General features: G+C 41.8%; 2 protein-coding genes and 2 long non-coding RNA genes across 27 annotated transcripts; 2 read left to right on the top strand and 2 right to left on the bottom strand.

Annotated features, from left to right (window-relative positions):
* Positions 1–6,223: 6,223 nt before the first annotated feature.
* On the bottom strand, positions 6,224–21,150 carry LOC119028288. Of its 12 annotated transcripts, none has more exons than XR_005077649.1 (5): positions 20,550–20,780; positions 20,070–20,404; positions 16,747–18,895; positions 6,490–6,724; positions 6,224–6,404 (listed from the first exon to the last, which is right to left on the bottom strand). It is a non-coding gene; the product is annotated as an uncharacterized LOC119028288 (long non-coding RNA). The 12 variants fall into 12 exon arrangements; XR_005077655.1 differs by lacking the exon at positions 6,490–6,724 and having other exon boundaries at positions 16,747–16,808; positions 18,390–18,895; positions 20,550–20,743; XR_005077656.1 differs by lacking the exons at positions 6,224–6,404; positions 6,490–6,724 and adding an exon at positions 14,826–14,961 and having other exon boundaries at positions 16,747–16,808; positions 18,390–18,895; positions 20,550–20,743.
* On the top strand, positions 18,506–72,185 carry znf644b (zinc finger protein 644b). 13 transcript variants are annotated; one of them, XM_037114091.1, is made up of 10 exons: positions 18,506–18,646; positions 24,308–24,357; positions 35,751–35,829; positions 37,183–39,876; positions 40,292–40,870; positions 42,535–42,648; positions 42,950–43,046; positions 44,143–44,297; positions 53,731–53,885; positions 71,981–72,185. In XM_037114091.1, the coding sequence occupies exons 3-9, from the start codon at positions 35,760–35,762 to the stop codon at positions 53,733–53,735; spliced, it is 3,714 nt and encodes a 1,237-aa protein (XP_036969986.1). In that variant the 5' UTR covers positions 18,506–18,646; positions 24,308–24,357; positions 35,751–35,759; the 3' UTR covers positions 53,736–53,885; positions 71,981–72,185. The 13 variants fall into 13 exon arrangements, with proteins under 13 accessions (XP_036969986.1, XP_036969985.1, XP_036969979.1 ...); XM_037114090.1 differs by lacking the exon at positions 71,981–72,185 and adding an exon at positions 58,511–59,163; XM_037114084.1 differs by lacking the exons at positions 53,731–53,885; positions 71,981–72,185 and adding an exon at positions 49,349–50,197.
* A 36,122-nt stretch (positions 72,186–108,307) lies between these two features.
* LOC119028289 lies at positions 108,308–110,216 on the bottom strand. The gene is made up of 3 exons (XR_005077657.1): positions 109,797–110,216; positions 109,548–109,629; positions 108,308–108,934 (listed from the first exon to the last, which is right to left on the bottom strand). It is a non-coding gene; the product is annotated as an uncharacterized LOC119028289 (long non-coding RNA).
* A 659-nt stretch (positions 110,217–110,875) lies between these two features.
* On the top strand, positions 110,876–114,391 carry barhl2 (BarH-like homeobox 2). The gene is made up of 3 exons (XM_037114093.1): positions 110,876–111,935; positions 112,703–112,928; positions 114,067–114,391. Exons 1-3 carry the CDS (start codon positions 111,380–111,382, stop codon positions 114,377–114,379), a joined length of 1,095 nt encoding a protein of 364 aa, XP_036969988.1. The 5' UTR covers positions 110,876–111,379; the 3' UTR covers positions 114,380–114,391.
* The last annotated feature ends 29,788 nt before the right edge of the window (positions 114,392–144,179 follow it).

A 144,179-nucleotide genomic window follows, 5' to 3' on the forward strand; every position in this document is an offset into this window, starting at 1 on the left:
TTCGAAGAGCTCCTTCCTCATTATGAATGTACTTGTTTATACAGTCTGACCGGCTGGCTTGACTTGCTCTTGAGTTCCACCCCTGAAGATCAATAATGTCCTGCAGACAAGCCATGGTGAGATTACATAAACAGCTCTCATGATGAGGGCCCCCATATACAGCATCACAGCTCTGCAGCAGCACCTTCCACGCCGTGACACATGCTTCTTTGACTCGGGGAGCTGTCAGGAGCGGAGGGGCAGCAGGCACGCTAATTTATGAAGAGATCCCGTCTGATTCTTATAAAAGTCCTGCTGGCCTGATTGCTCTGGTGTAAACAGTTCTGTCCCCGCTCTCCAGATCAAGCCATGCTCCGCTGCCCTGCAGAGACTCTACACCCTATATGGTAAGCATAGTACAAACACTCGGGGTTAGGACCCAAAACAAATTATTCACAGGGACCTCTGTTTATGGAAGTGTCACCGTCTCGAAGTTTCACATTTTTTGCAGGGTTTCTGTCCTCTGCTGGAGCCCAGCTGTTCAAAACTTCACTCTTTAAACAGACGGCGAGCGAAGCATTAACCCCTGTGGCGAGCGCACATTTGTGCATTCAGATCCAACGGCATATCTCAATGCCATAAATCCCTCGCGATCGATACGTCACACACGCTGGATTAAAGTTGACATCCGTGAAAGCGACCACGTGCTCTCCGAGCACCTGAGAGACCTCCTCGCACCAGCAGATGTTGCTCACCATTAGGATCCATCGGCTGTTCGGTTTGTTAAGCGTACACGTGTGTTTCATTTGTTAAGCATTTTCCAATAACGGGGGGGATTTATTGGCATGCTAACACCTCAGCGCAGGGATAAATCAGACGTGGATACGATGCAGAGCAGAGCCTTGTGACCTTGCCGGGGAGTCGTGACGGCTACTAGACGCACAGACGGTGTTTGGACTGATCGGCTAATGCGTTACCCAGCTGGACCCACCCACACGCTCTTATTATGGAGGTCTTGTGTCAGCGGCCCTGGAAGGTTGGCCTTATCAAAACTGCTCCTGTGAAGTATCCGACTCCTTTGTGACAGGAGGAGAATGCTTTTACATGTCACAGTCTGTGTGTGTGTGTGTGTGTGTTTAATATCTTTTTTAAAAATGTTTTTTTACATATATTGATGCGTGTAAAAATTTCTAACTCTGATTTTTTTTCTTGCTGCTTATTCTGATGTCTTGTGTGTTTGACTTTGTATAAAACAACACAATGTCAGTGGAAAGAGTCATTCATTCAGCTACTTTAATAATAATTTAAAGGTCCCATACTGGAGAAAGTGAGATGCTATATAAATTCTGGCTCGGTCAATGGAGAAATTCACACAGCACGGATTTGTAAACTGTGCCTGCAAACAGCACCTCGAGTCGTGCTCCAGCTGTGGTTCCAAAAACACCAGCAGGACTCATGTTGAAACGTGGTGGGTGGAGTCTTCTCAGGCCTGTGTGCGCTGACCAATCAGAGCTGCCTTTGGGCTTTTTGGGAGGGGAGGTCTTATTGGTCAGACTGAAAACAAATGTATGCAGATAAAACATTTATACAAAATAATAAATATACAAAGCTTGTAAAAAGGTGCAGAATAAAACAAAATCAAGTCTTTTTCTTAAAATGTTCTTAAAATGTTTGTCACATCCGAATTGATTCTTTTGTTAACAACCGTGTGATCGTTCTGACGGTTGTTTCCTGCTTCTATGAAGGTTTGTCAGCCAAACGTCAACATTTGATAGCTAATGTTAGCAGCATTAGCGAACGTTTGCGTGTGGACTTAAACATGTTTTGACTGTGTGATTGTGTGCAGCGTGTGATTCAGTGAGCGACTGTGCTATAACTCCATACAGAAAAAACTAAACACATGAGGCAGATGATCTAATGTTTGAAAATTAAGTGTTTAAATTTAGTTGCGTGACATCATAATTAAAGCTCCAATAGCATTTCAGACATGCTGTTGGCACCATCAGCCTTCGACTGGTTCGTCTGCTAAGCAGTTAAAAAACTGAAATGTGCTCAGTTATTCAGAGAGGATGGATTACATAGCGAAGCTCGCCCACCCAGGCTTTACAATATAACACTCTGGTCATATGAAACATTTCCATATTTCAGGCTCAAGCTCTCACATTTTCAGTCAGTAAGAGCCACTCAAACATCAACTTTACTGCTTCTTCAAATCCATGAACTCTCTTATAAAGTTCCCCGTGTCACAAACCCTCAGACTCCCAATCCCGTGGGAAAGAGTCTAACTTCTTAAAATGTTCCACTTCGACTGCCAGCTCAGTATGTGTTAGCCTTAGATTTTTCACATGCCTCATGTAAGCGAGTGTATCCTGATGTGATTTTATCTCACAAGACATAATTAAAAACTCCAAAAGACAAAAATCAGATGCAGGCTATCTTGATCGACTGTTACCAGCAGAGAGTTCACTTTTAGGCACGCAGTCGTTCCTGACTGGTTGCAGCCGTAACGAATCGTATTGTTGAAGCGACGTCCTTGACACACCTCTGCCCTTCCGCCTGACAATGTATTTACTCAACAGCCTTGACAGAGTAGCTTGACTGCATGAAGGCTGCTGTATTTCTGGCTGTAAACCTCCCGTCATTGGTCGTAACCTCACTGTTCCTGCTGTCTGAGTGCCGACTGACTGGCTCTCTCAAGTTCCATTTTTTTTTTTGCCCCGCTGCTATTGTCGGCACCGCACCCATCAAGGTTAGCTCTCTTGACTCTGTCAGCATCTTCTCCAGCTGTTCCTTTGTATCGTAACCACGAACGTTGACATGAAGGATTTTAACTCCCGCTGACTTGGGAGTTTTTCAGAATGATTCATGATTTCTCCTTCACAGTGCACGACATTGGAAGCAAACCAGCAGCGACAAATCTAGTTTTTTTTTGTTCCCTGTTCCTCTGCTGGGGTTGCAACAGCGAGGGTGAGGCAGCCTTTTTATTCTAATGCCACCTGGCCCAAAGTCTGTGCTAACGGGAGCTCCGCTCTCCTACAGAAAACACTGCACCTGAAGTGCCTGAGACTCATCAGTAATCCACCCGTCACCATGTCACACATTTCTATGATTTATGTCTACGAGCAGTGAGCAGTGCTTACTCAGGCATGTTTGAGTTGACCAATCAGAGCAGACTGAGCATTCGGTAGTTGCCTTAACAGTTAAAAAGTAGGTTAAAGATGTATAAAGTAATAAAATGTGAAAAACCTTCAACTAAAAAAAATAAAAGGACACAGCCTATTGCATATTATCTGACAAATTGCCTAAAGTTGCATTGTGGGTAAAGCAGCTGTCGTGTTTCAAAAAAGAAAGAAAAAAATTCATGAAACTAAAAAAAAGCCGCGTTGTGTTTCTGCTGTGTCTGTGTGCAATGCTTGTACTGAGCACTGCCGTTCAAAAGCTCACACCTGTTTACCCACAATGCACCTTATCCACTGAGTGACGTCGCTTGAGGTTGATTTTTGAGATTACATGCAGCTTCCTCTGGAGCCACAAAAGATTTCACACCACTGCAGTATTTTCACACATGCAGCTGTGCACACCAAGACGTGAAAACACTCTGATGTGTAAAGTTGGAGGAGTTACTCTTTAATCTGAGAGATTAAACCTTGCATGCTCCTCGAGCAATGTTTCACTTTTTATTTTTTAATAAGTGAAACTGTTAATAGTCTCGAGCTGGAGCGCAGCGTGATAGACGCTCAGGCAGCCGGTGCAGGGAGGCGAGCACTGAAGTGATACGTTCCCTTCTTCCTGTTGTTGTTGGCGCTCCAGCTCCTGCATCTGTACCAGCTGAAGTTTGCAAATCTTGGATCTGACCTCTTAATTTTGTACATGAAAGCCTTAAGCGCTATTTGTACGAATGACTAATGAATGATGTGATTGTGTTTAAAGTGGCTCGTTATTGAATGATTACCTCAATTATCAATGTGCAAGAAAAGCTGTTTCTGTCAGATGTAACTTGTAATAACCACAATGTGTGTTTTTTTTTTTAAATTTTACTATTGTTTCATTCTTATTTCCTTTGCAAACTGTGTCCCTCTACTTTCATGCTAATAAGAATAAACTGCAGCTCTGTGTTCCCGCTGTTTTAGATCCTGTCTCTCTAAGAAACACCCATTCCAAAATCAGTATCCTCTGATTGGTCGGCCGACAAATGCCTGACCCAGCAATGCTAACAACAACAGAGCAGCTATTCTACGTGACAAACTAGCTGTTATACATAAGTTATGCAATTGCGTGACATTGTGATGTAGTTTGATGTCACAGAATTAAAGGCGGGATCACTAATGTTTCCTGCACATGCAAGAACATAAATAAAACGTTGAAGGAAAAGAAAAAGCTTGAGCGGTTTACTTTACTCAAAAATTTGTAAGATGTTAAAGATGTCGTGTTTACAGATTTCACAGATTTCACACAAATTAAGAAAAAAAAGTCATTAAAAGAATCTTTTATTCTTGGAGGTTTTCCCTGATTCCCTGAAAAAAAAAAAACAACTTTAGGATTTTCCAGAATATAAAGTCAAACATGAGCCTGGCCTGCTGCGTGACCTCCTGATGATGTGGGCCTCCAGATTCATGTACAGTATGTACGATATGAACTGCAGAATTCGAAGCAGCCCTTTGAGGAAACTCGCAGGGCTGCGAATGGAGAACTGTGGGCTGTGTTGTCCATGTCACCGGGGACACGGGCCGGTCCACTTTGATTTGACAGGTTCTCTGCGATCCCGTCGGGGTCTCTGTAATCCTTCAAGAGCTCCGTCGGTGCCCTGCAGGATGCATCAGTCCGGCTCTTCATCTCTGGCTCTGCTGTTGATCCACAGACTTCAGTGGTCAGTCGCTCACAGATGCAAAGTCTCTTTCATGGACGCTATCAAACATTCAGCAGCTGTCCTGCATATTCCTTCTAATCCACGCGAACTACCAACTTTGTTTGTGTGATCTGACGCTTTGTTGTTAGCCCTTAAAAGTAAGTATCCCCTTTAACTTTCTTTCTTTATACAGCTAGAGTAACCTCTGCGGAAGAACTGCAGAGTGGCCACCTCTTATAATTCACCCCAAGGTCTTAAATCTGCTGAGATGAATAGTGAGGTTTTTTTTTGTGGGGGGGAGGATAACCATCCTATTTGTGCCAGCGCTCTGTGTTATTTGCATGCCTGCCAGGTACTGAACTAAGAAAAGAAAATAGTGCCAAGATATTATCTGTAGAAGGAGGTCAGATTCTGGAATAAATAGGCTTTAGTTGATATATTTCAGTGGGACTTTGATAGCGATAAGATATATTTGCGACTATTTATGGGATTTAGCGTCACATTATGCCAGTTTAGCGCCAGTCTGCATCGCAGATTGTGGCCTGATTGCAGCATCTGACACACTGGCTGTGGTGCCAAGGAAATGTAGTGTGTTGTGTTAAAACGCAGGCCGCGTGTCTATGGCGGCCTCAAAGCGGATCGGGACCCTCTCTGCTATAAACTGCATGGTTAATGACGCCAGCGAGCGGCTCGTGTGGTAGCCGGGCCGCACCAGATCTCCGTTCCCAGGGGCAAACGTAATCACGTGGTTAATCATTAAGACGCATGGCTGTGTTGTGATCAAACCTGCGGCGCACACACAGACCGCTCCCCCTGCGCTTATAAAGCATATTTAGACCATTAGATAAGCCACAACTGACAATTAGTCTGTTGGCAGTCTCTCCCACACACGTTTTCCTCGGCCTGGTTCACATTTTAGACGCAATCTTTGCACGGAGCGAGCAACAGGCCGCCTTATCAAACTCTTTAAGTTTTTATAGCTGTTCAAAATGTTGACTCTGTGACGATCCATGCAGGGAATTAATCCTGTCACGCAGTAAACTGTGCCGTTGTTGTTGAGTTTCTTTGTGTGCGGCGATACGAATGTGCATGTGGAGGCCATCTTATCTGAGCCAGATGTTTCCAGGTTGAGGCCATTTTAGCTCATGTGACTTAAAGGGTGTTAAGTAAAGGAAATTACATCAGCTGCCTTTGGTTTCACAGACAGACTACTGTCACATGTATCCTCACATTCAGCCCAGTAAACAGGAACTGGCTTGAGAGAGGAACAAATCATTTTAATGAGCTCCATGAGCTGCGGAGAACTAAACAAAGGTGTGCTGTTTTTATTACTCACCTAACTGGGAGAAGATGAAATGATATGAAGAGAATAATATCCAAAGAAAATCACTGCAAAAGTATTTCTGGGTATATGTTTTCATTTTTTTGTGTGAATGTGGCGTCTGTCATGGCTCTGAAACAATTCCTGGCTTCTTCCCAGACGGCTCGTCTCCAGGAAGCAGCGATCACCTGTTGTCCAGCAGCCACCTGCTCCACAGAGCACAGCGAAACATCTGGGACCTGGAGAGACTTGGCTGCCCTGTGTAAGCCCAGTGAGCAGACACCAAATCACAGAGAGAGAGAGAGAGAGAGAGAGAGAAAGGGAGAAATAAAAAGAGACTCACAGATGTTGCATTGCAGATTAATGCTAATAACCCTGGTGCAAGGACAGGAAAAAAAAAAAAAAAAGGCTCAGGGATCCAGATGTGGGGAGGAAGGGACTCCCAGGGGGAAACTCCTGCCTCGAGACGGGACGGAGAGGAATAATTCATCCCCACATGAACGCTGCAGACGCTGCGTGCATTGTGTTTGGGCCAAACAGTCGCTGTGGATGTCTAGTGTTCAGCCTCCATCCACCCACTGGATTATCAAAAAAAGATGGGGACAAATTAGAGGAAATCAAACTTCCAACGTGCCTTTTCCAAAAAAACAAAACCACAATTGAGCAAAAGTGTTAGAACTGAATTGGGCCTGCACAATGTGTATTAGTGCTAACGAGCTTATGAAGCTATCAATAGTGGTCTGGAAAGCAGGTCTTGGCCCTCGTCCTTGGCAAAATAATGAGCGCACATAAATAAAGTTAGCACATTTCCTCTGCGTAGTGTCTGTCCACTGTAGGAAGCTGGTCTGGGATGCTATCATAGCTAAGCTAACATGCTGCTCTGTCCTGCTGTTTCTTTTGTTTTTGCAAAACCACAGATAAGTTAAAACCAAAGGTGTTTTTACGTTGCTACTTCACGTTTGTTTAGGCTGAATTTTACATTTCTCTCCCCTCACAACACTGTGCTTAGGGTTTGAATAGGTTTATGCATAAAAAAAACAACACTTGTTTAGGTTGAGAGGAAACATCATGGTGTGGCTTGAAACATCCTCCCTGATTAGTAGCTGCTAAAATGGCTGGAAATGTCCCCAGGTTTTCTTGAAACACAGTTTTGTTGCCATAAAAACTGCTCGAGATAGCCTGCCTTTCTGTAAAAAAAAAAAAAAAAAGCCGGCTTTGGTTGCCACAAAAACAGCATATGGAGTCAAACTGCGGTCGGCCGTTTGGAAGCCATTTTGGCTCGTCGGACACCACCGTCCTCTCCACCTCTTGATGTGAAAGTCAGCAACACGATATGCCACACTGGTACAAATGTCAGCCTTGGAGGTATCTGAGGTTGGCAGAGACATTCACTGCTAACATTATGTCTGGGCCACTGGGCTGTTAGCTGGCTGGCAATAGCGGAAAACTGCTCAGTCTCAAATAAAGGAACTAATCCCAAAAACGGCAAACAATTTTGAGTGGCTCATTTTGTTGGGCTGTAAACCACAGTAGCCTTCACATTGTTGTATTTCCATCAGCGTATTCTTATACATGTGTAGCCTAGCATAAAGAGGCTGCAGGGTTGAGTTTGTCCAGCACTGACAAACAGGCCTGAATGAACTTGATTTCTCGATACACACACTCTCTGACTACATGCGTAAGGAGATTCTGGAGCAACATTTTTAGCATTTCTCTGCACCGCCGTCATCAAAACACCAAATGCTGCTCCAGTACAATTCCAGAGTCTTGGAAATGTGTTCATGCACACTTGTATCTGGCTTGTTTGAAACTTATCCTGGTTTTGATTTCATTTCTGATACAATGTCAAAATGGAACCTGCAACAGCCTCTTATTCAGTTCCCTCTGTGCATTTTCTGATGATTGGTGTGCCGTTTACGTGCCACAGTAGCCCATCGTGGTTTTCCAAAAAAAGTAGATCACCTCACACCTACTAGTGTACATAAGCACAAGGTGTCACAGAGCACTGAAGTGCCTCTGCAGACTTCTGTTTTTTATTTGAATTTGTTGCCTATCCGTGCCCAGGTGGTGGATACAGAGGCAAAGAAAAACCCCTCCACACATCTACAGTTTCATTTGTGCACCTTCCTCCCGCTGCTCCAGAGGCCAGCTGGGAGATGGAGTCCTTCCATCGAGTCCTGGCTCACTACCAGGGTTTCCATCAGCCAGTTGTGCTTGGTACACCTCCAAAAGAGAGGAGTGGCATCATTCAGCACGTCCAATGATCTAATAACTCTTAATAAGACCAGAGCTGGTGATGACTATTCAACAGATTAATGAAAGGTTGGGGAGGAGCACGGCTCAGGTTCCAACGCAAACAAATATAATTCCTGTTTATTGATCATTTAAATCTTTTCATTACGAGGGGGCACTGAAGCCATCACTTGTCCTTGTTTGCTTAGAGAAACCTCCCCGGGATTACAGATGGCACCAAGTGTAGTTTCTGCTGCTGCCTGAGTGTGTTCGTTGGCACCGCCGCGGGGCCGTGGTAACACACTGTAGAGGCAGAAAAAAGGTTTGTGTTGGATGAGGACCAGCAGAGAGGAGGTTGCGCAATATCAGACTGAGCTCACCCCTGCATAATATCTGGGATGAGGAGGGACAGAGGGCTGCAGACAAAGAGTGAAACTCAGAAACGGATGGAAGGGAAGGGCAGCCAAGCTGTCCCGGGAGACTGCCGGTCCAAATCCACTCCTAATAAAAGGTGATGAGTGGAGTGTAAGTCAGACTTTGTCGTGGAGACTTTGTCAGAGTAAGCTGAGACCAGCACTCCGAGTGCGTATACATGTGTCAGTGTGTCCAGGAGATAAAGAGAGACTGTCAGGAGGTGAAAGTGTAACAATGAGCTCATTTTCAGCTCCGTCGGGACAAACTGTGAGATGAGATAACGCCAACACACACGCACACACACACACACACACACACACATGCATGCACAGTATCACATTATACAACAGTATCATCAATGCAGAATTCAGGTGCGCTGCACACACACTGGCACAAACCCAGTTCTCTGTAGCTGCACACACACACACACACACACACACACACACACACACACATGCCTACCAGATGCACAAAACGTGCGCCACAAAGCACACATATGTTCATGCATGCATACGCTGAAGCAACAGACTCGCACACCATATCCACTGATGCAAGTGTGCACGGAGATTAAGAGAGCAGTATACACACTTAATGCAGCATCATCAAAGGCAAAGAATTACATGGTGCCACGGTTTGCTCCAGGCGGCTCTGCTTATTTATCTTACTGCTCAGGTAACCATTAAATGTTAGAGCAGCAGGGAGAAGCCGGTGAGATGGATCTGCTCATCTGCAGCATCCCCTAGTGGAGGTAAACTGACATTAGAGTCCACAGCAGGAGGACAGAAAATGCCTCAGCTGCACATTTCAGTGGTAAACCGTGCACAGTCAGAGGGAGCATAATCAACATCTCTTCAATTATATGTGTTTAAGAAGAAATTTAAGACAAGGGAAATGATTATTACGTGACTGATTTGTTTTCTTTTATTTTCATGTCATGCACACAAAATACCCTCGAGAGTTTACAAGTCGCCTGGTGTTCAGTTGCAGAAGTCAGTCGTTACATTTCAAAATTACAGATTATTCTGCAGCTCCGTGTTAAAGAAGATATTGGAAAACATAATCTGCTACAACAAAGGTTCCCCACCTGAAGCACAGCTTAAGTTTTGCATAATGAACAAACCAAGAGAAATCAGGATAAATGGAGGACATTTTAGTAAAACGTACACGTCTTACATCCTTGTAGACAAGATAGAAAAAAAGAACCCCACTTCCAGTTTCACCTGGCTCACACAACAATCAAATCAAATCTGTTTCTCTAAATTATTCCCAAAATCTGCACCATTCTGCTCAGTACCCCTAAATAAATGACTTAATTACAGTTCATGCATTAAGTACTTCTACACCTGGAACGATGACCTGTTACCTTCTATCAATGTCGTATCTGAGAAATAACTCTCCTAACTCTTTTATGGAGCCAGGGGGAATGAAAGCGTCTGTAGAAACAACTAAAATGATGACATAAAATCATATAAAGGCTCTACTTCAGAGGAAAAGGTTAAATTAACAGGCTAAAACAACATCAGAGGAGCAATAGAAAGCATCCTGACTAAAAACGTTGCAAAGGACACAAAGGCTCTAACCATTAAAGGCCCCAGAACATCACTGGTACCATCCACAGAGGATCAGTGATATTGGTGACATGAGATACTAAAAGACAACACTCAGTCCAGCAGCAGCGGTCTGTTCACCCTGCTGCCATCTGACAACAGATACAGAAGTATCTGCTGCTGTACAACCAGACGACAGCGCAGCTTCGTCACTCAGGCTGTACGACTCTTCACTCCTCAACACTCCACCATAAAAACAAGATTTTCTCGTGTTGCATGAAGGCACCGCAACTTGAATTTCGTTTTACATCCCTGTCTGGTAGAATAAAGAATTAAATGAACCTTGAACCTTGAACTTTTTAGCTGCAGCAGCTTGGAAAACCATTCACCCAAAGACAGAAGTGGCTTCATCTCCGATTTCATAATATCATTATATCATTATATAATTTGGTTATATTTGGCTCGACTGTTTTTTCTAGATGTCTTACACACACCTGCCTTTCTTTTCTCTTTTTACCGCACCAGCTGCTGTGTGCATCACAGACGTGTAAGAGAAGAACTTCTCGCCAAAACAATTTAAAACTTGAACAAATAATGGCTGGTCAAATATAACATCTCATCTTCCAGGATTCACTCAGAAAAAAAAGAAAACAAATGAGCAAATGAGGCAGTTCTTCCTTCAAAGTGTTTATATTCTTTGAACTCGTGCACACAGCGTACTGAGCCTATGCATAGAAAAAAAAAAAAGTATGGTGCAGTACACTTGGAGATGCATCTGAACTTGATTGAACCTCTCCAGTGCAGACAGACACTTCTGCAGCAGAGAGGGGATGAGTGTGTTGAGGAGTGCAGACTGCCGACCCTGCAGCCAAAGTCTGCATTCCACGGCAGCACAGCACAGTCCCGAGAACTGTGGCACATTTATTACAGCAGCTGATGTACAGGAAGCTGCTTGGCTCGTCGCGCGCACCTCTCTGTGCCAAAGTGTTGGGGAGTAACTGAAAAGTACATCGTATGCTGCCACGCTCCTGCTTAAAAAACAAAAAAACAAGTGAAGAGTCCTGCACCAACCAACCAGCCAGCCAGCCAGCCAGCCAGCCAGCCAGCCACTGTCTGAGAAACAAAAGAATTAATCTGCGATACTGAAATTGACATGAAGCAGCCGGCTGGATGCCAACATACATATCCAACTGGGATGTGATTTCACAGAAGAAAAAAAAAAAAAAAAAAGATGACTATGAAGAACTGGCAGTGTACTGTCGCTGTGAGATCAGAGTGCAGAGAGACTGTGGTTCACTGTGGATCTAACTTTCAGACCGGGGGGGGGGGGGATCATTAAAAGAGTCGCATCGCTTGATTTCCCCTATGGCAGTGTGTGTGACCCCCCTTATACCCACAATGTTTCTCAATTAAACTGAAAGTGTTGCGGCGTGCAAGTGCAACAGAAAGTAATCCAGCTGCATGAAAAAGCTCAAAGTCTGTCAATCAATTATCCCATTAGTGGGAAACTTTAGAGAAGGGGGCCTTTGTTTGTCTTGTGTGATTACGAACTCAAGGAGACACGAATCAAGTCCGTTGGAGGCGATGGTCGGGATAACAAGGCGGACGGGGAGGGTCCCACAGTGACCTCACTGATACCCAAACCAGCATCTGATATTTATGATTTTGTTTTTGTTTTTTATAGCACAAAAGCATTAACTTAACAACAGAGCCGGGGTCCATCCACTATTCTCTTTATATAGCAATCACGAGAGGCAAAATGGGGTTTATTGAAATAATGAGCATACACACACACACACACACACACACACAACATCTGAGACGGACTCTGCAGATTTCTCTCTCTCGGCTTTGAAGAGAACAAACACATCGGTGAAACTTTAAGCATTCCCTTTATTTCTCTTCCTCAGATATGTTGCGAAAAAAGAAGAAAAAAAACAAAACAAAAACAAATATCAGCTCAGACTCCAAAGCGTCCAGCTCGTCTCCAGTGTACAAAACTAATCAGCCTGTGTTACTCGCCCAAGGTCTTCCCATTTTTTTCATTAGCGAGATGTTCAGCCCCCACAGTGAGGCGAAGACATGAAAGGAGAAAGCGGAGCAGCTCAAAAGATGGCTTCGTCTTCGCAATTTGTGTCAATCTCGCTCGCTCCAACGTGTTTACAGAGAGATCAATTCCCAAACTCCAAGGGCCAACATTGTCAAAAATGAATAATTTAATAATGATAACCTTAAACTTTCTGTTTTGCTATAATTGCCACTGTAATATTCTTCCTGAGTGCTTCCCCCCCTCTCTCTGCCAAATAGACATGACTGGAATCAAAGTGGTGCTGCTTGTTTATTTCACAGTGATGACAAAATGAATTTAATGAATTTGACCTTCCACTGTTGCCAGATTTGGATTTGAGGCCTGCAGAGGTTTTTTTTCTTCTCTTTTTCGTGTGTGTGTGGAGCAGCGATGATGTCTTCTAATCTGTCCTGATGTCTACACAACTTTTTATTTAAATGGCTTCGCTGATTTTTGTGTGAAGCATTTTAAATGAACGCGGAGTTCACACAGCTTCGTTTTTTCCTCGCCCCCCTACTTAGCCGGAACCACCGCCGCTACATCCAGAACGGTTTAAGATCTTGCATAAGCATTAAGGGGGTGTGAGTATCTGCGCTCCACCGTGGCTCATCAATGAATTATGGCCTCCGCTGCTTTACCAAAAAAAAGATACCGCGGATCTGCTTAGCCCATGAAAAAAAAAATAAAAAAAATTACATCAACATCAAAGAAGTCCGCTTAAAAGAGCAAGTTTAGAAGAATTAATATTTGATAATGCTGAAACCCTGCATGAGCACACAGCCAGTGAGTGCCTGATAATCTCTTAAGAATATTAAAAGCTCTAATATGCCATATTTACTGATATTAAGGATTAAAACAGCATATAATATGCGTTTAAAAATCGTTTTGCATATCAAAATACAATTTGTGAGCAGCGATTTAATGGTAGTTAATAAGGCTCATTTTCAAAAGGAATAGCAGGGATGGACACAGCAGGCCTCCGTCTGCCACCCTGTGGTCATCCTGGACTACTGCAGGGATACAGGAGCGTTTTAAACATCGTTCTGTTATCATTATCTTAATCGTCGGGTATATTTGAGCAGGTCCAGTTCTGAGTTAAAGGGGCAAGCCACTGATTTTATGATGATCACATTAAGTATATGTCAAACCTGTCTACTGTGGCTCTTTAGGAGATCTGAGCCATCGTAGTTATTCAGTTTTCAGAGTGGAGACTGTTGCTGTGTCTCAGTTCAGGGTCTGCATCCTTCGAGGGACCCGGCCTTTGTGGTCTTTGAAGGCGAGTCCTTCAGAGAGACCTTGTTAACTGCGTTAGAAGTTGTTAAATGGGACGGTCTAGCCTTTGGAGCATTTCCTGGTTGTGTCACCAGATGTTTTACCCTTACGTTACGATTTCTGCTGCCCAGGCCCGCGAAAGTGACGACCTACGCCACGTGACGTCGCCATTTTCTCTCTTTCTTTCTTCTTTTTTCGGGCACGCAAAGTATCTTGGGATATGTGAGGCCACGAAGGATAGCAGCAGTGCATCCTTCAAAAACAGATAAAAGAAGGAGCATTTGGAGGAGCTTTTGAATCGGGACAGCCTTTGTGCAGCGTTGTGACGTAATGCAGCCTATGAAGGATGAAGAACCTGAATTGAGACACAGCATATGTGTGGAATTTGATGTATTAAGTCAATCGCAGATTTTACAACAACACAGTCATGCACACTTTGTTGAAATTCACTCACTTTAAACAGTTTTCATCAAACAATGTGATATATATTTACACAACATGATCAGAGGCTGTTCTTCTGAATAATACATATTCAACTTTTGATACTTAATAATTCAAATCCAGGACTTTAACTCGCTGCATTCATGTGACCGCTTTTCTCTCTGCTGTAGATTATTAAACACATCGAGCGATGGATACTGCTCATATTTCCACACTGATTATCACTTTGCAGCTTTTCAGCTCCAGTTTTAGAATGAATTTGAAGATTACACTCATTAAATCGTGCGCGTCAGCTGCATCTTGTTCTCTAGTTGCAGCACTGGGCCAAAGCTCCTCTGCTGACTCTTAAGTCTTTGCTTTTGAGGTCAGCTGCTTTAGAAATTAACATTAATGTCGTCTTTTAAATCAAAGATGCATCATGTGTTCCATTGAAGAAAGACATTATGACATGCCACGGTCGGGAAACGCACAGGTGTCAGTAATGTCTGGAAAAAAGGTCATCACCTGCAGCTGGTGCAGACATGGGACTCATGTTTGGACCACAGCTTGATTTATTATAGAAAAAAAATGAATTTCAAATAGCGCAGAGCGGTCAGGTGCTGACCTTGAATTGAAAATGAGGGTTTTTTTTTTGAAACAGCCTTCGTTAGCGAGCCGTTTCACCTGCGCAGCGGCGGAGAGAAGAGAGAAGACGGGCCGTGAGTGGCTGCATCTGAGTCAGTGAAGTCAGTAATTCCTCATGCAGCATTGTGCCCTGTGATTTAAACCGGTTCCTCTGCCTCTCTTTGTTAACTAGCTTCAGTATAATGATGTAGTTTTCTGTGATGTTCCAACACCATGGCTGGAGGCAGGAGTTTAGTCAGCAGCGTGCAGGATCAAGACAGAAAAAAAAAAAGTGAGCCACTGAAAAATGGAGAAAAATGGCTCGCAGTACCCCAAGGTAGGAAATAAATTGCAGACGATAACTAGTGAAGCGAGGCACAAACAGCATAATAAATTGTTCGGGATTTTTTTTTTTTCTTGCTCTCATTCTGCAGAGCAAAATCAAACTTTGGAGTGCACAGCTGGCAGGCCATTAAAAGAATTACTTCATGCTCTGAAAACAGAGGGCTTGTGTCAATCCCTATATCTCACACACTCACACACACACAAAAAAAGACAACACAACTCCCTCGGAACTGCTTTGTGTTTTCTGCCATCTAGGTGGGTGTGATGATAAGCTGAGATCAGTGAGGCAAGCGCAAATACAGTAAGTGACTTGGAAATAGCTTTGAAACGAAACATATCTCCGCTGAATAAGGAGCTAAACCTAGAGTTAATACACACTGGCATGGAGTGGATAAATATTTATGCACAAATATTTATGTCGTACAGTTTCTCAATATATCAATATTAATGATTAATGATCTGCATTCCACACATTTAATAATTTAGCGAAAATAAATAAGTCATATTTTCGCCCACTCTATAAATATTCAGCAGATTTGGAGGGATTATTATTATTTATTTTTTTCAAGTTGTCTGCAGACGACTACTTCTTCTTGTTGATAATAGCAGTCACTGGAGCAAAATGTACATCCAAAGATCTGTTAGTTGTTTGCTTAATCCAATCAATATTTCATGTGTGTGTGTGTGTGTGTGTGTGTGTGAAAATGAGAATTACCACTCCAATCACCACACACAGGCCGTGGCTTCCTCGACGCGCTGAGCAAGAACTAATGTTGTGCATAATAAAAGTACACTATGGTTTATTATTGTGGTTTGTTTGAGTCTGTAGCAGCATTTAAGTGGAATTAAAGGACAAGTTCACCGCAAAAATTAAAAGTCAGTCATTATCTACTCACAGCTACGCCGATGGAGAGTCAGGTGAAGTTTCTTAAACAGCGTCGCAGCATTTTCCTGAAGAACTGAAGTAGATGGGGATTTGTTTTAAAACGTCAAAAAACAGCCTTATAACGCCTCTATACAGAAACACTGTGATCCCAAACTGATTTGAAAGGCGACATTAAACCTTTGACGTGCTGTTGAGCTTGCTGAGCAGCTAAAGTGACAATTTATGCTCAAGAAAAGGGTGAAAATAACACATTTTCATGCTTCCAGAGACTTGGATAATACCTGACAAGCTGTATGGAGCGATACATAATGTTTTTGGGTTGTTGTCATCTGCTTGAGTTGTTTGGTTGCATGCTGCAAAGTTGTTTTACTGTGAAACTCCAACAATATTTTCTCTTCTTCTCCCCATTTCCGACTGGCATGAGCAGATAATGACTGAATTTCTTATCTCTTGGTGAATTCATCCTTTAAGTTGAATTTTTGGCAATATATATTTCCCTACACTAGGCGTCAGTTTAATCTTTTATGTAAAAAAGAAATTGCATATAAACTTGATTCAGTCGGTTTGGATGTCTGAGAAGCACCAGAAGGTGAATTAACACACATCAGGTCATCTTTGTTATGATCAGAAATGAAGTTAACCACGTTAAAGCTTGTGTTCCTGGAAAGTTTGATGGGAATCATGTTAAGGAGGCTACAGTAAAGAAATAAAAAAAAACAGCACAAAGAGGAGCGATCAGTGTAATAAATAACACCTGATGTAAAACACATTGCTGATGACACGGTTTCTTACCCCTGACTCATGAGGTTTTGAACGCCTGATGGTTTTCCTGTCGAATCATTGAAATACAGCAACTTGGGCGAGAAAAAAAACATGCAACAGTATTAATAATGCATCCCCAGCATGCATTCTGCATCATTATTCTACAATTCAAATGAGGGTTAAAGCTCACTGCTTTACTGGTACAAGAGCAATTGAACATTAAATATACAACAGTAGAGTATTTTCCCCCAGTGAAACTGTCATTACAACCATTTTCATATTCAGCTCATGGTCACATAAGACAGATTTAACCCTGTCGGTCCTGTGCTGCTCGTAGTCCGAGTTACAGAGTGAATACACTGCAGTGGTTTGTTAAATTAACCCACAGGATTCCTCCCTTATTGCAGAGATAAACAGGCCAAGCTCATTAAATAATAGATAAAATACATTAAATGTACTGTTTACATGACCGTTTATTAGGCCATGTGTGCGTGTGTGTGTGTCTCTGGTCAATAAATTATTTGCCAGTTTAAATTTAAAGATTTAAAGGATAAGTTCTCCCAAAAATAAAAATGTTTTGTCTGATCACTTCATGCTGATTCAGTCAGGTGAAGTTTCCGAGTCCGTCAGAACATTTCTGGGGCTCAGCAGCAAGAACTGAAGTAGATGGGGACTCGTTTTAAAACATGAAACTCACAAAGATGGCTCGTTTGATGTAATCCAAGAAGCCCAGAGATTTATATTTATCAGACGCTTTTGTCCAAAGCAACTTAGTTGCTGCCATGCGAGGTGCTGACCAGCGCATCAAGAGCAGGTTTGGGGTTCAGCATTTTGCCCAAAGGGGAATTGAACCAGCAATCTTCAGATAAGGACACACTGGCTTTACCCCTGAGCTACAGCCATCCAACCAGGTCCAAAATTGATTTGAGAAGACTTGATTTGGACGGTGGATACACTTTTTTTAGCATCACAATCCACTCAAAATGACGCGTTTCACTTTCAGAGTTTGAGCCATTCGGTCCAATAACATGAGGAAAGTCTAGAAGAGCCTCACAATATAATTATTTTATCTGCATTCAAGTTAGCCGGGTGCTAAAAAGGAAGTTAGCCGGCTCTAGTTAGCATGTGGAAGAAGGTTTCAAGCATCTCGGAGCAGCTTTAATAAGAACAACCTGGAGGACTGTGTCCGCTAGTTATAGGTCCATCAGGTCGACAAGCTCAAATGTAAATTGAGGGTGTAAATAACATCTTTTCAAATACATTTTTGGACTTGTGAGACCTGGATTACATCATTTTATGTTTCTTTCCAGTAGTTTTTTAAAGTCCCCATCTACTGCAATTATTAAAGACAACACTTTATTATTATCATTATGTTTTTTTTGTTTTTTTTTGTTTTTTCAGGAGTGTTTTGCTGGGAAACTTTTTACTGATAAGTCGTTGACAATAATACTTAATTTTTCATTTTGGGGTGAATTTATCCTTTAATGTTAATGAGGATAAATGTCACACACACTTTAAGTCATGCACCTGGTTCACAAACAGAAAAAAAAGAAAAAAAAGAAATGCTGTGCTGTGATATTTTTCCTCCAACTTAACTGTTCTACACTGTTCTATAGGTGAGCTGGTCCAGGTGTGTATGTGTGTGTGTGTGTGTGTGTGTGTGTGTTCTGGACCGGGGGGGCGACACTGGACCTCGGGGTTCCGTGTGCACTTCAGGGTGACGCTCACTCCTCTGTACATCTCCACTCTCTCTCCTCCGGACCACAGCTCAACCTGCGATGATTTTTTAAAAGCAAAATGGCGACAGTGTGAAGTAGAAGAAGAAGAAGAAGAGGGAGAAGAAGAAGAAGAAGAAGAAGGCGACGGTGTCAAGTGCAATGACAAACTTGAGGACACGGGCGGTCGTAGACAGGAGGAGAAGGAGGAGGAGGTAGGTGTTCACACGCAGCCTCACGGTGACACGGTGGAGGAGCAGCCCAGGTGCGGTGGTGTCGTTAGCCGGCGACGTGAAGGTACGAAAACACCGCAGTGGGCTGGTGACCGAGGGAGGCTAGTGCTCACCTCTGAGAGTGGCTCGGCTGCTGGTCCAACACTGACAGTTCTGCTGAGGCGGTTCGGTATTTGTGGGTCAGAGCAGCTCCAGCTAACTGCCGCATAGTCGGTGTGAACGCAGACGAAGCTAAAGGTGGCGGTTTGAAAACTAGCTTAACTGTTTCAGTTGGTCAGTTTGTTGTGGAGGACGAGCCGTTGTGAGCCGTTAGTTAACCGTTAAACTAACTAACGACCGCTGGGAGCTGAGCTGAAGTTCAGTGTTACAGTGATAATGAACTACTGTTTATATGTATTTAATCATTTTAAAGCACTGTTTCTACTGTAAACTTGATTTATGAAGTTTAACATCTATCTCTGACTTTAAATGTGTCATTAGGAACACTGATTATTAGAGAGAGGAGAACTGTATGGAAGTTATTTAATGTCAAAAACAAAGTTTAACTCTAATCAACCTAAGTGTCTGAAATCACTCCCTATTTACTAATATTGTACCATATTTACCTTCACAAATTATACTTAATTCCCACAGCAGAGCGAACAAGTGTTTGTCTATGCCATGTGCAACACTTTCTTTCTACCTCTAACAATCCCACAATGACATGTGTTTTATAGATTTGATAGATATTACCATACAGTGGTTCAGTACTATACCAACATATACTATATCAATAATGATGTCCAGAGTTACAGTAACAGTAGAAATATGATGCGTTAAATGTTATTGTAATACTGAGCATTTTGTCGCATAAAACCTACTAATATGTATTTAGCCATTTAAAAGCATTGTTTCACTGTAAACTTGATGTGCTAAGTTTAATATCTCTGACTTTAAATGTTTCATTAGGAGCAGTGATTATTAGAGAGAGGAGAAATGTATGGAAGTTATTTAATGTCAAAAACAAAGTTTAACTCGAATCAACTGGACCAAGTGTCTGAAATCACTCCATACGAGTATTGCACTATATTTACATGGGATGCATGATATATATCTGACAGATGAATCAGCAGTTCAATAATGAGAACATACATTATCTTTGCTCGCTGTATCTGAACCTTTCTTACACTCGGTATCGGCCATAAGAGGCAGGTAATTATTGCTTATTGTATTGGCTTTATAATATCCATATCACATGTCCTCAATATTTACCTTCACAAATTTTACTTAAGTGTCCAAATGCTTTGGAATTATCTGCTTCATAAGTAACTGTAATAAGTAATCAGATTAAACTTAGCTTAACAAGAACAGCATGTACACATAGAAGATGGTGTAATGCACCTTTACAGTTAGTGGATTGTGATACCTTCACTCCTGCCCTCTGGATGTCGTTGGTGAAGTCACTGACAGTTGTTTCTGGGTTTGTCTTTACAGCTCTCACATTGTTTCGTCGTCACCCGCTGATGTTTTCCTTTTTCTACCAGTTCGACATCTGTTGCTGAGTATATCAGCGGTTTCTTTTTTGGCTATGGCCAATGTTTGTGCAATGGCTCTGATTGATTTTCCATCTTCTCTCAGCTTCAATATATTGCTTGCTTTTCTCCTGTAGACAGCTCTGTGGTCTTCATGCTGGTTGGTTGGTTGGTTGGTTGGTTTTTTAAGGATAAATGAAGTCAGCAAAGGCAAAACCCAAAGCTGAAACTGAGCACAGACATTCAGTGATATTTATCTTTGAATAATCAATGTAATAGGACACACATGGGCAGCAAAGAACACAAAGTCATGTGTTATTGTCGCTAAAAGTGTTATCTTCATCTTTTTTTTAAACAGATCTAGATGTAAATACCTGGAAATGGAACCAGACGTACTGATCTCTTGTGTCAGATTCATTTTTTGTTGTTAAAGCCAAATGTTTTCAGTGTATAGCCTTGCTGTTCCAATAGTTCTGGACAGGACTGTAGCTATGGGATATCAAATAAACAATCTTTACACACTACATCTGAGCCTTTCTTATGCTCAGGTGTAGAATGATAATAAACAAGAACACTAATTTGTGATCAAATCAAAACGTTTTTCACAAGCAATAGCTCAGTTTCCTTGGCAACACCAGAGTGTTTGACTAATAGCTGGAACAGTTAATACAGTCGCATAAGATTCTTATGCAAAAAAGTGTTGTTCACTAGTCCAGTAAATAGGACAAACCTAAGAAATGCCTTAGCAATGGGACTTAAACTAGTACAGCTATTAGCCAGAAAGCTAATGTTATGCTAGTGTGATTCAAAGTCAGTAATATTGACAAATCGTATGTTGTCTAGCCAACATCCCCAAATCAATATCAAGATGTCCATGAACAAATGACAGTCCATGTGAATGGCTGGGGGCCATCAATCAAATTCATTCAAATAAATTCCTTTTCATTTGAAATTAGTTCAACCTTGATTTCTGGAAAAAGGTGAGAAGCTTATTTTCTGTCTATTATATTTGAAGTGTACTCATAGCATTGGTTCTGAACTGCAGTGTATAATGTAATATTACAAAAGTCCTAATTACTCCTTTTTGGTCGATTTTCAAATCCTGATGATAAAATATATAAACACTAAATGAGTTTGGAAATGCCACAGTTTTATAGCTGGATTAATAACAACAAAACAAGAGTATCAGTTTGAGATTATGCAATGCCTCGTTAGGTTGTGCTTCTTCAGTTTTTACCTCTTTCCTTTGAAAATATTATGGACATTCAACAAAACACAAATAATGCAGGCATTTTCTTTAGGTTACTAGATGGCATAATTTCTGGACGGTGCAAGAAAGTATCATTGATATTTTTGTGGCTGACTCAGTAGTTTTGCTGTTGAAGAACTGCCATAACCTTGGTTTGATCTGGGGGAGTTTATTTACATTGTAGTTGTTATCATCTCAGAAAAAAAGGGGTTTTGTAAAAATCAAAGTGTAGACCTACATAAGTGAGTCCATCACTCCCTGCAGGTGTCTAAGGATGAGCGCTCACGGCTTTCATGGAAGAAGTCAGTGGCGGCTTAACAGCCTAGTGTAGGTTTTACTGCATTAGTATACCACAGAGAGTAAAGGAGTCAACTGCTCGACTAAATAAATCAGATGGTTGAGGTGTGTTATCCACAAATTGATTATATGTCACTTGACAAGGTCAAATATTTTAACCAAGATGCCCGAAGTCCCTGAATGCTCAGCATAGCAAACAGTTATGTGTTCTCTGTTGGCCTGGCTGGCTGCTTACACAGCTATAAATGAAGACACCTGGGACTACTTAAATGGGAGTACACTGGCCTGAATTAGCAACTCAGCTGAGCAGCAGCTGCAGAGAAGAGATATTTTAGTAATCAGGTGGATCTACCAAGAACATTGAGGTCTGCAGAAAAATACATCAGTGGCGAAGGAAATAAGGGCGCCATGTTTTCACAGATTCACATCAGCTGAATCACTCTACGGCTCATTAAATCATCTGCATGAAATTGATAACTAACAGTTGTTTCGAACATATTGAGCCATTCAGTTTTTGCAGTTATCACTCTTACAATATGAAAATAAAAACCCAGTTCCCATTAGAGCTGCAATCACAGAATATTTTCATTACGGTGCTAAATTATATTAAAAAAAAAAACATCTGGCACAATTACCCAGAGGCCAACAGTGCATCAGTGAACGCTTGTTTTTATCCGAATGCCAATTTGCTGTTCTAAATGTAATAGGAGATTTGTTTTGTTGCAGATTACTTTTTGTTGATTGAGAAATTAATTAGTCGTGAAAACATTTCAGCTCCCTCCATACTGTTAACATATTTAACTCTGCGGCTGCTTGATATTTTTAATGCTCATATTGACGTTTAAGTTAATGAATAAACAGGCTACGTTACTGGATGTCCCTGATTACTTTGTGATACTTACCTGTGCGTTTACTGACAAATCACACTGATGCTGTAACATATAGTACATACTGTGGCAATATGACCAGCAGGAGTGAACTAGTTTGTTACAAGAAGTATTTTCAGTACTGAAAAATTAACCCCAAGGTGACGTTTTCAAATGATTTGTTTTGACCGAACAACAGTCCAAATTCAAACATATTAAATAAAGAATGATATAAAACAGACAAAAGCATTGATTTTTCTCATCTTGATATTTTATGATGTCTGCTAAGTTTTGAGAATTGTTTATAAACATAATAACTAATTGATGACGTGTTTTCAGATGAAAAACGCTGCATTATTTATGTACTTGTAAGAGTCCAGCCATAAACATGATTAAACACAATGGATTTATTGTGCTCATTATCTCTGCCCGGTGTTTACAACACTTTTCATGCAGCACTACCCTCCCAAACCCTAAAATATAACTAGGATTCATGTTATTGGAGTTTTTATAACAGTTTGTTCCCATCTGACAGCGCAGGTTGTGTTTTCAGGGAAGTTAGCTTTAGAGACCAAAACTGTTTTTATGTATTAGGCTGTAAACATGTTGATTTCTGCCGGCGTCTTACAGGGTTTGACTCACTTTTAGGAGCTGGCCTCAAGTGGCCGTTTGAGGAGCTGCAGGTTCTGGTTCTTCCACTTACTTCATTTGCACACATAACACACGGTTCTGAATCCCAATGACTCGTCCTTCTTCTGGTGCCAACAGCAGGTCAGAAGGTTGCATGATTCTGTCAAATATCTCAATTTATGCTTGATTTGGGGCAAGATTTTTTTCAAATTTCTACAGCACTAATGATGTTCCCATCAGCCTCAGCTGTACTTAATGAATAGCGCTAATTACCTCTGCCAAAGGGTTTATGTTTGCCTGTTTGTTTCTTTGTTGGTTGGTTGGTTTGTGAACAAGATTACACAAAAACTACTGAACATATTTCCACGAAACTTGGATGGAGGATGAGTCTCGGCCTAGAATAGACCCCAAAAACTTTACGGTAAAATTACGGATAAGCAGTTGTGGGTGGTTTAAAGTTCAGAGCCATTCAGGACTATTGAGTTTGATATTGAATGAGGTTTGATTGAATAAGAAGGGGACTATTCGACCTTGGTGGAGTAGAGTGCTCTACTGAGTAGTATTCAAGTGGATAAGAGATTTAACAGGCATATTGGTACATATGTTTCTTTGTCTTTGAATGACTTCTTGACAAATCAGCGGGACATATATATTTGTCATGAAACATTACAGAAAATATTTGGTGTGCTAACAGTGCTTTATGGAAGAAGAAATGGTTGATTTTGTAATTGTTATTATATTGCACGGAGATCTGTGTCCTTAAACACTGAGGATGTCCAAAAAAAAATTAATTTCCCTTTGAATTATTATTTTTTAACTAATTATTTCAGTAGTAATCTGACCCTGCTAAAATCATCCTCCCTCGTGTCCTTGGGTGGATGTATTTTTGAAGGAATAATGTCCTCAGCTTTCAGTTATGGTTCCAAAACAGAGTCTGAATCGCAGGGACAGATTCCCCGAGGCAGTGTGATGTCAGATGTGATCACGAAGTCTTCCTAAAACCTGAAACGATCCTTGTAGTGAGCAGCTTTCAACTTTATCAACAGAGTTAAAGAACATTTTCAGCTTTCTGCTTGTGTCTCTGTTACAGGTGTGTCTTCTAAGAGCCATGTGGTGGAGTCAGTGCTCCAACAAAGGCCGGTAAGTACACATCGACTGTGCCTGTCTTTTGTTTCATCGTGTTGAAAGTTCTGCATGGTTACTGGAGCCACTTTTTGCCAATCTGGAAAACACAGCTGGCAGAATATTGTCTCTTATTAGAAGTGATATTATCAGTTTAGGATTCAGACAAGAATCACAACAAGGTGACCTGCTGTGAAGCGACGCACGTTGATAATTTGTGTCTAATAGCCATCGAACTGCTGCGGGTACAGCTGAGCTCCAAGCGAGTGTTGTTTGCTTTCTAATTGAATAGCATGAACATGTGCGTAGCTCGGAGTCTAATGCTCATGTTAGTTTCATCATTATTGTAATCATGATGGCAGAGCATAAACCTAAAATGTGACCGTCTTTGAAGAGGTGTTATCATTCAACAGCACAGTTGTGTGTCTCCTTACCAGCTTAACACCTGAAACTGTAGCTCAGATGTGTGAAATGCTCTGAAACTATAGCTGGGTGTGATTACCAGTCAAATTAAATCTGAGATGTCAGTTACATGTGTCAGTGCTTCCACTCCTACGCCTGGCAGGTTGTAGGGAGTGACAAGCTGGCTGTTGATTATTTTCCAGTGTGAAACCCAAATCACTGACAAACTAGTGTTTACCATCCTCTCGTCTTTGTTTGATTTTCCTCAAATGTGAGCCACGATTGGGAATGAAACTGATGAAATTATCACCATATTAAAATTGTACCATCATGTTATAATCATTAAATCAGCAGTATTGCTCAGAGGCAACACATTTTTTTTCTGGAATTCTGTGAAATATCTACTAAATGGTTATTCAGCCATAGACATTTTATTGACAAGTTAATTCTGCTCATTGTCATTAAACCTTGCAACAACCTGGCAACACACAGGCTTTGTTTACACAAGGCGCTGTGCATTTGGAAGTTAATTCCACTTGTTATTACTCAGTATTTATGATGTTGGCCCCTCAAATAAGGGCATTTGTTACAGATTGCATTTCATTCATTGAGGACAGGCCTGTTTTTTAAATGAAAGATAATTAAATGTTAACTACTTGGTTGTTATTTGCAGCAGAAATGCCAAACATTTTGTATTTCTAGACTCTCTGCATTTTCTCTGTCTCAAACTGAATATCTTTGGGTTTTAGGCTGATTTCAAGCTGTATCAATACACCCCTACTACCAAATTAACTCTGCGCCGCACGACAGTACTGTGTTGTGCACCACAGCATCACACAGTACAAGTAAGCCTTGATATATTTCAGTTTTGTGTCAGTTTTTCCTTGTGTCATCAAACATGGTATTGAGTATCAATGTTTTTCAAGGTATTCTATCAAAGTTAGAAAGTACAGTATTGTGACAGCGTCAGTCTAGGGGCTGCTCCAGCATGTTTGCATGACAGAAGTGGAATGAATGAGAGACAATATGCAGGTTTCGATAAAAGACCAGTAGCCATGGGACCATAATAACTGATTTTGAAATGACTGGAAACATGCAGGCTTCCCCCTGTGGCAACACAGAATACATTAGTAATAATATAGGACCGTACGTTAATGAGCTAGACAGTTGAAGTCACTCGCGTGAGGATATTTATTTATTATTTAACTCATTGTAATCAACTTATCCTCACTCTTTTTTATTGCAATAAAATCTTACTTTTATATCCCTATAAACCAGCGATGTAAAATGTCATTTACAGTGAAAATGGTGAAGTAAAAATAATCTGCAAACAATGCAACCGCTACAATCCCTAGTTCTGATTTCACCCTCTCTCAACTCAATTTAATGGTCTTTCTACATTTTTCAGCTGTTTTCATATGCTAATACATTAAAAGTTAGACTATGCATGTAGAATTAAACTCTGGCATGATGGCTTTGATAGTCTTAATGCAGTACTTTTTCTTTTTCCTGGAGCGCCTGCCCTGCATGTTGTTAGACGTGTCATTGCCCCAACACACCTGATCTAACTGCATCGGTCGTTATAAGGCTACAGCAGAGCTCCATGACGAGCTGATCATTCGAATCATGTGTGTTGTAGCAGGGAAACATCTGAACATATGCAGGGCAGGGTGCCTCCAGGAACAGGATTGAAAAACACTGCCTGAATGCATTAAAATACAGCTATACGACTCCACCTCTTTATGCATTTGGGTGTTTGGAGACTGATGTTATTTGCTTCATAATTTTTAAATCCATATAATGTATGAGAGAGGATCGGGCTTCAAGCATCCAATTATAATGCACTTTTATAGACAAGCCATCAGTTGTATACACGTATATATAAAACTGTATTTTAATATCAACCCTCATACTGTAATTTGAACTTTCATATTTGTTTATAGTTGATACTCAGAATGGAGACATGAGAAAAAAGTGTTTGCTTCCTTAATTTGTGACGGCAGCTCTACTGAGAGGGATTCGCAGAAGCATATTCTGGATTAATTTCCAGGGATGGCACTTTACTCTCTGGTTCTCATTCTCTGACACATGATGCAGCCTGATTTTTACAAAAGCCCTCAAGCAAGAACCTATTGAAGACAAAAACAAAGTTTATGTCATGACAAAATCCAGACTTGGATTTTCATTCTCTTTTTAGTTTGTAGTTTGGGATGTTTTTTTTCATGTTCACAAACCTTGCGTGGGACTCTCTTTTTTTTCCAAGAGCCATGGGAGTGACCTTTTATGGAGAGGAATTTGTTTTAAAAGAGAGACCGATTTCAGCTACTTAAATCTCAGGGATGGGCAGGTGAGATTGCTTTGGTCCATCAAAGTGAAGCAGTAAGTCTATGGGCTGCAGATGTCCACAATCCAGCCTGCTGCTCAGCCTCTGCAGATCAAACCTCCTGTCATCCTGTTTCACTCAGGTTATGGACCATTTCCTCCACTAAGGGGCAGAATATGATCACTGATGCTCTCAGTTCTCTCTCAGAAGGAGGATATGTTGCAAAGCAACATCAGCTAACGTGGCCTGTGTAATCACATTAAAATGAGTAGAAGATAATTTAAAAAATAATGGATGACCAGGATTGTCATGAAATAATATTTACAGTAAAACATTTTCAAAGATAAAAGCAACTTTTGTGTTTATAAAGATCATGATAACCTGTAGAAAAGAACATACTGATGTATAATAATAATAATGATACTAACAATATGATAATTCTATTAATTTAGTGCATAAATCTGCATCTAGTGCACTTTCGTTATTTGTATCAGAGTTAATTTCAGTTTCATTCAATATGCAACTTAATCAGAATTATTAGACTGTCTTAAAATTGGGGCTGAATTAATCATTATGTTCATTGCTTATTAATCTGTCAATTATATTCTCAGTTAAATAGTCATTTGGTCTAAAAAATGTCAGTAAATATTGGAATATGTCGATTAGTGTTTCCAAAAAGCCCCAGATGACGTCCTCAAATGTCTGTTTTTGTCCACAACCCAAAGATATTCAGTTTACTGTCACAGAGGAGTAAAGAAACCAGACAATATTCACATTTAAGCGACTGACATCATAGTTATGAGTTACTCAAATCGATTATGAAGTTGGTGATTAATTGACAACTGATAAATTAGAGTTTAATAGAGTTCTACTAAAAATAGTTGCTGTCTTTAATTCAGATGGGCCCGAGTCTGGAGGCATGTAAAATCACTGTGGTCTTGTATTTATCCCTCAGAATATTTCACCAGTCCAAACAACCTCTGTCTTTGAGGGTTTGGATTAGTGAGCTTCTATTGTACACGAGCTACGAGGCGGCTAACCCGTTCTGTGATACCTATCTAAGGTTGAGCTCAGCACTTTCCTCATTAATTTCCCACTTATTCTTGGAGCTGGATGTGATATTTTAGAGATTTGAGCATGCGGGGCACAGGTTAGGCGCAATTATGCTGACGGAGGGCTTTTACAGCTGTGCTCAATAAAGTCTGGAGTATAGGATTATACGTGTAGAAAGTTATATAGTGATTAACCTTCATTTCAGTCCCCTCAGTGATCTCTCGGAGGAAAATCCTCCTCCAATCAGCTGCTGTCAGGTATATTTCTCCACCCTGATAAATGACCTTCAAAATGATGGATCGAGGCATTCCTTCTTCATCTTCTTGTGCTTTTGAAGCATTTGTTTGCCCTTTTAGGAAGTTCAAGTGCTTCCCTTAAACTACATACCACTGCGGTTTCTTTCAGCTGCGCCGACACATATTCAGACAGAACTTAGAGGTCCCCAGTGTAGTTTGTGACCAGTGGTGGCGCTATGGAGCAACTTTAGATTAGCTCTGTGTTTTGCTTGTATCGTGCACACTATATGTAAACTTTGTTTGTTAACAAGAAAATTCCACAGACATATTAAAATGTATAAGAATTGCCAAAACCTTTATTACATGTTTTGTTTAGCTGTGAAGTTAAATTATTACACTGTACGCACTTAAGACTTCTGCCAACCAAGCTGGCTAACTTCCAGTTTAGTGCACCAGTAACTTGAATGGAGATGAGATCATTTAATCGTGCGACTCTTCTAGACTTTCCAAATTTTCTTCAACCAAATGGCTCAAATTCTGACAGTGAATTGCAGTATGCCTGTGTGACGAGGTGGGCGAGGTTGCAGGGCAGATGAATGCTTTATAAACATCAGTCATAACTTTATGAAGGCCATCCACACGACGCTGATAGATGAACTACACAGCAATTCATTAAACATTTTCAGTATTGTAAAGTTTTTACAAACATCAGTTGCAACTTTGCAATAAACAATTACTCAATAAATGATCTATAAAGTGTTTCGTTGTGTTAATAGTGAAATAATGATCAGCATTTTATTAAAAACTGAAAAGTAAAAATCTACCAGTGGGATGAGATCATTCTAACTGCCTCCGTCTACAAGATGCAATAACAAAGAAACTGACACTTATTTAAACTACCGTTTTTCTTTTTTACATCAGGAACAGGTAATGAAGTAAAACAATCGTATCCCTGTTGACTGATTTCTCACCTGATGTGTGGGTTTGTTTTATTAGTTCGGGTCTTTGGTGTGGTGTCAGCAGCTGCACCTTCACTGAACTCTGTGTTTTTTTTAACAGGAAACAATAAAAATCCTGTTAATCTGCTAATGATACAGAGAAAAAAAATGAATTAAAGCTCAATTGTCACAGTTGTTAAGCACCATTTAATTAATTAAAAGTACCAATGCCATAATTTTCTAGTTATTATGCGAAGATATTTAACACTATTATGGTTTTAAATTATATTATTTCATGTCACAACATGATAATCACCAGTAATCCTTTTTTTTCCTCAAGTGCAGAGTGATTGATGAAGCTGCTCCTGCCTCGTGTTATCTTGTTTTTTTCTCGGTGTTTGAACGTCGACGCTGCAGAAAAGCTCCCACAACAATGGCAGCCTCCCTCCCTCACCCCTCAGAGAAAGGGACATTTTTGAGCCCCTTTGATTTGGCCCGATTTGTTTTGATGTGAGGAGTGAGTGGTTTTTAAAATCTCCTTAACTCCCCAGGCCTGGCCCGGTCTCCCACAGGGCTAATGACCGTAGCCTGGCCCGTGTTGAATAATACAGACGCTCGCGAGGTGGAAGTGGGGAGGAGGGCAAAGGGGTTAGACATGGGCCCTCCTTCTACAGTACACCTCCATTGATAAGATTGTATTAATTGGTATGAATAGAGAGGGTTTTCTCCCTCTCCTTGTATACATTTACCATTATACTCATTAGCTTCCCGTTGCCTCCCAGCGAGTTTCTCCTTCACATCCCCCGGGGTCTCCTGGGAGGCAATTTGCATCTCTCCATGGTGTCTCTCTGGGGTTATTGAGGAAATATTAGCCCCTTTTCTTCTGTGGCCGACCCTTTGATTTATTTGGAGCTGGAGCTGATAGAGTGGCACTCACATGTTAATGACTGGTGCTGATACAGGCCCCTGGTGCAAGACGACTCATTGATCCGGGTTGAAAAGGTACAATTGACAAGCAGTACTGAATAATCGCCTTACATGCGTCTGTGTGTGTGTGTGTGTGTGGACCTTGGGAAATGACAAGGGAATCCCACTGCTGTCAAGGCTACTGCGCTCAAGCTGTCCACTTTCCCTGATAGAGTTAGATAAATAGGCTTTTGTTGGCCTATGAATTCTTCGTGACTTCTTGACAGCCGCAGTTTTGGCGCTTTTTCTCTTCTGAGGCCGGCTTCTTCTTTGTTCACTGTAGGCTCCGCTGCTCCTGTCATCTCTTTGACCCCATGTGATCACAGCAGTGCTTATTTTAGCCACGTCTAGGTCTCGAAAACCCCATTCAGCGGCTGCAAACGACGCACTTGATCCAGTTACTGTTTAGAGTTGTTTGTCCTGGTCTTATAATAGAACTCAAGGTGACTGCTGAGGACTCACTTTTGTTGCCATTAGTGACTGCGAAGGCCCCCGCGCCTGCTCCTGCTGCGGCAAACTCACATTATGTTTTAAAGAAAGATAATGAGAGATTTCTTCTTAATACCTGCGATGCTTGACATGCCTCCATATTTAAGCTCACTGATGTCTGCTCGGCAGTGTGGAGCCTGTCCTCAATTTGGAGAGCAGTTTGACACTGACTCCCTTTCATCTGAATGGTCACATGTCTACGGCAAAGCGGCAGCTACAAACTTTGAAATATATATTTATATATGTTTCATTTTTCTTCCACCTCAGTCGACGAGGGAAGCATGTGAGCATGCCTAATCATAGCAGCAACTTCTGTCTCCCTTAGTATTTGTATACTCTCAGTTATATGGTAATAATAACATTTAATAAAAGTCAACATCCTAACTGCCACTAAACAAAAATACCCACCGCCACAAATGCTGCATCCTCTCTGCATACTTATAACACATTAAAGGTTATGTATATCAACTGCGCAGCTCATGCATACTGTTATGAAGGAGAAATGCAAGAAATGGAAATGTGCCATTTGAACGAGCCGGCGCAGCTTGCCAAAAGCGGGCAAGTGGGTAGTGCTTGTGGTGATGGTCGGGTTTGTTTTCCTCTCAGTGTTGGGAGATGAGAAGTCATGTATCTAAACAGAGCAGATATGATGTTTATGAGAGCCATCTGCTTGGCAGCCCTCCTGTGCCCACTGCCCTCCTCAACGTGAGAGCAGCCTCATTAAAACGGTCACATGCCTGAGAAATTTCTAACTGCTGTTTTTTTTTTTTTTCTCCCCTTCTTCCCCTCTTTAAAAGGAGTAGAGTTTAAAACTAACAAAGCCTTGGGAAATCCCCATCAGACATCCCTCCCTTAATCCATTTAATTTTGAAAGGTATTGTTTAAAGCTTTAAAGTTTATATCGTTTAATCCCCCTCCAACACTACGGGCAGCAAATGAGGCCGTGTCAGCAGCTTGAACAGATATAATCTACTCCACACAACAGAAAATCCTCCTTCAAGACAAGGTTGCATGGGTTTCCTGTGAACTCACTGTTTGATGTTTCTACCTGCTATTGAACATGACTTCTGTCTTAACCCAACTGTCACTCGCTCCCTGTCCCCTTTTATCACTCCGAATGTTCTCGCTTCACCTTTTTTCATCAGTAAATCTACCATCACAGTCATTTCACTCACTCCCCTTTTTTTAGAGCGGGGCCAAGGAGAAGTTGTTGTGGGCAGGTTCAGATGTTTTTTTTTTTTCTACATGTGTTTTGCTTGTGTTGAACCTTGGCCAAAGGGTGCGGTTGTCTTTTGGTTTGCAAGAATCAGTCTCACCTGTCGTTTTACTCTCCCCAGTTCACCTACGTCCTTTCTCCATAGGCCTTTTTTTGGGACTCCACTGCAAGTGCAAGTGTTTATAATGTATTGTAAGAGAATATCCCTTCCTTAGATATTCTACACATTATTTGATAGATTAGATTATACATTTATTTGTGACATCAATATAGTTCAACATTTTGGGAAATGCACTTAGTCACTTTCATGTCAAGAATTAAATAAAAAACCATGAAGCCACACCTAGTAGCCCGTTAGCATAACAGATTTCTTGGCTCGGTCCAAAGGTGACAAAAAAGGCCCAGTACAACATGATGATTTGATTTAAGATATGTACGATTCTTATGTGTGAATCTTCTCTTAGATCTTAAATATTGCTGCCAAAGCATTCATTAGCATTTAATTTGTTCTTACTATAAAGAACACAATAATACTTTTCCAACACACCGACTATGGTACTCATATGTTGTTCTTTAGTGTATAATTTGAGTCATATAACTCCAGTATATATCTTCACTCAAGCAGTAAATTACATTGTTTAGTTATCAAAGGCTTTGTGTAATTACATTTGTGCGATTCAGGATGACAGGACTGATAGTGTCTGCACAAGGCGCTGGCATACATAATCACAGCCAAAATCCCATTAGGGAGAATGGAGACCATTATTATGGAAATGACCTTTGGGTGACAGGAATTCAGTGGGATAAAAGAGTATGTAATCCAGACAAAGACATCGTGTGAAGCCACTTGCTTCATTTTCTCCTCTGCAAATTTCAGAAATTTAGGTGGTTTCATGAATCTGTTATAATTTTTTTTTTCTTTTTTTTTTTAACTTTCACGTTTTTCTGTGTTATTCACAATGAGGGAGGTGAGATTTGTATTGTGGTATATTGCTAATTTCCCCCCGCTTTTCCACTGTTTGATACTGCGAGTAAGTGCGAGGCTAAGAAAGCAAAAAAAAAAGAAGTTAACAGTGTGTTTTTTTTTTTTCCTTTCTTTTCGCTGTGGCACCTTCGCTGAGAGAACACACTCACCTTGGGATTACTGGAGTGTCAAGCCGAATATCTGTTTGTTTTGAGCCACACTTTGATACTCTCACACTTAAGAGGCAGCTTCATAAATTCACATTGTGTCAAATAAATCAATAGATCCCATTAGCTGAGGAAGTTGTGTAGTGCAGTACTTGAGGGACTGTGGTTCCCCTTGTTTAGACATTTCTCCAGCAAAGGCGATGGCAGAGGAATATAAGGTTGGCTGTTGATCCATACAGACAGCTCCAGCAGTTGAAATGGTTTGGCTGACTGGTCCCAGTTGGTTTTTAGCTCTGTCTCCTCTGTGCTGCCAGCCCGGGTCTTCAGTTGAACTGGAAGGAGGAATTCGCTTAGACATTCACAGCCTTACAAGCCTACAGCACCAAACTTTTCCTGCCTGTTGTCCTTACAAAGCTTAAGTTTGGCTATTACAGTTGTTTCCATTAAATAATTGCTAAAGATGACAACAATTTCAAACTGAATATAGCTTTATAATTTTTCTGGAATGGCCTTCGTATTGTCAGCAGGACTTTGTCTTGGTTTATCTGCAAGTTATTTTCGAAGCGTTTTGTTTATGAAATGTCTTTCAGAAAAATTTCTTGAGCCCAAAGTTACTCTGCCAAATGGACTGTTTTATTCAATAGTCTTAAACCCACAGGGTTTTTATTGACAGTAAGATAAAAAAAAGAGCAATGAAAGCAGCAAATATTTACATTTGAGTAGCTGGTACCAGAAATACTTTGATAACTGACTCTAACGCTTGCCGATTAATTTCCTGACAACTCACTAATCAATTAATGTACTTCTGCACCAGCTCATGACAAGTATTATTGTATATGCTGTTCTCTTTTCTATAAACCTTCAGCCTTTCTATCAGGGCTGGGATATACATACCATCAATTATTGCAATGTTGATATTATTTGGTCAAATATATCGTGATATTGATTCTGTGTACTGCAATATACTCTTAAGATATTGCAATATAATTTTAAGATCATATCACCGAAGCCTGCTTTCTAGGTGTTCAGTCAGAATACAAGATAGAAAATCCCTTTGAAAGGCAACTGGTCATATAAAGATTTAGTATCAATGTTTCATTCCTTAATTTACATATTGGACACAATTTATTATATTTTACAGTATGCAATACACAATAGTTACTAACTTTTAATGTCAGATGTTTATATTGTTTATATACCTTTTACTGTATGCCTGAGCAATTCTAAGAGTGTTTATTTCACATGTATGTTTAAATGAATTGAATATGTCTTTGTGGAGATTCTGCTGTTTTGGAAAAGCAAGAGGAGAAACGTGTCTGTTACAAATCAACAAAGACGGTTTATCTAGAAAGATGTACAAGTCACAAAATTACACTTGACTTTTGCACTCTGTCAGATTGTAGCTATTGTCTTGTCGTGTGTCATTTACACCTGCTGTTATAGTAAATTTGATTTAAAGAACATGTAAAATGACTACTAATGTAATAGAATAAGTAATTAAGGCGAAACTTTCCCAGGCGATTGTCATGGCATTAGATTGTACACAGCAGAGAATGACAGTAAGATGAAAGAGAATAGGGCTTGACATGTACTGAGGTTGTGAGCCAGACTGATGTGAGGACATGGCACGCTTCCCAGCCCACCAGCTATCAGTGCATGCTGCAGGATATCATGTTTAACTGTATAACGGGTTCATTTTTGCTGTTGGTTCAAATGCAGCCTTCATTATTTGTATGTAGTTTATTACACATACCTATGCAATTTATTGCAATCTGAACCTAGCAATTAATCTGTGAGATTGGCTGAAAGGGAATATAATATTCATAATTATGTTTTCATTAGTGTATAATCACTCGAAACAAAGAATCATTGTATTTTTGTGACCTTAGAATTAGTATTTCATACATTTTTTATGGCCACAGTAGAGAAGGCAGAGACGACGGGTGTTAAAATCATTAGGAAAAAAAACACAACAAAACAAAAAACATTTACGTTGTTAGCAGCTTATCCTGACCCACATTTACGGTTTTTGTTAGGCTAGTGGCACCCTGGAGATCACTCTTGGTGTCCACTGTGAAGGGGAAAGTCAATTTTAACTCTCTAATGTTGTTAAGTTAGATTGCGTACATAATGTAGCTGGTGTTAATGTAGATTTATTATGAGCCAACCCACAATGTTTTCCTAAACCTAACCAAGAAGTTCTGGTGACTAAACCTAGCAAAAACCCAACCAAAGCACGCGTGTACAACAATGGTCCGGGTATGTCTGCTGGAGTCACTGTCGATCGACTGGACCTGGACTTTAATAAAGAAATCTGAAACATTATGAGTTAAACGGTGGAAGTAAGCAGATGGATGATGGCAGTGCTGTTCTAATTGGATTGCATTAGATTGTACCATTGCTCCTAATAGTGGTCACTGAGCTTATATTGATTATTTTTAGTTTTTTTCCACCCAGGACAGATTTAAAAAAGGCAACTTCCACTGTAACCTCCTGAGCTTCAGAAGGTTATAATTATTCAAATTGCTGTTGTGGAAGATTATGTTAGATAACTTGAGAGATACAATCTGCAAACATGTTTTTACCCAGGAAAATAAGTAAAAACATGTAAAACAAAAAGAACAACAACAAAAAACATGTTTTTCATTGTCTAACAGTGAACAGTGATGATGACACTTCTCCTAAATCTCATTCACCAACCTGACAACGAGGCAAGTGTCTTGGGGAAGATAGCAGGTAGGGTTAGTAAAGGCTCATAGCAGATTGATCTGTGCATACAGCTTAACTGTATTAAATCTTATAATCCCTGTAAATATCTTCAGGCAAGGCAAAGACAGCCTTTTAACATTGACTAAATGAAGTAAATAGAAGCAAATGCATTTTTTGTTTTTTTTAGAAAAATATATTTCTGTTTAACCCCTGTTCGTTTTATATATATATATATATATATATATATATATATATATATATATATATATATATATATATATATATATATATATATATATATATATATATATAAGCGAGTTGTGTGAGTTGGCTGCTAATGAGCCTTACACATTTTGAACCAAGATATTTTGATGGTTTTGCCACCCTGCCGTTTGAGGGTAACAGTGAAGCTGGCTCTAAATGTAGAGCGTCTGTTCCCCTTTCGAACCTCTAACACCACAACAGATGGGAAGAATATGGAGCTCGGAAGGTTTTACCTCTGAGGTGGTAACAGTGAAACCACTCATTAACACTGAATTTACCACTTCGTTATCAACGCTGCTTCCTGCGGAGAGCGACCAGCCCTGGATGTCAAATCCACAGAGCATACATTTTAAACTAAATCAGCTCTAGACAGCAAAGTGTAATCTGTTGTAAGACGGAGCATACACATGTTAAATTGTCTGCTGGTTATAATCCTATTTAATAACTAAAAGCGGTTGTATTATATAGGTTTATCCGAATAGATGTGAAATAAATGATTTATTGAATGTGTATGCGCAGAGGCATATGTTTTCTTTGTGCGGGTCTGTGTTTGTGTTTTAGACAGATTGTGTGCCTGCCAATTTGTCAGGATTCAAGTAACAACAGTCTCATGCTGGGATCTGTGTTGGCACCATCACAGAGTGATAAGACGCAATATGATCTCATTGGAGGTGTACTTTGTTCCCATGGAAATTGGTCAATTTTAGCAGACGACTGAGAACTTTATGTGGAGAAGCAGGAAGGTTTTATCCCAGAGGTACGCTCACATAATTAAGCATCCTCGCCAGGGTATTCAGAGGCTAACAGCAGGGTTTGTTGTGAATAGAGGTGGCAAAAGAGGGTGTTGGGAAATCATAATGCGGCACAGAATAAAACCACTCTCATTTTATGGAGAATAGCCCAAAAGTCTATTTTTTTATCAGCATGTTTTTATTAAACCTGTTGTGCAACGGTGTTTAATTTTTGTAATTTCCATCTGCATTGTTTCTTGTCTTCAGATGGTTGAATACTGCACTTGAATAAAGAAAATTTTATGCTTGTTATATTTTGCTTGCTCTACTTTGTTTGCTTGAAATGTTTTTTGAAATATAGACTTGATTTTCTTCTCTATTTCAGAAAGCATTGCTACTATGTCTAATCTGAAGCCAAATGCACAAGAGGACAAAGACGTGGAATCTGTGTCTGACAGCCCAGGTCGTACTCTGGAGCCATTACAGAGTCACACATTCTCCCTGAAGAACAATGCTGCAGGTCTGTCCTCAGATGAACACGAAAACCCTTTAAATGGAACCCAGCCGAATCCATTTGTATACAGCAGTGTCCCTGCTGTTCCCCATGCAGGCAATTCATTGCCTTCAGGAGCACTTGTTAATGGACCAGGTTCACACCCCACCTCAGAGGTACACTGTGTCCTGAACAAAGGCTCTGTTTTATCCAACAATGTCCTGGATGCCGAGTGGCAAGCGGAGAAGGACACAAGCCCCGAGGTGTTGCCACCACCTAGTGAGCTTCAATCAGACGCTTGGAAGAACACAGCGGGGCCCGTCGTAAAAACACTGGCCACACAGCCAGGTGTCAACACGCCACTGTCTCACTCGGAGGAGAATGAGTCTAAACTGGCCTATTCCACACTGTCAGGTGACAGTGCAGAGCAAATGCACATTAGCCAACCTTTGACGAAACAGACAATGAAAACAAGATCTCGACGGGACGTAGAACGTTCAGAAAGCTCCTTGGATGATTATGATGATGCTGAAGTAATCAGATGGGATTCAGCAAGAGAGCGCGACTTGCATGATGACAGAAGGCTGGAGACCAAAGTGATGCACCAAAGAGACGTGAAGCACAACACACATGTACGAAGCATGTCAGGCTCTCTAGAAAAGGTGAACAACAGCTTAAATGACACATACAGACGCTTCAGCTTCCACAGTAGTAATGATGTTGAAAACGTTGACATTGCCAACAAAGATGAGTCTTTGGGTACACAATCTGATATTAAATATTCTGTTGTGCCAGTCAAAGATCTTTCCAAGAACGCAGCTTCAGACTCCGAGCGTATTTATAGCACAGTGCAGGAAGGCTGTAATGAGGGAAATGACCCTGAAGATGAAGACACTTTTAGTCCAGAAGTGGAACAGTTGAAGACGGAACAAGTTGAACAAGAGCCACTTTTCTTTTCATGCACAATATGCAATGTTAATTTCAAGGAAAAAATACATTTCCATAGACATATGATGTATCATTTAGGCAAGCATAATCAGGTGAACAGCGAGAATGTTTCGCAGCCCTTTATATGCAGGGAGTGTGGGCGTTTGTTCTGTGATAGCAGCTCCCTCCTGAGCCACATCATTATTCACCAAGACAGGCTGGAAAAACTTATGGAGGAAATCAAAGGTCTCAAAAACACTGAATTGGAAGACAGGAAGTGCCCTCAGTGTGTGTTTGAGTGTAACTGCCCTAAAATCTTTGTCCAGCACGCCAAAACACATGATAATCTAAAGCACTACTATTTCTGCGAGGAGTGTAACTACATTACACTGACACAGCAGGCACTTGAAGCACATTTACATGTCACACACCGGTCTCATTCTAGGAAAGTGACTCATACTAATGATCCAAAGGAAGCAGACGGTGTTCAGCGTAAAATGGATTTTCTCACTAGCAGAGACAAAGTGGAATTAGAAAGACATTCTGAGCCGGAGCAACAACAACCACGATACGTTAATTATAAAAATGTTGTCAACCCAGCCAAAATTGCTGGGTCTAAACCAAATCGGTTGACTTTTGGAGAAACAGCCCATTTCCCCCACTGTTCTGGTAAAAAAGGGGACGTTTACATTCAGAAGTCCCTTGACAAAACCTTAAATTCTCCACAGTTTAAATGCCGTGTTGGCTGCACCAAAAACATGCTCTCACCCTCGTTGTGGAGGGTCAACAGGCATGGAAAATTACTCCTACAACCAGCAGAAAAATTAGATGTGTCAACTGATCTCACCTGTGTGGAAAAAGATGCTGAAAACAATGACTGCAGGGCTTTTGGCAGCCCAAAGCAGGCAAACTGTCCTGCAACCGTCGATTTTTTACTATCAGCCAGGAATCTTAAATTAGACCAGATGTTCTATCAGGGTAGCAAGAACGACTGGGCAAGCGGGAGTTTACAAGCACAAGCAAAGCAAAAATCTCCATCAATGAGAGCAGTGTCAACGCCCTTGCATAACACTATTGACAATTTGAATGTTAATGTATCGCCAAGGCTTAGCCAGAGGCTAAACAAGCAGTCTGCAGATCAGGAGTTGAAGAAAGGCTGTGAGGGCAGCAGTAACTTCAGTGATGACACCAGTGGAGCTACAGGCAGCTTCTTGGAAAGCAGTGAGAATGAAAGGAACCCGTATGCTCGGAGGCATTTCAGAAAAAGGCAGAGGTTTTCAGCCGAAGACCAAAGCCCTCATGTACTCAAGGATGAAGATGATGGAGATGAAGACTGTAGTGACATAGAGCAACTCGTAATCAAGGAGGAGCACATCGAAACTACAGTGTGTGATGATTCCCCAGGGTCGCCTTGTACGTCTACAAGTGACAGCTTTGATGTTTTCCCCTCTCCAGGGGTAGAACACAAGCCCTGTCCGTACTGCCCCGCCATGTTTGAATCTGGTGTGGGTCTGTCTAATCATGTGCGAGGGCACCTTCACCGAGTTGGCTTGAGCTATAACGCCCGGCACATGGTCTCCCCGGAGCAAGTGGCACTGCGGGACTATCACCCACGAATCCGCAGGAGGATCCCCTGTGGCACCAGAAAAATAAGAAAAGGTACAAGAATTTGTTCAACTAATACTAATTACAATTAATGACTAACAACACAAAGGGTTTTTATTGTAATGTCTTTACTGCATGGGAATGGCCACTTGGGGGCAGTGGACAAAACCCCAAACACAACTAGACATATAACCTTCATGTTGATATGGCAAACCTGTTAGCAAACAGTTTATTTGCTTATCCAGCAGTTGGTCTTTGAGCTCTGTTTTTGGTATCTGCCAACTCCAGATGGAAATATCTGGCTCTTTATCTGCTCAATGCTGCACACTGTTCACCAGCCAGTCTCTAACTTTGTCTGTCTGCTATTTGAGGCTGAGAAGGTAGTGTAAACAGTACAGTGTATTATAAATTTAAGCTTGGTGTTTTCTTTCGTTAAATCTTCTATGACACACTATATCCTATTTTACAGCTGTTAAGCCAGAAACACAAGAAGAGCACACATGTCCACTGTGCTGCGGCTGGTTTGATACGAAGACGGGCCTCTCCAACCATGTGAGGGGACATCTGAAACGAATTGGAAGAAGTTTCACCAGCACTAGTAAATCCCCGCTGTGCATCCTAAATGAACTCCTCCAAGACAAAATGGAGCATCAGAACATCCTGCAGGTGCTCAGCAAGAGCCAATATCCCTCAAGATCCTTTGTCCCCCCAAAACTCCGCAGCAGCAAGGACCTGGTCCTGATGAGCACGGGCATCCCAGTGAAAATCAAGCAGGAGAGGAGGAGTCCACATCCCATGTCGGACAGCTTTGTACCAAAACAGGAGGCAGAGGCCTTCTCAGACAGGAAGAAGCTTCCAGTAGAAGCAAAAAGAGGCAGCAAGGCTTCTTCAAGCACTTTAGTTGAACTGCTGAAGATGAGACAGGAAAGTTTGGAGCTGACAGCAAGGAACAACCAGGAAGTTTATGCAAGCAGGAAGCTCTGTGATTTGACCAAAGAATACATGGAGGAAACACAGATAACCGGTGTGGGACCGACCTGGACTCATGGTAAGGAGACTTGGCAAATAGAGTAATTGTGAACATTGGTACTTGGCAGAGGAACATATATATGTATGTAAGACCCTTAACAGTTACATTTATCCCTCTCCTCACATGGCATGATGACACATTACATTTTACACTTTACACTTCATCAGATTAATGTAGTTAAAGTTGATACGAGCCTGTAGTATATGAATATGATTGTTCCAGATGCTTGATAGGAAGCTGTCCTGCTGTGCTGTTTAATTTGAACTGGCGATTGGAATGTTTTACCTCTGTTATCAAAGATTTGGCCGTGATAAAATTTGACAATGCAGCTTTGACAACTAGAATCAAACATATTTATTTTTCCCTTTATCACATATTTATCTTTGCTTTATTGTAGAGAACTCCACTGTTTATTGTCGATACTCAAGTGCACTATTTAGTCCAGTTACCATTAGACACTAACATCCAGTCCTCTGATTTTCATCTATAATTTATTACATATTTTCAGTGGCTCTTTACTGCAGGCAGAAGCTCGTTAAACAATGTGAGAATAGTTCACAATCATTTGATTTGTGAGGGGAAAAAAACAAAAGCAAATAAAAAACAGCTACATTTAGATTTCAGTGCTTTTGAAGTTGATATTAAAAAGTCATGAGATCCTCTTGATGTTTAGTTGGAAGCCCATCATCCGTGTTTACACAATTTCGTTTAATGTTTGTCCAAATCAAACTTTGACTCAGGCACTGAAAAAGATGTTGGTAAAGATTTACAATCAGATTGCACTGAGTGGTATGGCGCCCAACGTTATTGTACTTTTACAGTGGCACCTGTGTTATACTGTCCTACTAAAGATAGCGTTCTGCTGTAGGTGTCCTGTACTGAAAACTGATTTACACTACAGTCCACAGGGTGTTAATGATAATACATTTTCATCATGAGCTGCAGTCGTACTAACACCTCAAGTCCAAGACAACTCACAAATTAGCCTTTCACAATGAAGACTAATGTAATCTTTAAATATATATATTCTTTCTGTTATGATATTTTCTATCTGTGGGAAGTTGTTCTCAGTTCTTCATTAAGCTAAAGTCAAAATGAAAAGTGAAATCAGATTCTTTTAATTTCACGATAACCACTGAACCATCCCAGTTCTGAACATGGTGCATAGCAGTGTCGTTGCACGCTTTCTGTCATTGGACTAACAGTGATTTTTTTTTTTTTTGGTGTGGTTTATGAATCCTCTGTGACTCTTGCGAGGTGGTGGTATGTGAAAATAGCCCCCCTAAAGACTCAGAATTGTGTTAAACTTCACCAGTAACACTTTTCAAACGGGGAAGTGCAAATCAGATGCTCGGAATGAAACCAGGTGGAGGAAGGCTTTGGAAGCACGCTGGGAGTAACAGTTTTGGTTGATAATAAAATTACTGTATGAACTCAAACACTATCCTTCAGTGCCTTTCTCCTTAAATACGAAACTATCTAACTTCTGATGATCTTCTATTTGAGACCTAAGTATCAGCTAAATTGTATTAAAATGAACGTCATCCAATCAAATTTTCCATTAGATCTTAAAGATTAAGTAAATGGCAAATGTAATCACATAATTTCAACCTAAATGTCTTGATCCATCTGCCTTATTCTTTTTGAGTTTAATTTCATTTTCCCATGTTTCTGTCTTTCAGAAGAATATGATCCAAATAAGATTTGTATTCAATGCAACGGCACCTTCCCCAGGCTTCCTGGACATTTTCGAGCCTATGCACACAGGAAGAGACTTGGCATTTTTGAAGAGCCTGGTATGTTTCAGACAATATCCAAAAATAGAATGTGAATAAAAACACATGTGTCTCCTGTGCCATAAAACTGGGGTTTGAGAACAGGAATCAAGTGGCACAAACTGTGGTACCGAATTAAAGAAGAAATATTCCAAATGATGCATCGGTAGACAACAGATGAATTACTCGACATTTCTAGTCAGCACCAGTTGTCAGTAGTGAATCATAGTTTGTCTTTGGGATTTTTTTTATTTATTCCATGTGTCAGTGATAACTCAATACATTCCCTCAGATAAAGCAGTGCAATGTTTTGTCTTTTTAGGCTACGATTATAAACAGAAGAAACCAAGACCAAGGCCTGGGCTGAAAAAGAAGATTTTACCCTCCTTGAATGCTGAGATCTACACACTCACCTGCAGGTACATTGAAAGCAAGGTTAGATATGTAACCACGAGTCTCTCAGTGAAGAGAGAAGTGAGGGCGCTCTCTACCCGCTTACATTTCATATGTAGGCCCGAAGTGAAAGAGATGAGGAGATGCAGAAAGCAAAACATCATTCAAAGCTGACCAGTTGTCATGAAGGCCTCATGAAGCCCAGCCTGAGTTGTGAGAGGCAGTTCCACAATTATTTCCAGAAACTGTGATCTTTGAGAAAGATCCAACCTTCTCTTAGGACTTTTATGATGCAGGTCTACTGCGAGTGCTGCAGATGTTCCAGGAGTGAGCTCAACTTCCCCTCACTGGAATACAATTACAACCCGTGTTGAACCTTCATGCTCTAAGACTTGCTGGTCCAGGTATGGACAGAACCGTGCCTCAGGCTCTCCTGTCCTTTCTTGCTTTTACTTCTCACTTTGGTCTACTTGTTGGTTTGGAAACTGGCCCTCAAGTCACCAGAGTACTAGTTAAATGTAGGTAGACTCCCCACACACATCAACCCACTATGGGCTCCATACCTAAGGCCTGAGCTACTAATGACTCTGTCAACTCCTCCCTGTTCTCTCCCCATACTAACCCCAAATATGGGCCACGTTGCACACTGGCCCAGATCTGGCCCACACCAGACACGGTCATTTGGATCGACTGTGTCTTATGACGGCACATGGGCGGTCGACTCCTCTTGCCAAATCTGAGTCACAAGCAGGTCATACCATGGCCACTGTTCATTTCCATTCTGGTGGGCTGTATCTGGCACAGACCTGGACCAGTCCTGATTTATTCACTGACATGTGGCCAAGTGCCATCATTCCACTTGGTATGTGGGCCTGTTGAACATGTCTGGTACAATTTTTACATAATAAGTCTGGTCAACCTTTCATCAGTGAATTAACTTCAGAATTCTCTTTTACTAATAAATTGCTGAGGCTCCCCTTCAGTAAACCTACTGTACATCTCTTACTATATACGCACACATTTTCGTGACAGATACAATAAAGGACGTCTTATATTTCACACTGGAGGAAGGCAGTCCAGAAACTCCAGAAGCAGTGATGACTTTTCCTCCTGTTTCCACAGATTCTGTGATCTGGTCTTCCAGGGGCCCCTGTCTGTCCAGGAGGACTGGATCAAGCATTTACAGAGACACCTCCTGCACACCAGGGTGCCTCACTCAGGAACAGGGATGGTCGAGGTTTTGGGTCCTCATCACAAAAAACAGATAGGCACGTCTGGTGAGCGCCCAGGTCCAGTTGCCTGAATTTGCACACTGTTTATATGTTTAATCAGACTGTTCATAGAAATATATGACAGTAAATCCAGACTTGATAATATATGTATAGGTTGATGATGCTCTATATTTTATCAAAAACACTATAAGATGATATTTAATGCTATGCTTTGCCTTATCAGCTTACATCATACAACTGAAGGATTTCTTTTTTCATTACAAGCTGCTCTGCCAGTGCAGAAAAACAGTTTTCATAGTTTGTAGTGATAAAGAAAAAGTGCCTTACTATTATGACAATGGCATTTTGTTATTATGAAAAAATTATTATAAAATGAAAAAAAAAAAATCCAAATATCACAGTTTTCTTGCAATTCTTTTCACACATAAAACTTTGTCATTATAAAAAGAAACTTTTCTCAACACCTCACCGTCTTTTTATGCGAAACTTTTCGTCAAAACGACAGAAGTTCAAAGGAGCGTGACACTCCCATATTGGCAAAATACATGAGCCCGAGCATTTCAATTAAGCTCCCGTCTCACTTTCTTTTTGAGCCAACATAAAATAAAAAGTGTGCTCATGGTAAGCAGTGTACACACGGCTGTCATTAGTTTGCGGATGCTTTGAAGGATTTCGCCTCTCTGTGTCTGTATCAGAGGGAGCGTCTCTCTTAATCAAAGTGACATTCAAGATGTGGCATTATGTTGGGACGGCTTGTTCTGTCATCGCTCTTCTGCTTAACCTTCAACCCTCAGTGTAATTTATGAAAGCCCCGCTCTCATTATTGCCCCCGGTAGCGTCTTTTTATAATGAGAAAAACTATTAATAACAAGAATTAGAGCAACATATTGGTCGAATGATTTTTCTCACAGTGAGAAGTTCGGATTTTTTTTTTTTCACAGGTGTGAGAACGTGTTGTAATTAGTGACATCATCAACAGTGAAAAGACCACCGGTACTGAACCGGTACTGAACTGTTACTGAACCGGTACTGAACTGTTACTGAACCGGTACTGAACGTTTTCATGTCCATCAGCTGCTCTCCAAACTTGTTTACAACTTACAACTCAGTGCTTATTTTGCTGGGTAGCAGCGACTGTTCCATATTTCCTTACAGACAGGAAAATGGCTATGCAATGTTCAAAGATGACATACATGTTTAAGTGATGTTTGAATGTTTTCCAGGGAATGTCTCTGGAATACAGCGCTCTTCCTTTGTCCCAGGACACTTCCTTTGTTTTCTTGTTCTGTGTGCACGTCATACTCAAATGTTAAGTTTGTCCTCCTTTGACCCGTCGTGGTCTTGTCTGGTTGAATCGACTGACAAAACACTTCACAGTTTTGATAAACACTTTATTCTTGTCTAAAGTCGTTTATTAGAAAGAAAAACATGAGTATGTGCTTTCACATCTGTATTGAATTAATATAAATGTATATTTTGCTTTCAGTAAGATGGCCCATCGTAGTTTTTTACATTCTATTAAAAGCCAACAACTATTATATATTAAAAAAAAGCAAATAGCGCCATAGATTTACAAACAAAGAGCTATTAAGCTTTAATAATCAAATGTCACTTTAGGTATTTATGTATTTATCTTTCTTGAGAAGTAAAAGTTGTTAAATTAAGAAACGTTTCTATAGAATTAATGTTACTCCCTCCTCAGGCTTGGTAGTTTTCAGACGGAGCATTAGTCATATTTTGATACAACTTGATGTAGATAAATGTTTGTACAGAAATCAGTGACACTGATTATAAAACTTGCATGTTACAGAAGTGTAAGTTAAATACGTCCAGTGAATTATTATTATTACCGGTACTCAGACAAATACAGTAAAGCATTCATCATTGATGCTATTAGTGTTTTTGAGACCAGCCAGAAAAAAATCAACATTTGTTTTATGCTTCCAGTATTCATCCATTATATGCTTTGTTTTCTATGTCTGTACAGAAGTAGTGTATATATATAAAGATAATTATTTACATTTTGATGTCAGTGGATTAATATGTTGCTACGTAAATACAGTAAATGGCTTTAACTCTGCTGCTTCACACTTCCTACAGCAGTTTCTTGTGTTTACTTTAGGTTCCTTCACTTCACCATCATCAACATTCAGAAAAGAGGAAATGTGAAGACTAGTGTCACCATTCGAGTATCATGTGATCGATTATTAAATAACAATCTCGGTAACATAAAGACAGAAGATGAATTTCTGCTGTTTGTTATGGATAAAAGTTTAATTTTGTCTTGTGCTGATGATGTATTATTCTCTATTACTGTCTGAGTTTACTTCAGTTGTGATGATGGTCCTGTAAATACAGTGATGTAATGTAACTAAGTACAATGTTACTTCATACTTTCACTCCACTACATTACTCTTATATCTGATGACCTTAGAAGTTACTTTTGTAGAGCTGCATCAGAGCAAAAATTGGATATAAATTGGATATAAACAATACTGATTCTGATAATCAGGATATAAAATACAAATTATGGAACCGATAATGATTCTGCGATAGAGTCACTCAACCCAGTACTCAGTACATTCATGTAAATATATGTATACTTTTACTTGTACTTTTTATACTAAGGTACATTTACTGTCAGAAATGAAAATTTAATAACACAAACTTTAAGACTTACCGTGTCAGTGGGTTACTTTCGCTTTTAAGTTATTTTTGAGCCTAATATCTTCACTTTGACTGAAGAAGGACTTTTGGAAACAGACAAACTTGTGAAAAAAATACAGATTTGTTTCGGGTCAGAAGGGAGTTTAATGAAAGTTAGTGTTGCTGCTTTTATTCTAGAGCACTAACACAACCTGCTGCAGCAGCTGTCGACCCTCTCAGTTGTTTAAATGTGCGTTATGTGATGATGGACCGTTCCCCTGCCTGCACCACGCAGGCTAATGTTATTTGCTGCAGTTCTTTTGGGTGAAACGTTCAGAGTTCAGTGTGATTTCTGCCCCGTTATTCCCAACAGAAATTGATTTTAGGGCTATGTGCTATTTTAAACTCCACTTCTTAACGTCACAGGCTTTTTTATTTGATGTATCCAGTGCTTGATAGCCACTTCTGGGTTTTTCTACTTACCAGTGGCAAAGGGGGCTAACCCTGCAGTTTATCTTGGGCAGTATTTAAAGCAGCGATCAAAGCTGTACAAACCAATTGTCATCATGCTTCTCCGGAGGGAATTTTGAAGTACATTAATGCTCCTTCTTTGGGAAATAATTGTGCCACTCTGTGACTTCATTAGGTCTCCTGGCTGTTTCAAAAGATGTTCTCTCTGGAGGTTGAAAGCCACATCGCTGGCAGACAGCATCCCGAGGGGCCGAATGAATAAAAAAGGAGAGATTATAATGAGATTGAGTTAGCCATGACCAGAATTGGGCTTTTCATTATTCTACTGGCTGAAGAGGGAGGGAGGGAGAGAGGGAGAGAGTGAGGGACAAGGCTGACATAAAGAAATGTGTTGTTGCAGGACCCTCACTCACCATCTGCCACGGGGGTCCAATGGTAGGCAGCCAATGCATGCTTATCATTGCCATGGGTATCAAAGGGGCCTCCTCTCTGGAGATTGCTCCATTAAAACTGCAAACGCTGGTCCGTGTACGCACAAAACAGAGGAAAAACCTGCTTTTAATTCACAAGTAACACTTGCTATTGATTCGGCTAATTAAAATGGGAGGAAACATTGGAAAAAAAAAACAAAAAAAACCTTGAGTTACTTTGTGTTTTTGGTGTGTTTTGGTTGTCAGCCAGCGAAGTGTTATTTAGACTCTGAGTCGTTTCATTTGAAAAGTGAACAGTTTGTCTCGTTTTTTACGACGCTGGATCCTAAAGACGTTCGCATTAAAGGGTCACTGTGTTGTTTCAGGGGGAAGAGATTCAATCTTAGAATTTTAGTGTTGACAATATTAATGGGCTAATAATACAAACTCAGAAATATGGTCCCAGAAGACTGTTTGAGGGTAGAGAGGTGGCAGGGTCCGCCACATATAAACAAAGTTAAACAGTTTGAAAGTTTGTTGCCTTCTAAGATCAGTTTGTTTATTCAGTCAGACAATGAAGAGTGTTTTTATTTAGTTTGTTTAGCCTTTTAAAAAAAAGTCAGTGTATGAAGATCTTTCTCTGCTGATTAAAACTACGTACTGCACCTTTAAAGTAAAATACTTATTTTGTCAGCTGGTCTTGTGTTTTGTTTGTTTTTTTTTATCTCATTCAGTGTCTTTGGCAGCGGTGATCCGGGGATCAGGACCATTGATCATGACCTGTCCTTTGGCCAGTTATTCAGAAGTGCCACAGACGGCCTGTGGGAGAAAAGGGGGGGGGAGAGAAAAAAAAAAAAAAGCAGAAAAATCAATAGGTTTCCATTATCTGGTTGGGCAGTGTCACTGGTCTGTCAATGATCCTGTTACAGCGGAGGTACAAGGGTGACACAGGCCCACACTCAATCGCTGCTGACAAGAGGAAAACATGCTGACAGGCACCAGGAACAAGTTGGAACACAGATTTGCACTTCAAGCAGCCGTCCGAGGAGGTATCGTGCGAGGCCACCACGCGGCAAGGGGCGAGCTCAGCCGGGGCGGGATGGAGGGTGGAGGGTGGAAGGTGGAGGGGTTTTGGTGTGGAGTGGTTGTAAAGGTGGGGGGGTTCCCAGTCAGCCTCCTTCTACTGTCTGACTGTCTAGCTCTCTACCACAAACGCTTTTATCCTCCCATAAATTATTCACCTCTGGATACACCAAAGGAAACTCGGTTGCACTGATTGTGGCTGAGGGGAAATTCATAAAAACCTGAAGCCCAGTCTGCATGAACCGCTCGGCCACTCCCGCAAAGAAAAGAAAAGGAAAAAAAAAAAAACGTATGCAAACCCCTTCCTACGGTGTGCATGCGTGTGTGTGTGTGAAGCGCTGGATTATACATGAAATGATAACAGTAAGCCTTTCTTTAGCAGGGAAATGTCATGTCATATCTGAAAATGTGATGGGGAAATGATCATTTCCATAGTTATTAACTGACTTATGAGCTTCCTGACATATTCGCTCTCATCTTACACAGAAAAACAAGAGTGTGCACCTCATCAGTCAAGTCCAGATGGCCAGTCACGAAATTAAGGAAGACATCAACTGTCTTCTTGAAAGAACGTGAATCAATATATTCTGACAAGGATCAAATGTGCTTCAGATGAACCTTTTGACTCCTTCCAAAACACTCTTTCTCCTCTTGTCAAACCTCTTTATTTTGGTTTGTCTACATGCAACCATCACAGTTTCCCAGCGTGGGCAGTGTGTAGATTTGAAGAAGAGATTCAAACTCAGAAATGTAACAATTTTGATATTAAAGAGGCGATAATACAAACTCAGAAATATGTATCGATTCAGCTGATTGAATTGGAAAAACCTTGAGTTACTTTGTGTTTTGGAGTCGGTTCATTTGAAAAAGTGAAGAGTTTGTCTTGTTTTTATGACGCTGGGTTCTAAAAAAACTTTGTGTTAAAGGTGTGAAATGTTTGGGGGAAGAAATTAAATCTCAGCATTGTAATATTAACAATGTGAATGAGGCAATAATACAAACTCAGAAATATGTTGTTGTTTTTTTCTCTCCCATAACTGAGTAAACAACCTGTTTAAGAGGGAAATGAGGTCCCAGAACTCTGTTTGGAGCTAGCGAGGTGGCAGGGTCCGCCACATTAATTGACTATCCAGTTTGTTCCGTCATGAAAGTGCAGACGGCGTGTTTATTTACACTTATTTAGGATTGAAAAAATCAGTCGACGAAGACCCGATTTAAAAACGTACTCTCCAAAACTGCGTACTGCACCTTTAAATAATTAGCATTATTTATCTTCTCATATCTTAATATGATATAGTAATGACAATAAGCATATTTTCCACTGCCACTGTTTTCATTCAGGCTTTTTTTTATTGTTGTTGGGGTCCCCATTTGGGACACCATGTGACGTCACACGCCCCCCCCCTCAGCTAATAAACAGGAGGAGACGCCACCCAACGTTGTTATGTTCCTTTTTCTTTTCAATTACGCACACATATGTGGAGTATTTCTCCCCTTTCACATGCAGCCCAGTTCGGGTCCATAATGACTGGGGAATTCAGGTTAATATGTTGACAAGGTTTAACAACAGCGGGTCATGTTGCACAACACGCATGGCTGCCTCCGCTCCTCTCCGGCAGCTGACAGGTCCTAATCATGCGCTGCCCTAAAGGCACTCGGGGGCAGAGAGGGGTTTTTAATCACTGAATTATAGACCAGCGCCAGGCCTTCAAATTGAGACATAATTAAAGTCAAAGTTGCAATAATTGTTTCGGCTAATTGGGCAGACAAGTGCGTTGTGGCGCGGCTACATTATCTGGCTGTAATTACCTGAGTCAGAGGGAAGAAGAAGAAGCGGGAGTGTGATGAGGTGATGCTGCGTGAGAATCTGATTTATTTATTATTTTATCTCCACTATTCCAGTTTTTTTTTTTTTTTTTTTTTTGCGCGTCCATCACTTGTGGTGTGTGAGTGTAAAGCCTGTGCGCGTCACCGTGTCATTTACAGTCAGCAGATTAATGATGCAGCCGACAATATGCAGCCCGCTCTGTGGCGTTTTCCTCGGCAGCGACGCCGCACCTCTCGGCAACATCATTATTTCCTATTAATTACACGCCAAGCGAATGCCTTTAGAACAGAGAGCTGCAGCAGCAGTAGGTGTGACGGTGGGGAGGTGGAGGAGGAGGAGGAGGAGGAGGAGGAGGAGGACTGGTCAGGGAGCAGCTGCCCTGCATCCCGCCGGGCTCACACTGACCTCCTTTTTTTTTTTTTTTACATCACTAAACTGGAGGCTTGACAAGGAGAGCGCACTGGCTTTTTTGATTTGGATGAGGGGAGAAATGTAGAATATGAGCCAGAAATGACGAGTCAGGCAGGATTTCGGTTTAAACTGACGAGAAGGAAGAAAAAAATGTGTGTGTGTGTGTGTGTGTGTGTGTGTGTGTGTGTGTGTGTGTCTGTACAGATCCATCAGATTACAGCCGGACTGCTGGACTCCCCCTCCTCACTCATCCACTCCCCTGTTCTGTCCATCTTTGCACCCCCACAAACAAAAATCCCACAAACCTTTGCGTCAGATCTCTCACATGAAAATAAAATAAAAAGGGGCGCGTATTTACGCACGTGATTTGTATCCGGTAATCACTTAAGAGTGAGTGTGAAGCGGCTCTATGGGATGTGTTTAGTAACCACAGGGCCCAGGAGCCTTTAAATGTGCTGGTGCCACTGGGCCGCAGCGTCGCCCGGCGGACGGTAGGGGGCGCTGCTCATTTCGTTTCTGAGCGTCAGGAAGGGAGGAGGAGAAGGAGAGGAGGGAGAGAAAGAAGCGCACCAGCCACAAAAACGTGTTTACATACCTCCTGAAATAGACAGCAAACAATAATAATGAATTAAATGGAGGGCAAAGTGGAATAATGGCAGGAAATTAAGGCTAAATAAAAGTCTCTAAATCACCGCGTAATGTAGGATTTTGTTTATTTAGTTTGCACCTTTCCAAGCTGCCTGAGCGTTTCCTGTTCGGTCCATTGTGATGTGTTTTAAATGAGACAACATTCCTGGAATTCCTGCACGGGTTTCCTCTTTTTTTTCTCTCTGTACGAGCATCAAGCACTGACTTCCAAGGCCTCCAGTGTTTGCAGGTGGTTGCTCTCCATTTTTATTATAATAATGATAATAATTATTATTATTGTGAATCTGCTGTGGCTAGTCAGAGATCACATCCCCCCTTTCCTGCCTTTGCTCTCAGGACGCACAAGAAGTCTGCAGGAGCTGCACAGATCGTCTCAATCAAACAGATCCCAGAACAAAAAACAAAAAAACAAAAAGAGGGAAAGAAAAAGAAAAATCCTCCCTTTTTTTTTTTTTTCTTTGACGCATTTGAGGGAGAGATTTAATTACAACCGCAGGTGTATGCAGGCATTGGAATAATAATAATAAGACACACACTCACACACACACACACACAGAAAAAAAAAAGAATACCAGGCGACAAATGAATATACAGAGCGAATGACAAAACATGAGGGAGAATAACTGACAGATGAAAAGACGGAGGATGTGCAGCTAACAGGCAAAACGCGCCGGTACAAAGCCGCGCACACCTTTGAGAGCAAGAGTTTGTTTTATTGCACTTCTCCCGGGTTGCATCTCCTGTCGATTTGCAGAAGAAAAAAAAAGAAAAGGAAAGGAGGAGGAGGAGGAGGAGGAGGAGGAGGAGGAGGAGGGGGGGAGATAAGTGAACATGCCCTGTTTAAGAAACAAACATGCAGATTAGATGGGATCCTGACAACACACGCGGCTCAGACTTCATGTCCCACAGCTCATATCTCTCTCTGAACAATGAAAAACCAGAAAGGGGTTGTTGGGGGAAAAAAAAAAAAAAAAAATCCAGCTCCAGCGGGCTGGTGGTGGCTGACAACACTTAACCGTCATCCTGCAAAAAGAAGAAGAAGAAGAAAAAAAAATAGATAGATAAATAAAAATAAATGCAAATAATGAGGTGGCATCTGGAAAATAAATAGAGGGAGTTAAAGACAAACTGATATCAACCCCGGTCCTCTGAAGACCCGCTGGAAATCTCTGAGACGTTTCAAGGGGGTATAAACACCAAATAAAATAGTCTAATAATAACAAAATCGAGCACGATAAACGTGGATTTGACGGATTTGGTGCACATGTAGTGGTATTATTTTTATTTATTTATTTGTATTTCTAAAATAGAAATTAAACCTCCTTCACTCCACCCAGAAAAAAAAAAAAACAAAAAAAACAAAAAACACACACACAAAGTCTGTCTTCACATGAAGCACAAGTGGATTTGGGGCTTCGCCAGCAGGAAGCCTTTTTCTAAAGAAGAGAAAAATCAGACCTCACAAGGCTCACATGTGGAACATTGACTTCAAGTGCAGGGAGTTGTCACCTGTTATGTGCTACCAGGCTACATGTCAGCAGCAGCAGCAGCAGCAGCAGCAGCCTCCACCCTCTCTTCCTCACACTCACTCACTCACTCACTCACCTTCTCCACTGTGGACTGCCAGAACAGGCCCGCAGTACAGCAGCTCAACACACACACACACACACACACACACACACTCACACACCTTTATACACACACACACACCTTCATACACACCTTCATTCTGCTGCTCTAGAAAACCCAGAAGAAGACGTGCATATACTGGTCATCTGCTGGTGACGGAGGACAAAACAAACACATGAAGCAAGTTTTATTTCTATGCATTTATATTCCATTTCTGTTTTGCAATCACTGTTATCAAGTTATATTAGTATGAGAGGTTTGTTATATCTGAATAAATACATGAACAAATTCACAAAATCTATGTTTTTGGTATTTTTTGAAGATTTTAATGTTGTCCTTATATTTTTATTAGGTTAAATCTGAGCATGAACCTGTTTGGGACTCTTCATCACGTCTGTACTGACTGACTGAGGCCAGAATGTCACGATAGTTGGAGAAGTTAGAGGCAGGAAGTTATGAGAAAACTGTTTTTGGACGTTGATGATGGGACCTTCAGGCTGAATGGAGGTAAAGGCACTCCGCACACACCGCACTTCTGACTTTACACTCCCGCCCCCCCACCACATTAAACAACACAAGAGCGGCAATCAACACTTCCTAACAGGGAGCTGCATGGCTCGTTCACTCTGAATTAGCATACTAAGGGGCCAGATGTTCCCTACATGCAGAATACTTCTGATGGAGGCAAGTGGTTTCCAACCTTCTGGTCGAGACCCCCCGACAGGTCTCAAGGTACGTCTGAAGGGTCATGAAGCGATGAGCGACAAGAGAGAGAGAAAAAAAAACAGCCTAATTCTGCGACACAAAATTATATTTCTTGTTTATTACAAGATTCAGACTCGGAGGTCGTCACACAATTCACCCGCCTTCGTTTTAAAGCCTCCCTCCGCTCAAAAACGCGTTCAGCTAACAGTCGCTGCACTTGTTTCGCCCTCGCTCTGCAGAATAACACGAGCAGAGTTTGACATTAAAGGTGTTTTCACGTTAGTTTGATGAAGGTGGAACGCTTCTCCGTTATAAAATACGAATGAGTGTTACTTGGTGACATCACAACTGGTTCAAGCTTCCTGTGCATTGTGACTTTACAGTGAACACAGAGACGTGTTGTGTGTCTTAACAATGACTAGATATGTGTTATTTGTAATTTTTTACTAAAGGAAAATGTGTTTTTTTTTTGTTAGCTAATTATTCAAACTTTTTTAACAACAAACGACTAAATCAAAACCTGACTGATATGTTGGTCGGCTGATATTAAAGGCTGATGTTGACCTATCGCAGGTCACGGTGTAAATGTTGCACAATATGCACGGATATGAAAACTGAGAACATAATGCAGAAAAAGAGTTAAATTCCCCTGTGAGAATATTTGCTAAATATAATATATTGTTAAACTGTTAAAATATTCTGCCTGTGTTACATTTCTTTGTGTTTAATAACAGCATTTGAAGGATCGTTGTGAAAGATGTGGGTGCACATCGGCCGATGTGTCGATATCAGAGTCACTCACTCCCTCTCAGTATTATTAGAAGCCACAGATGTTGGGAACTGCTGCTCTAATCTGTGAGAATCAGCTTCAACACAACGGAGATTAACGAGCACGTACGGTTTCCTAATTGTTGATTTTCCTGACATAAGAACATGAGCTCCTCCAAAAAACTGAGAATTACTTTTCTTGCACCCTCAGTAAACCACTAATAAATCCACCCCAAACAAACAAACGCAGCCTGCGGACCAGTGGCTACGAAGTCGTCTTCATACTACCCTTTAAACGCTCTTCATTCTTTCTTTTTTTTTCCTTGCCCAATTTCCCACTCTGTGAACTGTAACGGAGCGCGGCGGCAGCGTCGTCGCAGGCCGGGAAACATTACATGCCGCTGTGCGTCAAATCTCCCCCGGCAGCCTCATTATTCCATTCTCCTCCACCATCCAAGGTTGATCTAATCACCAGATCAACAAGCGGGGTGTGTGAGAGAACAAATAATGGAGACAAAATGAACAAATGATTAGTATGCTGTGAAAAGTACAATACGTTTCTTATTTAGCATTTAGATAACTATCTATCCTGAGGAGCAAGCTTCAAAGTTGAACTCAGTTTAGGCGAGGGGGATTAATTCTCTCTGCTGCATGCTTCATTGAATCTCTCATTACCAAACTTTGTCTGTATTGATGTTAGATTTGATTGAAGATTAGAGCATTTAGCAAATCTTGCTTTTCCGCGTGTATCAGGCTTTTTTCAAGCGCGGCACACCGCTCGCTGGTCAATACCCTCACTTTTATCCAGTGTCTGCTTCATTTAAACTTAATCAACTCCATCAATGAACTGGAACAGCGAAACGTCCCCTGGAACAATAGCTTTTGTTGGATAATGCTTTGGTCTTATTCCCAACCGGGTGGCGATAAACCTAAAATTACACTATGATGAACTATTTCAATCAATATGATAATGGAAATTGGCTTGGGTGACTCTTTGCAGGGCTTAAGGAGGCAGGCTAAAGCCTATGTGACATTAATACATCTCCATGCTCTCTCTCCCTGCTGTTGCAACCCCCCCCCCTCCACCCACCTCACTTTATTGTCCCATCTTTTCAGTGACATTGACTGCACCATATTGCAAAGCGCCTGGTAGTTTAATGATCTATCTGCACCGGGGAATGCTTGTGTCGAAATGGATGCACGAGCTGACGGCCTCATGCATTGTTTTTTCCAGCTAAATTATAGGCTCTGTACTTTATTTCCTGTAGTGGCTCAGCAGGGTGTAGATCAATCATTGATGGCACCGTTGTAAAGCAGAGACAACACGCCTGTTTGCTGCTCATTTGGACTTTTTTTTTTTTTTTTTGCCCTTGTGTGGGGAAACCAGTGCCTGTTATGGGCTCCAGTTCATCATATTTATACTGCCACCAAAAGACCAATTCCACGAGCCGTAAGCAAGGAAAACGCATGCTTCCCATCTGTTGCATGCTAATAAATATGCCACCTTCTGGGACAATCCAGGAGTGATCATGATGATCAACTGCCAAGTGATATGACTTACCATAAACCTGTTTATTTGAAAAGTTTCCCCTCAGCCAATAATTGTCAAATTTATTTCAGCATCTATTATCATTTTCTGAAGTGATTTATAAAGCAGACGCAGTTGTTTTTTTTTTTTTCTTCCTCTCCACACCTCTCGGAGTCATTTCATTATCATTTCTGAAGCCGATGTTTGGCACGCGCGACGAGACGGACGCCTTTGTGTTTGTTTCACACAGAAGTGAGCAGTTATTACTGGAGCTGAAAGTCACAGCTGTCCTTTAGCGGGGGAGCCACTGATCAGCTCCATCTTCCTGTGAAAGTCGTCGCACTCGAGGAGTCACCGGTTACGTCTTTTGAAATCACAAGCATTTGCGCATAATTGTGTTTAAACCAACAGCTTTTTGAAGAGGAGGAATATCCTCACCTGTGGTAGGACCGGGGAAAACATGCGCCTCAGAAATTCCCTTTCCATAAATTGCCACTTAATATACAGATCTAACTGGGATGTTGTGTTTGAACATGCAGCACACGACTATAGATTCACAAATAGCAGCCAGGGCCCCTTTAATTTCCATGAAGTGCAGAGGGAGCTTATGGACAGTCAGTTCGACAGTCACCTCACAGGAAGAATGATAAGATCATAAGAATATACGATACTAATGGTAGGAAAATCTTTAGAACAACAAAACTGAAGAGAGCTGCTCGTACACACTGCTGCCGCTGGTTAATAGACACAAAACTGTAGCAGTGTTAGATATTAAAACACCAATCTCATTCACAAACCTTCGTTAACTAAAATGTTAAAGTTATAGAGGCAGCAGTTCAGGGTTAGCAATTCAATTTACAGAACATTAAAGAGTAATTCCACTGTACTATGTTAGAGTTGGCCTTGGGTTGAAATAGAACAAATATGGGGGGCAGCATATGAAGTACAAAGTGGCTAGCGGGTTAGCATGCTAACTTCAACAGATATCTCTGTTACACAATACATACACATCTTTGACACAATGTCAGAACAATGTGAAAAACCGTTTCTTCTTCACATTGTTGAGTAAAGCTTTTGTGGCTCCACGTCATCTGATCATCATCTGATAAATTGCCTCCAGTGATGTCACACAGTAACTAAGTTGCATTGTGGGCAATGTAGGCAGAGGTTTGAAAACAGTCCACTGGTCCAGTGTTGAACTCCTACAACACTGTTCCACTCATGAACAGTTTTAAAACAGACAGTCAGAATCAATACAGCAGATTATTCCATGCAATCATCCTTCTTTTCAAAACCTGGCTCCTACATTACCCATAATGCAACTGCCACAACAACGTGAGTGACATAACTGGTAGCAGCCTCTCAGATTAAATGCGGCCAGAAAAGTAAAGAAAACTGTTGAACGTTGGCGAAGGTTTGCGCTCTAATGAGTACCATTCTAGTTTTCCTCTTTTTTTTAATTCAATCTATGGATTAATCTACTGATTTATTTTCACCTACGAAATGTGAAATAAATCTGAAAGGGTGTTATAAGCATGACTGCTCTACTCATCAGGTTAGAGTCTTTATCCGTCTTTGCGATGGCTAATTTGAGGCTTTAACTATCCTTCCAAGGTCTAATTAGAGTTAGTTTAGCCGGAGGACACTCCATGACAGAGATGGATCGTCCCCGCCTCGCTAACCTCTCGTCCTCCTGCAGCAGCCACTGTCAATTAGCCCGTCCTGCATCTTAACTGACTGAAGCTGCCTCCGTGTCACCGTAATCCAGCGAACATGAAACACCAGATGTGTCGTTTGACACTTTTTGAATATGTTGTTTGCCTTTGTTTCCATGTTTTACTCCCAGTGCTGGAAATGATTTGAGAGGACAGACATGCACAACAGATACAGCACCTTGAACATCAAAGGCCCGCACCGCAGTATTAGTAACAGTGTGTGTGTGTGTGTGTGTGTGTGTGTGTGTGTGTGTGTGTGTGTGTGTGTGTTTCACCCTCACACACATCTGTACGGCTGCTCCGAGTCTGCATGCACGTCCGTGTGCCTGCCATAGGAAAGCATCCGAGACAGCCCAGAATATCAAAATTTACAGGCCTTTTTCCTGCTTTGTCTGTCTCCTTCCCCATTCTCTTAGGTGAGCGGGCCTGAGTGATAGAGCCAGAACCTTTCATCTCACCCAGTGACTGTAAATAGCTGTCATGTTTGATTGACGCTCTGACGTGCACATGTGATGCCCCGGCAGAGGGGAAGAGATGCGATGAGAACACGGTACATGGTTGGTTTCTGCAGCCTTCAAGCCGAAGACGTAATGAATGAGTAATTACACATAATCCAACGCTGTTCTACATTTCCGCGGATGAGATTTCTCACAGTTCACGCCGAGACATTTGCATAAATTCCTTTACGGCTCACACTGTTCGAGATTGGATCCACATTATTGGCTTTAAAATATTATAACAGTGGTGCAAATCTCAGCATTTCACTAAACTGGCTTCACGTTTCATGTTTTAGTATATAAAACATGAAACTCATCACTTTCTTCGTTGCTTTCTCTCTGAAACGCCGTCGTCCAATCACTTTCCAGTTGGGCTCTGCTCAGCTGTGGAATAGCCTGTGGAGCCCCTGGAGCACAATTAAGCTTAAAGTTACACATCATAATTGCTAACTATGATGTGAAATCTGTTTTACCAAGCATGTTTACATTGTGAAACCATGTTTTATTACATTTAACTAAAAGTAATGATGAGTAAAGATCCTGGTTCTGTGAATAAACAGAGAAGGAAACACTTGCATGGCAAACTGTGTGCTGTCTGTATCTACATACAGACCTACGGTACCTGATGTACCTGCACATCAACCTACCTATTGATCTACAGCACCAAGCTGTCTACAAACCTACCTGCGTATATGTATACAGACTGCCAGGGTCTGTGGTCCAGATGTTCACAGATGATACATCCTAATAACATAGCACCAGCAAAACTAATGACACTCTTTTGTGGTAGCGCTAATTAGCAAATGTTAGCGTAATGCTAGAATGTCATCAGGGTGTCAGACACTTAAATTTAATGCTTAAGACCTCTACAAGATCATTTTTAACCCTCATTTTTATAGGATTTATGGTAATTTGCAGGTAAGTACAAAGGTATGAGGTGTATATGTGGTTCAGGCTGTGCAGAGGTCGGTTATATGCAGGAATATGGTTCTTAAAGTGAGATAGGTTAATATGCATTTTTGTAGAAATTGAAAAGAAAGAAAGTGAACAGACAGTATCAGGCTCAGTGGTAGGTTTAACACAGTTGTCTCATTCTGACACGAAGCATTTGAAAGATGGATAAATGATATCAGATACAATGTTTGTGGCAATTAAGACCTACAAAAATGCAAATTTCTGACATTTTGAGACTTTGTAAGCACTAATTTCCCTGCTACTTTACATTGTCATTGTCAGAGTGTTATTATGCTGACATTAGTCACCAGGATATAATTTCAGCAGTTCAAGTTTCTGCAAACCACAGACAGGTCCAGGATTGAGATCTGTACCAAACGTGACACATCACATTCACATTTTATGTTTTATTAGCCACCTTCCACATCATCCGGTGCTAACATGACTGTAGATTCTTTGTGGATCTAGTTTATAGTCTTTGCAAGTTCACGCCAACTTAGATAAAGTATCTAAATGTAATATTTGGTTACAGAAATCTGCAGCACAGATAACTCACTCAGACTCGCACTGTGGCCTCTGCAGCACATGATCGCTCTGGTTGAGGTAAGACGACCACCTGCCACTGTTCAACATTGATCTTAAATCTGATACGGTGCACAAAAACGCTCACAGTGCTCGCTCTGTATGGGTACGAACACCTTCAAACACTCTCCAGTCAGCGTCATAGTTGTTTAGTTTCAGATCCAGTGTGTGCTGGAGTACGACTCCTGCACAACAACAGTGTACCGTCCAGATAAACCCATGGGCAGCGCTCTGTGTGCCGCGGGTACGTACCCTGTTTTTGATCTTAAAGACTTAATTCATTGTTTTAGTATACATTATGCAGTGAGCGCTGTGATGGCTGCGTGGCTTGACACATATTTCTTTGTTTGGCCCTCAGAATGGTAATGCTGCTGTATTTTACAATAGGCCTGTGCTTTGATTTAATACACACAGACAAAAAAAGAAGCGTATCACTCTCATCTGCACTCCAATGGGCTGGAACTGGCGAGAAACACGCAGTTTAACTAAAGAGAATATATGCATCAAATGAAAAGCAGATGAAAAAATATGCAATTATGTTCCTGATTGGGTTAAGTATTTCTCTGCCAGCACATGCCAGATACCACTAGAACCGGTCCCAAATGGGCAGCTTCCAGGCCTGGGCGAGGCCCCAGGAAACGTCACATCAGAACGGTGCCATCTCCCGCTACATCTCCGTTTTCCTCAGATCCGCGGCCAGTGCGTCCCCCTCGTTTCCCCTCTCCTCTTTGCTCCACTCAGCCCTTCTCTGCGTCCCAGATAATGGAGCTCGGCTTCTGTCTGCCAAAGGGTCCGTGGCTGCCCGCGAGTAATGACCTGAGGGGGTACTTTGTGACAACCAGGGTATAATAATGCCTCCAGCCACGGACAAAGCAGACCCTTGGGGTCAATTTTTAAATACTTTTATGTCTTTCACCGAGGGTAGGAGTCATTTGTTTTTTATTGTCTCTCATATACTACACCTTCGCCGCAGAAACAACACATTTATTCTTAACGGCGAGGGATATAAAGTGTGCTTAATGTTGTTTATTTCCACAAAATGTGGTTAAGATTTGATAGAGCCACGCTGCTGCTGACCCATCGCTTCTGATGAAGCGTCTTCCACTCTTCAACGGAATTTATCCGGAAAAATGTCCGTAGGCCACAGTCCCCCAGATCAAAATAGTGTTATAGAGGCACGCGAGGGAGTATGGAATCACCTGCCAATGAAAGGCTTCTCCTAATAGGTTAATTGTAACAAAAGCACAGGGTCTTGGCCCCATTGAACAGAAGAGGATTGTGGAACACAGGCCTGTGGAAATGATGTCAAGCAATGTGCTGCCTGCTCTCCCCTGCAGGGCCAGAGTTTGTCTGTCAGCAGTTAAATGCTTACCTCCCGCCCCTCCCCTAACACGCAACAATCAATTTACCTCCTCGGGGTCTATGAACCCAAAGATTTGACCTTGCAGACTCGAGCTTTGTTTCCTCCCCTCATCTTTCACACTTCGACGAGGACTTATTAGAACACTGAAGAAAGGTATTTTAAAGTTGATCTTTTTTTTTTTAGACACATGGAGGGATGAAATCAAACATCTCACAAGAATTCATAGATTAGTCAAATTAAACTGTCAAGAAACTATAAAATACAAACAGTGACATTCTGATTGTTTGGGCAGATGCCACGACTGATGAGTAGTAAAATATATTCCAATATCAATATATTGATTAATATTTTAATATACACAGAATTAAACAAAAAATACACATTGTTTACAATTAAACAAGAAAACTAAATAAAGTATACTTTAAACAGTAAATTTCACTTTAAAATTCATAATTACAACTTTAATTATTTATACAAAAGCTACGTTTTCTGCAGTATGTTAAGACATACACTATCTCATTTACTGACAATATATAGATAGATCTACAGCACATACCAATATATCTGTAATATAAGCCAAAAGTTATACTGACCAGGCTGTAGTTTGAAGTGGCTAATACAATATATATATTTTATATGATGAATAATAGTAATAATAATAGTCTCACATCCATATTGCAAATATGAAGCTGAGTGTGTTAGCTTAGCTTGAATAACTCTGACTTGCACATAATCAAACCGCAGTGTGTTTCTTTTTACAAATATAAAAGCAGAAGAACTTCAGAGCTGCTGGTATTCTGTATGCTAAAGCCAGACTAGCCTTTATGCTAGGTTAAGCTAACCGTCTCGAGAGTCGTATCAGTCTTCTTATCTAACTACTGGCAAGAAAGCTAATTCCTCAAATTAAAAAAAATCACAGCATACACACTTATGTTTTGGCAGATGACAAATATAATATGTATGATTAATATACAGCACAGCTAATATGAAAACAGATCTACTTCCTGTGTGGTATAGGATGTAACCTTCTTATCAGACACAACTGAACGGATTTCATTGACTAAAACGTTTTAAAAACCGAGCTGCAGTTTTTAGCACCTTGTATATTCACTGTTGATTTACTTTTATGATGATGGGCACACAGCCCGGGGACGCCTCCGTGTCAATCAAAGACTTGAAAATCCCAAAATGTATTCAGTCCCCCTCCCACTCGTACAGTATCCAATGGTGATGGTGCACACCCAGCAAGGTGCTCGCTAATTGGGTATACTGGGAATAAAAAACAAGAGGAGAAGCGGCAGCACCCTTTTCTCTTATGTGATATTTATTGAAAGCGCTGATGGTTCAGCACAAAGCTTTCCTTGGGGTGCGGGAGGAGCGCTTTGTAGTGAAGCATCATCTGTTTTAAAATATTATCTTTAAGATGGTTTTTTTTTGCTTCTTAGCGGCAGAGAGAGGTAAACAGGAAATGGTTTGAGAGACGAGGGGGGTGATGTGTGACGCAGACTCACAGAACTTCACTTTCTAATCCCAGATACAGAGTTTGGATCAGTTTAATTCAGCTGGGGATTATCAGTACATTGTGTACAGACAGACATGATCTAAACAGGATGAATCCTCACTTTTGGTGATCTGCTGACTTTTCTTGTCCAACACCGCCAGCGTTTCTTTAAGTTAGCAATTAAAATATAACAACATATATGAGAAGGATCGGTACAACGTTTTGTCCAATTATTCATTGTTCTCAGAGGTTACATCCATCACGACTCTGGTGATTTCCTGCAGAGCATTTCCTCCAACATTTTTAATTTTTTTTAGTGAGAAGTCTTGACAATCATTTGAAATTAGTACAGATGAAGCAACGTCCCTGCTGGATGAATTGTGATAACTTTTCCGATCCTCTGACTTTTTTTTGTCAAGTCTTATTCAGTTCAATTTGAAAAAAAAACTGATGAGCCTCCTATAAGTCTCACCTGTACTTTGTGTGTAGCACTAGAAAATATTAGCATGCTAAAATGCTAAGATAAGATGGCGGACCTGGTAAAACTCCTGCTAAACATCGCAGCATGTTAGCATTATGATAATGTCGGCATGCTAACATTAGCAATTTAGCTGGCGTACGACCTGCTAGCATGGCACACAATTTCGGTGCACCCAATATTACATTCTGCTTTAATTTACACACATTGTGTAAATTATGATAAACATTAATAAATTATTGTGGTAAACTTAATAGTTAATTATTATTATTGTTTATATCAGTTATTTGATATGAAAGCTACAATCTAATCAACCTAAACTATGTTTATAGGCTAATATTAGTTCAAAAACAACTGTCTACACACCCAGTTGGTGTTTTTTTTATGTATGTGTTTTTATAGCCTACAGTTTTTAATCTGATCTTCTGAATTTCAGGCTCACCGGTGCAACAGACAGAACTATTGGTAAATTTGTAATTAAATAGTTGCACCCTGGCATCCTGCATCAGGTGAGATTGAAAGTAAAAACACTGATTTTACCGGTCAAACACACAGAAGATCAATAGGTAACATTTTCTCTGCTCCTGTAACTGAGGTGTGATCATTAGTTTCTGCCTGACTTGCATGATAAACATCACCTTCCATTGTTGATGTGTAACAGCACAGTGTTCCGGTCTAAAACAGAAGCTTTTGAGATCGTTCTCCAGCGTTTGTGTCGAGCCCGGGCTTGTTTTTTCCACTCCTGCCTCAGCCGTCAAGATTACAGCGTATAGTTTGTGTTGGTGGAGTTTTCAGTTTGCTGAGGGGAAGACAGAGCGGTTGAGGATGTATACACATGGGGGAAGAGCTGCAGTAACAGAACTCAGCTGGAGTAGGTTACTTGAGGGAACGCTTCGGGAGTGGGAACAGAGCCAAAAGAGCAAGGAAACATACTTCACTTTATTGATTTTGTCGATCGTCTTAAATGAGGGGCACTCCAGGCCAAAGGCTCACCTCTGCATTTTCTCTCTGTGTGCCTGGGCTCCTTGGTGGACAACACGCAGTAGTTACAGCAGCTGGAAGAGAAGTGGGGAGTCACGTATGTGTTTATGTGTGGGAAAAGGTGTGCGTGTCCGACCTTTGTAGTGAAGTTTTAACTCTAATTTGAGATTGCAGAAAGTTGCTCTATCACTCTTTTGCCGTCCATTTTACAAATAATCATGTCGGCTGTGTGTGAGGTGTTCTGTCTCCGGCGTCTGTGGTGCAAATCAGCCTATTGTTTTGGATCACGTGCATCATCCTGAAGTCCAGAAAATGAGCTCCCTTGTTGGAGAAAGACGCCTCGGCCGCACCGCCCCCACCGCGGATCATGACCTCTTGCTTTACACTAGAGATACGCGCCGCTATCTGTGACTTATTCATCAACTGTGACTCGGTTATGAATGGACTTCTCAAGGCAAATATTGATTGAGTCAAGCGTAACATCACTTGGCTTAAAGCAAATGTCCATAAGCAATTACGGCTCGTGGTCTCATAGTGTTTTCCATTTTTGCTTTGCCTGACATCCTCATTTGTTTTATATTCCCATAAGTCCTGTCAGACGAGACAGGGTTGGTTTCTGTACACTCAGTGTCAACAGTTATTCAATAACCAGGACTTTAAAGTTTCTACCTCGGACCTCAGAGACGTGGTCACAATATTTGAGTCACTGGGAGCCATTATAATGTTTTTTTTGGCGAACAAAAAACAAAATATATATATTATACAAATGTTGCACTGCTATTCAACTTGCTACTTCAGGCTGAGACACCAGCAGACACAGACTTTCATCTGATGTCAGATTATATTTATTTGTCGGTTTGCCAATTGAATCTTGCTAGCACAAGCTTAGCTTCGCTGCTAATAGCTGAGTCAAACGGTTTTAGCCTTGGTTAATATTTATTAGAGTAGTGAACGCTGTGTCCACTGAAGAAGATCCTCATGTGATTATAAATGTTGTTCCAGCCATCAGTCAGACTCTCAGGTGTGGCCAGAGAGAGGAGTTTGTGGAAAACGTACAAATTTTGATCGCGAAATGGATGAAAATATAAATTAAAGGCGCGATATGAAAGAATGGGGGATAGCATGTCACCAGACTAACTGCTTACAGCTACTAGCTGCACCTGCTGTTAGGTCGTTAGCTCAGTTAGCTGTGCAGCTAACTGGAGCTGTTGGCCTGGTGGGACTGTTAGTGTTTACACTGGTGGTACAGGAGCTGGTTGCTAACTTGCTAACTTTAGCACACAAAACTGCTGTTTCTTCAGATTCTTTTGATAACTGTGGGACGTTTTCAAGTTAAATTCTTACTTAATGCCCCTTTAATGGTCTTAACTTTTGTGTGACCATGCTCACTTTTCAGTTCATCCACACTGAGGCCTGAGCGTTGGGCAGTTATCGCCTCAGAATCCAAAACTGCGATAAAACTGTCCCGAGAACTCGTTATAGATCCTTTAATCTCCCAAACGTAGAGCACAATAGAACTGAAACAACTGATTTATTTATTGATTAGTCAATCTTATGAAAATATAAATCATCTGTTTTGATCATTTATTTACTTTTAGGTATTCTTTTTAGGTTATTTCTGGCTTCAGCTCCTGAATTATGATGTTTCTTTTTTTGCTTTTATATGATATAAAATCTGAATATGTAGCTTCAGAAGTGTTGATTGGACAAAAAACATCTTTATTATGTTGACTCTTGTGATAAAAGTACATAAGCAATGGAGATTTTACTGTTTAACTATAAACTAAATAAACTTTAATTAGTTCATTGTGAATCTGTAGTCACGATTACTGTAATAACAACTATCGACACACATCGGACAACGTGTGCGCTGATACATCTGCGATAAGTCGATATCAACCTGACTGATGTATTTGTTGTTTTTTAAGGAAAATAATCTTCAGTCGTTGTCTAAGAGCACGTTGTACTTATTATATTAAACGTAACTCTTTATATTACAACAGTAGCAGTAACACAGTTATCTTATAAAGGTAAAATCCCTTTTAACTACAGGTTACATTCATCTGGTCCTCGTGCACATTTGTGCTTTTTATTGTATTTGTTCGTGTTGTTTCACTATAATGCTGCACACTCACCTCTGCAGTGTTGTTTGTTGCTGTTAACGCGGGTCATGACATGTTTTACAGGCTGGATGTTGTTGGTGTTTTCTTCCCAACGGCAGGTTCAACCTGTCTGAAGTGGCATCTCTTGTCTGATCTGAATGTGGGTTTTTGAATCTCCTCGTTATCCTCTCTGATTGCCTTTTTTTCTCTCTCTCCCCGACAATAACACTTTAGCAGCACTGAGGGAGTGGATGCCGCGTCCTCACCCTGCGTCCCCTCGTCTGTTGCTTCCTGATCTCGCGTCCCTCTCACTTCATTACACAGAAATCCCAGAGAAACCCACCAGGCGGGATCAGTTAGTCCCAGGCAGCTCAGCGGTTTTCCTGTTCTTTATTAAAGTGTAATCAAACATCGCTTTAAGTGGAAAATAAATATCCAGATCTAATAAGCTGCTCAGCCGGATCATGTAAATGCAAATTTTCAAGCTGGTTCCCATCCGTCCCACCGAGGGGAGAACAAGCCGCAGCGATCGCCTCCTCCACCCGCGATTGTAAATCAAGGAAAATAATGGCTGGATAATGACCAGTTTGCGGTCTCAAGCAGATTGAATGATAACAAACCACGCGTGTTGCACACAGCTTTTCATTTAACATCCTATCACGGGGGGGAAAGCCGGCGAACAGCTTGGTGTGCCTCATTAAAAGGGGTTGTCGATGCCTTGTAAATTTTTTTTTTCTTTTTTTTCCGTGGAGCAAGGGCGAGAAATTCACGAGACAAACTTCCTGATGAGGGAAGACAGGGTTTGCTCCCCGCCCACAGGGGCCTCCTGTGCTGATGTGAGGAGCCCGTAGATCTGAGAGGACCAGCGAGCCGCCACCTGCATTGCAGTCATCTGTTGTCTCACGTGAAGGAGTGAGAGTGTGAACGAGAAGGAAGAAGAAAACCCAGTCAGACAAGCGCTAAATAATGATTTATAAGACATATAAATTGCTTCATTTTCTTGTTTGGGGAGATGCTGATTTAGCTGCTAATTGGTGACAGAAACTGTCAAACGGGTGGCAGATAGTGATTGTGGTGGCTTCTGTCAGGATTAGGTGAGAGGGAAGGAGAAAAAAAAACCCAGCAGCTTTCTTCTGGTGAAGGCAAAGACAACGTGACGGCGGTCCCCTCCCTTCCCTTGTCTGATATTTACCCAAAACACATTAAACAGATAAAGAAGAGAAAGGAAACAATAAGCTCGGGATTATGGACCCTGTCTCCTGCCTTCGTCTCGTGCTCTCATGTCTCCTTTTTCTTCCCTCTCCTCTAAGCTGTCTCTGTGATTGATTAACGTGTTTGTTTGAAGAAATCCAGAATGTTTGCTCGCACAATAAAAAAACACACACAGACGTACGAGCGAACGTACGCAGGATGTACACAGACGCGAGCGCCCGCACGCACAAAGACAATGAGCCCGGCTGCGAGCGAAGGAGACGGATAAAGACTGACTGCCTGATCTCTCGAGGGCATCTTCCTCTAACCCTGCCTTGACTCTCCTCCCTTCTCTCTGGAGCTTTAAAGTGAACAGTAATTAGGCTTTGATACTCTGGCAAATGAACAGTAATTAGAGTGTGCTACTGTGGATCCTCTGCCCGGGCTGCTCATTGAATATTCACACCATTATTGAACGTTAAGATTAGCTCGCCGCTGTTGTGCACAAACAGTGTGGCATGGCAACGGCCCTTTGCAGATGGTGTTAGGGGGATGGTGGAGGCAGTGTGTGTGTGCGTGTGTGCGTGTGTGTGTGTGTGTGTGTGTGTGTGTAGACAGGTCGCCCAAGCCCGGCGGACCCTCAGAGGGGATTTTCTGGTTATTAGATCCTTGCCAGATCATGGGCCAATTATAAAGAAAACTGTCAGTCAAGGCAAAGTGGCTATGTGATTAGCGGAAAAGGACAAAATCAGGTGAGGAGTGTGAATCTTTCTGGAGGCAGCTTTGATTTGCTAATAAGAGGGAGAGGGAGAGGACCGGGGCAGGGTCCCCAGCTGTAGTCCTGCTTTGCTCTCTTCATTTTCACTGTGACCTTCTTAGCACTGCTGGTCTAATCTGTGCTGCAGAGGAGACATAAAGAATGGCTCTCGAGGGGGTTTTCTGGGTCCAGGCTCTGAATGAGGCACAAGGGGGTTAGCCACCAAAAAAAAAAGAAAAAATGAGAGCAGTACCCCCTACTCCCCAACCAGAGGGACATGAGTAATCAAATAGTTCCTTCAGCGCGACAGGGGCCAAATGCTGCTTAATTACCCTAATAGTTTTTAAAGACTTTTTTTTTTTACTCCTGATAAAAAGAGAGAGAGAGAGAGAGAGAGAGAGAGAGAGAGAGAGAGAGAGAGAAACACTTAAAGCTAAGTCACCGAGAGGAGGAGGAGTGAAAGGATAAGAGGAGGGAGGGAGAATCGCTTGTCTCCGAGAGCATCCTCGGCAGACAGAAGAAGCTCCGTCCGCTCCTCTTCCTAATTTCTAAAAAGCGCGACAGTGTATCCTAATTTAGTGGCTGGTGACCGGGGCTGACATTGAGGGGCGTGGTAGGGCCTTTTTTTTTTTTTCCCCCCGGCTGTGGTTTGTGGCTGGGGAGAAGCGAGCGCAGAGGGGAGACAGGCAGCACAGTGCCAGCGCTATAATGAAGCGCGGTAGACAGCAGGCCTGACAGCTCTGGCAGGTGATGCATGGGGCCCATGCTAATTCTTCAGCAAGCCAGTGATGGATCCTGAAATCTTGACCACACATCCCATTAGCCCCTGTCTGTGACAGGAGAATAAAGATATTAAAAAATCCGGGAGAAGTTGAGGGAGAAAGGGGGGAGCGCGGGGACGCGGAGCGGGACGTGGACAGCCAGTCAAAGGACCTTACGCAAACCTCCAAGTCCTCTGCAATATTTTCAGCAGCAAAGTTATTGATGACTTAACCTCTGGGGTGCAGGTTATGGGTGATGGATACTGTGCATCCCCAGCGTGGAACAGCAGAGGATAACAAGGTAGACAGTGAATCACCTGCCCACGGCTGATAAAAATAGAATATGACATGTTCTGCAGCATATACGCTGCATTATTCCACTGCACATTCTAAAGAGATGAGTGAACTGGGCTTTCCTGTAAATAGATTAGTTCGTTGAATGGGTTTTCTACGGCCTCAGCTGTTCGGCGCATCCCCGCTGCCCTGGCTTTTGCATCTCAGCACTATGAATGGAGGGACTGTTTATTAGGCTGTCCCTGCCAACTCCTCTGCGACCTCCCCTCCTTTCAGGGAATAAGAAAGACTAAGGAAGTAAAAAGCGGAGGCGGGCGTGGAACTCCTCAGCCATCAAGCTCTCACTTGTGTTTACCATACATCTTTTATCTTCCTGTGCAGGATAAGGCTAATATTTCTGACAAGTTTTGTGTGAAATACAAATGACCCAGTCTCGGTACAAATAGGAAAACGGGTAGCGAGGCGAGCCGAATCGCAGCCCGGGCCCCCAGAATTCCTGCCTATTTCTCAGGGTTGACAAATAGCACCGCGGAAGTTCCAGGGGAAACTGAGAGGTTACTGTGACAGACAAGGAGCACAATTATCACACTATGATGAAAGAGCCATGGCGAGCGCGCGTCGCACCGTTAATTACCGTCCTTTTTCCACCAGCCTCTAATGTGAGGAAAAACACGCGATGACAAGTGTGTAAAAGAGCAAGCACTAAATTACTGTCAGGAAAAATAAACGGAGGATCGCGCGGCCCGCACAGTGATTTACGGGGGCAATTAGTCACCGCCCCACGGAGATGCTGAGGACAGCAGTGCGGCGGGAGTGTGTCAGGGAGAGAGAGTGTGAGAGACACCCCTACGCTCCACCCACACTCCCAAAGAAAACGGGATGGGAAGTGGGAGAATGTCTGCCGCGAGTGACCTTTGTCTGGCTGAGGGGGCCTTCATCCAACTTTTTTTCCACCGGTGCTGAAGAAAGTTCAGAAATGGATGATCAAGCGCACGACGGCGCGGTTGAACATCGTACTTCAAATCGGTCGCCATGTTGTCATATGTATGTGTATCATAATAGAATGAAAGCAGCGACATCGACGGGCGATATGGAGCAAATTTAGGTCAGCGTTGCTCGTTTCATGCTGAAGTCAGTTGATTACGACACAGGTGTACGACAAGCTACAGCAATGTCTGTCATTACACTATCAGTCGAACGCGAGCCTCTTTTGTCTTAAGTCGAATGTGTCGGCGCACTTGAAATGCTAAACGTCTGAAATGAGCAGTCCCCCTCCTCTCCACCATCAAACATCAATGCGCTCTAATTGTTTCTAAACGTGACACAAGTTAAGATACTTCAGTTTAAAGCCCGTCGTCACATCTCAAAAGTGACGCTTGATTTGCCGTCTCGTCTCCGCGAGCGGCTTCTGAGACAGGGGGTCGCGTCGCAGTCGTCACATGTCCCTCATATTTCATGCTCGGCTATGAAACGAGCCTTTCATCACGCATTAAAATACCTGCTGTACTTTTAAGGAAGTAAAACCACTGGGAATATGCCCGAGCGGGTGGAGAGCCCATTGATTTGTAATGGCTGATGACAGATAGTGTCACATCATCTTTGTTAATTTCACTCATTCCGAGCCATTGAACAAACATGGCGTGCCCGTTTTTCTTTTTCTTTTTTTTTTTTTTTTCCTTTCTCTCTCTGAGAGAGAAATTTCTGAAGTGATGGGCTATTGTTGAATAAATCTGAAGTGTGCCTTGTTAAGAAATTGTCACACCGTGTGATATCTAACAGACGTGTGATGAAATAAAGTAGAGATGGAAGTAGAGGAAGACGGGGGGGGCGAGCAGTCGGAAATTTATCTTAATATATCCATCACGGCAACTAAAGAGCATTATAGTGGAGCTCCTTAAAGAAACCCTCAAACGCAGACTCTTGACTCGCTGAGCTTTTGAAGCGTTCACTTCACTTAGCGCTAATACTCGATGCTAACACGACAAAACGTGTCGCAGGATATTGACATTTTAATCCGCCTTGTCATGCTCGCACACATATTTTAGACTGAGCAGCTCACACATGCATTTTAGGACAATAATAACACTGCCAGGAAGCTGAGGGGTTATGGGCAGCGTGATATGAGGTGGAAGTAAGGCGGGGGTGAGGGAGGGGGGGCGTTCACATTCTCCCGGCCATATAAATCCAGTAGGGGCTAGTGAGTAGGCTTGCTGGGTTGGAGCCACGTTTCCAGGTCAGTGGCCTTGAGCATGCTTGGTTACAGCTGCCTTGCCCATTCTTATTGGCAAAGGTGCCATAAGACGGGGTTGCGAGGGGCTGTAAGTGGTGAGGAGGAAAGCGGTGGAGAAGCTAACCAGGAGAGGACCATATGCATGTCCAGTAGACTGCTTCCCTCAGGCTCTCTCTCTCTCTCTCTCTCTCTCAGCAACATCTCCTCACTTCACTGCATTATCCACTCCTTCGCCAAGGCTATAAGTGCCAGGACATCAGACTTCCTCAAGCTGTCAGCCTCGCTTTCCTCCCCCTCCTCCTCCTCCTTCCCGCTGCCGCCGCCTCCACAACAATGCAATGTGAGATTGGAGGAAAGAGGAAGAAAAAAAAAAACAGCTGGTGTAGCTGGAGAGCGATGAGCGGCGAAGGCCCCGGCAATCAGATTGAGGTAACTTCAGCCGCTGCCACCGCCAGTTAGAGGGCATTTTCCTCACTACGACCTACATGTCACACATCTTATTTTACCTCCGCTGCTCGCTGCACCATGTTAAAGTCAGAACCATTTTAACTGGACGTGCACTGTGAGACACATTTTACAAATGGTTACAGTCTGTCGTACTGGCTGAGACCAGATATAACCCAAAACAATGTAGATGGAGGTTTAGAAAATCAATACGATTCCTTCTTGGGTTTCAATACACGTCATGTCAGCGTGTTCAGCAGATCAGCTGGTTAAAGCAGCAGTAAAGTAGTAACACATCAACACAAACAATCACTTTCTTGGGAAGAGTTAGAAGAGAAGATCTCTCGTCTATAAGCGTGTGATTGAATTATTGGCAATTTCAGACTCTTAGCAGTGCTAATGGACTGTAAACTTCATCTCAGCACCACTAAATGAAAATAATTATACATTAATTACAATTTTTAATCAAACTATTTACTGGAATCATTTTAGCCCTCTCTAATAACTTGTCTCAGGCCTTTAAATGCTTCCAATGGCACAGATAAAACACAAGTAGCCTACCTTAAACTAAAACGGCTGAATGTTTAAATGGCTGAATGCTGATCAAATCACTACTACGGTGGAGGTGATTTGATCTGTTTTGCGATGTATCAGCACCAATTTAGGGAGTGAACAAGCAATTTGCAAACCAGTTAGCTTGATTTAGCGCGCAGGCTCAGAAGAGAGCTAGTAGTTAGAGTTGTTTCCCCATTTGTAGTCTTTATGCTAAATTAAGCTAAGCTAACCATCTGCTAGTCAAAGTCTTACACTTCACAGACTCGCTACGAGAAAGTGAAAACGTAGATTTCCCAAATTGTAAACTATTTCAAGTTTAACACCAAATGCTGACAAGAGAGCCAAATGTTTTATGTACCTTTTGTTTTCCAGTATTTGTGCACTCTCTCTTGCTAGCTTGTTGTTCAAAATATGTTAGCATGACTCTTTTCTCGACTTCACTGGACTGTCAGGGATTTTGGTTGAAGAATATGACCTTTAATATAATACAGAAAACACATTTTGCAGCAGTAACTGGATCATTTCTGTTTAAAACACACTGTTTGTGTAACAGATATTTTGGGGTCACAAAGAGGAAAATACAAAGTGCTCGTTTGCTATCTGTTTGCCTAAATCATCATAAATCTGTGTGTATTCTCAAAATATCCTCCACAAGGGATTTAAATATGCAATTTTATCAATGTTAAGTTAGTTATCATCAAATTAATTGTCGCCAGCCCATCTACACTCTTTGTGCTGTGTTTTTTTTTTCTTTTTCTTGTTTATCAAGGAAAGCTATTTGAAAATGTATTGGGGCTTTTTTTTTTCTTCATAAAAGAGATGCAAGCGCTAAAAAACACACTCTTCCACTTCTTCCGTCTTTATGGCTTCTGGTGTTCTGCAAAAAAAAAAAAAAAAAAAAAAAACAGGCTTTGAAATTAGACTCGCTAACTGGCTATGAAATAACAGACAGCCAAGAAGAAGAGGAAAAAAAATAGGGTCTATGAATCAATATGGGCATTGGGGGAAGGCCAAATGTAATAAATAATACAATAACAAGCCTAACTAATGAGCTGCTGCGACGGTGCAGTTCACAGAATCGTCCCTTTGTATGAATCCCTGCTAATAATCTTGGGTAGCCGGTGGATGATGAAGTGTTGCCATAAGGCAACACCTGTGCAATTAAAGCAGCGGATTCTTTTGCACGTAACATTAATTTCAGCCCTTTATAAAGGCCCGATGAGCACACTAATAATCTAGTCTACTTGACTCCATGTCTAGCTGAAACAGAGCATCTAATTAGGTAAAGGTAATTAATTAGAGATAAACGGAGCTAATCAGGGCCCGTTAGCACTCCCACTTTCTTGGCATTAAGACACGAAGCCTCTCATTGGCCGCCCTGTCATCTGTTCAGTGAACATGAAAAAGATATGTTTTTAATAGAGGGGCTCTGTGATCCGACAATGAACTCGCCCGCTCCCCTCAAGATCAAGATACCGCTCTATTGCTCCTCTGATGATCTTATCAACCGCTGAATCTCTTGGTAAATTACTGTTTTATGAAATCTGAGTTTCTCGTGACGGTTACGCTCGGACTAATTGGGGTTAGTTTTAAATTGTGCGTGTAAATGTGACCGTAGCGAGCCGAGACGATCAAAGTAAATTAGTGAGCGAACGTTTTCATAACTGATGAATCGTGTGAGCCGTTGTTTGAGCAGAAATGTGAAACGTTCTCTGGTTCCAGCCTCAGATTGTTCTTTGTCTTGTGCGACAGAATATCTTTTAGATTTACGACTAACAAAACAAAACAGCCAGTCTAAACGTGTCAACTTCTGCGTGCTGGGAACTTGATCTTTGCCTTTTTTTTTTTTTTTCTTTTTTCCCCAGATTAGGATAAATCAACAAAATAGTCACCGGATTAATTGATCATGGAGATAATTAAGTTGGCTGCTTTATGAACTCAGACTGTTCAGGTGGAGCTGGTACAGCGGCGGTTACTGTCGGCGGCGCCGGCTTCAAATTTCAACAAGAATTAATCCGAGGAATACATGAATGTGATTTTGTGTTCCTTCCCCGATATTTCATGAGGGAACATTAAGCCCCAGACAGCAAACATGATCCAACTTCCTCTCATTCTTGTTCTAATTATAATATGAAAGGTGAAGTGGGGGGGGGAACCTGAGATGTTTGCACAGGGAGGGAACAGTTGCTTCCCGGTGTTACGTTGATGCAACAGCGGCATGAAGACCCCTGTGCCTGTACTCATGTACCTATCATGTCCAATTTTTTTCCTGTGCATATTCCAGTCTGCACACATGTGCAAATACTGTTTGAAAAAAGGGGAAATTTAATGGTTATTGTAATGAATGTTGACTTAGCGGATCAGAAAAGCAGGAGGAGGAAAAAAAAAAAAAAAAAGGAAATGCGGGTGAATCCTGAGAGGAGCAGAAGAGGGTTTGTTTAGATGCTCGGGTGTCGTTGGGTTTCATGAGGAGGAATGATTTGGGGGGGAAACATGATTATTTTTTCCCTTCTGCTTTTTCCTCGTACACAGGGGAGTCGTCTGCTACAAGAAGGCAGGGCGCTCCCTCGACACGCATCATTAGAAGGTTTTTTACAAGCGACAAGCAGGCTATTTGGCTGTCATTGGGATTGTTTGAAGAGAATATGTTTCTGCACCGTACTCCAGGGAGCCCCACATCAGGAAAAAAGTAGATCACCCTTGAGCACTTGACACTGCTGTTATGCATTTGTCAATATTAAGGCTAAGAGGTTGGGCCAGTGTGTGTAAATTGGGAGTTTGGCGCCGTTGCTCGCCTCAAATGTGGGTTGACCTTTAGCCTGGCATGTCACTCATTCGCTAACCTTGTTTGCGCTAATTGCTGCGTTCGGTCTCACCGGCGCTGCTCGCTTATTCAATTATACCAGAAATACCAAATAGCATTTTTTCTTTATATATATATATATAAGCAGGTTTCCGGCGTGTGTGAACACTCGCACAACTAGGTTAGCGTTTGTTAATGTTGTTAGCTATTTGGCAATTATTGAGTGTGCGCCGCGTTTGCAGGTTGTTTCATCACTGACAGCGCTTGCGTTTATTTCAAACTTTCATAAAGCGGCTCGAGCTAAAACAAAAACCGAAACAGTCCACATAGAATAAAGACTGCAGGAGACAGCAGTGAGAGGAGAAGCGGACATGATGGACTGTCATATTCTGAGCGCGGCCCATAATGCAACCATCACCGGTCCAAAGTGCAGGGTGTGTGCAGCGTTTACAATTGAAATGAGGCAGAGTGTAGGCATAGAGATCCTCATTATATCATTTCCCCGAGGGCTGAGGGCAGCGCTTCAGCTGGGGAAGGAGGGAGACGTGAGCATCCTCGCCCCTCGCTCTCGCAAAAAAAGACAAGACGAGTAACAGTTTGGTTTCAACACCAATCTCCAAATGGCTTTTCAAAAAAAAGCGAATGGAGAGCAACACAGTGGGGAGAGATTTGTGTCGGTGTCTGCGATTCTGGTTCATTTGTCTGCTGTTCACCATGGGCGAAACAGGCAAACATGGCACGCGGGTCACATCTGATTCCCCACTGGAGACGAGATGGTGAGAGGATGGCAGCGGTGCGAGGCAGCGTTGCAGCCCTCCGCCGTGTCCAAAAGTATCTGCATCAGTGGTGCTGATTGTGAGGCACCCGCTGGCGCTGTTTAGATAGTTTGACTACATCAAGCTCCCTTCCAGACGGCTCTTACTGGTGCGATTAGAGGAGGGTGAAGATGAAAGGTGTTCGGTGTATTTTTAAAATTGTTGATTTTCCGTGTAATGATAGCTCGTGCAATTAAGCACTGGCTTCAGGCTCTGCATGTCCTTGTGAGAAAAAAAAAATCTCAATTATTTGTGTGTGTGTGTGCAGTGAGGATGAATATGTGTGTGTCTGTACATGTCTGCCTAGTTTTCTTTTCAGAGAGATTTTCTACACTGATATTTGAATTTTAACATTATGCACCAGACAGATTTTTCTATTAGTGTTCGGTGGATGTAACTACTTATTTATCAGAATTATGTTTATGTATTTTTTACATTTTAGCCCCCCTGAAAAAAAATTCTGATTAACAGACAGCATTTATAAATAAAGTTGTTTTCCAGTTGCTGTTAGTTTTTTTTTAATCATTATTCTGTAACAGAGCCGACACCAGCGTCCTCGTGCTGCCCACTGAAAACGAACTCGCCCGACAACGAGTGTTTTTCCTCTTGGGTTGAAACATAAGCCAGCGTTTTTCTTTGTTTTCTGATGTATACACTTCACAGTATGGATGACAGGGCATTTTGTTGTTTGTGTGTGTGTTAAAAGGTTGTGGGCGTGTGGTTGTGTGTGTGTGTGTGTGTGTGTGTGTGTGTGTGTGTGATTGGGGCTGGCGTTGGGGTGGGGCTAACCTGTAGGGGAGATTGTCAAAAGGGCTAAATTTGCCATGAGAGTAATTGTGCTGCTCCGTGGCATTCACTTCTGCTAAATGTAATCACTTTAAATAATGTCAGTGACATCTTGTGAAGTATTTGGTGGAAGGAAAAAAGGCACTATGTAGGGCAGGCATCTTAGTGTGTGATCCCGACTGTCTGTGCGTTATCTTCTCTTTCATTAGAGATGAACAGCCTCGGGTTGGATTGGCGGGGGTGTGTGTGTGTGTGTGTGTGTGTGGATGCAGGGGGTGGGCAGTGGGTACGGGAGGGGGTGGCTTCACTGGAAATGGTAAATAGGATTATGAAGAGGGCTCCAGTGTTGCCTAGAAGACAAAAGTGACTGATGATTAGCTTAATATTTGTTGCACAAAGCAACACTGGCTGAACATTGTGAACATTTATTGCTAGTGCCAGGAACTTTCAGCAAGCATTTCATCACACCCAACTCTGGCCCTGTGAAATCCCTTGTAATTTCGCAAACAGTCAGTGTGTTGGAGAGGCAGCGGGGGGAGAAAAAAAAAGAGAGAGAGAGAGAGAGAACATGTTATCGGCGGCTGCCTGATGTGCCTTCTATACCTTGAGGCACGGTGCTGGAAAAATTCAGCGTGAACTTTCGACACTTAAATGCTAAAATGCGACTGATTTGGGATGATAATAGGCACCCTAATAGAAGCTGATCCTTTTGCAATGGCTCCCAGTCTTATAGCACGCAGCTGTAATGCAATGTGAGTCGACAGTTCGGGAAGAAAAAAAAAAAAATTGGTGAAAGGCACAGATAGTGGAAGATAACACACACACCACACAACCCTCCTTGCTGGCTGAGAGGGAAACATGTCTCGTAGTGCTCTGCTATGTATCAGGGTCGGTCGGAGGTAGCGGCAGATTGGAGAGGGAGCAGGAGACGGGGCAGGAGACGGTAAGTGGAGTTGGCAGAGCGAGGATCCAGGCGAGGGGGCTTGACGGTGTAAGAACGGAGCTGACCCCTCAGCCCTCCAAGATCCACAAATGGACGGAGGCGTCGGACGGGACAGGCCTGGAGTCAGAGACCTGCTCAAGGTTGACAAGAGCCGGGGTCAACCTTCAGCGAGCCCGACTGTAAACAAGCTGCTGGAGGAAACCTAAAGGGCTCGAATCAAGAGTGCTTCCATGGTAATTCTTCACTTATTGCCATGCTGCATTGGCCTCGGATATTTGAGGGCTGCCTCAAAAAAAAAGGAGAGCTCTTGTAAAGCGTACCGCACCAGGCTACAGTCACAGACATGATACAGCACTGTGCACTTTGAGATTTAAGACTTCCCATCCACTGCAAGGGATTGTAAAGCTTTGGTTCTCCCAATCTATAAACAGTAGTCATTCTGAATTACTTCTAGTGATATTAAGTTCTCAAGATCAGTGTTGTTACATTGGCCCCAAGCTTAGAAAGTACAGTCCAAATACAATGACAGTAAATGTTGTTTGTGTTGCTCAAATAATAATAAAAATATACAATTTATAAAGTGTTCTAACCAGCAATGTGTTGGTTAATCATCCTAGTATCAGAGTATTTCTTGAGAGTGAGATGAAATCCTGCTGCAGGAAATCCATCATGAAAACGGTTTCACACATGAATCCTGTAGATTTATACACTGTGACAATTTCACAAACTACTCTGTTCTGTGAATGGTCCGCAGGAACATGGACACTGTTTTCAGGAAAGAGACGTTGGTGTTGAATGTTTTTTAAACGTGATATATCAAATCTGTGAGAAGCACACTGCAGATTTCAGCTCCACTGTGTTGTTGTGTGGAGGCAGAAATGTCGGAGATCTCTCGACTTGAGCCAATAAAACCAAAAACTGAGTGTGAAAGTTCATCCTTGACCATGAAAATAGTAGTTTTGACATAATAATAAAAAGAAAACCTTGCAGGATGAGTTATGTTCTCACCCGTGTCTGTTCATGTGTTTGTGAGCAGGATTATACAAAAAACGACAGATTTCCACAAAACTCATATAGACGATTTGATCCAGGTAAAGGGACCGATCCTGTCAGTTTTCTAAAACATTGACATGTTCTTTAATTTCTCAGGCATTGATGTAGAGATCAGGTGTAAGATTCAGGGAGTGAGAACAGAAATCTCTTATCCTTCCACACCACAACAGAGATTATGACGCCATCTGGATGGTTTTGTTGACATATCGTGGGTTCGCTGTAACAGATCTGGTGATGATGATTGGATTAGGTTTGATTTGATTAAAGGGCACCAGAGGTCTCGGCAGAGGTATACGCTCTACTGAATGCCCTTCTGGTTCTGCGTTTTAACTTTTTTCAAATTCCAATAAGAAAAACAAAACAGCCAGTCGTGTAGATGTTCCTGGGCCGTGTAATATTGACAGAGAAAAACTTAAATAGGAGTAAATGGTGTATTTGTTGGGAACTACTTTTAGCAGTGGATTAATACATGTTTGGTTCTCAGGTGGATGTTTACAGCGAAGGACAATGTTAGTGGGATCTACTGAAAATAAAGTACAAGTGTGGTAGTGAAGGAACATGCAGCAATGTGGTCTTAGAGACACAAACGGTACTGTTTTACTGTGAAAAAATATGTTATTTGTAATTTGGTGAACTGGACCTTTAACTCTTTGTGGAGCCATACGCATAAAAAAAGAAAAGCACTTTGATAAAGACAAGGCTGCGTTGTTTGTTATTGTCTTCGTGAGAGCATGTGTCCGCGAGACGAGCCGTTCCTGACCGGTGATGGATTGAAAGACCGACGTGGGCCGGTTCAATTACCGCGGAGATGAATTTGGCTGTCGTCTGACGGGAGGAGGACGTGTTAGAAAATAAACTTCTGCTCATCTGCGTTGTTCATCATCTCATCAACACGCGGGGGTCCTACGGTGACCATGTCCCAGGCAGACAGACGGTTTATCAAGAGTTTTAATTAGTAATGGGAGATCTCCAGGGGACGGGTCTCATGGCGGGGGCTGGCATATGTGTGTGTGTGTGTGTGTGTGTTGTCTGTGAATGTGTTCATATAAGAAAATATTCCTCCTTTGAGTGAAAACTGTTGTTTGCTGATTGCGAACAATACAGCATTTCAGTTTAAAAGCCTCCTGTAGATGTTAACACACACACACACACACACACACACACACACACACCGTCAGAGAGACGGAAGCCGCCAGCAGTGACACACGCGCTCGCATTATTATTATTTCTGATGCATTTAATATCCTCGGTTTAAGCTTTGAAGACAATCTTTGGGGAATATTGAATCTAACCATTCTCTTTTGCCCTGGATTCCTCTCTCAGACAAAAACTTTGTTAATTAGCGCCATACCTATAGGCAGAGTTTTCATTTTCTGAGTTTTCCCTGATATTATTAAAGATGCTGCTGACTCTTCCCACCCTGCCGCCTCCTCCTCCTCCTCCTCCTCCTCCTCCTCCTCTGTTGTCTTGTTATCCGAATCTGCCATTGGCGGTTTTTCACATGCAAATTTGGGCCAAGCGTTTTTCCAGCATCCTCCCATACCATTAACGGCTGTGGCCCACGGTCGGTCCTCCGTGCCGGTTGAAGCAAAGTCGTCAACTGTCTCTGAATGTCTCCTTAAGGCCCTCTTAGCCCCGTCCACAGCAGCGCCGTCTTTTTGGGAGTTATCCCGGCACCCTTGTTCTTGAGTAGTTCAAAGTCTTCACAAATCCGCCTGTCAAGCTAACGTTAGGCATGGGACCTTTTAGAATGTATTTTAGAAATCAATAGGACTTCCCGAGCCCACCACCTCCTGTTTCTTAGCTTCTCATTTGCCACAAATTCCTTCAAAGTCTGACTTTAGCTCACTGATACCTTTCCAGTCAAATTAGCGCTGTTGAAAGATAATAAAGAAGAACGCATAACACAGGTACTACTTCAACATGCTGCTGAGTTAATACATTTTTATTCAACAGACAGATCAACCTAATGTCAGAAAGAATGTTTATTTATCTTGCAAGTTTACGTTTCTTTAGGCTCAGTTTTCTCAATGTTATGATAATCATCATCATGTTTTGGCTCAAGATATGGAGGTCTCCTCAGGACATGTCCAGGTTTTTATCAGATATCTTGATCTGACCTATGACAAGGAACTTTAATATGTTGTTGATTCCAGCACTGTCTGCAGACGGGCAACGGTGACAACGGTGAAACAAAATAAGCGTGTTTGGGTGCCGCACCAGCCGACGACACAGCAGCTTCGCTCCTCTGCCTGTGAGGCTCCTCAGCACAAAAATAGCCGTCAAAAATAGTACCAATCTTATAAGTGATCCAACTCAAGATATCTGATAAAAACCTTGAAGATGTCCTGAGGTCTCCTCAAAAATATCCAGTGGTGTCTTGTTTATAAGCAGAATGGAAAGCTGTGGTCTCTCGACAACAATATCCAGTGTTTTCACGCTAATGTTTGAACGCATTCTTGAACTGATAGTGGTAGTAATAGAAGAAGTGAGTCAATTTAAAATGTAAACTGACAGCCTTGATAAGCAGAAGATGATTGAATCTATGACAAGGAACTTTCATATGTTGTTGATTCCAGCACTTTCTGCAGACGGGCAACGGTGACGACGGTGAAACAAAATCACCTGTGTTTGGGTGCCGCACCAGCCGACGACAGCAGCTTCGCTCCTCTGCCTGTGAGGCTCCTCAGCACCCCGCCGTCAAAAATAGTACCAATTTTATAAGTGATCCAACCCAGATAAGTCATAATCCGACCTGGTGACAGACATTAAGAATAACTATAACTGTATATAAATAGCCGGTGTTCTTGCTGATGGTCTTGTTTGCTTATGTAGGTCATAAAGAGTTATTAGTTTTTAAATTGAGACAGTTACAAGTTCCTTTTAGCACGTTTAAGTCACAGCTGCAGCAGACAGAAGACTGTTGAAGAATGAATATTAGGTTTAAATTTGTAATATTTAAAAGAAGCCAACCAAACAGAATTATGATGAGGAACATTTTATTAAAAGAAATCTGTCCTGTTTCCCGAGCACGGCTGCACCGCAATTTTCTAATCTCTCTCATAAAGTAAGAAGCTTGCACCTCATCTGTGAGCATCGCGTTACTCCTGTCATACTAATAACTTGATTCAAACTATTAAAAGCACAGCTCCAGATGAGATGGATTTAAACTGTTTAGCTGGATGAACACCCACCTCGACAAAATCGTTGACTGTCTTTTGAATAATTACATTTACATCAGGCCTTTGATTTGCCTCAAACTTCAAGCATTTGAAGCGGTAACCTCCGGCTATGTGATTCTCACTAAAGGACTGCTTTACATAGCCAAAGGGGCAACGCTGGGTTCTCCCCCATCACACAAACGGATGTTATTCACAACAATATGCAAAGTGCTCGCACCTGGGACTCTCAAAAGGAAGTAGACTTCAGCATTAAATCACTGGAAAGTCATTATTCAAAGAAGTTCTATATTTTTGTTTTCATCGCATACTAAAACACATGATTTATCTACACTGAATGGGTAATATGGTATTACATATCATAACCAACGGCCTGATATATTTTACATTGAAGCAATTTACAATATACATAAGCAGCTGCATGACTGCGCTGCTGTTCTGTCTGAGGGGATGTTTTATGTGTGTGTCTGTTGCGTCTCTGATGCTCACAGCTCTGAAAAAAATGTAGACCTTTTAAGTCCAGGCTCGCCTCAGTGGCTCCGCATATCACTTTGCAAAAATGTTGGTCAGTTTTTGTCTTTAGGCTCTTGCGTGCAGAAGAGGTGCATTTTGTAACCCTCGATCGAGACGTATACTGAGGGAGGCAGAGGGGGGAGAGCGGTGTTTGAATGAGCCATTTCTTCTTGATGCTGCACCCAGGCAGGCTTTAACAATGCCGTAAAGCATAATGACAGGCCCTCAGAACAGCACCATGATCACAGGCAGTAAAACTATGCAGATGGTGGCAGATGATCAGTGCCGTGCGAACAGAATACAAATGACTGCGGTCCAACAGAGTGAACTGTGGATCCCGTTAGGACAAAGGCACAGTAATGACCGCCTCTGGGATAATACATAGCCTTCTGCTGTTGCTGCTTTTATGACAGCAAACTTTTCATTTGTGCAAAGTTATTGAAGTTTATTTGCAGAAAGCTGCAAAAACTGACAGTGTGCTCATGTTGCCTATTAAATCCCATATGAAGGGTAAGTGTGTTGCCATTGTATGTCCTATATCTGTTAATACAGCTGGATATTTACTGAGGCAATTCGGGTTAAGTACCTTAGATACACAGCAGTGTCCCAGCTGGGATTCCAACCTTCTGGTCACAAGTCTGGTCTTTTAAACATCCTTGCTAATTGGGCTGTGGGTAGATTTCAGAAATTGTTCAGGAGACCAGCTTTCCCTCGGTTATCAGTGCCAGATGCAAAGTTTGACGACACTGCTCTGTAACAAGCAAATCTCTTGGTTCTATTAACTATCTATCGTGGTTACAAGAATACGAAGGCCTTTAACAGCAGGTAATGCCACAAGAAAGTAAGTCAAGGTTCTTTTATTTGCATAGATTGTAAAGAATTTAATCTCATTTAACGTACATTTTCTTCTATGTCTTTGTTGTGTTTCCTTCTCCAAGGACATCATGTTCTGACCTGCGTATGTTTGTTGGTTTGTCAGCAGGATTACACAAAATCAACAGGGTGGATCTCCACAAAACTTGGATGGAGGACGAGTCTCAGCCCAGAGTAGACCCACGGTGACTTTTGGTGTTGGGCTGTATCTGTTTTTTTTTCTAACCTTTTCCTTAATTTACCAGCAAATCATTTGTGGATCTTGATGAAAACAACAAGCATATTTAGGTGGATGGTCTGTAGGAGTGTGTTGTATTTCATGCAGATCCAAATAAAAATCTGGATCTAGTGGATTTAAAGGTGCAATATGTCAGAATTGGCTTTAGTCCAAACAAACGGCGTGCCTTATGACCAGGGTAACCACTAACTGCTGCTAACTTTAGCTCGGTTAGCTGTTCATATCGCAATGCAAACTGGGAGCTCTGAGCACCGGGAGAGTGTCGGTGTTTTAGATACGTTTTATTTGATACAGTATCAGATTCAGTTGAATTAAAGGGGACTTTTTCGGCCTTGGTGGAGGTGTGAGCTCTACTGAGTGCCATTCTATGCTGTTCTATTCTATGCTATCTATAACTGGTACTTACTCATCTGTCAGTGCAGGAGTTCTTCATGCAGCGGAGGGTTTCGCCGTTTTGCACACTGGCTTGAAATTTGCGCGCTCGTGCTCACAGAGGATTCACAGGAAATGACACGCGCACGTACACGACGTGAGCCGAAGCGTGTGCACATTGCATGTTCTTTAAGTAACAAGGTAATCTGAAGGAGGTGAAGGACGAGGCTATTGTCTGGTTGTGTTACATGTCTGACACGGCAGCTTCTTAAAGCGGGTACTGCAGCTTCCCGAGTGATCAATAAACATGTCGTCTTGAATGGACGGACTGTAGACTGTCACTGTGGCATTGTTAACACTTCTACTGTTAAAACGCAGGTTTTGCCAAAACAAAAAATAACTGAAATCTTATTGATTATAGCTTAAAAGATTCAATACAATTCTATTTTTGAATAAATCCCAATGGAAGGTCTGTGTGAGGTCAAACTGCACAATAGTGTGTAAATGGCCTTTGTGCTTTTTTTGATGCACACATGAAATGATACAGTTATAATCTCTGGTCACGGGCCAGTGTTTGTGTAATTTCTCGCGTCACCAAAGTGTATTGTGACTGAGATCGGTCAGTTGTCAGTGAATTCAAACAAAGGCCCGTCTTCTGTCACATTTTGTCAGTGCAATATGCTGCAGTGTTTGGTCATGTAGCGTTAGTGTGTGACAACCCCGGACAAAAGCATGTGGCAGAAATGGGTCACTGTAAATTTTTTTTTTTTTTTTTTTTTGTACCTTAAATAAAGCAATGACCGATGAATAAAGCTGATGTCCTTTTTTCTTCAGGTTACCTTGAAACACCCACAACAACACAGCCCCTAACAGAAGCTTGTGTATTCTGTCTGCACACGAGGAAACTCAGTGCAATCATTACATCACACTAATAGAAAATCTCGTTCAGATTGTTTGCAGTTGATAATTTGTATTAAATGCGAAATCACATCATGCCTTAGTGCAGAGAGTCTCTCCTACCAGGAGGATGCTGCTGGCAACTCAGCTTCTGTTGTGCAATTTGTGTAACAAACAATGTTCTCCGTCCAGCCTAAACATCACCTGTGAATGTTAAACATGATCTGATTTTTTTAAACCGTTGTGTTGACGGCTCCTGTGTCTCAGTCGTCTGGTGTTTGTTTGTGTTAGTGGAGCCGAGGCTGCGTCTTGTTTGGGTGTGGATGCTCGGTTTGGGATGCAGCGTGTGACCCGCACAGCTGGCTCATTTGGACTGTACATTTAGATCATTTTGAAGTGTGTGATGCAGCATTAGGAGACCCTTTAACCTCTGAATCTTGACTGAACTGTGCATAATTGGTTGGTCAGCTCCTTTGCTAATTAGTGTAGCATTAATGTGCGCAGCCCTGGGCCAGTGTGGTGCCAGAGTTGCTGGGGGGAGTGTGGGGGCTGGCGTGGCTCGCTGGAGCAGCCACCATTAACACTGGCCCATAGGCAGCCTGCTGGGAGGTGAGAGTGCTCTAGACCCAGTCAGGTCCAGACTCGGGGTGAAGGCTCGGAGCTCCCTCCGATCCATATCTTCAATGTCCTTGTGAAGGAGCGCCCATGCAGCAGTGACGCCACAGAAGCTCCTCTGTGATCCCTCGCTCTGTGCACTCATGACAGGCATGCGACCCCTGCCACTCCTCAGCAGGCCGCCCTCACTGCCGGCAGGGCAGCGCGAACGGTGACTGATGTTGGCATGAGACGCGCTGCCAAGTGCCCCAGCCTACGTGCCCAATCATGGATGTTGATTTCAATTAGCTCAATCACATGCTCTAATACTGACCTCTCTCATTCAAGGGCTTTGTCTTTGGTTGCATTTTCCCTTCTCTGCACGTTGCCTCGGCTGCCCCCTCGGCGAGCAGGGTCAAATTGTTTGGTGTTTGTGTGGCTCCAGGTAACGGTCGGTCCTTGGTTTGCGTTAGCCAAGACATTTCAGCAGCGGCCTGCCAAGCCTCGTTGGTCATCAGGAGGTGGGGTGAAAGGGGGTAGGGGGGTTGGGCTAATGATGTAAAAGCAACCCTGATAATCAGTCTGAACAGTGGTTGGTCCTGATGGCTGGTGGCTGCCTGGTGCTGGGTTGATTGATGCTGGCCTGAGCTTCCATACAGAGCCCTGCCATGTGGACCCCACTGTGTAAACACTGTCACTGTGGTGAATCCCTTAGTTCCTTAAAGCCTAGATCAGTGGCAAGCTTTGTAATCTGCAGCCGCGACCAGAAGGAGGGTGGAGAGGGATCACAGGACTGGGGATCACATGTGTAACTTGATAATGTCTCAGGATTTTAATGGGCACAAAATGTTGCTTGTAAGGTGAAATATTCAAGTTTTACTGTAACATTTCCACATTCATGCCTAGGCATTTTTTTAAGGAGCATTATTTCTGAGTACTGATGCTTCCTTATTCTTTCAGAGAGCTTCATAGTCTGAAAGAACCACAACCCTGCCTGTGTTTCCCAACCTTTTAGCTTGCCTAAGCCGTGAATTTCCTTTGCTACCAGAGCCCATTGTCTGAGGCCCAGTGGGGGGAGGCCATTTCTTTAAATATCCTCAATGTCACTGCGATGCAGCGTAGGTCGGCTCTGGGGCCTGCAGACCAGAGCAGTGCTCCTCTCTCCCCATTGCATCCCAAATGCTGAGCTCACAGTCAGAGATAAGTGCTTCTCCAGAGATGCCCCCTCTCCCTCAAATTGCCTTTCGCATCTGTGTAAGAATGTCCACGATGTGCATGTTTAACATGTGACCATTAATCACAGCGGAGACAGTCAATTAAAGCCATCAGAGGCACGGGGGCCGGAGCCAGAAGCATGTGCGGGCAAAATAATACCCAGACACGTCAGAGGACACTTTCTGTTTTATGTGTGGCTGCAATTAATCAACAGTTTCTCCAACATGGCTGCAGAGGGTGAGGAGATGTTGACCAGTGGACCAGGGAGTGACCTCCAGGTCGGTGTGGACTGTGACAGCTCACCTGTGATTTCTAAGAACAGAAACTTCAGGTACCAGGTCTAGTATTACTTGAGTTAGTATGTCTTTTTATTTTTTACAGGGTAATAATTTCCTCACGCTCCTCTTATATATAGGTGTGTTAACTCTTGTTGTGATAATGAGGGCTGGGTGATAATCCAACAAATTTCTCTTGTCTGAAGTCGGTTATCATTTAAAACTTACAAAATGAGTTGTGAAGTCAATATTTTACACATATGAGACATTAAATCTAATATAATGACAGTAGAATAAAGTACAAAAAGCATTAAATATCACATTTTTATTTTACATACAGTAAATTCTCCATATTGGGATAAAACATGAATATGAAATCATATTCTTGTTCTTATATCATGATGGCGATAAAAAACTATAGTATGTGTTAAGTATTCAGATCCTTTGCCTAATTTAGTAACAGTATCTCAAATATAATGTATTTTTGTAACAACAAACTTTACACATTATAACTTGATACTGATCAGTTTTTTGGTTTTTATCATTGATGTATGAGGAATTTATTTTGGTAATGGTTTTTACCGCTGACTTTTTAACAGTGCACCTGATATAATAACATCATCATACTTTTGTATATACATTTGTTAAATATTAATTGGCTTAGTAACTGGTAACTTAAGCTGGCAGATGACAACAGTGAAGTTTAAAGGTGCATTATGTAGTATATGGGAAGAAAGTACAACCGAAAGAGAAAGATCCTCATTGGCGGCCAGGCAACAAACTCAAATATCAGAATACTTTTGACCAAACACCTTGATATCGAGACATCATTAGTATTTTGGGGATGACTATTGATATTTCACAAAATGTAAAGGTGCAATATACAGTTTTTGGGAAAAAAAATTCTAATCAGAAGAGAAAGATCTTCATTTCTCAAGATCTTCAATGTACTGTTTTACTGTGGCGGACCCCGCCACCTCTCTAACTTCAGACAGTGTTCTCTGACCTTATTTTCCTCTGAGAACAGTTTGCTTATTCAAATATTAAAAAATGATAAATATTTCTGAGCTTGCATTATTATAATATCGTAGTTTCTGACTTTATTTTCCAGAAACTACACTGTGCACCTTTAAGTTATTTTCTCAACAGTTGTAGGGCAGTAAAAATAAAATGCAAATACTCAAGTCACATACAAGTACTTCAAAATTGTACATGAGTTACCGTTACATCTCAAATTAAGACTGTGGGTAATTATATTCCGACAAAATTAGAAACCCATTTACATCCGACATTTATTAAAAGAATCAAGCTATTGAACTGACATTTAACCATGTGGTCATCGTCGTAGAGAAGATACATACCGCATCATCAGAAGTGCAGCCTGCTCTTTTATTTTCTCTTTCCAGCTGTCAGCGGCGCCTTTGTCATGAGCACAGGCTATAGATAGAGATGTCAAGTCGGACCTGTGGGTCAGCGGGTCGGGGAACCTCTTCACTTCTGTTGACCTTCAGACAGACAGATTTATGCACTGTCAAGTCTCTCCGTGAGTCTCTGGTGCTCCCGCCACAGCCGTGCCTTCTGTGATCGGAGACAACTGTAATAAAGACATCAGACTTTGACCCCTGTCACTCTTCGTTCCGCCAGTAATTGTCATGATTGCGGAATAACGCCCAGATTTCAAACAAATGCATTAGCCAAATGAGGGGGAGGTGAGGACTTTGATGGGGTAGCCTTTCTGTCTTCCTGTCAGAGACTGGCTGTTTGGGAGAAAAAAAAAAAAGAAAAGAAACACACAACGTGACTCATTTGCCGGTATAATCACAGTAAATTACTTGTAGCTCATTTGCCGATTGTTGTCAGCGAGATGGAGCGCAGTTTACCCGTTTGACAGCTTAGTTAGCAGTCCAAGGACTTGTGAAATATCACACTCACACCTATTTTTCCAATTTGAGAGCCATGCAGGGAATGTGAGACTGGAAATTGTGAGATTAGGCTGTGGTGCGCCGACAGCTGCGGTACCCACTGGGCATATGTCATGTATTTCACGATAAGAAATAATTGTGACCTTGAATTAAAGTTTTCATGTGTCTGTTTGTATTTATTGCCATCAATAAAACACGAAAAGTATTTCCTGTAAGTTCTATAAATAAGACATTTTGTAACCAAGGGGCAGTAATTACAAGACCAGAAGGGCTCGGCTAACAAGCTAACAATAAATGTGAATTATCTTCGGCTTGTGCTTCGCTGATATTGCATCTCTTTTTGTGTTACCCCATGTGGGTAAACAAGCAGTTGACATAAGTTAATTATTAATTAAACATGAAGCAGAAGAGAGAAAAGCATGAAAGAGTCCCTAAAGAGACCCCCTAAACAAACGGGGCGTGGAGCAGGTACCAACGCGACCCCACTCCCAAGGGTGCTGTCTGTTGTGAGACTGCCGACTCACTAATGAGCTGTTTGCAGAACTGGGTACACAGTGACAATGACCCCTGACCTTCACCCACACCGTCTGGGGAGCAGTGAGGGGTTAGAGAAGAAAAACCTGCCCTATCCGTGCTGCTTCTTCACTCTGTGCTCCTGGTCAAACAGAGTTTTGTGACTCTGCTCCCCCCTTTCTGCCGCTTCTCAGGTGTTTTCTCGCTGCTGCTCAAGAGTCGGAATAAATGTTGACAATTCCACCAACCACAGATATGCTGAAGCTTTACATTTATCAATGTTCAGTTTTCAGTTTTATGTTGTAACAATGTGATTGTGATTATGGTCTCATTGGGTTTAGGTTCTCGAAGCACTTGGTCGGGGTTAGGGAAAGATCATGACTTGGCTTAAAACAAAAAAACATGCTGGAAATGTCCCATGTCATTAAAAAAATTCAGTCGTTTCATGCTTACATGCTGTCTCGATCAGTGGTCTCTGGCTTGGCAGCTGTCTCACCTATAGCTGTAAAAGCAGGGCTGAAAAAGTCCTGACGTTGCTTCACAGATGTCCAGTGGTTTCATGTTTAGGAATGTTTAAATACCCTCTCTAACAGTGGACCATTGCGTCTTGCCTAAATGTGAAAAACATGGTTGGAAACGTCCAGATGACTGCTTTAAAAATATCCAGTGGTTTCACGCTTAAAGACGTTGAACGCTGTCTTGAATAACGGTCTCCGGCTTGACAGTTGTCTCACCTAGCTGTAAAAACATGGTTGGAAATGTCCCAATGTCTCCTTTGATTATATCCAGTGGTTTCATGCTTAGAAATGTTATAACACTGTCACAAACAGTGGTCTCTGGCTTGGTAGCCATCTCACCTAGCTGTAACAACACAGCTGGATATGTACAAATATTGAGACACTGTCTTGAACAGTGGTCTCTGGCTTGGCAGTTATTTCGCCTAGCAGTAAACACATAGACGTAAATGTCCCCAACATCTCATTAAAAATATCCAGTGGTTTCATGCTTACAAATGTTGAAACACCATCTGGAACAGTGGTCTCTGGCTTGTAAGGCCACCATCATCCCGTCCTCCTCTAGACATGAAAGTCGGCTCACACTATACATGAACTGTGAAGGTAATATGGTGTGTATACGCAGAAATGTCAATATAACACATACAGATTTGAATGTACGGTTTGCAGAAACACATAACGTGACAACGGGGCTGCGAGAGCAACATTTCCTGTATTTCTCACTGTGAAATTGACCCACGGTGCCTCATAATGTCAGCATGTTAGGAACTTGATAACACTGGCTGAGCTGCACAATCACTTACATAATTGCTATTGTAATAAGGCCATAATGAGCATATAAGAAATTAAAAAAAAAAAAAACACACGACCTCCAGGCACTCTATCTCCATCGCCTTTTTTTTTTAATTATCCTGATCATACCGAGTTGTTTTTTTTTTTTTTTTTTTTTCCCCTTTCGCACAAGTGTTCTTTACAGTGAAAGCACACGAGCTACTAATGACCAGTTTGACAGTTTGATAGCGGAGGAGGGGAGGGGGAGGAGATGCTGTGTGTGTGTTTGAGAATGCCATCGCGTCGGCCACCGAGCCCAGCGACAGTAAAAACCCATCTAATTAACCCTTCTGGTATGACATCATGTGATTAAATTAAACCACATCATCTCCCTCTGGGTTTGCCTGGAAACAAACCCCAACAATTCATTTGCTAAGCTTTAATTTTCAAAAAACCTGTTTCAAAGGCCTGATGCAAAGATAATTACCAGCTTCATCTCGGGTGGGTTTTTCTTCTTTCTTTTTTTTTGTTCCATTCGCTTGTTCATTAATAACGATAAGAGGTGGGAGGTTAAAAACTCATTTAATTGCCTTTATATTAATGACATTATGAATAGCAGGGACTGTGGAGTCTAATTCTGTCCGGTAGTTAGTCTACATGCAGGGGCCCCCTGGAGGGCCGCTCATTTTGCCAGAATTACACTACGGCAAAACTAGAATTAATGTGCGCCACACTTTAACAGCGATGACAAACATGCTCTCCAGCAAAGGAATTATCTTGAGAAATGGCTGCAGAGACACGCTCTTCCCTCTCTTCCTCCCCTCACACACACACACACACACACACACACACACACACACACACACACACACACACACACACACACACACACACAAGCACAAGCTGAAACTGCATCACGGATCCCCATTTTGTAAACAGAGTCCAGTCCAACTCAGTTTTAGATATTCTATTGCCTTCCAGGGCCCCAGCACTAATTAGAGTCTCTTTACCCTCATGTCCTGTAGAGGTGAATTCCTTCCCACCTCCGAAAAAGAACAGCAGACCGAGTCGGGCACTGATGACTAAATTGTACTCTACTTAGGAATAATGATAATGCAAATGCCTCTCAGCCAAGCCGTTTCACCCATGAATATTGCAAAGAGGTAATTTCAGAGAAGCGTTGGCATTTTAACTAATTTAAATTCCTGTTATCGCTCTGATATTTTGGCTGGTTTTATGGTTTACTGGAGCAGAATTACTTGTGTATGCATTATGGCCACGAGAGCCTAACCATACATCTGAATGCTAATTAAACATTTGAATAATCAGCTGAAACACTAGTACAACATGGAGAATGCTACTCTGCAGTATGTGAGTCCAACATCTAAGCGTCTCGAGCGGGGGAGAGGAATATATCTGTTACGTTGTTATTGTGATATTTGTCTTAAGTTTGGGATGTTATTATATTGTAATACGGCTTAAGTGTTCAGTTTTCCTTGGTTTTAAGATTCAAGATAAGCATTAAGATAAATTTAATTCTGATTACACAGTACAAGATCGGATAACGAGATTTCTGTTGTCCCTCATACATGCACACAAAAAACAAAAACAATCCCCAAAAATGTCTTTATAATAGTCACGTCTCTACATACTTCTGTATCTTTTGGCAGACAGAAGAATTAGAGGAAAGTGATCAAATATTCTGGACTTACCTGAACAGTTCTACTTGTTCTAACACTTCTCGGTACCACTTAGTCTTTTTATCCACATGATTATTTATCATAAAAGTCAATACGTTAGAAATTCAAACTCAGAATCTTAATATGCATATTTACAATATGACTGAGGTAATAACACAAACTATATATCTTTTTTTTCCCCATAACTGATTAAACAAGCTGAAAATAAGGTCCCTGAACACTGTTTGATGCTAGAAAGGTGGCAGGGTCCGCCACTTGTAAACAAAGTAAAACGGTATGAAATTGCGTCGTCCTCTCAGGTCAGTTTGTTTATTTAGTTTGTTCAGAGATCCTCTGATTACAATTTCGTCCCAAAAACTGCATATTGCACCTTTAATATTGTTTAATATTGAGGCTTTTGAGGAGATTTCAAACCATCAGGATGTATATTGTGTATATATGTAATGCATATTGAGCGATGCAGCCTAGAAGTATTGCAATATTCATATTTTTGTACCGGTTACAGTACGTTTTGAATGTGCCTCTTTCTCGTTCATCATTATTTCTCTGTCCTCTTTCCTCCTCTGTATCGGCTTCTCCCAACACTGTGTGAAGTCACGAAAAAGTTCCTGAATTTGTAGCATAATGATCCTAACTAAATAGCACAAGGAACTTATTAGTTTACAAGTATCACCAGCCAGAAATGAGGCCAAGGGGGGATGATGAATGAGTATATTTCCCCAAGCAAAAGGCTGACCTGGATACGGCTTCCTTCCTCCCCTTCCCCAGTGCCAAGTGGGCCACCATTTTTCACTGGCCTCACACTTAGCCACGGACAGGCTTATTTGGGCCCGTGCTAACGGTAGCCCTGACCCGCGGTCCGCCTCCGCCGCCAGCCTCCTCCAGCACTCATCCGAAAATTGTAATCCCTTCGCTGGGGCCCTGTAATTTGATCAAATAGCATGCACCCTTCCCCACCACTTATTGGCCAATTAAGTCAAGTTCTCACGCAGGGGGTCCAGCTGGCTCGGTGTTATCTGGGGATGAATTGATTGAAGCCATTCCACATCTATGAACCCTACTTTAATGATGTAGGTGATAATACTTGTAATTCTTCTCAGTCAGGGGACTCATGGGCGCAGCTGTTACCGCAGTAATCCTTGTCCTGATACACTGAAGTACCAGCGAGGCATTAATCTGTCTCTCAGATTCTCCTCCGCCAGGTTTCTTTTTTTTTTTTTTTTTCCTCTCCACCCGTTCCTGCCTTTGCGTGTGTCTTGTAGCTAATACTACATCTGTGAAATGTGACATTGAAGGTGTGAGTTAAAAAAAAAAGAAAAAAAGAAAAGAGATGAGGCGTAACACACGATTGCGAGGGATTCGATGTTAATGATCACGCACGGCTCGCATTCCCCAGTCCGGGCCCTGACCACTTTGTTTAAAAAAAAAAAGACCCCTCCTCCTCCTTCTCCTCCTCCTCCTCCGACTACACCGTGACAACTTAAGAAGGATAGATTTAGGAGTGAAAAATCAATAAATACATGCATTAGTTTCAAAGGCAGACATTAACATTCTAAAACAGACTTCTCTTATAATCCTGCCTCTAGCCATTCAGTCAAAATATCAAATTATCATAATGAGGTCTAACTGCATATAAATGCTAAGCATTAAAATCAGAGAAGGAGGTTACACATAATGTGATACATACTTTATTTCAAACTGCACGCCATCTCCGTGTAGGTACACATTTCTATAGGTTCCCCTCGCTTAATATTGTAACGTTAATTTGCATCGCAGCACATCTCGCGATTGTTAAAACGCCTCTGTGACAATGAGAATAGCTAATGATCGGCCGTCTGTTTTACATATCTCCGCGTAAAGGTGGAACGCTTTGTCAAAAAAAAATTAAAAATACAACAGATGACCTGAATTTCAGGCGTATTATGCACAAAGGAGTCGAGCGTGCTCTTAAGAGTGTCGACGTTGTCTTTTAACTTGGAGATCAGAGAGTGAGAATTGCATAGAAATTAGTCTCAAAGTGGAGCCATCCCTCCCTAAGTTCCCTCAGTTAGAGACGGGAGACGAGAGGTTATCTTCTCAGCCGCCGGGACCCCGACAGGCTCCAGTTTTTCACTCAGTCAAATCGATGCGCTTTCTCCAGCCCTGCAGAGGCCGCGTACACACACACACACACACACACAAACAGTAGCTAATAACATGCTCCTGGTCTCCATTAAGGTCACGATTAGGGTCCTCTGGGGTTGCGCGGATCCGGCAGGGGTCGGGAGGTTACAAAAGCCAGGTGGAGTCTGGGACAAATTCATGAAGGGAATGAGATCATGTAGGCCTGCCGCTTAAAAAGTAGCGTCAACAAGGGCAAACACCTGCAGGCCAGCTGGGGCTCCGTGGCACTGACAGCACTCACCTGCCAATAAAGAATGAAGATATTTCCACCACAGTTCATTACCCCGGCCCTCGCTGCCTCCAAACGCTTCGCTGGGCATTCGCCGTCTGCAGTTATTTAAAATATATTTCCACATATTAATGCTCGCAATTTATCTGTGCCATTAAATTTACATTGCCAACTTTTGTGAAAATGTATTCCCCTTAAAGCGATTGTGTCTTGTAGGGAAACATAAAATCTTACATTTTGTATTATGTGTGTAAACTTAAGTGTACTGATAGAAATTTGCAAATCACTCTGAAAATGCATTGAATAATAATGAATAATACATAACCGCTGAACAAATTAGACTGGTGTGAGCTGCGGCGTGCCCCACTCCCACTGTTAGCTGACTGCCACCAAAGATCTCGATATTAAGGATGAAAAATTGGGTGAGTAAGCAGCGGCACCAGCGAGCTGGATCAGTCTCATGGTAAACAATTTAGCGCGGGGGGGGGGGGTGCAGTAATTACTGCTTTCAGTCTCATTTAGAAAGCCTGTTGGCGCTCGGGAGCGTGATGTCACTACGATGCCGGATGCGTTTCTGGATTCGTGATGTGCAGATATGAACAGTGATTTAAGTGACAGGATGTGTGAGCTGTCATGCCAGCTTTGAACACTTCCTGTAATCCCCCCCCCTTTTTTTTTTGTTTGGCGCTCCCCTTCCAGACAGCGTCACGCCTACTTTTGTCTGAACACATATTGCTCAGTTTAACTGCTACTTTTTTTTTTTTGTCTTACAAATGTGTGTGTGTGTGTGTGTGTGTGCAGCAAACCGCAACCTTGAAGTCTGTTTACATCTTCTGCTGATTTAAGGGGGCTCATGGAAAAATCAAATGAAGAAATGCATTATGTACATTTATGTACACACATCGCAAATTAGCAAAGCAGAGCAGGATTGCATATGTATGTGTGTGTGTGTGTGTGTGTGTGTGTGTGTGTGTGTGTGTGTGTGTGTGTGTGTGGCTGCAGGATAAAAATAAGCAACAAGCATTTTGGGCTTGTAAACACAACCATGGAGGAGCGTCTGTTAGTTTGTGTCCTTATTATTTTTGGCAGGGTTGCATATGTTCCCCGCGCGGAGCCGAGCTTGATTATCATTCCAATCAGCAGAGGTGGAGAGAGTCACATTAATTTGTAGTAATTAATAGCACTGCCGCGTCTGACAGCACGTGCTAACGAGAAACCCTTTGATTGTTTGGATCTCTAAGTGCGCCTCTCCTTGTTTGCATCACCTCGGAGGAATTCGTAATATCAAAGCTTAGCGCTATCTGATACTTGTCAAAATGCAGTTTATAAAAGTTTAATTCTTTTATTGATTTAGTTTAGGTTTGATGCCTGCAGTGTCAGCTCCCCTGGTAGAACTTAGTGGATTCAAATGCTTGTCACCAGCTCGGCCTCCTTTTTACTGAGAACAATTGCCATAGGCCAGCCCAACAGGCATGGTTTAATTGCCATTAATTAAAAGCATAAATCTTTTTCTTCAGTTGCTCTGCTCTTAAACAGGGCTTTGCGTATCTGCTTCCCCCCCACCCCCCCCCTTTTTTTTCTGTGCTTGTCAGAATCCCTCCTGGCTAGTCAGGATTCAACCCCCCCACCCCCTCCATCCTCTCCCCCTCTTCCTCCCCTCTTCCTCCCCTCCACACCCCTCCCCTTGCTCACCAGACGTTTCTGGAATCATCTTTTTAGCACACTCCTGCATGATCTGACATGAAGTGCGGGCAGCATGGTGATATTTAGTAAACCGGCTTCCTTCTTTATTGATGTATAATGAGGTCAAATGAATCCCCTCGTACGCATGCTTAGATGGCTCCTCGCCTCAAATCCTTTCTGACAGCGAGTAAAACAGCCGGCAAACACAACGCCGCTCCCAGAGACATGGTTGTGAAAAATCAGGAGCGAGAGAGAGAAAGAGAGAGAGAAAAAAGCTCTTTTATACCTTGGCAATTTCCCTCCTGTCTCGTCCTTAATTAGACACTTATTACCCTCTGAACAGTATTGCTCTCCTGCTCTAAGCCTCTAATACTGCAAATACTGGATGGTAGAATTAACATTAATGCCAGGTTTATTATCAAATGACAGCTCTATTTACTTAAAAAAAAAAAAAGAAAAAAAAGGAAGGAAGGAAAAACATGTTTTTTTGTTTTTTTTTTTTCTCAGACATTACACGCTTTCACACAACTACTGTTTGAATTGGGGTCGTGTGTCGGGGTGATATTTGGCAAAGCGTGACAGCCACGGTTTGAGGAAAAAAAAAAAAAAAGGGATCACTGGCGTCTTAAATCATCAGTGGTGTCAAAACAATTCAGTTCCCTTTCATTGCCAAGCCTCGTCCCCTCGCCCTCAGCCCCGCGTCCCCCCCCCCACATGCTCCTGGGTGGCCACGTCACCCTCAGCGCCCTCATTGGAGCCCTACGCCCGTTTACGCATATTAGGTTTTTTTGCCGCATCTGCCAGCATTCGCAGCCGTTCCCCCCTCCGCACAGCTGCATACATAGTCGGGGCCGAGCCTTCCCAGGCCTTATTAAAGCCAAGAGAGTGTTTCAGTTCAGGGTCATTGAGAGAGTGCAGCACATAAATATGTTAGGGCAGCACTATCAGCCGGTCAGTTTACTGGGGGTGATCGATGATGGTCCCAGCACACTCGCCCAACAAACATCTTAAGCGGATGCAGTTTTTTTTTGCTTAATTGGGAGCTTTGCAGCTCGGATTCCGACTTATTTGATGTTGATGATGAAGTCCCAGGAAAGCTGGGGGGATTCTTGTAAACTAAATGTGCATGCGTGCCGTCTCCATTCGTACGCCGGTCAGAACTGTTACCCGTCAATTTGACCTGCATAGTTTCCTTCTCTTCTTCTAAAGGGAATACGAGCACACACACACACACACACACACACACACACACACACACACACACACACACGCCCTGAGCTCATTTTTAATTCTCGCGGCACACTGTGAAGGCAGGAGGAAGTTCCAATTAAAATTAAAATAAGCTCTTTTAACGGTCTCTTAAATTGACAACTGAACAATGATTTTCGAATTGGTATCCGTCAAAGGTCTCGGAAAATCCTCAGTTGATAAGGCCCAACGCATCCAATTAGTAGCCGAGTAGGGCCTCAGCCAGTAATGATTTCCAGGTCCCTTAAGATGTGGCGCGGACACTTATTGCAAATTACTGACAAAGAGCCCTGCTGTATTGATGAGGGGGAGAACAGCCAAGTCTCCGTGTTCCCATCAGGTGGACGAGCACCAAGAGGGGCCCGGTGGAGAGCGCCGGCGTCTCTCTCTCCCTCTCTCCCTCTCTGCAGCCATAATGTGGCCTCGCTGTGTAGCTCATATATAGCCCCCCTGCTGACATGGACTCTGAGAGACCAGCCTCTCTTGACATGAGCCCCAGCTCAGGGAAAATGCTAATGCTAACATGAGGGAGGTGTCAGCGGCGGATCATCAATAATGTCTGCAAGTTAACTGCCCTCTTCTAATTATAGCTCCCATCTCTCAGGGCCGCGGGAGGCTGCAGGGCAGCTCCTTAATTGAGCTGAGGTAGATTTCCTTCCCTATCATATTCGCAGCCCCATTGTTTACAGTCCTTGAAACTGATTGAAAGGAATCAAAAGATTCATGGAGATGTGGTTTTCGCTGCAGAAAGTATTTGGTATGCAGGAAGAATGAATAAAGGAGGATGATTCTTGCTGGTCAGGTAGGGATTTAGATTTGAAGGCCATGCTATAGCCAGAGGTCATATCATTTATTCTCAGCGTTGACGCCTCTGGAATGCTCTATGTGGTGTGTGTTTTTTTTTTTTTTTTTTCTTCCCTGTGCTGCAGTGCATGCTGGTACCAGAGGGGCAAATAAAGAGCCGCCTCTATGACAGTGTTGGTAACTAGCGTTGCTCCCCTCAATTATGGGAGCTAATGAACAGATAATCACATTTTTGCATTTAGATTCGCTGCTTGTGTTGCGTTATTGTAGCGCGCATTTCCTGCGCTGGTCTCCGGGGAGCGTCGCTGCGGGTCTACAAAGCTCTCAGGCCATGTTAAATCCCCCCGATGTTTGCACGAGTCTGAGGCTTCCATCCCGCTGTAGGCTCAGTAAAGAAGGTGTTGACCCTGGTGACCTGAGCCTGCTTCCATTGGGCGAGAAAGGGCTGCTCCATACTCTGTGCTGCAGGGTCAAATGGTTTGTAGTTTGTAGTTTCCTCTAGTTAGATGTTTGTTGCAAATGACTGTTGAGAACTGGGAGGATTTGGGCTGATAGCGGAGCGGGGAGGGGTCTGGGATGTTTTTTTTGACATTCTCGCTCAAGGAGGTATTTGTGCCTCCATCATCGTGTGTGCGCGCCTCGTGAATACGTTACGAGCCGGCTGCTGATTGGTGATTAGCATTATGTCACTGTTTACGTTCATTCATAATACATGCAGGAAATTTGTGGGATTGTCGGCGCCCGCATCTGCATGGGTTCGTTGTCTGTGTGCCGCTGTAATCCCTTCGCTAAACTCGCAGCCCCTCTTGCACGTCTGTGTTCCTTTAAGATGAGAGAGGCTTTGATTTCCCCCATCTTTGTGTCACACTGACTGGCATACTATTTGACAGGTGGAGTTAAAATAGAGAAAATTGTGGATGAAAATTCGTCAGTCTCAATCTCTTGCCCTGGGCTGTAGGCAGCAGAGACAGAAGCCCACTGCTTTGTGTCAAATGTTTATCAAAGGGCCTGATTAAATTGCTGTGTTCAGGGTAACAGCCTAATAGAAAAAAAAAAAAAAAAAAAAATCAAATCCTTATACCTTGGCAAGCCGTCCTCGTGTGATTGTGAGCAGAATAAAGCGTGGGGGGAAACCGAGGTGCCAGAAGAAACCTCTGACCAGCCGGCTGTAAAGGAGGCTGAGATATCATATGCCCTTTGTTGTCGCACAAAAAGAGACGCAAGCGCTGAGATCTGTTGTTGTTCTCACTTTCCTCTGTCTTCTCAATCATTCTTTTTTTCTCTTCATGGCTGGAGGAAATAAACCTGGCCCCTTTTGCTGAGGCCGGCTAGCTTCCCCTGGCCATTCCTCTCTGTTTTGTTTCAAAAGGGCAAGGCGCTCCAGCCTGAGCAGTTTGCCCTGCAGTCCCACGCCAGGGGCGATGCTTGCCTCAGCTGCTTCATCACCGGGGGACTGGGCTAACGTCTCCTGACTGCACTTAGCTGTGTTTCTCTGATACGGTCATATCACATCAGCCTGGGCACATGTGACATTGCATCTCTTCCTAACTTTAAGCAGTTTGTTGCCATCCATGTTCTTTCTGCTTTTACCCCCCCTCCTTTTTGGGTGATGTTATGATTTGTTGCAATATTTCCTGGCAGCGCCGCTGCCACACGTTTGTGTCGGGTAACAGGGCCTATTACAAGATCTCTCGATCTGGCCAGTTTTCCCCTACAGGAGACACGGAGAGCTAGGCCTCCCCCTCCCCGTTTTTTTTTTTTTTTCCCTCATCCTTACCCCCGCATTTGAATTTCTAGATAATAGGCTTTGACTTCTGGCTGCACGTTTATGGGTCTTTTCATGTTATCAGCTTAGCTCATAGCGTGGAGCTGAAGAACACAGACTCCTAGTGACAGGCCAGCCAGTCAGCAAGGCGAGCCTGTCAGGATCTCTCATACACTAATGATTTCCCTTTAGTCTATTTTCTGTCTCATTGGCCGTTTCCTTCAAAAACAAAATTGCTCATTTAAATTCTCATGCCTGGGGCATTTTGGTCTTCAAATATTGTTGGAAAGTGAAAGGATTAGGCAAAATATGCTTTTTTAAAATGTTAATATATTTTCTGGTTCACTTTCTCCTCTGAGGCCAATTAGGGAATTTCTGCTGGCTGCATTAATGTCAAACTGACATCCCCAGCTATAATTACACTGTGCTTGAAACCTAACTTTCACTTGTGGGTAGATGAGTGTGCCTCGCAGTGACACAGAGACTCGCTCTGCCAGCTTTTGATCATTTAATCATTGCTTGCTTTCTTTCACTCCTTCCTCCCTCGCTTGCTGATGATTTCACCTTTTATTCTTTCTGTTGCAAAATGCAATGTTGTGTTTCATTATTCACCGCCGTATTTTGCAGGGCTTCATTAGTGACATCATGCCTCCTCTTCCGCCCGCTCGCAGTAACACAAGGAGAAACGGTGATGGTCCCCTTCAGGTGCAGATACCATACATTGTTTACTCGCTTGATTCACAATTTACATTGTGTTGTCTGTGTTTTTTCTTCCACGGCGAGCGCGTGCTGTCAGGGAGCGTAGGACGGGTAACGCGTGGCACAAATGCGTCTCTGCCAGCCGCCCTGATGTTGCTGTTCTGTGTCGAGACCAGGGAGACGGCTAATGATGGTTAATGCCTTCACCATGAATATGAATGCCCCCGCAAAGCGCATCTGCAACCATATGGCAGATTCCACTTGTGATTCGGGCTCCTTTTGCCTGTCAGTTGCCATGGAGCCACTGAAACTGAACATATTCTAAACATCTTTGTGGATGAAGCTGGATTGGCGTGTTGTCAGAGGGTCATAAACCAAATGAATCTCATGTTCTGTCAGAAGAAAGCCAGCAATATTGATAATGGACATAATTATGATAATAACCGATAATTAGCTGCTTCTCATGGCTGATATCAATACTAGTGAGATAATGAATTATTGCACATTGTAGATTAATCACACTTGAGGGTTACAAAGACTAAAACAAAGTGAGCAAACATGGATGATTTAACGTTCCCTCGTCTCCTGAGAGGAACATGTGTTGTGTGCTGCAGTTGTTCTCCTTCTTCTCCTTCTTCTTCTGTGTTTATTGGCAAACTGCCGACACACTGTAAAGGTGCATACCGCTACTTCCTGTACTGGAGTGTGAGAATGAAGTGTGATAGAACAAATAAAGAGGCAGGTCCAGGAATTCTCACTGTCTTTAACACTGAGAGATTAGTGTTGAGCATTATTCAACATGTTCGTTAGTTTCTCAGGGAATAAATCACGGATCCCACTGATCTGGAATCTGGCAGCTGGGCCTTGAACCAGGATCAGAATTGCTTTTATTGCCTGATAAAAACTATATCTCTATAAATAGAGTGTGACCGATTTTAAAGTGGGTGAAGTTTGTCCAGATTTGTCCAGAAACGCAAAAAGTTTGAGATAGATTGGCGGAGGCGTGCACTCTATTGAGCAAGTAGAATAGTCCGGTAAGTTTCCAAAAATCACTTTACACTAACGCCCTCATCTGCCAAAAGATACAGAAGCGTCCGCTGCCGTGCTACCAGACCACAGCGAGGCTGCTTTCCTCAGGTTCAGAGACTTGATTTTTGAAGCCGATGCCAATATTATAACATAAAAGATTCTGTTATCTATATAACATATTGACTGGTAATACACACATTTTGTTATCAAACACTTGCACAGAAAAATGTTACAGTTAAATATATTGTGTAAAATGAAAATGATGCACTGAAACACTAAACTTGCTGGAAATATAAGAATTATATTTAAAAAAACCAAAAAAACCAAAAACATTATAAGTTTTCATGTCAGCACAAATCAGGCAACCAACCGATATAACGACGAGACTCTGGGAGGTTTTTGATAAATAATAATCAGTAATGTGGATTTAACAACTACATTTAGAGAATTACATCACTGCGATGCTGTAAGTGTCTGCTGCCGTACCTCCAGACTACAGAGTAGATAGACTATTATTTGTAAATTTCATGTACTTAGTGTGCCGATACTAATATTAGACATTAAAAAGGTTCCGTCATCGATATTCAGGCTGATGATACACACTTTTTTTTTCTTTTTTCGCAAAAATCCCTCAGATATGGTTGTAATGCATCTTTTTCTCTATTATAATCTCTGAAAGTGTTCACATAGCAGCACACCAGGGTCAACCAAACCAATACAATCACTCGGCTCTGATAAGACTGTTGATAAACAATCATCAGTAAAGTGGATTTAATTACTAAGTGAATAAGGACAATTCAGGAAACATCCCTCTCCAGTAATTCAGCCTTTAAAACCAGGAAAAAGACGACTAACCTGACAAACAGGATGATGAGACACATAACTTAAATGTATCTGACACAATATATTCTTTTAAATCCGACTAACTGTCATAGATATGAGAGGAAAGTGCTTCAGATGTGCAGGATTTCATGTTTTAATGAAGGCTGCAGGGGGTTTTGTGATTACGGTCGGACTGTGATTGTGTGTCGGTGCAAACTTTCCCTCCCAGAACGCTCTGAATGGGCACTTGGAGCACCAGAAGCAAAGACTCTTGTGAATGAGCTACTCCTCCTCCCCATTTAGCCTCCAACAGCTTGACGACTGTGACGCCAATCAACTTAATGACCCTGTGATTGTTTTGAATTTCCGTTACCGCGTGTTGGACACCGTCAATCTGTTACAGTATGTTGCTGCTGTTGCTGGCTCTGGGGAGGAGGAGGAGGAGGAAAAAAACAAAAACACACAGCACAATTTGACAAAGTGTTTTCCACGGCTATTCCTGATGTCCATCCTAGCCACCTCTCCTCCTCCTCCTCCCTCCTCCCCCACCTCCTTCTCCTCCGCCTTTTCCTCCTCGCCCTCGCTCTCTGTTTGCATTGTTTTACCCTTTCGCTTGGACTTCAGGTAATAGGAAATGGCACTGACCCCTCCTGATCCCCCCGATTACCTTTGTGAAGCGTGAATGTGGTACGGAATCACACATCAGGAGACGAGTTGTAATTATTTTTGCGATGCCATCAGCATGGATCAATCACTCAGGGAGGCTGCTAGTGGAACGCCGCTCGCAGCCATGGATGGAGCCAGCAGCGACCCTCTTTGACTGACAGCTTTGGTAATTAAGTGATTGTATAGACCCCTCAGACTGTTATAACAACCTTGTCAGGGCCAGTCTGCGTTTGGGAACACACTCAAATCAATGTGTTATCCGCTCCCTAAGTATTCCTGATCATGTACCTTCACACAGGAGGAGGAGGAGGGAAAAAAAAAAAAAAAAACCCACAGGAGCAGAGAAGAAGCCGGCCTTGAATACTTGTAGCGGCAGTAAATAACACCGTGTGATGCTCCAGGATTTGGGATGTTTTAACTCTCACAGCACAGCCGGAAAAATGTTAATGCTTGATCATATATTTTTTTTCTTTCTTTTTTTTTTTTTTTGAATCGTACGGAATAATACTAACCCTGCACTTCAAAAAACTGAACTTGAATGTCAAATGTTTCATTACCGCACGAGTGGAAATGACGTTCGGACGGTGGAATAACACACAATATGTCCGTCCTAAATGTCACATCGCTCTCACGCTTTGCAACCTTTCATTCCGAAGCTCCCCGGCGGGGGGGAGGGATGTAATTTTGCAATCAGAAATTTGATTCCCCATCATCGTCTTAGCCCTCTCTCTCTCTCTCTCCATCAGCGGGGCGGAGAGATGAATAGTGTTAGCCATTTTGTGCCCGAGCAGGAGCGTGTTGTCCTGAATCTGATCTCTAAATGTACTTAAGAGGATATCGCACCATCGCAGCGTCCTCCACACTGATACTGACACCGCGACACGCTTTAAACAGGTTTATATTTGTAAAACTACAAAAGGCCGACGTGGCGCTGGTTCATTAGCTCACTGTGGCAGGCAGACGGTCACGTGATCAGTGTTGTTGACTAGTTTGACTGAAAGGATCAGAAAATACAAATTAAAAACAGGGAACACACTCAGACCTGCAGCTCTTCTTGATACACTTATACGTTATATTTGCTCACAGCGACATTAAATTACATTATTAATGTAACTGTTAACAGTTGTAAGCATCGACTGGTGTGCAAACAGACAACATAATATATCATGTTAATCATGTAAACATGTCTTTAGTCTTAATTCATGTGTGATCATGAATTTTAAAGCGTGAATTCATTACATACTAATCATACTATCAGAGCGATTATGTTTATTTACTGTACTTGTGGCTTAAGTTTATATTTTTTTATGGTTAATTTATCGATCAACACTTCATCCCTCTCTGAGTCCAGTAGATGTGGCTGAAAGCTCCAGGATGAATCAGAAAATTGGACTTTTGGAGAAATTTGATAGACGTTTCATGCCCAACATATAGAATATAATACAATGCTTCCTAACGTGTGTGTGTGTGTGTGTGTGTGCTTATATTGTTTAAATATGATAACAGCTCATTAGATGTTTATAAAACAGTGACAGACGCCTTTAAACATTCATATAGTCACGGTCAACGTTATAACAGTTGATGAATACATGAATGAAACACTTTAAATGTGAATTATAGTGTGTTAAAAAAACATTTGTTAACTGTCACACACTGCTTACTGAAGCTAAATGAGGGTTAAAGTGTGAATCATAGTGGAGTTTTATAAAGGAAGTGATGTCAGATGTAAAATGGTTTAGTCTGGTTTCCTCATCATGTTTGACGACACTGTCGAGACATGATATAGATTTTTTTTTTCAGCCGATACCAACAACCGATAATGACCTGCTTCCTGTGGCCGATACCAACAACGTAACCAATAATTTCACATCTTTTGCACGTTGAACAAAAAAAGTTCCTCAAGCTTAGTTTCATCTCAGGTGCAGCGAGCTTGTTAAAACTGGTGAGTTTCAAGCTGAACACGTACGACACGCTGCACTTCTTCTTCTTCTTCTTCTTCTTCTTCTTCTTCTTCTTCTTTTCTATTACAGGCGGACTGCAATCCAACTGATTTGGTGCGAACTGTCACCTACTGTATCTGAGTGCGTAGAGAGTCGCTGCACTTGCAATCTGGCATCATATTTTTGTGTTTATGCATCGGCTAAAAAAAATAAATAGCCAATAAAATGCTTTTCCCAGTAACGGCGTACAATATAATATGTGCACTACACTGTGCATACCTCGGCAACATACTCAGCTGAAATAACACCGAGTGAAAACACTTTCCAGTGGATGTACAGTTGTGATGTCACTCACAAAGTCTGTCTGCAGGTCAAATAAATGATTTTGTGCACCTTCACTTCTCCAAACGCAATTATACTGGAAAAGAAAAGAAGAAGTGCAGCTGGAAGGTTTTGAAAGAAGTCGCCGATACACTGATTTTCATTCTGACCTGTGACTTTACACGGATGAATAACTGATTTCTGGAGCTGCACTACAAACTGTGGGAATGACGTGTGTTTAAATGCAGACAGCTGATGTTATATTCACAGAAGAGACGCGGACGAGGAGTTTTTTTTTTCTTTTCTGAACCAAACATCTGAAAAGATACAAAACCATTTCTTCCAAATGTTGTGTCTCTTAATAAAAGTGCAAAGATGCTTTCGACTAACGTTTTTATTCCAGGATGTGTGTTCTGGGTGGGGGGGGGACCAACATCCAGACAGATCGTCAGCAGGATCTTTGATATCAGCTGTGGTTCTTTGGACCAGCGCGTCGCGGCTGACAGATGAAGATGTTTTTCTAATTCTCTCTGAACTTTCATTGGAGATTTCAGAGGCGCTCTAACCACCCAGTTTACCTTTTCCCTGTTTCCAGCAGTCCTCCCTCTGAACCATCTCGGCTTTACCGGCGTGACCTCCCGGGAACAACACACACACACACACACACAGAGAAAAAAAAAAGATTAAGCGTGTGATATTTGCTGGAGCCAGATTTCTTCAAAACACATGAGACCTCTCTCCGCGTGCCCAGGTGTTAAAATGGTCTTGAAGTCTTGGGAAGAAAAATTTCACAGAGGTTCATTTTCACTTTTTTTTTTTCTCCTTCCAGTAAAAGTAAGTCGTCAGTGCAGCAGAGTGATTTGCACCAACATGGTTCCGAGACTTTAAAGGATTTGATATTTGGGATTGTGAATAATCCAGCGGAGCGAACATTTTATAAAGTACCCCGATGGAGGTTTGACAGTTGCCAGTTGCTCCATCTTCTGACACTTATTTTACCTTTTTAAAAAAAAAAATAAAATAAATAAATCATCTCCTGCTCAAACACTGACCACCGAAACAGAGGAGACTTCTGGGTGATACAGGTTTGATTACTCACTGTGATCTTCTGACTTTGCGCATACCCTCAGACAGCTCATCTCCCTTTTTTTTTTTTTTTTTTGCAGCTTTTTAATCAATGTAACTCCCTGACCATCTGTCAGAGGACAGCAGCAGCAGCAGCACTTTGATGGGACGGTCAGTCAGACATGAGACGGCGGCCCGGCACACACACATGCCACCGCTCTGCCACTTTCATGCCACAACAATATGAAAGCAATTAGTCAGCCCAGATTTGTCTCAGCTGTTCCCAATTTGAAACGTCCCCACAGAGAATTGAGAAAGAGAGAGAGAGAAAAAATACTATTTGTTTAAATTCAGTGTTTTCGTAAGCTAGTTCTGAATGGAGGAAATGCTGGTGTTAAAATGTGAGTTTTTTAAACGAAGATTTGTACGTTTAATTCCTGAAAATGTAAATTTTCTTGGTTTTAGTTTATCAAATATGTCAATTAGATCATCTGGATTATTTTATTTAGTAAAATAACTGTGATTGATTACAAACTCAATTTTGTTCACGGTAAATGTAACTTGATTTTTTTTGTCATTAAATGTTACAAACAGGAAATAATAAGCTGGACTTTGGAGTTAAATTGTCGTTTTTCTTGTTGTTTCCTGACATTTTTACTTTTAAAGGCAAAATTATGAAATATATCAATTTGAAAGATACTATAATTGAAGCTGTTTTTATATTTGATGCCATGTTTTAGAAAATTCCTGCCAAAAAAAAAAAAAACCCAATAACGAATCATTTTCCTGCTTGCATATTTTCGTCACAAGCAGTCTCCCATACGTCTCCTGATTGGATGATGATTTCATGACGTTGATCTTCATGTAATTAAAAAAAAAAGACAGACAGCCCTTTAGGTAATGAAGACGAGAACACAGGCTACAACTATCTTCTCTCTCAGTAAACTAATTTCAACCTTGACTCCATTTTCTTTCTTTCTTTTTTTTTTTAACTTGCTCTACACCTCCTCCTCCTCTTCCTCCTCCTCTTCCTCCTCTGTGCGGGTCCGGCGGTCCCGCAGCAGTGAACCCTCTCCCCCCCCCGCACTGATTGACAGTCTAAACGCGGGGTGTCTCTCTGTAAACGCTGCAATTGTGCAACCCAAAAGGTCGCCAGCGGTGAAGTGACAGCTTACACGCAAAGCCGCCGGAGAATCAATATGGTGCCAGCCACTGTTACACCGTCCCATCATCATCGACCATCAAGCTGATTCCCGATAAGACGAAACACTAACTGGTGGCGTTCAATGTCGCTCCTGCGGCGCCTTAAAGCCAATAAACGCGATTGATCGGCTGCTTGTCCGCAGCTGACTGACGCGTCCGGACACGAGACGCGAGCGTCGGACCGCGTTTTATTTTGAAAAGGCCTGATTATTGTTAATTGGGGCTTCCAGTGTGGAGACGGTGCGTGTTTCTTTAACATGTATCTGTTGCTCTCTGACTGCCACTCTGCTTCATTTCTGAGCTGCACCATAATACGGCTGACTGGTCGGTAATTATCTCCGAGTCCGTGTTAATTTAACATCAAGTCGGTGCTGCCGGGATGTGAAGTCGTCAGAGGGCAGCTGAGGCCTCCGGTTGGTTCCTGGATCCACCAGCACCGCTCGACCCGCAGACTCGGTTTTGTCGCCGCCTGGTGCTCAGACTGCGCCTGCGTCCCTGACGGAGCAGCCAGAGAGAGGAAGGAGCAGCGAGCATCACTGCGAGAGAAATAAAACAGCTTTATCCCGCATCACTGGAATAAATGCAACATCTGAGGACGTTTAACCGAAATAAACGTATTTAATTTATTCCCTGTAATGAATGATAAAAACTGAAAATGTCTATTTTTTTAATTCAAATGTTGAAAATGAAAATGTGAAGCGTTTTTTTTAAAAAATACATATTTATTTGTCCCAGAAACAAATAAATAAAACACTCAGTAATTAACGTTTTGTAACATGTGAATAATCAACATATTGAAAGCTTGTTAATTAGCTTGTTAGTGATTCGAAACATTTGACGTGTTAATTAAAAAAAAAAAGTTCAGGTTTTTTAATTTTCTGGTTTGAGTGAAGAGAATTAAAAAAAAAAAATCGACGAAATTATGTTTTTAAAAACTCTGACATTTTTATTTTAACAGCTCGAGGAAATAAAAATTCTCCTTTTATTTTTATAAATACAGATTTCATGAGAATGTGACGCATGCAAACAACAAATATACAGAATAAGGAAATGATGATAACAATAACAAATGTCGATATTTATATGATAAAGTCCCCGATGGCGTTTTTTTTTAAATGCATAAAGTGAAAGATTAAATAAGGAACAAACCTGCAAATCCAGATTTCCTCAACAACAGCATAAAATCTTCATCCGCCTCACGTCAGTAGTCATCGTCAGCAGTATCAACCTGCTGAAGAAGAAGAAGAAGAAGAAGAAGAAGAAGAAGAAGAAGAAGAAGAATTAAAAATAAACTAAACTCGTTGACAATTCGTCCTCTGATTCCGGTTGAAATGTAGAAAAAACTGTGCAGAAAAAGACGAAACATCCGTCTGAGACAAAGTGCACGCAGGATCTTACATTCGGCTCTCTGTGAGAAGTGGCAAGTTCCCCTGAACGCATCATCCCGGGGAGGAGAGCCGCGTGCACACACACATACAGGACCTGCAGCCTTCTTCCCCGCACGCCCCGCACATCTTCTCCCCTCCGATATCCGTCAAATCCACGTCGAGAAGAAGGAGGAAGAAGAAGAAGAAGAAGAAGAAGAGGGGGGAAAAAAGTGCTGAATTTTCTTACTACCTTTGAACGCTCATTAGCACCTCATAATTACTTTACTAATTAGGATGACATGGTTATTAACAGGATGCGCTGTCATGACAGTCACCAGCACTCCTCCTCCGCGCGCCTAAATATGCCGACCTTGCGGGTCTGAGAAGATGGATGGATGGATGCGTGACACCGCAAACCCCGCACATCAGGACAAGATCGTGGCCCTGAAATAGTAGTTTCTTGCTTTTTTCGAGACATTTTCTTCCCTCCCATTCAAAACCCGGTTTGAAATTTGACAGATTTAAGAAGTGGCATCAATCTCCCCCCCCCCTTTTTTTAAAGTATCACACACAGCTTATTAAAAGTTAAATAATATATATGTATATTCTTGAGAGAGTCAATAAACTTGTAGCTGGAATAGAAATAAGATATTTATAATAAAATCCTACCATCGTGCTGCAGCTGCTGGACTTTAAATCTGTTAAAATCTCATAATTTATTTTCTTCTTTCTTTCTTTTCCCTTCTCTATGTTGTTGTTTTCTCACGTCCTCATCTTTTCTGTCGCAGCTCGGATGCTTCATATATTAAAAAAAACCCTGTTTACATCTTGGCCTCGCAGCTCACGCATGTTTTTTTTAAATTTATTTTTTATTTCCTCCTCCTTTTTTTTTTTTTTTTTTTTTTAAAGAGCTATTCTCGAATTAAACTCAACTCAGTGGTCGGATCCAACTGTCTAGATAAAGAAACAACTCCCTGATTGGTGAGCTGCCGGAGCCGGTCAGGACGCGAGCCAATGGCGGAGGGCGTGGAAGGCTGGAGGAGGAGGAGGAGGAGGAGGGAGGAGGAGGAGGAGGGTGGAGGGAGGAGGAGGGAGAGAAAAAGGCGTCGAGTGTTTATTATAAAGGAGAAAATATTAATTCCCCCCTCGCCGTGGGCCGTGACGTCAGTATAGGAAGTCATTGTAGAGCAACACTGGAGCGATTAGCAGCAAAAAGGGGGAGCCTGATGTCGAGGAGTCAGCCCCATGTATATCTCTGTACACGCCTCAACTTTTAACACAAAGTTCAATATCCAAATACAAAAAGCGACGTGGACTACGCAGACCCACACTTTGCTCCCCGCATTGTCACTGAATGTAACATCTTTGGACCATCTGCGTGGATTTTTGTGTTTCTCTCCTGGGTTTTATCCTCCAACTCTCGTCTTTTTTTAATTTTATTTTTCATTTTTTTTTCCCGGTTTGGCTCCAGCTCAGAGTTAATTTTTTGTTTTGTTTTGTTTCTGTTTGTATGCGCTGACTTACTTTCTCCTTTTTGTTATTTCCCTGATTCGCGCCGGAAGGAGAAGCAATCTCACTCTGTTGTTATGAAGGCTCCATCCCTCCTTTCTTAACATGGAAGGATCCAGCGGGTCGAGTTTTGGGATAGACACTATTTTATCCAGCGCGTCTAACTCTGGTAACCCCGTGCTCATGAACGGAGATTTTCGGCTCGGCGACAGCAGGACAGCGGATTTCAGGAGCCAGGCAACCCCGTCACCATGCTCGGAGATAGACACGGTGGGAACGGCGCCCTCGTCCCCCATCTCGGTCACCATGGAGCACGCCGCCGATGCGCATCTGGTCCAGGACAGCCTTCAGCATCACCACCATCACCACAACCAGCCGCAGAGTTTGCCGCTGTCGCCTCAGCAGCAGCAGCCGCCGCTCGCCGGGGCCGGCTGCGCCCCGAGGACTGCCACCTCCTCGTTTCTAATCAAAGACATTTTGGGCGACAGCAAACCGCTGGCCGCCTGCGCACCTTACAGCACCAGCGTATCCTCACCCCACCACACGCCAAAACCAGAAAGTGCCACGGCTCCGGACGGCTTCAGGCCCAAGCTGGAACAGGACGAGAACAGGAGCAAGTTGGACAAAAGGGACGACATTCAGAGCGACATGAAATGCAACGGTAGGAGCTCGTCCACATGTTAACTGTGTAAAAGTCTCAGAACAGGAACCGCGTGGAGGAAGTTAGAGCGGCTTGATTTGTTTTACAGAGACGCAGAAACTCAAACAGAACCAGAACCGCGACCGGATCAGACTCATAACTATAATAATAATAATTAATATAATAATAATAATGATAAATGTCCCCCCCTCCCTCCCTGCTGTCTGACGCTTTGTCTCGCCTCCTTTATTAGTCTAATAGATGTGAAAACAGATGTAAAGCCCGGTGATTTTCCCGGTGCGCGCGCGCTCGGAGGGGCCTCCCTCGTGGGTCAATTAGAGAGATTATTGTTGTTCCTGGAGGGGGAAGATCACCGAGCACGGCGAAAACAGCTACAAATAGAGATGGATTGACGTATTGATTTCTCGTTTTCTGAAGCCCCCTCAAAAAAAAAAAAAAGAAAAGAAAAAGAAAAAAAAAAAAGAAAACTTCAGGTGACAAATACGCGTAAATTTCCTTTTTCTTATTTTTATTTATTGCTTCTCGCTTCTTCTTTTTTTTTTTTCTTTTTGTTGCTTTGGTGCCACACGTGTCACAGCAGAAGAATAACAATAATAATGATGATAAAAGTTTTCACTGCAGGTTTGAAGACTTTTAACCACACCTCAGTATGTTTATTGTGTTTTTATTTAAAGACGGACTGAGATTAAATTCGGGTCCATATTTCCCACACTCAGCCCCCCCACAGCTCCCCCGTTTATAATAATTCTCGCCCCCTTGTCGTTCAGGGACTAAAGAAGAGGGCGACCGGGAGATCTCCAGTAGCAGAGACAGTCCGCCGATGCGCACGAAAAAGCCTCGCAAAGCACGGACAGCCTTCACGGACCACCAGCTCAACCAGCTGGAGAGAAGCTTCGAGCGACAAAAATACCTCAGCGTGCAGGACCGCATGGACCTGGCCGCGGCTCTCAACCTGACAGACACACAAGTCAAGACCTGGTACCAAAACAGACGGTAGGTTAAAAAAAAAAACAAAACAAAAAACAAAACACTCACACACACTCACACACCATCGTTATTATCAACATCACAACACACACACACACACACACAGCTGATCCTGGTTCTGATTTATTAGAGGGATGATATGAAAACAAACCGGAACTCCATTTGGGAATTTCACAATTTAACAAAAAATATATTAACATGTGAAACACTCACTTCTTATTTATGTCACATTCATAAGACATGTTATTTATTTATTTATTTTTTACTTTATTATTATTATTATTATCATTCTTGTTTTCATTGCATTGTTTGACAGGCCTGTGTTCAGCTGCTGCTTCTGGTCTAATCCATGCAGACGCCGCTCAGAAGGCCATATGCAAAACTTTTAATTTAAATCGTCTCCGGAAGGCCCGCGGATTTTCTTGCATTTGTTATTCTATATAAATAAAGATATCTTTGATTTGATTTCGGCTGATGAATAAACACATGCGAGGCTGAGACACTGTGGCCAGATTCCAAAATAAAAGTCGTGTCTCGTGTCTGTCAGGAGAAAAAAAAAAAATGACATTACAAGTTTTCTTTAAAATCTCCTTTTTTTCTTATGGAGTTCTGCACGCTTGTTGACATCTTCAGTATATTTCTTACATTTTTGTTTTTAAAGACTCAATGCATGGATTTGATTATTGGAATATTAAAAATAAATGTGTGTGTATATATATATATATATATTGATTTTTCTTGCTTGCTGTTTTTTACACACACACACACAAAAATACTTTTTCACTCGCAGAACTTAATTTGAAATCTTTTGACATTTCACCTGCGACTCTTCAAAATAAAGCTCCTCTCGAACACGTCATCACAGAGCCTGTGTTAACTGTACAGGTGTGAGAGAAGAAGCAGCAGCAGACTTCTGGTTAAGTTTGGACCCTCATGAAGGAGTGTGTCTTCATATTTCCCCCCTATTATTATTTTTTCTTGCCTAATTAAACCTTAACCGTAAATTGGTGCCTGCAATAATTAGGGGGGTCTGTGCATACCAATTAAAGGAGCGGAGAGGAGGAGGGGGGCGTTTGGGGAATTAACAGGAGAGAACGAGCTGATTAAATAATTCATCTGTTGTATTTTGATCTGATTTTTCCAGGACGAAGTGGAAGAGGCAAACGGCGGTCGGATTAGAGCTCCTGGCTGAAGCAGGAAACTACTCGGCCTTACAGAGAATGTTCCCGTCGCCCTATTTCTACCACCCGAGCCTGCTGGGCACCGTGGACAGCACGACGGCAGCCGCTGCGGCCGCGGCCATGTACAGCAGTATGTACCGGACTCCTTCCGCGCCGCATCCCAGCCTCCAGAGACCTCTTGTCCCGAGGGTGCTCATTCATGGCCTTGGGCCGGGGGGGCAACCGGCGCTAAACCCCCTGTCTAACCCCATGCCCGGCACACCGCACCCGCGGTAAAAAGAAAAAAAAAACAAAAAACAAAAAAACACGAAACAAGAAACGAGAAAAGACGATGACCAGAACAACCTGGTTGAACACGTGATGTGAGTAACTGCATCGGAACCACATTGCAGGACTTGTTCTCTCCCCCCCTTAAAAAAAAGAGACCCATTTAAAGACATTTTACAGAAGTAAAGGAGGTATTTAATATTGGCCCCAGACAGCCTAAAAAGACTCTCTGTCCGGGCCGAGACAGAACCAGAACACAAGGACTGCTCATGTCTGATTGTTTGTTTGTTTGTCTTTTGTACAAATACACTTACATTAGCAAATAAACTTATAAAGTTTATTAGATGGAGAAGGAACGGAATGAATAAAGAAGTAATGATACTAATTGATTTTTTTTTTTTTTGCAGACGCTTCTATTGAAACTTCAAAACAAAACAAACCAAAAAAAAAAAACATTCTTTTTTTTTTCTTTTTACATTTTTCGCAAAACTTTTATACAGCAAGAAAAAAATATTCCAATCTATCAAAAGAAAAATTTAAATCCGGGAATATTTATCAAAATAAAAGCACTTAAATCTATTTTTTCAAATTCTAAAAAAAACACAACCCACCACTATTCTTTGTCTTTTACTTTGTTAACACATTAATATAGTGTATATATATATATTTATTGACATTTAACCATAATTACGATGCTGTCTAACACACACAGTCTCTGAAGACTGACAACATTTTTTATGACGTAAATGGATCAACGTAAATAATGAGTTATTTTGGGGGCATATGGTGTTTAAACTGGCTGATATTTAATTTAGCTTCAGTCGCAGTGAGGTCAGCTTTTCTCTCTTTACATTCGTGTGTACCGGCACATATACATATGGATGCGCAGCAGCAGCTGATTGGTGGAGGCGGTGGTGGGATGAATGGGTCCTGATGGGTAGAACTGGGAAATGTGGCCTTGGCTTAGCAGCTGTTCATGTGGGAGCGCACAGCAGACAATAAGCCGGAATTTCTCAGCGTGAGCGATCAGGCGCAAGGATCAGGAGGCGAAGAAGAAGAAGAAGAAGAAGAAGAAGAAGAAGAAGAAGAAGAAGAAGAAGAAGAAGAAGAAGAACCTGCTGATAATCTGCTCATTCTCAATAACCAATAGCCGGTAGTGAACTCGTTTCAGGAAGTTTTCAGGGGGAGAAATAATCTCCAGTGACCTCAGCGCGTATTATCATTATTATTATTATTATTATTATTTTCTCAGCGTCACGTCATTTAATTTTTGCGTCATCCATCTTTTTTATTTTTCCACCCCAAACTTTTATTTTTCATGTTTCTAAAAACATCTTCTCCTCCCTGTAAGACGCGTCTGTGCTGCGGCTGATCAGCCTCAGCAGCAAACACAGCTCGGGACCGAACAATTAAATGTTATGACAATACTTTGATTTTTTAAATTATTTTTCTATTTAGCCTTCTTATAAGAGCGCGCACACACGCACGCGCGCGCCCCGGGAGAATACGGCGTGGAGGCGCGCGGTGTGAATTAGCGCCTCGGGGCCCGTTTGTTTGGGTTTTTTTTCTTCTTCTCGTCTTTGAACCCATTTTCTTATTACAGTGAGCCAAATTGACCTTTTGCTGCTCTGCGAAACACGAGGAATGCACACAAACCTCCGCTCGCCGTGAACATTTCATCTTCTGCGTTTTTCCTCCTTGCGCTTTTATTTTAAACCCCGCTTCATTTTAAAGCTTTAATAATAATAATAATAATAATAATAATAATAATAATAATAATAATAATACGCGGTTCTGCTCAGCTCCACCACACACATGACAGCGGTGTCACTTTGCCAGCAGACGCAGGCTTAAGTTTATCTGTCTCTTAATGCTTTGGACACATGTTAATGTCGCCTGTTTAAGCCGCCCTGCTTGTCATTCCCTGCATGGACACCTCTCAGTCTGCTGGCATTTTTTTTTTTTTTTTTTGGAAAGGGCCATTACGCGCGGTTTTTTCCCTCCCTCTCTCCTCCATTTAACCAAAATTTGCCAAGGATGCCACGATTGTTATTATTATAATTATTGGCTAGCGCGTAATTACGCATCGCTCTTCATACATTCGCAGTAATTATAATTCTAAACACAGGATCCATTCTCGTTAAAAACAAAACAAAACAAACTAAAAGCCATCTCGGAGTTTGTGGATGAGCACCAGCGCGCTGTTTGGAGGATGAATCGCTTCTTTTTTTTTTTTTTTCTTGGCCTTTTCTGGAGAAAGATTGCGGAGAGCAGCTCTGGCCTATATCGCCAAAATGTTGGAAAATATTAGCCTACCATATTGACCCTACAGCCTCTCCCCATTACTGCAGTATATACTGCCGACGCACGTTGTTCATATGCATGACTTCTGCAGCATTATTTATTTATTGCACTCTGCGGGTGGGAGGGGCGGGGGTGTCGGCGGTTGTGCGGGCTGTTCCAATTCATTAATAATAGCCTAAGCCGTACAGCAGCACTGAATTAATAGGCTGCTACCGGCTCCTGCTACCTGGTAATTTTTTGGGCGTTGCTATAATCAGATTTTTTGTGTATGTGTGTGTTGTGTTTCTTTTTGTGTGTGTGTGTGTGTTGCGCTGAAAACAAAAGAGGTTTGAAGTGGGCCACAGTGCGTCTGAGTCCAACTGGCACCATTTGTAATTTAATTTATTATTATAATTATTATTACAGATGCAAGGGGAAAAAAAGAGGGAGAAAATATGTCAGCCGATACTAATATGAACGCGCAAAAACACGTCAGACACTTTTACGCACAGGAACGAGACGTTTCCTAATATGATTATAATTATTAAGATCTGGGCTAAAACTTCGTGTGATTTCGCTGCTGAGGCCAGTTTTTTTTTCTTTCTTTTTTAAGGGAGGGGGGGAGGAAGATGAGCAATACTTGAGAAAACACAATCACTGGTGGAAAAAGGGGAAAAAAAAGGGCAGCAGACTTGAATAAAGAGGATTAGGCCTTTTCTTTTACATGGCGCATATTATCCAGAACAGATGGGCTTTAGAGAGTCGTTTTCTTTTCCTCTTCTTGCCTCCAGGAACCTTGTTGGGCACTTTAATTGCCACTTTTTTTTTTCCAACTGATGTAATGGTGGGATATCTTTTTCATTACAATAATGAGGTAACACTTGCTCTCCTTGGCCTCTCATTATCACATCTCCTACATCACTCACTAAACACAAATTTAACCCCACCCCCTCCTCATGCCCAAAAAGAAAGATCTTGGTTAAGTTCTCCTATAGGTCTTGTACACTATCATCAACAGCTGCTGTCTACTGGGCCCCCCCCCCCCCCCCCAGTCTGTGTTGATGCGCCTTGTTTTCATTAAGAAGCCTGCAGGAGAATCTAATAGCTCGACCAACAGGCAGATTTCTATTTTTAAAAAAAGAAACATCAACTGATAGCTCCTGATGGAAGAGAAGCATCAGATGGACATATTGGGGGGGGGGGGGGGGTTATGTACCGGGCTGCTTTGCACACCAAATGCACTGATCACACTCCAAAAACACACACATAAAAAAATAAAAAAATAAATAAATAAAAAACAACCTCAGAGAAACTAGACTGAAGTGGTCAGCCTTGATATTTTCCTCAGCGGGCACTTCTTACTTTGACTTATTTTCCCCCGATCATCAGCGCTCCTTTTAAAAAATAAATAAACACCATAAACCTGAGAGTGTGCTTCCAATTTTCCAAATTTTCAACCCTTAAACTCTGAGTGTTAGCCTGTAGCTGCCTGCGAGGGGATGTTAGGAGCCGCAGTCTGGCTGCAACGTATTTTAAATAAACAGGCTGCGTACTGTATCCTCATGGTGTCACACTGAACAGCATCTGTGTGTGAAAGCTCTTCAATTATATTTAGTAGAAGGAAAAGAAAAGAAAAGAAAAAAAAAAGGGAAACCCCTGTCTCTTAGCATTAATTAGCATTCATTTTTTACTCTCAATGTAAATGCTAAAACATGTGCAGCCATGATGCAACATCACACTTGTTCAGGGAGGCGTTACGGACCACGAGAAGCACATTTTTAAAGCCCTCAGCCCACCTGAATATTATGCATTTAATTATTTACGTGGTTTCTAAATTTAAGTTATTTATACAAAAATAGCCGGAGCTCATCCAGACGACTTCTAAGCAGATAAAATAAGCAAAAACATGCATCAAATGCATAGAATTTGCCCAAAAAGCTATTTTTTGAAAATGTGCTGATATTATGATTTTATAACTCTTGGATGTGAAGAAAAGAAAAAAATCCATAACAGTTGCCTACGTGGTTTTATTCACGTTATTTTGCTATCCAAGATCCTAAAAGTGCAGCGAGGTCACGACTCTGCGACTGAAATACGTACAATTGATTATCAAAAAGAAGCTTCCCCTTCCTGTGCACACGGTTGCCATATTCTCTGACCTGGCAACATGCTACCTTCACTCCCTCTGTGTTCATATACCAAATTAGTGGCAGGAAGTATAAGCGATATAAAGTGCTATATAGCTTCCCCCCCCCCCAAGTAAAAGAAATGCTCTTAAAGTTTGGTTGTTAAGCGCACTGAGTACCCGGCGAGCAGACTTGTTGACACGGAGGCTGTAAGCCATCCACTTGTCATCTCATAAACACCCACCTCACGGCTGAGCCCAGACTAGCACGGACATCTGCAACAGTCCCGCTGAATGATGCCGTATCGCTGCGACATATCATAGTTTAAATGGCCTCATCATTTCAGCAAATCCAGCCAGTTTCCCTTCTCTCTTTTTGTCAAGTGACAGGACAGCTGATGGCAGAGAAGCTCCGCTACCTTTCAAGTTTCAACCAGGCGCCGTCACATGCGACCGCACAACCAAGAAGAAAAAAAGTCTGTCAGCAGTGATGTCAAAAGCTTCAGTTTTTACAGAGCAATTAGGGGTTTCATCACAGCGGAGTGATGTCAGGATTCATTACGGCTCGGCAACAGCTAATTGCTTCAAGGTTAAAGTAACAGATCTGACGGCATTATATTTTAAGTGACAGACTCAAATTCTGGTGGTGTTTCACAGAGCACAGCGCTGACATTAAGGGAGTGTGCTCAGGAGGATGGCGGCTGAGGAGGCAATTGAAATTACTGCACATTATGAAATGTGATTGGGTGGAGAAGCAGTGAGTCTCTGAGGAACATTATATATAGGGACTAGTGTTTGGGTTCTACCTCTGTAAGGGGAAACAAAGGACAGCGTTACATGTACTTTGAAAACATCCTTTCAAGTTCTCCACTCCTGAACTGTCTACGGGCCCTCGTGGGGATAAAGTATTGACCCATTATGTGAAACTGATGGAATATCTAATTTTTGTGTTGCTCAGCAGCTTCATCTGTTTGTGGTTCCCAACCCGCTTTACTCGTGACAGGTTTTTCATGAGGCAACATCTCTCAGGACCGTACGTCAGGGGTCGAGTCGTGTCAGCATCTCAGAGTCATTCGTTTCAATTTTGCTTTTGCATTTGACGATATAAGGAAATATTCTAGATTCAGCTTCTTTTCTATCTGCTCCGCCCCGCGATCATTTGTGGGGTTTCTGATCCTCAGGTCAGGGGTCATGTTTGTACCAACACATCCTCATACATGAAAGATTAAACAGTTTTGCGGATGACTCTAAAAACAACGAATGTAGATATCGGAGAGTACGTCAGCGACAGGCTACCAGACCTCATGGTCGACGTAAAAATAGTCCCAGCTCGGTTAAGTTTAGGTACCAACAAATATTAGTTAGGTTTAGGAAAGAATCATCGTCTGGGTTCAAATTAGTAAGTTTTTTGCTTTTTTCAAACCATATAAAGTAAATATGGATTGCACGATGAAATAGCAACAGAATAATGTAAATAATAAACAGGATAGCGTTAAGATCAGGTCCCTGAAAGACTCCAGTTTTCACTTATATTGGTTACAAAATCTCCCGGGAAACTTTAGGCTGACGTCTGATCCAGTCATTAAAGACTCAATGAATGAGTAAACTCTTCTTTTGTTCCTGTGTTGAGACTAGTTGATGCTCTCAGGAGTAACGATAATACTGCTTGGAAATGCTCGAGGGGGAAATGTTATCTGTGTCCACTTCTGCGTAAATTAGAAATAAATCAATGTTGAATGTTGTTTGACCCATCCATCAACCCCAATTCCTCCTTCCGTGGACTCTGTCGCTCTTTACACCGCGTCACCTGACTTCCTCCTTTGCTCCCATTATAATCACTAAATCCACTAGAGGTCGCCACCTAAGAACCAACGCACATTTGGGATGAAATGAGCTACTACATTGTCTGGATTATGAGCCTAAACTGTCAATAACGTTTACACTGACAATGCTAATGTGTTAGCATCATGTTGGTGTTTATATGGCAACCTGGACAATGTAACTCCAATGTTTAATCAATCTTCATTGGTATGACGCCAATTCACAACAAAAGTCATCTCATGAAACTTTCAAAATTAAGCACAACTAGACCATATTGGTTCATTTATTTCCAGAGACCAAGCACTCATCCAACAAGTGCCACGGCACGCCATGGCAACAGCGGCGGGAAAAAAAACTGCCTTTTACTAGGCAGAAACTGGACACGATGGCGGGCTGCAGATATCAGCCTCTTTAGCAGCTAAATGCTCCACTATGCTCACCAGCTAGCCGCTAATCTTGTCTAGTAATTTCATCATTTAGTGCTGGGCAGCTAGCGTACAGCAAGTTTTTTTTGCTTAAAACACCGCCTGCTGTGCTGAGTGGAAACAACGCTACGAGAGCGGTGAGACTGAAACCATCGACAATCAAAGCCAGCGAGCTGAAAGTTGCGATGAAATGCTGCAAAAAAAAAACCTGTTGGGAACTGCACTATTTTTCTGTGGATTCATCACTACAGGCAATCCCCTTTCACAATCAAGCAGTCTTCTGTGATCCATTGTTAATGTAAAATATTGATTATTGCTTTTTAAAGACATGGCAGCAGTGAGCATAAGCAGCAAAGAGCCTGGGCTTTAATCTGGGCTAAGCTAGCACCCTTGTATTTAGACCTTTTCATAACTTAATGACCCAATTTAAGAGAGAAATCGAATCTATTTGAGCAAAATGAATTATAGATCGGTGCATCCATGCCAGAGAGCCGCCGGAGTCATTTCTTTCAAATGAGCAGTTGTTTACCCTTGGCTTTTTCCTCCTCTTGTAGTAGAATACCTGATCCTTTGAACTGATTGTTTGTTTAACCGCTGCTGGGAATCAAGAATCCCCGAGGTCTGAGTAAGTGTTGATCTAAGGTTGGATTTGAAATAGCCTAATGAGGAACTCTTTGGATAATTAGTGATAGCTGGGATGCTTGTGGATAATTTGAGTGCTTCGCCACCCTGTATGAGCAAGACGACGGGGAGGAGGGCGGATGATGAAAGAACAGAAAGATCAGGGTTAATGAAAATTAGCATGTCAAGTTAGTCCCTACCTCTGTGTTTTCTCTTTTCTTTTTTTTTTCTTCCTTTCCTCTTTTGTTCTTCTTAAGATGCATTATTGTTGATGTAATGGAACAATTAGCGGTGTGGTTCATGGCAGGGATAAGGTGCCGCTGCTGGGGAGGACCGCCGCTGCTGGAACTAGAACTAACGCTGCGGTAATTAGAGTCGGGGAGGTGTCTAGTGGTGAGGTCCAGCAGGAAATGAGGAGGTGGCACAGGGCCTATGGGGAGAGAAAAGCAGTCCCCCTTCTGTGCCCACTCGGTAGACTGTGGGAGACCACAAACAAGAGCTGTGCCCAGTTCAGACGATCATACAAGTTTGGACTGGTCTGGACTAAACCGCCAGTAATTCTGCTTGTGATAGATTTCACAGGCGATTCCGTGGTGTTGGTGTGATTGTGTGTGTCAACACACAGCTCTGACCAGCGTTAGTAAAGATTTATATGTCTTTTATAAGCCAAGAGTTATTATATGTTGTCATGTTTCATTATTCAAGTCTGTTAAAACTTAAAAATAGTGTAATCCAGTCCAGTTGCCAAAATAAAATGTTGGCAGTTAAAGTTTCAGCAAATCACTGATATGTTCACATTTATACGTGCCACATGTACGATTTAGACATGTTTACAAAATTCATATCACGTTCACGTAACATGTTTATGACCTGGCTTTCATATTGGAAGGTGGAGGAGATGGTGATGGAGTAAAGCCTGGTGAGAAGGCTGTTAGTCCAACATCTGTGAACGTGACCCCACTGGATATTTTTACGGTGGAGGTGGTGGTGGAGTTAATGGTGAGAAGACGGGCCGAGCCGCTGACCGCAGTTCTAGACTGTGTTTCGATATTTGTAAGTGTGACAACGCTGACATCCCGAGACAATTTCTAGCCACGTACCAAACATGTCACGCCATGTTTGTGGCGACAAAAACATATATTTTAAGCCCGAACATGATCTTTTACTCGCCCTAACCGATTGGTCTTTGTGCCTAAACCTAACCAGACAGTAAACACAGCATCAAAACCATATAAATCTGAAGAATTGAATGTAAAGACATGTTGGTGGAGGTTTGCTGGGTGATTTTTATGTCTTTCTAAGGCAACAGTTGTCATTTATTGTCATTATTCAAGCTACGTTACGTCTATTAAAGTACAACAGTGTTTACATACGGTGATGAATTTGCTCCTGAGACCGTCGTAAAAGAACTGTTGAAATAAAAATCAACACCGTGTTGTAACAATAAACAACATTCAGAGAAGCAGCAGAAGAATTCTTGTCCAAACAGAACCAGAGCTGGATCTGATTTCACATCAGGACCAAGCAGAGGTGATGCTGCTCACCTCATTTCAATCGCCTTGTTTGTTTTTGTTTTGCATCACAAGAATCAGCAACGAGTGCTTCCTGGAGGTTGTGTTGTGGCGCAGTTAATTACATTTTTAAATTAAAGCCGTCTCCAGATCAGCTCTGTGAAGAGCGGCATGGAGCGCAGCACCGGGTGTGAAGAGAACGACTGATAGGAGTTCACAAGAACCTACGTCGTGCAAGCACGGGCCTGCCGAGTGGTGAAATGTGATTAGGGGCTTGCGCTAAGCACCGCTCGGCCCTCTCACAACTCCAGCGCTGCAGGCTGCAGGGCCCAGGATGCGAGCTGATTGGCGCCACGCTTCGTGACATTTCACAACCGTCATCTCCTGCAAGAATCAGGAACGGCTGCATTTTCTCACACATGCATATGCAGACATATGTCAGTGTCTCCTACACATTAAGTGGTGAGAAACACGGGGAAAAAAAAAATGCGTGTGCATAAACAAGTGGCATTTGCTAAAGGTGTTGCTAAATGGATCAGGAAGGAGAAGATCACCAGGGAAGTCAGATTGCTTCATTGAAGCAGTTACTGTGTTTTTTATCGCCGGCGGGTGGAAATAAACAGAGCTTTTCCAGGGACAAAACTGGTCTTTCTCTGCATTAACTATGGCTATGGGCTTTTTATAAGGTTATCTTCCCCACAGCCACACAAAGCAGCTACCCCCCTAGTTGAAGCGATTTGCTGTTCACAATGCCTCAGCTTAACCAGCTAGGTCAGGTCAAGTTGACTCAGACAATAGGGACTTTAGTGTCTCACCCACAGCACAGAGTGTCGCAGAAACAAAGCAGCTCGCTGCAAGTGGAGCAAACATTTCATGAAGTCGTGGCCTCAGTCTATAAATGTCTGTTCTAATCTGCGAGTTCTCATCAAGCAGACCTTTCATCTGTTTTGGTTTTTTTTTTCAGACTTTGTTGAGCAAAAATAAATAAATAAAAAAAAAATAAAATCAATAATTGGCAAAATATCACACCACATTACTTTCTTATGCCAAATTCGTTTTATGATTTGGAATCTGCAGAGAATATTTCTCAAGCTTTTCAACCGTTGTTGTGTTATTGTTGTGAGCTTTGCCATGAAAGTCTTGAAATCGTTCATTAAATATGACTCCCACGAGGAAATCGTACGATATATATTGATATTGCTTTACACAATTCTGTTCTCCTGTGAAACATTCAGAGTTTTTCATGTTCACGTTTTAACCGATAATGAATTATATTTTATAGTATGTCAACAAAAACACCCACAGATCTTTTCTTCTGTTAGAGCTGGAAACATCATGGTTACACATGATGAAATCAAGATGTTTGATTTCACATATTTATTAAAAATCCCATGAATAAGTTGAACACCAGATATTAAGAAAAAACTGTATCGTCAAACTTAAAATTTCAGTGGATTCGTGCTGAGCTCAGCTGGTACAGTGTTTTTAAAGAGCTGCGAGGGAAATAAAAAACTTCCACTGTGAGTATTATTGTGAAGTTAACCTGTGTAATATTTTGTCTTATCAATATCGTGATGCTGGGCAGAGAAGGAAACGTTTGGAAACGTTTTTTCATACGTCCAAGTACGTCCAAGTTACTGAAAATACCCATTTCACATGTGATATTTTACTTTTACCACTGAATTTTTTCTTCCCATATGAAAACATGTAAAATTCAGATGTGAAGAAGTGCAATTATGGGATTTTGTTTGCATTGTTTTGTTTCTACGTGTGAAAAAAAAGCCGAGCACACAAATCAGTGTGAGCGAGTCACATGTGAAAATGTTTATTGAAAAGTTTTTACAAGTGAATGAAGCCGTTCACTTGAAAAAGTGAGATGAAAAAAGTAAAAAATGTCCTGTTTACATGAGACATTATGTTCTTTTCAGTTGTGAAAATACTCAATTTGGGTATGAAATTGTAATTTTGACATGTAAAAAGACAAATTTCACATGATAAACTTCATGTCTTTGGGTTTTAGACCGAAGGCTGTAGACAACAAGACATTTAAATCTGTCAGCTTGGATTCTGGGAAACTGTAATGTGCATTATTCACCATTATCTGTCAGTTTAAAGACCCAAAATATGAATCAATTCTACAAAATACCACTGAGCAGATGAATCAATAATGACAGTAACTGTTTATTACAGCCTTAAAGCAGATAAACGACTCGAGTTATCAAACCCTACACAGACAGAAACTGTGTTTTTGTTGTGTGACCTTTAGGTTTCTCAGCACATACAGACAATATAATATGATGACAGGTTGCCATTCACTGTCACTGATCCACCCCTCTGAAACGACTGGGGGAGAGGCCCAATTATAACCTAACATATGTGCGATAATGGGGAGATAATTGCACGGTCTCCACAATACCAATTTCAAGACCCAGCAGCCAACTCTCCGCTCAGCTGCGGCATGAAAAATACATCTCAGCTCGCTCATTCCAGCCCCAAGAACACCGCGAAGCCAGCCTCCAGTCGTCGATCCAATATACATATACAGCAGCTACGATATCAGGTAAGAAATGGAGCTGAAACTCCAGTAATATCACCGTGTCTCAATGCAGATATTCAAAGAAGATTCCCTGCCACACATCACAGTCTGAGGCTGTATACGTTGGACATACTTTATGGATGTGCGCGTCAACAACCCACAAGGAATATGAAAAAAAAAAAAAAAGAGAAAGAAATCATATACAAAAGGTCTCCCGGCAGCGCACACGATGGCATATAGCGGGAGACGAACATCTGATTTGTCACATTTGAAACGTTAATGTTTAAACCAAAAGGAAGAGCACACAGTAATGTGTTCATTCATCTGCATAAACACCACCTGTCCCGGCGCAGACAACTCCTCAAGCAGCGAAAGTTTAGTGGCAAGCCTGCGCGCGAGCCAATCAGTGGGGGCCCAGCTGTGGTTTTCGCGAACCCGTAGCGTTTTCAAGTGTCAGAAAGCGCTCTGAGTACTGTTGGTGGTGCTAGAGAGAGAGAATACTTTCATTTCATGTCATCCGCCAGCGAGACGAATAGGCGACACGATAACAAAAAGAAAACAGGGTGTGCTATCACGATTGACATCCAAAGGTAATTTATGCTGGCCCTTTATTTACTCACGCGGCTCCCGTATACACTCTGAGAGCTGCTCTTGAAGGCTAATTTGGAGCATATTTGGCATATCGCAGGCCCTCTCTCCTTAAGAATTTCCATCATTTGTCTCAGGCATGAGCAATGTGTTATCAAAAATCCTAGAACAGCATTGATCACCTCGCCTTTTCTTTTCTTTCTTTTTTTTTTTTTATTGTTATCATCCCTGGAACAGCTCCTTAGTGCCAAAGCTTTTGTTTGTTTTGTTTTGTTTTTTTTTTTCCTCCTGTTGTTTTTTCCTACACTGATACTAGAACAATACTGTCAGTTTCTGTCTCCACTTCTCTCCAAAAGTGGAACGTGGCATGTTCCTCAAGTCGTATCTGTAATGAAAAGGAAAGCTTGCCTCACATGACACCTCTTCAGCTGCATGGGAGGGACAAAGCTTGTAGTTTGTTTTGATGGTTAAAGAGGGGATGGCATCTGGCATCGTAATTATTTGAATAAATTACCGCCGAGCACTGATAAATGAAACCGAAGTGCTGTCAGATCTTGATCAGATTCAGTTTTTTCTTTTCTCTCTCCGTGCGCCGTTCTTTTTTTAAAAAAAAAAAAAAAAAAAAATACAACCGCAATTCTCAGAAGCCTGTTTTTTTTTTAATTATGTGTCATCTGCTCCCCTTTGACTGCAATATTTCCTCTTATTAAATAAATGCAATTCAATCATGGATTGCTTTTGATAACTGTAATTCAGCTAGTGGAAATCTTCTATTTCTTTTTTACCTCAGGGTTAGGTTGTTTCTTTTTTTTTTTTACCCCTCTCAACTGTAGTTTAGGTAATGGTCACTTCTTTCAAGTAGTCCACTTTCAAGAGAAGCTTTTAAAGGTAGAATTGTGGGTAAGTCGACTGTCACCACCAAAATCATATGACTGATCCGCAGGGAAGAAAGGGCCAATTAGAGATCATTTGGCAAAGAAGCTTTCGATTGCTTTCACTCTCGTCTTCTTTTGTTGACCTCTGCTGAGAGCAAAGGCGGATTCTCTGACAACCGGGAGAGCGGCTCGCTGCTGCTCTTTCATCTGGCATTGTGAGAGCACAAGTGCCCGCGTCCGCCGACCACTTTAATCAACTTAATGCAACCGATACTGCCTGTTGTTGTGAGCCTTCTGGTCCAATTCAAAGAGGCCCACAGATGGACGCTGCTGCCGAGGCTTTTCGGCAGACGGCCGCGGCCAACAAGTGCTATGTGGGTTGGAGATGGAGGCGCGGGGGAAGATGGGGGTCATGGGACATGCAGACAACACTCAGACAACCTGTCTGCAAGGGCATGCTGGTTCCTCTCTCCTCTCCTTCCATATCTTTACAAGGGCTACACAGCACATCTGATATGATATGTGGGTGATGGACCTTTGTTTAGTTCAAAGGTTCATACCTCTTTATTCCTAAGTCCCTTTGTGGATCCTCGGGCCTTGAAATATGTATAACTGTCCTTTTCATTCCAGCCATCTGAGGTGGGGCGGGGGGGGGAATCAAAGCCAGAAGTTTCTGTGAGAATCAGTTTGAAATGGAGTGTCCACACAGTGTCATCATTTCTTAACCTGCTTCCCGGCACAGAGCCCCTTCATGACCTCCGAAAACATGAACATCCACCACAGGCTGAGCATCGCTGATCACAGAGAAAATATCAAAATACAGAAATCGTGTGTTCCGATCGTGTAGATGTGGGTCTCTTCAGGTAAATCAGGAGCAGGTGGGCTTCTTTCATCTTTATTATTTTTCTTAACATCCTTATTTAAGCTCTTTTTATATCACACGTCGAATAATTTATGCTGTATTCAATAATTTCTCCTGTTTTTACATTTATGGTATCACAGTTACACCGCAAATTGCCAGAATGAATGTATGTTTCTATAAAAAACTGATATACCAGGATCCACGTTCTGTTCTGAAAATGTTGTGCTGTTTTTACCATTAATGTATTATTTTTTATGGTAAGTTAACCAAGTTCTCTGTCTCAGTTTGGTTAGGTTCAGGCAACAAAATGACTTGGCTGGGTTAAAATAGACCCGTTCACCACCATGTGTTAGAAATGATAACTTCCCTCTAAAAGCACTGTTAGCTTAGTTTGCTAGCCAGCACTAATAGAGCAAAAGCAGCCAAAGCTACAGTGAAATTGGTATCAGCTAGCTTTGTTGATGATCTTGCATTCAGCAATGTGGCTAGCTTTTGCAGTCAGGTCCAAACAGGTAAATAAAGCTTGTTAATTTTTAATTTATTAAAACATTTCCTTGGTTGCATTTATGTTCCTACTCTTATAGAAACTGAACTTCAAAGATAAAGACAGTATATGTACATGTGGACAGTTAGCTTGATTAAGGGAATAGTTTGACAAATTTATTTGATTGTCAAGGAAGTTTCACATGTTATAGTTTAAAACAATGTTGTAGACGTGGTTCACAGTACGATGAGATACGTAAGAATGGGTGTTCTGTCGATTTCATACTCAAAACATACTCGAATAACCGCTAATTGCTGCTAGCTGTAGCGACACTAGCTAGTTAGCTCAGTTAGCAGTGCATCTAGCAGGTCAGACTTGGATTGCCGGGGATTTGCTGGTGTTAACAGTGCTCGCGCAGGAGCTCTGAACCAATATGGGCCTGGGCTAACTAGTTAGCTTGCTAACTTCAGTAGAAATCTCTGCAACAACAATATATAGATGTCATGACGTCTAAACTGTTATTTGTTCACATTACATTATACAGATATATTGCACCTTCAAGACAAATGATTTCTTACATGATAAGGTAACAGGAATGGCAGTAAACAGTGGATGATAATGATCTAATCTGTGATTTAACGTGGCTTTTAAAACACAAGGTGTTAGCTGCAACCTGAGAGAAAATGTACTTTCTAAGCAGGAAAGCAGCTATTCGTCTCGAACACATCGCTTCGGGCGTCTTGACTTACCTTCTTGCTCTTTAGGTTTTGTGAAAAATGCAGATGGAAATCACTGGAGGTGTATATGTGTCGGGGTTAATTAGAAATATCGTTAAACAATCCATTCCTGTTAATCTATTCGGAGAAGACCTTCATTTCAGTAAGATAATATGATTGAGGTGCGAATGGTTGGGAAATTGTGTCACTTGATAAATTCATTAGAGTTCATGTGAAAGTGTCTCTCAGGGGGGAAAAGAAATGATGGCAGAACACATGAACTGTCTGATAGTACCTGCGTCTATTGTCTGCTACGCACAGGAAATTTAATTGAGCAGTGCAGAAGCCTCACTAAAGGACAGAGAGAGACACACAGCCCTCCAAGGCATGACATTGTTTTTGACTTGGCAAAGTGCTGAGCTCAACAGCAGACCACTAACAAGGAGACAATAACCCCTGAAGGAAGGATGCATACACAGAATGGCAGGAGGACTCTTCTTTAAAGGGAAAGTGGCGAGCACTCACCATCCGACGCTCCGGCTGGTAAAGATCCTCCGTCATAACAAAAGGTCTGCCGGATGGCGATTTTCATACTCTCCGTTTTTCCCCCGGCTTCATTTTATATTTGCACTGCGGTTCAAGCACAGGCATCAACATTAAGATTTTCTCTTGAATATCAATAATTTAGCTCCTGCTTGGAGTTCATTTTCAAAGCACTCAGTCAGATGAAGAAATGTATCAACTTGCTTTTATCTAACACTGAGAACAAACCAATCTAAGGCATTGATGTTATTTCTCTGCTTTGTTGTCTGAATTGGAGCGTTGATCCCCGAGACACAGCGGAGGTTTTGTTTTTATCTTTGGATTATGGAAGCATAGGTCTTTTTTAGATTGGGGAGTGCTCTCGCAGGGGTCAAATAACAGATTAATAGGTCCAGTAATGAGCTCCCTGGAGTGTCCAAGTCTCTCCGACTTCCCCAACCTCCATTATGTCCTTTTATGATGGATGGCTGCAAACATCATTCACACATCTCAGAGAAAAATGACTGGGATGCCATTTGTGTGAAGGAGAAACATCAGCTGTGGTGATGTATTGTTCCGGTGTGATGTTCTCTTTTGTATCTTTGTTTGTCATCCGTGCTAAACTGTCACTGCTGTCTCCTTTTGTTTCGCTCTCCCCCCCACAGCAACAGGGATGTTAACACGCCACTCTGGGTTTTTTTTTTTCTTTTTCTTGAAGGTGCTTTAAGGAACTTGGGTTTCAGATCTGGCGAATTTTCGTCTGCTTTGATCCGATCGCGCCCCTTGATGCTCAGACCACGCGCTTGAAAATACGAATGACGAGACGAGACGCCGACGCTGCCCATCGTCGCCTCACAGCGAGTTACGTAGTGCTAAATCAGCACAAATCAGTCGGAGATGGTTCCAGGCAATCAAATCTGCGTCATGTCGTGACACATCCTGCTCAGACTGATGAGATTATATGCTATAGAATCTAACTTGGAAGTCGCACAGATGTTCATTATGTTCGTCAGTTATGTTGATATTATGTGGCGAATTACCCAGAATGCCCATTACTGGATGGTTCTGCAAAATGACAATCTATAACAATAAGACATCATTTATCTTTTGCATTAACAATTTGAAGTAGCAAGTTACTAAAGCTGTCAGATAAATGTAAAGTAAAAAGTAAAGTGTTTGAAGTGCAGCAGAAGTAGTAAGAATGAATTAATAATTGCGTCCACTCTGCCAAACATTAGATTTTTTATTTTACCATTCACCTTTAAACACGTATTCACATGTACGGATCAATAATATGAACAACTACTGTGATCACGGTGCACAAGCAGAAAACGAGAGGCAAAGATCGCAGGACTGAAAGGAGCGTAACTATTGAAATGAGCGTATTGATATAGAAACAAGAATTAGTATCAGTAGAACTTTAGGTGGTCATACTATTGATTTGACGAACCTTAATATTGGATCAAAGTTAGAGAAAGAAAATGAATAATAGTTAAAGAGGTTTTAGTAAAACCAACACGGCTGAATACTTCGACAACCCGAAGTGACCTGTATCGATGTTCCCCTAAACAAAATGCAAACAAACCCTTCAAAATATGCTCTAATATACTTCAGTTACTTGCATAATTTAAAATACCTTACGTAGGCGAATTAGCAATTTGACCCTTTGGTTTCAAACAGGACACAAATAACAGTCTCCCGAATACAAATCCTGTTCTTGTTTATTTCAAACATCCACCCTGACTTCCTCCTTTGCCATATGAATCATTGTGGACACTGAAAAAAAAAAACAACATTTTTTAGTGTGAAAGGACTCAAATTCTGGACTCCGCATGAAAGCTTGACTCTCGGCACGCCGATCCGCCACCCTGACTCCCTCAATTTCCACCTTGGTGCATATAAGCCTTGCTAACTTGTCCCCTGGCAGTGGATAATTATGCCGTGTTGAAGGGATCACACCAACCCCCCTGTAAAGCTCAGAGTCATTAAATTGGACCATTATCAGATGGACAAATTGGGGTAAAAACCACAGTTACACTTGTAGGTATCAGGAAATGTTATTTGTATCTTCCAGTACGCTGAGACATCGTTAAACCCCCTTTCCCCCCCCGCTCGAAATCCGGAAAAGCAGAGTTTCACACCCACTAGCTAAATCTCAATTTATGGCCAGCCGGCTCTCATTGCACAATCTTTGATGAGCAGCGAGGAATGTTAAAAATCCTCAACAGTGTTGGCCTTGTCATCTCGTGGCTGGTTAAAAAGTGTCGGGAGCGGGGCATAATCAGCTGCCAGAGCGCTCCCCTGGTCAGATATCTCTGTCCACCATCATTAACTGACCTTACACGTGTAGAGAATAACCACAGGGGGAGGACAGACAGTACAGCAGTCACAGGAGACAGATCTCAGGAGGTGATTACTTTATGCTACACCATGGAGCGATGCTAATGACCTCTGTGCTCTTGCATTAATGGCCTTTGCTGTCACATTATCATGTGGCAGAGGTGTATGAAGAGGTCCTCACCTTTAATCAGAAAAAGCTGTACTAATACTTGGAACGAGGTTAGATAATTAGGACGTGCAGGGGATGAACAACTTTGATGGCGGCACGGGACATAAAAAAAAAAAAAAAAGTTCTGTGTTCACCTACAATACAGTCAGAGGGTGTTTGTAAATGATATTAATAGAACCGCATGCATGTGATAAGGAGGATTAGCTCTCCGTGTATAAAGGAGAGTTCAGTCGTTTTGATGAGAAGATTTAATCTCACATCCTCACACCAAAACGACCGAAGAGGTTGACTACCACCGACTGAAAAACAACTGATGTTGATGTTGATGAAACAATAAACAGTGACATAGCAGCAACAGACGTACTGGACCTTTTTCATGCGCTCACAGTTTGGTTAGGTTTAGGCAAACATCAAGGTCTGAGGCTAAAACAGGTTTCTTCTGTAACTTCAGTTACGACCGTACCAACGAGCTCGCTGTTGTCTTCTGGTTTCACATCGGACACGAGCAGAAGTCTCAGGATTCAAAATCCTTACTTCTGCTCACTTCCTCCTCAGCAGCCTCTAAAAACATTCAGCCATCAGGTGGCTGCCTATAATGTAAATATGGCAGCAATATGCTAGCAGATTAGCATGCTAGTGCTCGCTTTGCTATCCCTGCCTATTGCTCACAGACAGTATTACAGGTGAATACACTGCTAGCATGAGTTTGAACTTTGTTCAGCCATTTTCTCTAGTCAGACAGATGCTAGCCAGCTGTTTCCAGCTGCTTCCCAGTCGTCATGCTAAGCTAGGCTAACTTACTTCCCAACTCCATCTCAGTAACGCACACAAACACACGGCTGATGCCGATCTTCTCGTCTCGTTCTCCTAAAGAAACCAAAAAACAAGCCTATGCTGCAAAATGCTCAACTATTAAACTGTGTTGGGGGAGTATGTGTACATGTAACGGGGTAGAACTGAGGATTTTTGTGCTTTTTTTTTTGCTTGTTTTCTGCTTAAAATAAAATGGATATTACAGCAAGAAGAATGTGTGCTGTGCAAAAAAAAAAAGAACTAATCTCCAGAAATGACAGTAGCCCTGCCTCAGCGGAGAGGAGTCCGTCATTCCACATTCAGCAACAGTTTCCATTACAGCCTGAATACGTCTCATACAGAGAGGCAAAGCTTTATGTATCTTAGGACCCAATTTCAGAGTGAAAGGAGCTGATTGACTTAAGGGGCCCGACCAATTTTTTTCCTCTTTCTTTCAATGAACCTCGGCTAGAGTGAATGCAAATCAAGGCAGGTGTATTAATGGACATCTCTCTCACTGTATGAGACGGGGACTTAACGTCATGCTAAATTGTTTGTCTTGTGCTCGGGGCTGATCTCTTCATTATATGGCTCTCGGAGGATTACTCCAGGATTTAGGCGATTCCCTCCGACTCATAATGCGAACGGTGAAAAAACAACGGCGAGGTGTATATTGAAGTGGCATATGGGGAAAATGAGATGGAAGGGACGATATTAAACCGCGTGGACTTTTAAAGTCACACGCACCTTTCTTTTTTTTTTTTTTTATCAGTTTTTTGTTAATTTTGATGTTTATGCCTATGACTGAGATTTGTTTTTAAAACTCCTGGCGACATTATTAGGGTTCTATCCCTCATCTTCAGTGAGTGTGACACATTATTTCCTCTGTTGTGGCTCTCTACTCTTGTGTCAAGTGGGGCCACAACTTTTCGCGTTCGGGTCGCCCCACCGATACTGATGTCAACACGCTTCTGTCCCCCCTCTGTGCAGAACCAGGCCCCGGAGGCAAATGCGTTCATTCACGGGGTCGAGTGGACGAGGCTCTTCGGGCTCGCGGATGCACAGGACGCAGGGGGGGGAAGTGATCGCATTATATTTACGTCGGCTGCTTCTAGCCGGCTCCTGTTGAGGGTGTTTACATCAACAAGTTTTGCTCCGATTCAGCGAATGTTTTCCTTCGTTTTCCCACGTTAATTCATGTGCTAAAACGGGCTAAAAAGCTCAACGAATCCTTTAGTTTTTAACCGGCCAGCCAAACAGAGGACATGGCTGCTGAGTCTGTGTTTCTGTATAGCAGACGGCAGTGGTTAAATGGCTGCCGTGTGATTCCTGCATCTTCAGCAGACCCAGGCCTGGAGGAAAAGTGTCGTCTTTGAATTTGCTGCGGAGACACAGAGCTCTGGCCCCTTTCTCCTCTCAACTTCCCCCTTGAAGTTTTTTTTTTTTTTTTTTTCTTATGGCTGAAAAGAGAGAGCAGGATTGTGCTTTAAAAAAAAAAAAGAACGAGGGGGTTTTTAATCTGGGGAATGAGTGCTTTGCCATGCAGCCCGGCTCTAGAGAGAGTGCCAAGCAGGGCCGGGCAGTGTATTAATATTTAAATTCCAGTCCAGATAATCAATAGAAGGGGGTACTTCTGTGCGCTGTTACCCTCAGATGGGAAACGATAATAGGGAGAAAACCTGCTGATTAGCCTCCTTAGAAGCTCTCTTCTCTGTGTAGTGCTCAATACTTTAGGAGTGATTATAACCTATTGAGGCAGAAAACCTGATCGAATATAACCTCTTTTGAATTCCTTGTTCCCTCAATGGTGTGTCAAAAAGAGCATTCAGTGGTTCGTGTTAGAAAATCAGCGCCTTTTTTCCCTAAGTTATTCCCGTTTCTTCTCCGCATATGGTGCGCACGGAAAATTTTTCCAGCCGGCCCCTTTATGTCGTAACATAATGCCTTAATATGGGTGCCACTGCCATAACAGGCGCCAATGGGGGGGAACTTATATTTTATTCTTCTTTTCAGTGTACATAAAAAAATCCCCAGCTTAGTCCTTTTTTGTCTTTTGAATGCTTTGAACTCCTTTCAGCCTTTAGGGGGACTTTTTTTGTGCTGTGGACTGTGGTGTGCATTCACTGTAAAGGCACTCAATACCGCAATAAGACCACAAGCAAAACTGAGTGTCTTAAGCGGGGACCACACATCTAAGGCATTTGCATAATTTAAGGAGGGGAGGAAAAAAAAAAAAAAAAGAAAAAGAAAAAGGCAAAAAAACCAAAAAAAAAAACCCCAACCCTCTTCATTTAAGATGAGAATCGAGGCAACGCATACCTCTCTCGACCTGTCGGGGTTACTGCACGTTTCGATCAAAATGGCCCGACAACACAAAGTCTTAAGAGTTTTAAGCCTTTTCGTGGGGGCGAAATTCGTCTTTTTGTGTAGTTAAGGTTTGAGCCACTTTAACCATCTTCTCATAACACGGTGTCTGAAAAAAATCTGAATGTTTAAGAGGGGTCAGGATTTTTTTTTTTTTTTTTTTCTTTTCCGCCATTGTCCTCGCTTAGTTAAAGCACGGGAGATAAAGAAAAGGGTGTGCTGGGGATGGAGGGAGGGGCGGCGGAGGGGGCGGTGGTGTGGGCGCCCGATGCTTTTTCCTGAGGATAATATCTCGTTTGAAGGGCCAGCAGAAAGAAAAGCAGAAGGAGCTGAAGTAGTGGTGGTGAGTATCTTGAAAGAGAGCAAGGCCAAAGCTGAACTGCTCAGTTCATTTTCCACCTCACTGGCCGTCGTAATCCATCTTGGGCCAGCTGCTAACAAGATTGAGTCTGAAGTTTACCTCCACAATGAGATAATCAGATTAAGATGCACAAAGATCAAATAATGACCCGGCTTTAGGGCAAGTTCAGCAGGCCCTTGATTGCGATGTGTGGTCCTTCAGATATATTAAAGAATTCAAATCGTCTCGTACACAACGTGTATGGCGATCAGAGGAGTATGTGATGGACTTCGGCGCCTATTTCATGCTCGCGGAGGACATTTTAATCAGAAGAGAAAGATCTTCATCGACTGATCCCTTTTTATTTTTTTAGTCTAGTGCCTAAACGAACCAAATAAACAAACTCTCTTTGTCTTAACGACTGAATAAGCTGAATACACAACGTGACCTTAAAGGACGACGCAGTCTCATACGGTTTGACTTTGTTTAAACGTGGCGGACCCTGCCACCTTTCTAGCTTCAAAGAGAGTTCTGGGGACTTTACTTACATCTTGGGAACAGCTTGTTTATTCAGTTATGGAAAAAAATAAACGTATTATTACCTCAAAAAAATCTGAGTTACAAGTTCTTCTCCAAAACGACATTAAGTGTTCCCTTTTTTCCTGGAAATGCAAAGTTTTATTAAACATCACCGACTTATTTGTGTTTTCAGCGTGCAACCTTAGAAACAAAACAAAACAAAACACTCTTTAGCTTTCAAAGCGATAATATATATGTATATATGATGGAGAAGTTGTGTAAATTCCAGCCGGCCTTCTCTTCCCCTGCACACGGCTCTGCTTTAATAGAGTAACGGGATTATTCAGAGAGAGGCATACAAATGTGATTGTCTCACAGCAGATGGTGCGCACTGCTTCACCTTTGAGAGAAGTTAATTAAGCCCGCCATATTGTGCCTATCCAGGGGAAAAAATGTAGATGAATATTGAGCAATCGAACCCTGTCTCTTTCTCAGCCCTCGGCGCGGCGGACAGAGGAGGCCATTGACGCAGAATTATGTACAGACTTCAATTAATTCACATCCACTTCCCAGCTCTCTCTCTCTCTCTCTCTCTCTCTGTCTGTCTCTCTCTCTCTTCCCACGTTTTTTCCACAGACCTCCTAAAAGTTCGACCTCTCGCTAAACGCGCCGCACCGGCTGCCAAAATTCTCAAACAGCCTCCGTTGTGTGATATCAAACGGGTCGGTGGGAGGGAACTTTTTCCCTAATTCACCCCCCCGCCCCCATCCCCTCCATCCCTCCCTCCCCCCCGGCTCTCTCGCCATCAACAAATGACCTTATGGGAAAAAAAAAAAAAATCAGTTTTCACGCTCATCTCATCTTAGTTATATCTTAGCAAAAGTTGTTTTGTTTCTGCTGTGAGTTTTTTTTTTTTTTTTTTTTTTTTAAGCGGTTAACCCATCAAACGCCAAACCGGCAACAGTGTGTATTCCACCAAAACATCAAAGCCCTGCGAGGTAGAGTTTTAGAAGAAAAAAAAAAGGGGGGGAACTGCAGGATTATTAAACCAAGTGAAGTCAGAATAACAAAATAGTGTTCAAAGTGCCCAACATGGAGGGGGGAACCTGCTGAGTGCAATATAAAAGTAGGGGTTAAGCTCATTGTAAACTCCCTCCGCTACGTTCCAAAGGTAGATGTTACATATGATTAGAGGAACTCTGCTGTGGCCGTCACCGCAAGCTACTTCCGTTCCAGTTGAGCATTGCTAATTTTTTAAACCCTCGACCACATGTGTGGCACTACTGTGTAGCTCCCTTTTCTCCTCTCTTTTTGATCTGAGAGCGAGGGGAGGTGGAGGGGTGACTGCAATTTTATGGTAAAATGCCTACTTGAGCCATATCCTCTAATGTTTAATCACGCTTAGTGTTTCCTAAATAATGCGATGAAATAACTTCTAATAGCTGTAATTAAAGTTGCCTGCCGTAATTTAATATGACACAGAGATTATTCGTTGGGCTTTTATCCTCAAGCCAATTAAATTCCTCGGTTTTAGGTCAATAGCTCAACTGCTTTACTGACATATCTTAAGTTTTTCTTCAGGGCCGTTTGTCCACATCTGAACACCTGATCTATTATAGGAACTAAAAATAGAGCTCTGACTTTAAAAGGCTAGAAGTTAAATATTTGTTGTCAATCTCAACTTCTTAAGAGAAAATGACCTCGGATACAATGAGGTTTGTAAATCAGCTACATAATGCCATTAATTACCAAAAGGTTGTTATTTTAATCAATACTTTCCAATTCTCAATGAACGAATGGAGCAAACTGGCCCTCAGCTTCACGATTTGGCTTGAGTCTCATCACGCTGATCAGCACTGTGAGCTGCAAAAGAGCTGGAAAAAAAAAACACAATAGACAAATTTAGCAACTAGCTGGTGAACAATATTTGAAAAAGTAGCTGCAAAAAGTGTAAATATCTCCCGTCAGGAGTTCAAGGGGACAGACGCGACGCTGAAAGCACAATATTAAGACTTAACATTGTGTGTGATTCATAAAAGATGTTGATCTTTAGATTTAAATCACCTTATATTGACACATGCATTGTTGTTATTTCCCCTCATGTAACGCCAGAGCAAATAAGAGTTACAGGAGTTTTTCACCTCGTACCACCTCTGCATATTATGTCTACGTAAATACGACGTAGGTATGCATCCCAAACTGCAATATCCTGACATATCAGCAGGGGACATCGCTTACGGCAGGTGTAGACTTTGCTCAGAGTTACGATCATTTTCACGTCAAAGTAAGGTTTTATGAGTAAGTGCTGTGTTTGCTGGCTAATTGATTCCTGTATTGACAGAGAATGTAAAATGATTTTGAAATCTCAGTGTACAGAGGAGGGAGTGGAAAGTTACTGATTAAATTTAAATGCATGAAATGACAAGTCAACTCGTCATTCAGATCTTTCACACTGGATCTTGATCTGTATCCTTCTTTGCACTGCTGCCTGTCGACGGGCAGGATGGACGTACACGGCTGCGACGTCTCATTCAAATAGGTTTACAGTATGTTGTAAGTCGTATTAAACAAAACAGGTAGCAAGACTTGAAAGTGACGAGATTAGCACCAGGTGAATTATAACAGAAGTATTATCGTGTGTGTGACCAGTTGTGTGAGCGTACCTCTGCTCAGGCTAACACTCATTAAAAACAAGGATGACGCTGCAGGGGCCGTCGGCCAATTACAAGGTTGGGGATTATGCAGCTCCATCACTTTTAAATTGACAACACAAGTTACCCAGATCTATAATTATACTTCTCTTATCTGCTGTTACACTGGCTAATGATGGAGGAAACTTGAAGGCTTCACTGGGTTGGTTTTTAATGAGTCCCCTTTTCTTAGAGACCACAAAATGCCACCAATTTAAGTCCTGCCAATGCACTCCATTTCAAGTTGAAAATCACCCGCGGAGAGGGAAAAGAAAATCATCTCGTTGACGGTCAGTGTCAGCAGTTAAGAAGCCAGCGTGAGCCGGCTCATTCTCCGTGGCAGGGATCAGATTAGAATTCAGGAAATAAAAGTTTTCTGGCATGAGATGATCACGATGTCACTCAGAGCTTTAATAAAATAATAAAAGTCACCCGTGCAGGAGCAGCGTGTGATTTTCTTTTGAAAAAGGAACACCGTTGATTTAATAATCCGAGCGTTCTTGTTCTTTGCTGAGATTAGTATAATTGTGTGGTGCCGGCACAATGAATACGAACGGCTCGCTACCAAAACTTGAAAATCAGACAGCTATGAAGTGAAGACTTTAATTAACACCAGTGGAATAACTTCAGCCCGGCTGCTATGTCCAATGAATGTCCAGCTCCAATGATGATGATAGTTAGCGTTAAAGGTGGGTTTAAGACAGAGGCTTTAAATATAAATGCCAGTGCAGTTTGATTACCTATGCAGCATCTGATGTCACCTGTCTGACCTTCAAATGATGTATTTTGGTAGCATGCACACATCAGCAGGCAGCATCACAGAGCACAAGAAAAAAAACTACAGACATAAGCTAAAATTTACTAAAGCTGAGAGACACATATTTTTGATATGGAAATAAGTAGCTTGTCTGTATGTGAGATGTTTTTTTAAAGGTTTTTTGACAGTAATGAATCCAATCAGAACTTGTTCTTCGTGAGGACAACAGCTTTGCGGTTGATATCATTTTGGCTGCATCACAAATTAACTGTATAACACTGTCCTTAACCATAAAGTGTTGTTTGATATTAAAATGACTGAGTATAACTTTGACTTTCTTAACAGAGCAAAGTCGGACCCAGCATAGCTATCAAGTGGACTTTACCAACATATTCACCTGATATTTTTAAATACGATGTTAAGTGTTACAGCCAAAGGAAACAGATTTAAACTTCTTTTCCATGTGAAAATGAGTGAATAGTCTTAAAATCAAAAGTACCAACTCTACATGGATTTTTATCTTGAAACCTGACATGCAAAACAGCTCAGATTAGCTAGCTAATACAGCTATTCCAGGATCAAATAAATAATCCATAATGGTCGCAGTAGGCTGTTCCATTAGCACTGAAACATTTTTGGTAACTTGCAGCCCAACTAGCCAGCAATGCAGCACAAAACGGCACTAATCTAGATGCTTGTTGATCAGGCTTTAGATTTAGAAGGACAAAAACTTCAAACCTGGAAAATGGCGTAAACTGTGATGTTCTATCGGTGTAGCTTTGAAGCTAACATCACAATTAGTGAAGCACGGCCCCTTTTTTTTTTGGTAATATACAGTCATAAGGTATAAACACAGTGAGATTTCTAGATCCCTCTCACAGGTGTTTCTGTAGGTGTGTTTCAACTACCCATTTTCATGCACATTCTCAATTTCCATATGAAAATACATCTACAGTTGGTAACACCGAAAAATGAAATACATCTCAAAATACCTGACTAAGTTGGAAGAGTTGATTGAAATTGATTAATATTGATTAAAACAAAACATGACACCAGGAATGAACACAGAAAATGATGATATACATGAAGCATTCGACTTAACAGTAAATATGCACGAAAGGTTGCATTCTAATTAAGATATTTTTAAAAAAAGAAATAGCGGCAGACACAATTAATTGGGCCTGCAGTGATTGTGAGACTGGAATGTTTATCAATACAATTATTAATTAACCAATTTTCTTCAAGAACCCTGTTTTTGTTAACATTTTTAAACCGAAGCGTTGATGGATTTGATGGATTCTTTAATCAACATATAATTACCAAAATGTATCTTGCGAACTTGTTAGTCAACAGTTGCCAACAATATATAGAATATATGAAGAGTCACGTTTGGCTATTTGGTGATTGAAAGTTAGAAATTCAATCTCCTTTTCTCTCTGTTTTGGTCTCCTCCAGATCCTTAGAAAAAGCTGCTAATTGCTCAACTAATGTGTTCACTAGTTAATTAACCATTTGGTTTACGAGGCCATACATCTAAAGAGAGTCAGCTGATGGTCCTAAAATGAAAAGCTTTTGTTAATCCACACAAACGGCAATATTTAAACCAATTTCCAGAAATGCAGCGTCTCTCTCTCTATATATATGCAGATGACACCATTACATACATGTGCTTCATCATTTAGAGACATATGAAACAGTGAGGTTTTTAACCTTTATTATTATATCATATTTGAACCATTTGACTAAATAAATTGTCATTTATCACATATTGCACTGCGAATATTCAAGCGTGTAGAATATCAGCTCATAGTTTCTGTGCAGTTTCGTAAGTGATCAAATATTTTGCCATCAGATTTCCTCTTAAAGCTTCTTCTGCAGCATTTTATTCAATTCACGAAAACCAGAATCATTCTTATATGTATGATATACAATTTTTTTGTCGTGTCATCGCTTGTCACAGAGCGCCATGTGACCATTAAACGTGAATATTGAAATATTACTGTGTAAGAAATAAAATCCCCAAATTACCAACCTAAAGTGAACCCAGCTGAATCTTTGCCTGGTCTAAATGATAAACAGTTTAAATCATCACACTTGCCTTAAGCAACCTTTTGAAAAAAAAAAAATCTTACGGAGTATAACTAATTAAAAAAGGACAAAAACTAAGAAAAACAAAAACAAAACAAAACATGATGTGAAGACGGGATCATGAAGCTGCTCTGGGCGGAAAGTATATTACACACACAGCGTTCAAAAAAACCCTTCAATAAAATTTTAAATTCAAAAAAAAAAAAAAAAAAAAAAAAAAGCAAAAGCTGAGTGAAAATACCTGCATGAAATTCACCACCTGGACTCTTCATTTCTGTTTAATTCAAGAGGGCAGTACAAACGGATTCAGCACACAGTGAGAGGCTCCTCTTTAATTACGTTCCTATAAATGCATAATTTTCACCGATGGATTTTTCTCCTCTGTTTTAGTTTAGCGATCTTAAATGCTTATTTGGAAGTAAATGAGTCATTGCAGTGTTGGGATTTAGTCTTACAGCGTTTCTTTCTCTGATGTTGCATTGGTATTCAGCCATAACACCTGTTCATCCAGCCAAGGCTCTTCTGCAGCAACATGGTGTGTTATGCTCTCCTTCCTCATGCCCATTGGATTTGCTGCAGCACGGTGTGATTAGATACCGACTGAGAAAAGGGGAGGGAGAAAAAAAAAATTGTTTATCCACCAAGTTAAGTCAACTGGCAGGTGTTGGGTCTGCCATAAAGGATTCTGATTTTCAGTGTGACTCATATTGCACTTGAAGCTTGAGTGGTATGATTGGTTAGTGCATGATTTAATTTGCAGGCGCTGCTGGTGTCCAGTGCGCTCAGTAGCAGTGAATTACACAATATCACAAACTGACCCGAGCGTCCTCCTTCACAGCTGGGCTGACTGTTTCCCATTTTGGGTAATTGTCAGGGAGATTTGGGTAAACATACTTATTTAAAACGTGATAAATTCAAAATTCAAAGTTCTAGGATACAAACTCCTAACACCCGACGCTCAGACAAACTCATTTTACTTTGTAATATTTAGTCCACCCTCGCCAACACGAATAAGGTGCAAAACATGAAAATGAAACATCTCTCGCACAATGTGACACCTCGACAAACAGCAGCCTCCAAAATGATTTAAGTTCCAACAAAAACTGGCAGTCGTGTTTATTGCTGGGATGTTGCATTGAACTGCGTACTGGCTACTGTAGCGGCTTTGGCTCAGAAGTAGAGCCAGTGTCTTGTCATCGGAAGGTCGCTGGTTTGATTCCCCTGGTCTGCATGTTGAAGTGTCCTTGGGCAAGATACTGAACCCGAAACTGCTCCTGATTTGCTGGTCGGCACCTCGCATGGCAGCCACTGCCATCAGTGTACAAATGTAAGTATTTATTAAGTCGCTTTGGACAAAAGCATCTGCTAAATACGGTTAAATGTAACCTACTTTTTACAGGACAGGATGATGAGATCAAGTTAGGGACCGTCTCTAAAGTGCATGCAAAATGGCAAAAAGACATTTTTCTGATGATTATCGATACTGTGTCTTCATTTTTGATCTTGTTTGTTTTTTTGGGGTTTTTTTGGGAAGCAAGCTGGAGTGAAGCTAACACCTGTAGTTCTAACTTTTACATCTGTTAAAACCAATGTGGTATTTTCACTATTTAAAAAGGAGCAATATAAGATTTTCAATCAAAAACCTTCAAAAATGTACCAAAATTATCAAAGAATGGGAAAAGATAGATGTTTAATGAAACACAAATGATTCTGGGGTCCCTGAGCTCTCAGTCTGGACGGCTACAGTTAGCCGCAGTGTGCTGTTACTCTGTTAATAACATAATTACTATTTGTTTTAAAGCATGAATTTGACAGAAGGCCATTTCATACATACTTTACCTTTGATTCCACCTGGACCACTGAAAATTGACATAGCTTTATTTAGAGTAACTCTTCTGTTTTTTGAAGGAGGCTAACAAACGTAAAGGTTGTTTTTTTGTTTGGGTAACTGTGGTGCATGATTAAAATGTTATGTTTTATTGAATTGGTTAGCAGCTAAACTTCTACGTTTACATAAAAGTATTAATGAACAATTAAAAAGTGATTTATTTCTAACAACTTCCTGTTGTTCCAGCCCACTTCCAGTTTAAATCTGAACAGAGACACAAATAGATGTTTCTGTGACATGAACAGAGATCCAGAAAAAGACGCCAGCTTTGCCCCGAGTACCTACAGCAGTAAGCTGCCAACTGAATGTATAACAGAAATGTCCATATTTGATGATGTCCCATAGCGCCGTGTAGCGTACAAAACATATTTTATCATGACATGCGGGCTTGTTTATCAAACATTACAACAGTTAACCCAGCGGCACAAGAAATTACATCAGCAAGAAACTGTTTATGCTGTTTCCCTACAGCCAGAAAGTGCAAAGTGATGCA

Source organism: Acanthopagrus latus, chromosome 11, assembly GCF_904848185.1.
Source record: "Acanthopagrus latus isolate v.2019 chromosome 11, fAcaLat1.1, whole genome shotgun sequence".
In the NCBI taxonomy this organism is placed as follows: Eukaryota; Metazoa; Chordata; class Actinopteri; order Spariformes; family Sparidae; genus Acanthopagrus; species Acanthopagrus latus.

Bases quoted from the DNA above. Each gene is read 5' to 3' on its own strand.
- znf644b (XM_037114079.1), top strand. From the start codon at position 35,760: ATGATGACACTTCTCCTAAATCTCATTCACCAACCTGACAACGAGGCA. The intron at 35,830-37,182 runs GTAGGGTTAGTA...TCTCTATTTCAG, and splicing joins TGTCTTGGGGAAGATAGCAG to AAAGCATTGCTACTATGTCT. The intron at 39,877-40,291 runs GTACAAGAATTT...CCTATTTTACAG, and splicing joins CACCAGAAAAATAAGAAAAG to CTGTTAAGCCAGAAACACAA.
- barhl2 (XM_037114093.1), top strand. From the start codon at position 111,380: ATGGAAGGATCCAGCGGGTCGAGTTTTGGGATAGACACTATTTTATCC. The intron at 111,936-112,702 runs GTAGGAGCTCGT...CTTGTCGTTCAG, and splicing joins GAGCGACATGAAATGCAACG to GGACTAAAGAAGAGGGCGAC. The intron at 112,929-114,066 runs GTAGGTTAAAAA...TGATTTTTCCAG, and splicing joins ACCTGGTACCAAAACAGACG to GACGAAGTGGAAGAGGCAAA.